Source organism: Nuphar pumila, chromosome 14 (assembly GCF_984573655.1).
Source record: "Nuphar pumila chromosome 14, dmNupPumi1.hap1.1, whole genome shotgun sequence".
In the NCBI taxonomy this organism is placed as follows: Eukaryota; Viridiplantae; Streptophyta; class Magnoliopsida; order Nymphaeales; family Nymphaeaceae; genus Nuphar; species Nuphar pumila.
In genome coordinates, this window is record NC_143262.1 from 34,678,301 (window position 1) to 34,822,479 (window position 144,179).

The 144,179-nt window shown below is 38.2% G+C and overlaps 1 protein-coding gene across 1 annotated transcript; it reads left to right on the top strand.

Annotated features, from left to right (window-relative positions):
• Window positions 1–18,435: 18,435 nt before the first annotated feature.
• CPB (Subunits of heterodimeric actin filament capping protein Capz superfamily) lies at window positions 18,436–86,769 on the top strand. The gene is made up of 8 exons (XM_089987640.1): window positions 18,436–18,827; window positions 41,609–41,679; window positions 42,551–42,664; window positions 42,849–42,934; window positions 43,017–43,090; window positions 43,225–43,344; window positions 86,336–86,431; window positions 86,515–86,769. The coding sequence occupies exons 1-8, from the start codon at window positions 18,696–18,698 to the stop codon at window positions 86,608–86,610; spliced, it is 789 nt and encodes a 262-aa protein (XP_089843766.1). The 5' UTR covers window positions 18,436–18,695; the 3' UTR covers window positions 86,611–86,769.
• Window positions 86,770–144,179: the final 57,410 nt, after the last annotated feature.

A 144,179-nucleotide genomic window follows, 5' to 3' on the forward strand; every position in this document is an offset into this window, starting at 1 on the left:
CCGAGATCTTTCACAAGCATACTGCTCGAATGGGTGTTATATCATTTAATGATATGTTAGTTTAGTGGAAGTTTGTATTTGGATGTTCTGAGATAAAATAAAGTTTCATTTTATTACTTCAGCATAAGGCTCATGTTTCATTTTCATTATGTACTCGTTTATTGTGATCTTACTAAAGAATACGGCAGGACCAGTTGAAAATAGGCATGTTTGGATCACATTACATGTAATTTTCATGATTCACATCCATACTTTATCTATGTCGTTGGTTATGTCAATATATGTGATCTTTGATGGGTTTAATTACAATGATTATAATGAAGATCACTTTGGTTCTGTGTTGACATGATCAATGGACCAGATTGTTGGAGATGTCATCTAGTAAGACTGTTTTTTGAGCTCATAAAGAAATTGTATAATGCGTGATTGTATGGTAACATATGTGGCCCAAGTAAGAGATTGTTAGATATTTCATGTGGGCCTACATATGTAATTAATCACCCATTATAAACTATCTAAGGTGAAGACTCATATAAAGTGATCTTATATGGTTGGGCCATATAACATCTTATAAAGTGTGATTATAATAATGTGTAGATACCTTATGTGCGCTCATATGTCAATTTTCGATTTTATGATGGGTTGAATTAGAAAGAAGACTTTAGGGTGGTTACAATTAGGTTATGGTCCTCAAAACCATATATAGTGGTTGTTCTCTTTTGCCTCTCCACCAAGAAAGAAAAGCTTCTATCTCTCATTATGTTTGGAGAAGAAGAAAATGCCACATATAGAGGTTTTGGAAGATCTAGCCCATCAAGATCTACCAGTGCAATAATGGATACGAGTACGCTTTCACATTATGTTTTATTTGTTTATTTCTGATCTTTTTAATGATTTAGTATGAACAAATTTAGGAATTAAGAAATATGATTTCCCTGATTCGGAATCCAACACAAATATCTTGCAAACCTTTGAATTACTAAAATTAACCAATGAAATTTGCATGATATTTGTGCAGACCTTATGACATATAGACAAATATCTCGCTAACCTTCAAAAGATTAAAATCGCAAAATAAAGATATTTTCATGATATTTACGTGAACCTTCTGACATTCGCATAAATATCTTGTGAACCGCTAAAAAAATTAAAATTGCAAAATAAGGAGATTTGCATTATATTTGTGTGGACCCTTCATATTCTTATAAATATATTGTGAAGCTCTAAAATTTTAAAATCACAAAATAAGAAGATTTGGATGATATTTGTGCAAACCTTCTGATATTCGCACAAATATTTTGCGAACCTCCAAAAGATTAAAATCATAAAAATATAGAAATTTGCATGGACATCTTGACATTTATAGAAATATCTTGCAAACATTCAAAAGATTAAAATCGCAAAATAAGAAGATTCATGTGATATTAGTGTAGATCTCATGATTTACATAATTATCATATAAACCTTCAAAAGATTTGTAGACACCCCAATTTTAACCTAGTTGCCTTGTCTCAAAGGTCATATTTCAAAAGCCAATTGCCTCAAGTAATTTATAATGAATTCTTAACTTTCATTACATTTTATACCTATAAAATAATATTTTTAATATTTTTGTCCAAAAAGATGAATTAAACTAAATGTGTCAAAAATCATGTCATTCCAATGTCATAGTACAAAGTTATAGTCCAAACAAGTCAATTTGTTTGGTCGAAAAACCTGTTTTCAGGTAGGGCCAACTTTAAGTATGATCTTGACCCAAAAATTATTGAATTTAGTTTTTCACTTAAAATATGAAATGATATAAAGGATATTAGCTTTTTAACTCATCAAACTATACCTCAAAATGATGCACAGTTAGGGAGTTATGGCCAAAACAAGTACGCTTATCAGTGTAGTTTCAACTTGTGTGTCTAACGACAATTCAAAAAATTTGACCTCTCATTAGACATTGCAGCACATGTTACTAGACTTGATGAATTATCACCAAATAAGAGTCAAAATCCATGTCTTGTTGTCAAACTAAGTCATATTTCATCAGGCAAAACTAAATGTCGTTAGACAACTTTCTGACTTGTTAGAGAGAAAGTTGCCCATTTTAAGTCAAAAAATGTGTAGAAACGATGATAAGGGCTATTCAACCTTCCAAAAAGTCCCGATCTAGTGAATTAGCCTTCCAAAAACCCAAAAATGATCCCAACAACCTTCTAAAATCTATGTTTCCTCACCCTTAAATAAACCCCATAGGATAAGCCATGCAACCCCAAACAATCAGAGCCTCACCTGCAATCTCATGAGCCAGCTAGATTCAAGATACTGTGTAGTAGCTGAATCTTGATAATTATGCCCCAAATCCCATGAAATCTGGATCTTGGATGAGATCTAAGGTCAAAATCCACCTAAAAAACTATAAATAGTGCCCTACCCCTTATTTCAGTATCTAGAATTGGAGAAAGGAGACGATGCTATACTGAGCATTCGCCTTGGTCAATCTTACTTTATTGAACCATCTAGCCCAATCTAACTAGTTCTAAGTCAACCATCCTAGCCCACTTAATCCACTCTGCCAAACCTTGACCCATGAAGTCTCAACCTTGTGGAAGATCTGCTAGATTCACCTTATGTTTGCCAGATCATGTAGGAGAGCTATATAAGCTTGTGATAACTCATTTTTTCCCTTATCTTATTTCATCTCACTGCTTTTAGATCAATTTGTCTTACTTTTCATATTTTGCTTTGTTTTCCATGTTTTTTTCAAGCTTTGGTGTTGTGTATCACTATTAAAGTTTCACTTTTTGTTTTAGGGGTTTGAAGAGAGTTACACACACCCGAATATGTAAATATTCAATATGAGGAGTTATGATCCCGTTGGAGCTGATTCCTTGACATTTGGGGAGGAAAGGTGATGAACTTGCAAGCTGAATACCCACATTTTTCAAAAATATGATTTCAAAGCTTTGTTTATATATTTAAAATCCTTTTTGGAGTGATTTTAAGCAAATCTACATGTTTGACACGTTCGGTGGGACTCAACATTTCCTTCAAAGCTATCGAGGATTTGAATCAGCTAGTGTATTCAGGTAAGTTATCTTTAGATTTTCTCTATTTTTTTAAGCATATCTCCACAACTATATATCATATTTGAAAGATTTTAGTGGCATTTAAAAGATAAATCTAAGGGTTGTATTCGATTTTCTTTTGTACAAATTCAATTTTTTTTCGAAAATCTCTCTAATTTGCATAAAAACTCAGGATTAACCTTGTTGTTTTGAAACAAATTTGTGACCAGACTCTACTTTGGGATGGATATCTTAGCCACTGAGTATCATTTTTCAAAGATCTATTTTTCGACTAAAAGCTGAAATGTCCCTTTACAACTTTTCTTTTTGGTGTTGGGTGGGAAAAAGCCTTTGAGCCCCTCATACTGGCAGTGGAATCCAAACTTGGATCCTGGATTGCATTTAGATCCATTTTAGACAAGTTTTATTACAAACGCCATACCTCAATCCTCATAGATTGGATGTTTGAGCTTTTTTTTGTCTAAAAGATAATATTTGGATGTAGATTTTATCTTTTCAGTACTTTTGCTGATTTTGTGTCTTTAGCCTCAGAATTTGTGCCTCAATCAAAGAAACAAATCCTCGGAGCTCTTAAAAGACCCAGTCTTTTCCCACTTGCAAACCCAATATCTCAGTGATCTGATATTAGTTTTTGGTGAGACTTGTTTGAAATTTTGTTTATTCTAGTTCATTTTCTCTATCAGATAGTTTTCTTGAAAGTGTTTCCATCTACCTCAAATTTGCGCTCAAACAAAGAAAATTGATATAAAAATTTTGTTTTTTCTTCCATATAGTCCTCCATACTTGGATCATATCTCAGCAATCCTATGTCAGATCTCAAAGAAATTAGTTTTTCTTAATTACTGGGTTTGCTTAATATTTTGGGTGTTTTGTCTAAAAATCCCTTTTTCTACCTTAAACGGGAATCCAAAACATAAAATAGTAATTCAGGTCCCTTCTTTTCTCTTGCATAGTGGGGTTCCGTGGGCCATATCATAGTCGTTTGACCTTATATTTCAATGAAACTTGAGGCATTGGGAAGTTAGATATCTCTAGCTTTTGTTTTTGTGTGTCTTGGGCTTAGAAATCCCAATTTATAAGTTATTTTTAGCATCTGATTTAGGTTAGAGACCATAGGTAAGTCAGGTTTTTATGTGCATCCAGCTTAGCATAGTTTTTTTTTCTTGCAAAAATCTAGAAATGCTTGTTCGAGATTTTCTTGTCACTTAGAATCCTAAGAAAATACTAACCTCCAACAAGTTAGGAAAATCAACATGTTTGTGACATTGCTTGTATTGTGTTTGTCCTCCCTCTCTTTGAGCTATTTTCTTAGGATCTTGCTTATAGAGCCCTCTAATTTTGTGTATGGATTCTTTTAAAAGCTAATATAATCGTACTATTTGGATCTTTAGATCCCCATACCTACACCAAGAATAAAAGTTTGGGTATATTGGTGATGGACCCCGAAAGTCGGATACCATCACCATCCATACCATGAACAAAAGTATGGGTATATTCATAAAAGGACCAAAACAAGAAACCCTACCCATTAGAATCCTATGGAGTGGCCTCACATATATGTGGATCTCGAGGAGACCTAGGAAAACCAGAGTTTTTGAAAATTTGAATGTGTGCTAGTTATCTTGTTTGGACTTTTTTTTTTACTTTAGAACCCAGTCCAAATGACCAAAGATTCAAAGAAGGATACCCAATCGAATCCTCCTAAGGACTCTAGACCATAAAAAATGGATACATGATCCGCCAATATGGATATGAAATCTAAGTTTGAAACCACCACTTAGGGTCCATGTCGACCTGTCACTAGAGGATTAGAAAATGCCCAAAGTCAAAAGGCAATGTGGATAATTAGGGTTGAAAATATTCTAACCCAAGGTCGATGATCTATATAACCAATTAGAGAGTCCTAAGAAAGATGAGGAAGAAGATGATCAGGTCTAGATAGTATCATGTTCTTTGGAGAAAGGAAAGAGGGTTCTCCAAGCCACCATCGTGAAGTTTGCGTATCAGGACCCAGAAGATGGGAATGATGCACTCATGCTCATGATCCAGGAGATGCAGTAGAAAATGGAAAATAATAAAGTCCAAGTCAAAACCTCCCAATATCAATGACACACACCAAGTAGCTAGAGCATTTCTGTCAGAAAGAGTCAGTTTGTTTATTGTTAGGAGGGTCCAATCCCTTAAGTCAAAACTCAGAACCTTTCCTAGGATGATACTAAGGATGGGGTCCATATTCTAGAAGAAGAGCTAAGGAATGTCATATGTCAAATAAAATGTGCAAAGGGTGAAAGATTTTATTTTGGGCACATGTAATGAACCTCTATGAACTGCCCCATATAAATTTGTCAAATTCAGTGGAACCAGAAATCCTAAAACTCATGGCACTTTTCTTGGATGACTGCAAAGATTTCAAGAACAATGAACAAGCCTAGAGCCTAGAGCCTAGAGAGAGACACCCTAGCATGGTTTTCAACTTTAGATATCCATGAGGGAGTTAAAAACCCTGATGAACCTATTCATGGAAGGATTCAGATATAAGGTCGATAATTTACCCACTATTAGTCAGTTGTATGACCTAAAGCAAAAAAAAGACAAAGATGATTAGGATTTTATAAATCGATGGAAGAAAGTTTATCCCAAAATGAAAGATCTCATAAGTGAGTCTCATGCACTCACTATAATCCTGAACAGCTTCAATAAGCCATTGAAAGGTCTCTTGGCAATCCAAAAGTTCAATACCTTCATGGGCTTAATAGACAACCTCTTGGATGGAATGCAATTTAAAGAGGGGGGTGTATGAGGGCATAGTGGCGAAGATTGGAGGAAACCGAGAATCTAGATCCAAGAAATTGAACCCTAAGAACCAGGTTAACATAGTCAATTCATGGCTGTCTAATAAGTGCAAGAATCAGGGTCATCCCAAAATGAAAATCAGCAGAAACAACCACCAGATAAACCAATACAACAAGGTGGTAAGAAGCAAGGGCATTCTAGCTCAACTTGGAATCCAAGCTAGACCAGGGAAAGAAAATTCACTAGGTTTAGGCAATCATTGATAGAGGTGTTCGACTCCTTACTCCTGGCAAACATTATCAAATTGCCTCAGGTATCAAATCCTTCGCCAATCAAGGGAAAAGATTTCACAAAGTTCTACAGATCCCATCAAACTGTGGGGCACAACACCGAGCATAGTATTATCCTTCATCGCATTATATAGGGTTATTTGGACAAGGGTGAACTTCAACTCACTGACAAAGAACAACCACATGGGAATAAAAACCTTGGTATCTACACAAATCCATTCACGAAAAGCGATAATATAGAAGCTATAAATGAGACTACAAAACAAAATTGGGAGATCAACCCTCGTGGATCCCAAAATGATCCAATATTGTGGTAATTCCTTAAGTGATTATCGAATAAGAAGGCTTGAAGATGCTATAAGTCACTTCAAAATGGAGCTTCATACCAATTGCCAAAGTGTATCAAAAACCTAAGTCAGAGCAGATAAACTACCAACAAGTCAATGTCGTGTACCTAGACTAATTTGTTGGACATTATGGGTTATGGGTCCAACCCACAGTGTGACCCGGTTTGACGCCCATTAGTGGGTCACATTAGTGGCCACGTAATGGGGTTAGTGGGTGGGAGTTACATGAATGTGGAGAGACCACATTCACGTAACTGCCTTAATCTCCTATTATATAAGGGGTTAGGGGCTATGAAGATGATGAGACGTTCATAGCATTTATTCTGCCAAAACGGTTCCACATTCTGATATCGTGGAACAGGGTCATGCTCACCATCGACCTAAGGCCTGGGCTCATTGTGGGCATCGACCGACTGAGGAGAACAATGAATTCCCTACACGCGTTCATGTTGAATTCAGGTACGCTTCCTGTATTTTTGTTTTACAGGATTCACCAACATTGGGTTATGGACCCACGTCACGCATTTCCGCTGCGCGTGACCGTATAGAGCCTTTCGACGTTATCTGAATTCTGCGAAACATGTCACCGTGGGGTGACATTTTGGCAGACTGTCGCAAACAATGATGTTTGCGATAGAGGATGACAATCATGTTTCCCGCAAACTGTCACCATGGGGCGACAACCTTCACCAGCGACAGAGCCATACTAGTCCGTGACCGCCAGTCGCTATGGGGCGACGTTTGGTCACTGGAGGACAACAACTGTCGTTGTGGGGCGACAAACATCCTAGCGGCATATAAGATCCTTAAAAAAAAAAAAATAGGCGGGAGGATTGTTGTATACCTATGGTTGTCGGGCTGCGGGGAGGTTCTGCCAGCGTCGGGATCTCCGTTGAAGCCGTCGCCTGAGATCCCATGCGTCGTCGGGTTGCAGGGTGGTCGGCCTATGATGAGCTCACCGGAAGTGTTGCCGGGGTTGAGATCGTCGGATGGCCAACGTCTAGGGTTTACAAACCCCCTTTTTTTCTGACCTGAATCCAGCAGGGTCCAGGCACTATTTGGCCTGAACCGGATCAGGAACCTGATCCAGCCTCTTTCAGAACCAGTTCAGAGTCATTTTTGACCGGTTCCGTCTAGTTTTCACTGGTTCTAAGATGCTAAAACCCTGTTCTCATTGATTTACGAAGATGCAAGGATTTTGGCATACGATTATAGGGTTTTATGAACTTTTGTTCACATTAAGTATGAGTTCATAAGGGTTAGAACTGGTTCAGACCCTTTAATGACCGATTCAAAGCAATTTTAGACCAGTTCAGAGTGTTTTTAGACCGATTTATACTTGAGGACCATTGATTTTACCCATATGAGTATGCTTTTGTTATTTTTCATGCTTTATAAAGTATTTGTTTTAAATAATGCATGACTTATGCATGTTAATTCATGTATTTTGCGTTGGTCAAGTTGTGCATAATGATTTTAAGCATAAATTGTAACTAAATTCATGACAATTAGTTTATGTATATTAGTTAAAGCATGAACTTATATTATGTCATGAATATACATGCATTAAAATGTGTGCATGAGTGCGCTCTATAATACGAATAGGATTTTTGGTAAAAGATCTTGATTGACCGATTCTTGTAATCACCAAAGTGATCGGAGTCGTGTTAATTAAGGATTCTTTGGACCGTATTAAGATTCATTATTATGATTGTGTGTGAATTTATGAAACATTGATTCTACCCAAAGGTAGGTCATTGTATTCCAAATTTACACAGAGTGTGATAGTAGATGTGTATTCCAGCCCATGAAGCATGTTCGTACCCAAAGGTACAGTGCTGAATTGCCTCTGGTTACATGATCTGCTAGTTTCACCAACTGAAGTTAATTCCTTAAGAATTGAAGAGATGAAGCAACTATGAGTATTATCGTTTTCACCAAAGTGGAACGATAATGACTTAACTATGCTTGTCTCAAAAAGATGAAAATAAAGGGTCTCACTTTTACCTTTTCAACACGAGTCTCGTCTGAGCAATAATAGTAATGTCTTTCCGTTTTTTGTTCCTTCTTTTATCAGGTTTCTTCCTTATCGATGGTTCTAGTAATATCCCCATTTTAGACGGACCAAATTTTTCCGATTGGAAAAAAATCGTATTATTCACTTTGGGCTATATGGATTTAGATCTGACCCTTAGAATTGACGAACCTCTCGCTCTTACAAAGCAGAGTACAGTCGATTAAAAGGCTGCATCTGAGAAGTGGAAGCGCTCGAACAAACTTAGCCTGTTGCTTTTGCAATCTCGGGTGGCTAAGAATATTCGAGGTGTCATTCCTCACTGTGAGACATTGAAGAAATTTCTAGGAGCCATTGAAGCTCAGTTCGTCACTTCTAATAAGGCAAGGGCCAGTACGCTCATGGCCAAATTAGTGTTTATGAAATATGTTGGTGACAGTCACATCCGACAACATAGTTTGGAAATGAGGAATATTGCGACTCAACTGAATGACATGAAGTTCGCCATCTCTGACTCCTTCTTAGTCCATCTGATCTTAACCTCGTTACCTATTGAGTATGGACCCTTTAAAATCTCGTACAACACACATAATGATGAGTGGTCTTTTAATGACCTATTGGCCAAGTGTGTTGAGGAAGATGAGAGATTGAAGGGTGAGAGGGTGCCAAGTGCACATATGCCCTCTCATAAGGATAAACAGAGGTCGAGGCCAAAGAAAAGCTCATTAAAAAAGAAGAATCAGAAGAGAGCCATTGGGGAGAGTTTAAACTTTCAGGCGAAAGCTAAATCCCAGTTAGAAGGTTTTTCTATAAAGTGTTTCTTCTGTAAAAAGAAGGGGCATAAGAAGGTGGACTGTTTGAAGTACAAGAAGTGACTCAAAAATAAATGTAATAAGTCATTCGTTTCTTATGAGTGCAATCTAATTCATGTTCCATTGCATAGTTGGTGGATTGATTCTGGTGCCACAGTGCGCATTGCCAACTCTTTAGAGGCATTTCTGAACAAAAGGGAACCAACAGAGCATGAAAGAAGCATCTTCTCACGAAATAAGATGCGCTCGCATGTCAAGAGCGTTGGGACCTGCAGAATTGTGTTGGAGTCAGGATTCATATTGGATTTGGTCGATACATTTTATGTTCTATCTTATAGTCAGAACCTAATTTCAATTTCAAAACTTGATAAGTTTGACTTTGTATTTAAATTTGAAAAATCTGAACTTATTATTATGAAAAAATCAATGAATATAGGTTCTGCATATACGTGTGATGGTTTGTATTGATTAAGAACCAAATTCCAAATTTGAGAATCTCACTGCATTGAGAACACAATGATTGACAATAAATGTGGCCTAAAGGATGATCAATCTTATTTGCTTTGGCATCAGAGGTTAGGACATATCTCGAAAGAGAGAGTCCAAAGACTCATGAAAGAGAGAATCCTCAGATTCCTTGATTTTACGAATATAGAGTCATGTGTTGACTGCATAAAGGCTAAGCAGTCTAACACATATAAGAAAGATGTCAAACACAATAATGAAAAGTTAGAAATAGTGCATACGGATGTATGTGGCCCTTTTTCACCGTGTTATACGGGTGAAAAATATTTTGTCACATTTATAGACGATTACTCGCGGTATATATATCTCTACTTATTATCTGAAAAATCAGAGGTCTTTCAGGTTTTTAAGGACTTCAAGAAAGAAGTAGATAAACAATCCGATGAAGTTATTAAGGTTGTCAGGTCTGATAGAGGTGACAAATATTATGGTCGTTTCACTGAGATGGGACAAAAGGAAGGTCTATTAGCGCGGTTTCTAAAAGAGAAAGGCATTGTACCTCAGTATACCATGCCTGGTAGTGCTTACCAGAATGGTGTAGCTGAAAGGAGAAACTGTACGCTTAAAGAAATGGTTCAAGCGATGCTGAATCACTCAAATCTTCCTTTGATCTTGTGGGGGTGAAGCTCTTAAGACAACAATTCATATTCTAAATAAGGTTCCTACGAAGGTTGTTCAAAAGACTCCTTACGAGTTATGGACAGGAAGAAAACCTTCTTTGTCATATATGCGCATATGGAGATGTCCAGCAGAAGCTAAATTGTATAACCCACATATAAAAGCTTTTGATCCTAGGACAACTAGTGGTTTCTTCATTAGTTATCTAGAAAGATCGAAAGGCTTTAGGTTTTATTGTCCATCTCATACACCACAGATAGTGGAAACAGAGAAAACAAGATTTTTTGAAAATGGTTCTATTGGGATAGATGCGTCTCAAAATATTGATTTTGAGGAAATACATAATTCAGGTTTCACACCTGCTAAGGATAAAGACCCGATTTTCTCTATCATTGTTCCTTCAAGTCATGTTAGAGAAAATCCAGTAAATGAATATCAATTCGAAGTAGATCCGGTTGTTGATGAGGATATACAACAACAACAGGATACAAAGGCTCATTTTAAACCACCTGTAGCACCTGTATGGAGGTCCACCAGAATTAGGAAATCTGCTATCCATCCAAATTATGTGGTGTATTTACAAGAGTCAAATGATTTCTAGATATTGATGAAGATCCCTTCACATTTGCAGAAGCCATTGAAAGTGAAAGATCAACACATAGGATTAATGACATGAAAGAAGAACTTGACTCTATGGCAAAGAACCAAGTGTGGGATCTTGTACCTCAACCTAATGGAGTTAGACCTGTTGGTTGTAAATGGGCTTATAAAACCAAAACATACTCTAAAGGTCATGTAGAGAGATATAAGGCTAGGCTTGTTGCAAAAGGTTTCACAGAGATAGAGGGCATTGATTATAATGAGACTTTTTCTCTTGTCTCAACTAAGGAATCATTGAGGATAATCATGGCCCTCGTAGCTCGTTTTGATTTAGAGCTGCATCAGATGGATGTGAAAACTGCCTTTCTGAATGGAGATCTAGATGAGGAGGTATGCATGCAACAACCTCCTGGTTTCAGTATAGATGACTCAAATAACTTAGTTTGCAATTTGAATAAGTCAATTTATGGACTTAAATAGGCCTCCTGCCAGTGGTATAAGAAGTTCAATCAAGTAATAATGAACTTTGGATTCACTGAAAACATTGTTGATCAGTGTATTTACACTAAAACTAGTGGGAGTAAGTTCACAATTTTGGTTTTATATATTGACGATATTCTTCTTGTAACTAATGATTTGAGTCTATTACATGAAACAAAATATTTTCTTTTCTCTCATTTCGATATGAAAGACATGTGTGAGGCCACTTATGTCCTTAAAATCAAGATCCGTCGTAACAGAACTAAGGGTGTCCTTGGTCTCTCTCAGAAATCCTATATCCTTAAGGTTCTTTAAAAGATATGAGATGGAAAATTGTTCTCTTTGTTCGGCACCTATAGCGAAAGAGGATAAATTGAGCTTAAAAGACTGTCCTCAGGATGATATTGCGAAGGCTCATATGGATGTTGTCTCACATGCTTCGGCAGTTGGGAGTTTGCAGTACGCGCAGACCTACACCCGACCTGATATAACATTTTTTGTGGGAATGCTTGGTAGATATCAGTCAAATCCAGACATTGTGCACTGGAAGGCAACGAAGAAGGTTATGCGCTATTTACAAGGAATGAAATACTATATGTTGACCTACAGGAAAGCTGACCACCTAGAGGTCGTTGGATACTCTGATGCGGACTTAGGAGGGTGTATGACAGTAGAAAATCCACTACTGGATACATTTTTCTTCTAGCGGGTGGTGCTGTCTCATGAAGAAGTGGAAATCAGTCTACCACTGTTGCTCATATCATGAAGGCAGAATTTATTGCTCTATACGAGACATCATCACAGGCCATTTGGATAAGAAACTTCATTATGGGTCTTAGTATAGTGGACTCTATTAAGAGACCACTAAAGATCTTTTGTGATAATGAAGCAGACGTGTCCTTTTCAAATAACAACAAGAGCTCAACATCGTGTCGACACATGAAGTTAAAATATTTTGTTGTTAAATAAAGAACTGAGAATCATCTGGTATGTATTGATACAATTGGGACGAAGGAAATGACTGTGGATCCCCTTACTAAAGGGCTAGCACCGGGATTGTATTCCCAACATGTAAAGGGGATGGGTCCTTTTGATTCCTTCTGATGTATGACAATACATTATGTGATCACATTTGTATTTATGTTTTGATTATCTAAGGTTTTGTATTATTGTTGATTTTGCATAAAGAAACTCTCATATGGGTTAGAGAGAATAACATAATAACAATATTAAAGGACCAATAGAATAGGTGAGAGACCAACCTATTCATAAAGGTAATTTTCTACATGCCTAAGCACTGAAGGTGAATTCTAGCGTAGTACATAGGAATATGACATTTCATAAAGGAGTGTTCATATCCATGACTCATGCGATTCATCCTTGTGATAAAGGATGGCATGTGAACCCACATGAAGAGTTAAATTGAGATAACGGTATACACTTTGATTTAGCACACTTTTGGTGTCAATGGGTCAAGTGGGAGAATGTTGGACATTATGGGTTATGGGTCCAACCCACAGTGTGACCTGGTTTGACACCCATTAGTGGGTCACATTAGTGGCCACGTAATGGGGTTAGTGGGTGGGAGTTACGTGAATATGGAGAGACTACATTCACGTAACTGCCTTAATCTCCTATTATATAAGGGGTTAGGGGCTATGAAGATGATGAGATGTTCATAGCATTTATTCTGCCAAAACAATTCCACATTCTGATATCGTGGAACAAAGTCCTGCTCACCGTCAACCTAAGGCCTGGGCTCATTGTGGGCGTCGACCGACTGAGGAGAACGCCGAATTCCCTACACGCATCCATGGCGAATTCAGGTACGCTTCCTGCATTTTTGTTTTACAGGATTCACCAACATAATCTACCAAGAAGATTACCAATTCGTCAAGATTACCAAGAAAATATCACCATGCCACTTGGCACAATTTGGTCCAATCTCCCATAAAACACTATTGGGGCAACCTAGATCTATGACCTTAAAAGTAGTTCCTTCTAAGCATGCGAAAAAATACTGAAAATATCAAATCATTATCATATTTGCTGATGATCCAGCCATCAGATTGGCCCAACTCATGATCCATAGGTCCAATAAGGAGACATACTGTCAATAAGCCAGGACCAAAACACTCTTCTAAGGTGGCTATGGTTGAATGCTCCTAATGACCTAAGTTCAACAACCTTACGAGTGCACATATAGATGACTCTGCCTTCAGAAATTTCAAGAGATACCCTATTTTTTCTAAATTCATAAAGAGATGGCTGATGATACTGAGAATGGGGTACAAACCTTTCAGAGGCCTTGGCAGTCGTAACCAGGGACGACAAGATTCAATAGAGGTCAACAATGGAGAAGGCTGGGATATAAAGGCAAAAAGATATTGAAAAGAAAATACTGTCCCTAGGCCACCACCCAGCTTCATTAAGACTGAAACAATTCCAGTAGGAGAAATCATGAAGCCCATTTCAGAAAAAGGACCGAATTCTGAATCATAACCAGAAGATGTCATTCATTAGTTGCTAGATTCTCCCAAGAGTACAAAATCGGAAGGGATGACCTCTTTGTTCCAGGGATTCAACCTTGTGGCAAGCACTACTATAGCCCTATTGAACCAGGATGGCATCGATAATAACAATGAATCCTTCGTTAACTTGGATTATGAACAAGATCCCTTGAAACCATATGAGTCTGGTGGCCTGCACCCAATTCATTTGGAAATCACCACCTTTGCATAAAAGGCAGGGTATGATGATTCAGAACAAAATCTCGAACTCATGAGAGAAATAGAGGTAGCCTTCAATTAGTGGCTCATAACTGTTTGGAACTCCTTCAAGGATGATCCTACCGCAAGAGATTGAGAACACTGTTACCAAAGATGGCTGCAATTGCTTACCATAGTAGAATGACAAGGGATAATAAGTCATCCTAAAGTCAGTGAGCCATACCGGGAAGCAACAATCAGGATCTATGTAGATCGACGGGGATAATCAAGGTGGTTGATCGACCGTAACTGGAGATTCTTACTTGAGGCAAATCATAGTCTTTGGGAAGCTAGGTTGAAGAATGAATGCCTAGTTGGATCCATAGAAGGTTATTGGGAGTAGTACTACATATGGGATGCTATATTCAAGTTAAAAGCTGGCAATGATTCAAGTGATCATAGCCCAAGCACAAGTTTTAATCCTGATCTATTCACAAATTCAGAACCCAAGTAGTCCACACCTCCACTTGGAGCAAATGATCTCTCTCTCTCTCTCTCTCTCTCTCTCTCTCTCTCCCCACTTGGCTTCACCTGAATCAAGGCGCAATTTGGGCGCAATGTTGACAAATTTGAGTAGTTTGAAGTTTGAACAAATCCTAGAAAGTCATAATCCAGTACCGTGGTTCATGGCAATGCTGCTTTATGATCCAAATCTTCCTTACCATGGGGCTCATGTTATCATTGCCCTTAATTAGTAAGGCCATCATGCATTTTTTGCATCATAAAAGTGACGCAACATCTTTGTGATATAGTCTTATCGTAGATCGTCAGCGATACTGGCTTCCATTCACCACAAATTTAAGCAACTAAGACTGCATTATTGCGATGGAATGACATTAATCAAATATCATATTTTATAATTTAAATAATTAAAAAAATTTGTTTTTTTTTAGATAATCCAAAGTAAAACCCCTCCATCACTGACCGCATGTTGGCTGGCCTCCCGCTGGTAAAACCCTTGAGGTTGTGTGGGATGGCAGTAGTGGGTTTCGAACTTGTGACGGCTGGCAAAATCCTTGAGGTTGTGTGGGATGACACTAGTGGGTTTCGAACTTGTGACGTCGTGTCAACTTGAAGACATTCACAAATACGCCCCTACTAAATGAGTGGAGTCCTTATGGAAACAATTAAAAAAGTTTAGTTGAAGCAAACTCTCTAAAGTTATTTTTTGTTAGATCTTAATTATTTGCCTAACAGCAAAGGATTGACAACTGTCCATCATTGTTATTTCTTACTGGCATTTGAAAAGGTAAGGTTTGCATCAATTTGGCATAATTCCTCATAATGTTTGTGCTTAATATACTCGGACTGCTTTAAGGAAAAAAATAGAAAGTTTGACCTCATTATGCCCATGTGCACTCACAAAAAAAGACCTCATTATGCCCATAATAATTTATTAAAATGACCACTATGCATTTTGTTCGGGTGGATCTAGCCCATATCTGCCCAACCTAGCCCTTTTAACTAAAATTGGGTTGAAAACTTGGCTCACCTTGCCCATCAAGCTTATATGTCTTGCTGAAACTTAAGTTGATGATTTTTTATTGTTTGAATATTTATGAAAAAAATTAAACTGTATGAGCCCTAAAATGTTTATTCACATAATGCAGTTGTGAAGAGCTGATTTTTATAAAATCAAGTATGAAGAACACATTAATACGGACAGATTTTAAAATATCTCAAAAATGTTAAGTTACCGGCTTTACAATAGAGGTGGCAATCGGGTCCGGTTGGTGGGCAGGTCGGGGTCGGGTAAATGGGTTGGCGGGTCGGGTTTGGGTAAACAGGTTGATTCACCCGCCTAACCGTGTTGGCGGGTTGGCATACCCCTAACACGAACCTGACCCATTTAATAAATGGGTTAGGCGGCTCGACCCGTTTATGACACGAACCCATTTATAGCCAAACCCGAACCCGCGTAAGAGGCAGGTTAGCTGGTCGTGTCAGGTTTTGCCACCCCTACTTTACAATACGATTTGTACCTGACCGGAGCGGTTTGGCTTTAGTGGGATGGGGCTTAGACCGTTTGACGGGCAGTCTAGGTTCAAATGCCATGACTGTCACCTCCTTAAGCCTAAGCTTGGCGACTTCCTGTGGTAGAGGGGTAAGCCTTCCGAGTTTTAGGCTGACATGGACAGAGAGAGTAAGTACGTCAGGCTGAGCCAGCGCGGCGGTCTCTGCGTTAGAAGCAGTTTCTCTGAATACAAAAAACTATTTGTACCTGTACACTACTCTCACAACTATTATGGTGAGTTTGGGCGCGTGGTTCATATAGATTATACAACTAAAAATCAACTGTCACCTGCTCTCTTTCCATGTTTGAATTTGGAAAAAGTTCCTACTTTTCTTGAACCCACAAAAATTCGCCCCTGAAAGGCTGCCTAGGAAAAGAACCAATAATCCTCAGTTTGACCGGCCCCTTTTCCTGCGAAACAAGCGTTTTCCAAGCTTCTTCTAACTTCAGGAATCCAAACATGTGATACCAATGGTGCACTGTTTTTTGGTGAAAAATGAGCTTTCAAGAGATTTACTTTCCAATCAGATTGAAATTTCATTAGTCCTGCTTGCCAGTAAATGCATTACATAGAATCATTCCTTTGACTAGTTGGTTGGATATAGAGCTGGACAATGGAGCAGGCGACCCACGGATAGCTCATAACCCACATGTCTGGACCAGGCTTTGGCTTGGTTTTTGAGCTAAGGCCAGACCAGAACTGGGCCTAAGCTTGGCCAATTTTCAGCAAATCAGACATTGACAGGTTAAGGCTGACACGGGCCAGCCTGACCAGTCAATTGTAGGTATAATCGACCTAGTAAATGACGCCGAATCATTTTGTTTTTTTTTTTTTACATCTAACACTACATGTTGTGTTTAGTGAGAACTAACTTTTGGATAGTAGGAATCCGATCTGTATGCAGGTTTTTCTGATGATCCAAAAAATCAGTAGTTATGAAGACATCAAATTTTTTTAACTCATAAAAATATATTTTTTTGTCATAAAAAAATGATACAAGAGTCTATTCCTACTAAACGGAGCATGGTGAATACATCTATGAGACTAGATTGTGTCAAAACAACTTGCATCATGAGATTTACAATTGATTATACCAAATATAAACTATATATGGGCCAGCCTGACATTGCACAGACCCATTTTAAGCCTATGGGCCTGACCCAAACTGGGCATAAACCTGGTCCGATCAGTCAATGGCCTGGTCAAGCCCATCCAAAAGCTGGGCCAGAAAGCCCACCCATACTTTGATAGTCACAAATGCTGTCAAGATTTTGAAAATCTTTCGATATTATTGTGAAAATTTCACAAATCACTAAGATCTTGGTGAGGCCACGAGACTTTCAAAATCTCACCTATTTTTTTACATATCAAAATTATCACCATCAATCATAGCATTTTGTAAAAAGAAGGAACGGAAAAATATTTTTTCTGTCAAAAAAAAAAAAGAAAAAGAAAAGAGGGAACGGAAGGAGATTTCTTTTTCTTAGATTTAATTATTTTTTATTATTTGAAATATTAATACTTTCTCAAAATAGGGACAGGCCGACCCCACCGGCTATTATTCTACGTACCACTGGGTTTGAACCCCGCAAAGTCCCACCAAAAGGAGACTTGCACTGACAGCTCCTACCAACAACGCGGAGCCCCCTGCTGGTAATAAGTGCTCAACTTGCCATGGTGTTTCCCTGAATACATGGAAGTCGGATTCCACCACTAGAAAATTCCACGGAACTCGTTTTTCTGCAGGAATTTCACCTTGGAAAACGACTGCCTCACCGCAAACTAGGGTATGGGAAAATGCTAATAAATGTTTGTGTTGTTGCCACGTTTGAAGTTCTTAGCACATTTCCAAAGTTGCACTCAGATTTTTCGTTAATTCCCGAATGCCCTAACATGCACACGTGGCGGAATAAGGGCTTCTTGACTTGGGCGTCTATGCGTTGCACTTCCGTCAGCTTCGTATCCCGCTCTCGATGTTCGCAGCTGTAACAGTGAGGGGATGTGTACGTCATTTTCGAAAACTATCAGGGTATAAAGGAAAAGAACGGATTGAAAACGGTTAGCGGGAGGGAAACTCGGAAAAAGATTGTTCATCATCCATCGGCTTCCCTCCCTCTTTCTCTTCTCCCCAGAACCCGCTGTATAAGGAAAAGGGTGAAACCGAACGCAGAGAAGAAGAAGAATAAGGAGGAGGAGAAGGGTTCAGAGTCGTCGTGTTCCTTCGGAAGAAAGGAGGAGAGGAAAAGGAGGAGATTTGAGTCGCCTTCTTCCTCCGAGATAAGCAGGAGAAGAAGAGGAAGAGGAAGAGGAAGAGGAAGAGAAAGAGGAAGAGGAAGAAGAAGAGGAAGAGGAAGAAATGATGGAGGCGGCGATGGATTTGATGAGAAGGATACCTCCGAATCAATCGGAGGCCGCGCTTTCCTCCCTCTTGGCCCTCCTTCCCCAGCACTCTCACGACCTCCTCTCCCGCGTCGATCAGCCGCTTCAGGTCAACTTTTTTTTTTCTCTTTTCTGCCTTTCCCTGTTTTTCCGACCCCGATTTTCATCCGGAATTTGCATTCTAGTGTTCTTCTGGGCCTCTTTTTATCCTGATTATGTTTTCTTTTCTTTTTTTTTCCCTTCTTGTGTTCATTTTGAAGATCTTTAAATCTCTAGAGCGATTTTCCTTCGTTTCCGTTCTTTGATTTGCTTCTGGGTCTCTGAAAAAAAAACGTGCTTGATTGTGATCATTGTTGATGTGTGATTACTTGAGAACGCGTTGAGATCTTTTGATCTTTCTGATGAAACTTTATTTTCTCTCTTCTTTTGTGTAATATTGCTCTGTGTTTTACTCCTTTTGGAACACATAGTTATAACTGGGAAAATCATGACTGATGGAAAAACTATTTTCTCTCTCTCTTTTTTTTTGTGTAATATTGCTCGGTATTTTTTTTCTTCTAGAGCACATAATTATAACTAGGTAAATCGTGATCTTGAGGGACGAATTTGAAAATAATGAGCTTTTTCCGTGTTTTATTGTGTGTAATTCATTTATAGTTTCTTTTCGGCATAAGTCGCTGCAGTTTTGTTACATTTTCACGAGTCTGGTCGATCTTGATGAATTTTGAGAGTATTTGGTGAATTGTTGATTTACTTCTTTTTTTTCTCATAAATTTGTTGGAAGGAACTCGTAGTTTTACTTTTCCTCCCCCTTTTGGCCTCTTTTGGTTGTTATTTTTTGTATGCCCTTTCCTAATCATTTACTTTTTGCAAACAGTGAACATATTTTTTTTTACTCATATTGTATGGATCAAACGTCGTCTTGTATTCACTGTCTTGTTTATTATCACATTAGCTGAAACTCTTTCCCTTTTGTCTTGTTTATCATCTCGTTAACTGAAGCTCTTGAACTTTGTTTATCGGCACTATGGTGAGCATGTTCTCTAGAAAATGTCATAGCTAGGCGCCTGCAATTTTCAGGGGTTTGAGAATGGAAGACACCGTTTGAGTTAAAGATGCAATTTGTTATGGTAGTTTTTGAGGGTTATGAATGTACAGATAATCTGTGGTAATCCTATTCTGGATGGTTATGCTATATGGCAAATAGGATTCTAGTAGATCTCAACTCCTGTATGGCCGTTTATGGCTGGAAGTGTATCATGTGAACAATTGGATCTGGAGTTATGGATTATTAATGAATCATGTTTCCTTCTATCTTGTTCATGTCATAATTCATGATGGTGCCTAGAGATTAGATGGTATCCTGTTAGTGTAATGAATTGCTGTCTTCCATTTAACTGCCTTTTCTCTGGAACTTCTCTACATAAGAGATGTATGCACATAGCCATAAAAGTAAACAATGACATTCTATCGGCCATGAATTTCTTTGTTTTTTTTTTTCAAAATTTAGGGTTTACCCAGTTTTTATTAGAAAATATCACCACAAATACCAATTTAAATAAATTAAAATCTAAAAGGAGCAAGATTAATACAAACATGTCAAAATTAGATGGGACATTTTTCTTGAAAATTTGCATATGAAATCATATAATTTGATGATAAAATTGTTGCTTTCATCAATATATTGCAAAACCTCATGCTCTTTTGCAATATTTTCAGAAATATTGCAATATCCTGAATGACCTGTATATGACACTGCTGCGGAGTAGAAATATAACAATTTTATGAGAAGTAGGAAACAAAGGTAGTGATATTTATATGTGATTGTATAAGATATTCATCTGGGATGCAATATATGTTAACTTAAAATGTCTTCTATGTTATGATATATGTGAGAAAGGCTCTGAGGTCCAAATTCCTAATGTGAAAGTAGAAATTACCAAGTGAAGATACATGATTTCTATGAATTTAGATGAATGGTCATGCCGAATGCAAATAAAAACAAAATGCAAACAGTGATTAATGACAAAATCAAGACTTAAAGTCACTAAAGAAAAAAACATGAGTAAAGTGAAGGATATGATGTTGTCCTTGCCAAGGACATGTTTAACTGTCTGTGGTCTGTTATATATTCTGTGTCTTTCTGTTCAATGAGTATGCAGGGAAAATGAGGTGTCCATGTTTTATAGGTCTTATGCCAAATTCAACAAGCTTCAAATCCTCAAAATTGTGATGTCTTGAGTATCCTCTGAATGTTGCTCGTGATTGCTGTAATTAAAAAATCAAGACTTAAAGTCATTGAAGAAAAAAACGAGTGATGGATATGATGTTGTCCTTGATGATGACATGCTTTACTGTCTGTGGCCTGTCATATACACCTTTTTGTTCAATGAGTATGCGGGGAAAATGTGGTGTACATGTGTAATAGGTCTTATGCCAAATTTAACAAGCTTCAAATCCTCAAATTTGTGTTCTGTCTTGACTACCCTCTGAATGTTGCTCGTGATCAGTGTAGATACAATGATCATCCAGTTTTAGACAAAGTATTTCTTTAAGCTATATGGTTTGTCAAGGTCTAGGATTGCAAATGGCACCGAGAATATATTGGCCAATTGTAAACTTGTTTCCTTCTCTGGTGAACAACCAAACATGTGAAAGACATAAGACATTTATCTTGTTACTTTAAGCCATATGAGATAATGTTGGTAATGCTTTATTCAAAACCCAGTCACAGATGTCACTGGTGCTTTGTTATGATATATTCATTGAGATTTTCTATAATGATAAGGATCTCCTCAAGAATATCCTGACATTTCAGAATATAGCACTATCTTTGAACTTATCATTGTGTCATCACAATTTTATCACCACAGTATTATGTGATCATCTTGATTTTATCCTAAAGAATTGTTCTGAATTTGTTAAAATTTTCTGAGATAATCCAAGAAAAATGTCTTGATGATGGAGTTGGAGCATTCAGCTGTGGATTGAATAATCTTATGGAAAAGTTAGCTTCCAGTTTAGGATTGATCACCTGCCTATGCTGAAAATATTACAGAAAAATATGGATAAAAACTGGAGGTAATTGTAAACTTGCTGATTGATGGTTCAAACCCAATGGAGTCAGGTTTTCAAGTATCATCTGTGTCTGGATAATAGAGTGGTTGTGTAGAGGTAAGCCAATGTGTTATAGCTCAAGCAATGTCCAATGATTCTGGTATTGATGTACAAGTTAGGCATTTCTGTTATGAACCTAAACAGGTATTGACATTAGTTTTCTTGAGGCATTCATGCACTATGGACATGAATCTGTAGATGTAACGCCCCAAATTTCAAACTTGCGAACCTTTTCAGAAAAACAGGTAAGAGACTAGAAATATCTTTTTCCTTCAGAGTTTGATTATGAAATCAGCGGAAAATTTTTCTTTTGATAAATCATAAGGCATGCTGACAACTTTGGGCACGTTAGCTAAAAGAACCAAAACTCACAAGATTCGGATATCACAAGGAAAAATCCGATACAAACCCATAGCGTCCAGGACGCGAGCTAAGAGCAGGAAGAAGAAGTCTTGAAGCCATCTTGCAATCGTGCCATCGCCCGTAGAGTACCTAATCATCATTTGTACCCATAAAATGAGTTTGTTTCGCAAAAAACTAGTAGGTGCACAAGAGAGACTACAAGAAACTGAATTACGTACATTTAATTCAGTAGGTTACGCAGTTTAAAACAGATATGCAGTTAAACAGGTAAGCAATGCAAGCAGGTGAATAGTGCAAACGCGTAAGTAGTACAAACGAATAAGTAGTGCGAGCGAGTAAGTAGTGCAAGCGAGTCAATAATGCAAGCGCGTAAGCAGTGCAAATGCGTAAGTAGTTCAAACAGCAAGCAGTTCAAAGCAAGTAAGCAATTCAAAGCAAGTAAGCAGTGCAACTGACAAACGCAGCCTACGATTCAATTGATCGTAGGCTGTGAACCACCACACAACTAGCTTGTTCTCGTTCCTAGAACGAGGTCTCTGCATCTAATCACCATCAGGACATCGTTTGTCGCTCACTACTTCTAACAACCGCTTTGTCCTAAACAACCTTAATCTATTTTCATCTCTCAAAGTCTTACGCGGCTAACTGTCACCGGTTATGACTCACTAAGGCGTCATACTCTTTCAGAAAAGCTCACCCTTCCGTAGAAGGTCCAAAACATGATCACTAACTCAAATCGCTAACGATCTGATTCTCACACCTGAGTCATGCATGTAATCATGCTAAAATAGAAAGCCGAAACTATGAATTCATAGTTGGCCATCACAAACAATCTCAGAAGATCATCACAGCTCACCATAACTTTTTATGGTAATCAAAAACACAAGATCCACGTCGGATCGCTCGGTCCGGGAGATATACGACCTAACAAGGAATTACCGCCTTAAAGGGTATACCTGATCTTGGACCCTACACTTCCTCACAGGAGTTCACCGTCTTTGCGGCTACCCGTTCGTGGACAGTGTACATCCTCACAGAGATCTCCCACTCTAGCCGGGTCACACTCTAGCTGGGTCACCTGATCTGGGAAATGTATAACCTCACAGCGAAACCTTTGGAACACCGGTCCCTAACAAATGCCATATCCAATGAAAATCATTGCGATACACGCATCAACAAAAATGACCGCTCTCAGGGTCGATAGCCACTAATACAAACAACAAGATCAACGCCGAATCACCTGGTCTGGGAAATGTATAACCTCACAAGGAATTCCGCCCTAGATGGTATACCTGGTCTTGGACCATACACTTCCTCAGAAAGAATTATCACTCTAGCCGGGTACCTGGTCTTGATCATACACGCCCCCGCAGATAATCCTTTGGAGATCAGGTCCTCGACAGACACCATATTCAGTGATACACACATCTATACAATCGACTGCTCCGAACAGTTGACCACTCTTGGGGTCAGTTGCCACAATATGGGCACAAGCATGTATATTAGCATACGCATTGTATCACTTCACATAGAAGCATATAATCCTACTTATCGTATTGTTGCTACAAGGAATATTGCAATCCTCAAATAGGCCCTCAAAGCATGCATAAACGACACATGAGAACGCGCAGATACGGCAATCCAGTTGATTCTATGGGCGAAGAGTAACTAACTCTACCCGTCAGCCAAACAAAACAACTGAATAAGACAAACACTCATAACAATGCTCGTAAAACATATAATTACCATAAAATGGCTCAGTCCATCAACAAGTAATTAAATTAATCGTAAGGCCTAAACCATTCATATGGAATCATATAACAATAGTTATATCAGTAGTGCAAGCAAATCAGTAGTGCAATCGAGTCAATAGTGCAAGCGAATCTCACGACCCAACAACCAATGTGAACAGACTTTATGTTCAGATATTTACTGGCCTGCGGGTACGCGCAGGCAAAACGTAGAAACAACTGAGACTAGTTCGGGCGTCTGTTATTCTATGTATTTTCAATAACCTGAATAGCTAGTTGGTTCTGCTCTAAAAGGGTCGGCTTTAGCCGAGAGAGAATTCCCCAAAGGAGGCTCTGCCACGGATGCATCCAACCTCTGCAGAAGTGTTGAACTAACTATTGTAGCCTCTTTTCCCTTAACTCCAATGACTTGGGAGGCCGGATCATTGCCCGTGGGGTGGTTGTTAACAACTTGTCCATTGGAGTTTTGTACCGCTCTGTCCTCTCCCTTGACAGAACAACCAAAAGCGAATGAGTGCGTTAGGGGTTGCTTAACTAACGACCATCCTATGCTGTGGTCTTTAAACCACTCGAGCATCTTGCCTGTGAAGGCGAATGTGAGGCCATTTATGTGATTACAACATTTTGCATTTAACGCTGTTCGAGGTCGCACGACCGTCTCATCCGATCATCGCAGTACTAGACGTGTCGTGCACGACTACAAGTACTCTAGGATGAAGGGGGTATAACTGCTCAATAGAAGCCTCAACAGGAGTGTTTCACAAAGATGTAAAGTTTATCAACTTTACTTTATCTTTTGAAACAACAGTACCTTGTGCCAACATTATGCATGTGATTATCTTGAACCACATCCGCTATCGGGGTATCTACATGTCTCGCATGACTCGATGCCGACCTTGATAGACGGGATACAGGTTTCTCAACAGAACACCCGCTAAGACGTTCGCTCGAACCCCAAATTCGGGATCACCCAAGATAAGCCAAAAAGGCGAGCAGAACCAGCCAGTCACATCCTTCCAAATGCTTCGATTTGTAGCAGTCTTTGATGCTTTTGCGCAGCACCCTAAAATCTCAAGTCCACTCTGTAGGACTGCGCACACGAAGAGCCAGGATCCTTGCGAGGTATCCCTCTCCTTTGACGAGGATGTGTCGCTCGCTCCCAACTGAACTCTTGTCGCAAGAGGGAGAGTGGTAAATGCCCCTTGCATCCTCCACGAGGATGCCTTTAAGGCATACGCAAAGAGCAAGAACCTGAACGTCATCTGCAATAGCAAGGCAATACCAACACATGCAAAAGCAAGATCCTACTGCAAAGCGTGACGACAAAGTAAAGACTGTAAGCAGGAGTGCAACGCAAAACCTTTGCGAGATGCGCGATGGCAAAGTAAAGACCGTAAGCAGGAGTGCAACGCAGAACCTTTGCGCGATGCGCAACGGCAAAGTAAAGGACAAGGATCGCGAAACCGCGTCCTTAAGTTAAATGCGTACTCGTATAAATATATATGATATATATATGCATATATATTTATTTAATTGCCCTTTTCAGTTAATTGAACTCAATTCAATTGTCCAAGTCTTCTGTGCAATCTTCTCCTACTTTTGAGAGTTCCAAGCTTGTTGTCGTCCACAAATGTACGCGATTGGCAACTCGGGTTGCGGAGCGCGAGCGGGATCCATCGTACGAGCTGCAAAAGTAACAATCTTAGCAAGCTAATACCAAAATAAAAGGTAAGGGGCACTGTCGACGTCCTGACGTAAAGGAAGCAGAGGCAGGGGCATCGTGCACATGCGCACCTGCTATAAGCGCAAGAAGCAGGGGCAGGGGCTGCGATCCCCTGCTGACTTGCTGTCAGCGGACTCTGAGGAGGTAGGGGGTTGCACCCCTGCCCTCAAAAAGCGAGGGCAGGCAGGGTTGCGCCCCTGCCTGACAAAGCAGAAGAGAGGCAGGGTCAAAGCCCCTGCCTGTCAACAACGAACGGAGGCCTGCCTGATACGAGGGAAAAGCGAGGCGAGGGGGCTTGCCCCGGCCTGCCGAAAAAAACAGCGAAGGCAAGGACGATGCCCTTGCCTAACGAGAAAAGAGGCACAGGGAGGGCTCTGCCCCCTCCTCTGCCGTAACAGGGAGCAGGATCGGCCCCTCCCTTGCCGTAACAGGGAGCAGGGAGGGGGATCGGCCCCTCCCTTGCCGTAACAATGAGCTGGGAGGGAGCTCGACCCCCTCCCCTGTCAAAACAAAGAGCAGGGAGGGGGCTCAGCCCCTCCCCTACCGTAACACGAAGCAGGGAGGGGGCTCAGCCCCTCCCCTGCCGATCAAAAGGGCAGGGAGGGAAAGAGCAAGGAGGGGGCTCAGCCCCTCCCCTGCCTAATAGGGAGCAGGGAGGGGAGCTCAGCCCCTCCCCTGCCGTGACAGAAGGAGCAGAGAGGAGGGGGCGAGCCCCTCCTCTACCGGAAGAACCACGAAAAGGCAGGGGCTCCGCCCCTGTCGAGAAATCCACAAAGGGTAGGGAAGCAGAAGCCCCTGCCGAAAAGGTGGGCCGACACAGGGAGCTCCGCTCCCTGCCGGCGAAACAAGATGGACAGGGGGAGCGGAGCCCCCTGTCGACATGGCAAGTGACAGGGGGCGGAGCCCCCTGCCGACGTATGGCGACGACAGGGGGCTTTGTTCCCCTGTCAGTCGACCCAAAGAGAGAGACAGGGGGGAGTCCCCCTGCCGACGACAGGGGGCTCAGCCCCCTGTCGGCCGATCCTGAGAAAGGCAGGGGGTAACCCCCCTGCCGATGAGAGGCGACGGCAGGGGGCTCTGCCCCCTGTCAGTCGATCTCTCAAGAAGAAGAAGAAGAAGAGGCAGAAGGAAAAGAAAAGGGGAAGCGTACCTGAAGAGTCGCCGGAGCGGAAGGCGATGGCGGTGCCACCGATGCCTTCGCAGAAGAGGGAAGAAGGTGGTTGTCGGCTCCCTACAGCACACAGGATGAAGGCGGTGGCCGGCGGCGAGTCACCGGCGTCGGTGGCCGCAAGGAGGAACGAGGGGGAAAGAGGGAGTCGGTCGGGGAAGAGAGACTGAGAGACGAGACGGGGAGGGGGTTTCGAGAGCCTCCCCTCCTTCGCCGCTGCGTGCTTTTAAAAGCACACAACCGACTTATTTACCCGGGTCGGATCCGGGTCCGGATCCGGCCCGGATACAAATTTTTTTTCTTTTCCGACTTTTACATCCTACCCCCCTTAAAATAATTTCGTATGCGAAATTTCTATTGCATTCATTGGTCAAAATACAAGTCAGGGTACTTTTCTCTAATATTTAACCATTCGTAAGCCGAATCTTTCTTCGAATTCCTTGCCATCCTTGGAGTAAACAAGGAATACCCAAGATGAAAATCTTAGGAAGCTCGAAAAAGAAGCCAAAAACATCCGTACTATTCATGCGTAACATGAGTAGTTTACAAAAAACCCAGCAATGCTGGTACATAAGCAGAATGCGTCAAGCCACTTAGCTTAACAACGCTAAAAACATTTATAAAATAAGAAAAATTGCATAATTACAGCGCGATGCGGATGCTCAATGATCAAGAATCTTTACTTTCCTTAGCTCTGATACCAAGTTGTAATGCCCAAATTTCAAACTTGCGAACCTTTTCATAAAAACATGTAAGATACTAGAAATATCTATTTCCTTCAGGTTTGATTATGAAATCAGCGGAAGACTTTTCTTTTGATAAATCATAAGGCAAGCTGACAACTTTGGGCACGTTAGCTAAAAGGACCAAAACTCACAAGATTCGGATATCCCAAGGAAAAATCCGATACAAACCCATAGCGTCCAGGACGCGAGCTAAGAGCAGGAAGAAGAAGTCTTGAAGCCATCTTGCAATCGTGCCATCGCCCGTAGAGTACCTAATCATCATTTGTACTCATAAAATGAGTTTGTTTCGCAAAAAACTAGTAGGTGCACAAGAGAGACTACAAGAAACTGAATTACGTACATTTAATTCAGTAGGTTACGCAGTTTAAAGCAGATATGCAGTTAAACAGGTAAGCAATGCAAGCAGGTGAATAGTGCAAACGCGTAAGTAGTACAAGCGAATAAGTAGTGCGAGCGAGTAAGTAGTGCAAACGAGTCAGCAATGCAAGCGCGTAAGCAGTGCAAATGCGTAAGTAGTTCAAACAGTAAGCAGTTCAAAGCAAGTAACCAGTTCAAAGCAAGTAAGCAGTGCAACTGACAAACGCAGCCTACGATTCAATTGATCGTAGGCTGTGAACCACCACACAACTAAGCTTGTTCTCGTTCCTAGAACGAGGTCTCTGCATCTAATCACCATCAGGACATCGTTTGTCGCTCACTACTTCTAACAACCGCTTTGTCCTAAACAACCTTAATCTATTTTCATCTCTCAAAGTCTTACGCGGCTAACTGTCACCGGTTATGACTCACTAAGGCGTCATACTCTTTCAGAAAAGCTCACCCTTCCGTAGAAGGTCCAAAACATGATCACTAACTCAAATCGCTAACGATCTGATTCTCACACCTGAGTCATGCATGTAATCATGCTAAAATAGAAAGTCGAAACTATGAATTCAATATTGGCCATCACAAACAATCTCAGAAGATCATCACAGCTCACCATAACTTTTTATGGTAATAAAAAACACAAGATCCACGTCGGATCGCTCGGTCCCGGAGATATACGACCTGACAAGGAATTACCGTCCTAAAGGGTATACCTGATCTTGGACCCTACACTTCCTCACAGGAGTTCACCGTCTTTGCGGCTACCCGTTCGTGGACAGTGTACATCCTCACAGAGATCTCCCACTCTAGCCGGGTCACACTCTAGCTGGGTCACCTGATCTGGGAAATGTATAACCTCACAGCGAAACCTTTGGGAGACCGGTCCCTAACAAATGCCATATCCAATGAAAATCCTTGCGATACACGCATCAACACAAATGACCGCTCTCAGGGTCGATAGCCACTAATACAAACAATAAGATCAACGCCGGATCACCTAGTATGGTAAATGTATAACCTCACAAGGAATTCCACCCTAGATGGTATACCTGGTCTTGGATCATACACTTCCTCAGAAAGAATTATCACTCTAGCCGGGTACCTGGTCTTGATCATACACGCCCCCACAGATAATCCTTTGGAGATCAGGTCCTCGACAGACACCCTACTCGGTGATACACGCATCTATACAATCGGTAAATGCCCCTTGCATCCTCCACGAGGATGCCTTTAAGGCATACGCAAAGAGCAAGAACCTGCACGTCATCTGCAATAGCAAGGCAATACCAACACATATGCAGAAGCAAGAGCCTAGCGCAAAGCGCGATGGCAAAGTAAAGACTGTAAGCAGGAGTGCGACACAAAACCTTTGCGCAGACTCCGAGGAGGCAGGGGGTTGCACCCCTGCCCTAAAAAAGCGAGGGCAGACAAGGTTGCGCCCCTGCGTGACAAAGCAGAAGAGAGGCAGGGTCAAAGCCCCTGCCTGTCAACAACGAATGGAGGCCCGCCTGATACCAGGGAAAAGCGAGGCGAGGGGGCTTGCTCCGGCCTGCCGAAAAAAACAGCGAAGGCAGGGGCGATGCCCCTGCCTAACGAGAAAAGAGGCACAGGGAGGGCTCGACCCCCTCCCCTGTCGTATCAGGGAGCAGGGAGGGGGCTCAGACCCTCCCCTATCGTAACACGAAGCAGGGAGTGCCAATCAAAAGGGTAGGGAGGGGGCTCAGCCCCTCCCCTGCCGTAACAGAGAGCAAGGAAGGGGCTCAACCCCTCCCCTGCCTAATAGGGAGCAGGGAGGGGAGCTCAGCCCCTCCCCTGCCTAATAGGGAGCAGGGAGGGGAGCTCAGTCCCTCCCCTGCTCTGACAGAAGGAACAGAGAGGAGGGGGGCGAGCCCCTCCTCTGCCGTAACAGGAGGCAGGGAGGAGGGGCTCGACCCCTCCCTTGCCGTGACAGAGGGAACAAAGAGGAGGGGGGCGAGACCCTCCTGTGTCGGAAGAAGCCCCTGCCGAAAAGGTGGGCCGACACAGGGAGCTCCGCTCCCTGCCGGCGAAACAAGATGGACAGGGGGAGCGGAGCCCCCTGTCGACATGGCAAGTGACAGGGGGCGGAGCCCCCTGCCGACGTATGGCGACGACAGGGGGCTTTGTTCCCCTGTCAGTCGACCCAAAGAGAGAGACAGGGGGGAGTCCCCCTGCCGACGACAGGGGGCTCAGCCCCCTGTCGGCCGATCCTGAGAAAGGCAGGGGGTAACTGTAAAATTGTCTATGAAAAGACAATACGCAAACGAGCACAAATAATATAGAAAAGATGTACACGAAGGCACTCTCACAACACTTGAACAAAGTACGCAAAAGCGTAAAAATAATAAACATGCACAATGGCATGTATTTTATAGAAATAACCAAATGCACAATGGGAACACCCCTATTTCCTTTTATGAAAAAGCAAAAAAATATAAAGAATAAAAAATAAAAAAATAAAAAGAAAGAAAAATACAGCATATTCCAAATGGAATATGCGCAAGAGGGAAAATTACAATAATACCCTTATCGGGTAAAAATAAAATATATATATATATATATATATATATATATAAATATATATATATATATTTATATATATAGAGATACATATACATATATATATTATATGTATATGTATCTCTATTTATATAAGTATATATATTTATATTTACATCAACGATTTTGGGAGATACATTTTAACACCCCCTCAAACTTACGGTGTGATAACCGCAAGTTTGTCAAGGAGGAAATGAAATCTGGGCGAACATAGAGCTTTGGTGAAGAAGTCAGCAAGCTGATACTCAGACGTGACATATGGCAGGTCAATAACCTTCTTCAAGTATTCTTCTCTGACATAATGGCAGTCCATCTCTATATGCTTTGTTCGCTCGTGAAAGGTGTGATTCTTGGCAATATAAATTGCACTTTTATTGTCACAGCACAACTTTGTTGGTTCTTTGATAAACACTCCCATATCTTCCAAAAGACTTCGAATCCATACAATTTCTATGGTGGTAGACGCCATGGCTCTATATTCGGCTTCAGTGGATGACAGGGAGACTTTCTGTTGCTTTTTACATCGCCATGAGTTCAACGACTCACCTAAGAAAACACAGAAACCAGTGGTGGAGTGACGGTTACTAGGGTCACCTCCCCAATCAGAGTCAGTATAAGCAAGCAATTTCAATTCAGAGGAAGAGGATAAGAATACTCCCTTATTTACCGTTCCCTTCAAATATCTGATGATGCGAAGCACAACACTCATATGAACGGTTGTAGGAGCATGCTGAAACTGGCTGGCGATGTGTATAGCATGTGACAAATCGGGTCGAGTAATGCTAAGATACATTAAAGAACCTACCAACTGCCTGTAAGCAGTAGGATCGGTTAGAGGGACACCGTCGTCAATCTTCATTTTTGCTCCAACAACTTCAGGAGTTTCGCATATTTTGACATCAGAAATACCTGACCTGTCAATAATCTCGCAGGCAAGTTTGGACTGAGATAGAAAATAACCACGTTGCGAATATGCAACCTCAATTCTAAGAAAATATGTCAGAAAACCTAAGTCTGACATCTCAAATTTTGAAGTCAAGACGGATTTAATACCCTTAACTCCTTGAACATCATCACCTGTAATTAACATGTCATCAACGTAGAGTAACAAAATTACAATCCCTGCATTAGATTTTCTAGTAAACAAGGCAGTGTCAGTATAATATGAGGAAAAACCATTTTCCAACATCACACTGGTAAATCTATCATACCAGGCTTTGGGGGCCTGCTTTAAACCATAAAGAGCTTTACGAAGACGAAGAACTTTATCTTTAAGAATTATCATGCCTGGTGGGGCATCCATATACACTTCTTCGTTAAGATCACCATTTAGGAAGACATTTTTAACATCCATTTGAAAAATGTTCCAATTTTTAATAGATGCAATAGTAATAAGACACCTAACGGTAACCATGCGAGCCACAGGGGCAAAGGTTTCTTCGTAATCAATTCCATATTCTTGCCCATACCCTTTTGCAACTAAGCGAGCTTTATACCTTTCTAGGGAACCATCGCTCTTGGTTTTAACTTTAAATACCCATCGACAACCTATAGTTTTCTTTCCTATAGGTAGAGTTTGGAAATCCCAAGTTTCTGCCCTTTTAAGAGCATTAAGTTCACTTTGCATGGCTTCTTGCCATTCTATGCATTTTTTAGCTTCTTCAAAATTTCTTGGTTCAAAATAAGAGTGAATGGCACTAAGACAAGCCCTATATCAGGGTGAAAAAGAGTCAAAAGAAACAAAACGAGTTGGGGGTCTTCTATTCCTTTCAGATCTTCTATGGTCAAGAATAGGAGAAATCTCACTATATTGATCAATAGCACTTCTAAAGGTGTCTTGGTTTCTACGAGAGTAGGTTATTGGCTCACTTGGAACTCTACTTTCTTGTTCATTGGATGAGTTATGTTCACCAATATCTGCATCATCTTCCTTATCATGGTTTAATGATACCTCATCATCACTAGATATATCATCATTACTAGACAATAAATCAAATAAGGAGTAATCAAAATTTTCTTGTTGAGAAACATTTTTTTCAAAACCACTCTCGTTTTCTAAAAAAGTTACATTTCTAGAGACATATAGCTTATCATCTCTAAGGTCATAACAACGAAAACCTTTTTGAGTTTCGGAATAACCAAGAAAGGCACAAGGAATAGCCTTGGGAGAGAGCTTGTCATTCTTATCCGTAAGTATAAAACACTTACATCCAAAGACTCTTAACCTATTATAATCAGGTTCAAGCTTATGCAATACCTCAAAGGGAGATATTTTTCCTAATATCCTAGATGGTAAGCGATTTATCAAATAAACAGAAGCAAGAGCTGCTTCAGCCCAAATGTTTTTAGGAATATTTTGAGATATAAGAAGGGTCCTAGTGGTCTCAATAATGTGCCTATGTTTTCTTTCAACCAACCCATTCTGTTGAGGTGTTTTAGGGCAAGACCTTTGGTGAATAATTCCGTGATCCTCAAGATATACCTTAAATTGATTGGAGAGATATTCTCCTCCAGAGTCACTTCTAAAAATCTTTATGTTGCTGTTGAATTGATTTTTAATCATTGAATGAAAATTTTTAAAACATGAAAACACTTCATGTTTAAACTTAAGAAAATATATCCACGAGTATCTGGAAAAATCATCCACAAATATTACGTAATAAGAAAAACCTCCTTTTGAAACAACAGGTGCAGGTCCCCAAACATCCGAATAAACAATTTCGAAAGTTTTAGAAGAGAACATAGTTCTTTGCTCAAAAGGTAAACTTCGCTTTTTCCCGAGAATGCAGTCATTACAAGAAAAAGAGCTTTTACATGGGTCTTTTGCAAATTGTAAATATGATAACTTGGTGATATTAGGATGACCAAGTCTTTTGTGCCACACATTTATATCTTTATGTCGGGCAACATTACACAAAACTTTTGGAACTTGAAGAGATTCCATATAGAATAAATCTCCTCTTCTAAAGCCTTTCCCAATCAATTTCCCAGACTGGCGATCCTGTATTAAGCATTTATCACAAGAGAATTTAATATCGCAGCCATGGTCCGTGAGTTGAGAAACAGAGAAGAGATTTAAGTTAAGTTTATGTATAAATCTGATTTTTGGAATAGAAAATTCTTGAGTTTCAAAATTACCTATTCCTTTAATTTCAAGAGAGGTTCCATCAGCAGTGGAGACATAAGATGGGGAACCATTTTTCGAATAATCGGAAAGTGAAAAAATGTTTGGGGACATATAAAAGGATGCACCGGAGTCCAAAAGCCAAGAGATTTTACCTGGAGAGGAAGAAGTGGATACGGCCGCACCGGAGGTAGATCCCTTGAGGAGAGGTTGAAGAGCTTCCACTATTTGATTTATAGAAAGGGTCCCACTCGAAGATGCCTCATCCTTCTGTGGTACACCAGTGGTAGCCATGGCTAGAAGTTTCTTCCATTTGGGACATACGGGTTTGATATGCCCCGGTTCTTTACAAAAATGACAAATAGTTTTGCTATAGTCCCTTTTTCCTCTTTGACCACCATTTTCACCTTGATTTTGAAATTTAAAGTGAGGGGGACGATAGGTTCTTACATTGTTTTCGGGTTTGGATACGGCATTGACCTCACTATTTTCTTCAATATTACAAGGGACCGCAGGAACATTTGGTCCTTGTTTACATAAATTCATACGAGTCTCTTCACCACTTAATTTGGTGAGAACATCTTCAAGAGAAGGAGGAGAAAAAGAGGAGAGAAGAGATGACCTTATTTGCTCAAATTCGGGCCTTAGCCCATTCAAAAAGTTGAAGAACCGATCTTCTTCAAGTTGCTTGTGACGGAGCTCAATTGCCTCTCCACTCCATTTTGGTTCAAGCATTGCAAGCTCATCCCAAATAGAGGAAAGATCGGCAAAGTATTCCCTAATCGTCATTTCACCTTGAGTAAGGGAGATAGCCTTCTTTTGAAGGTAATACTTATGAGAGAGATCCCTTGAGGTGTACATTTTTTCAAGATAATGCCAAGCTTCCGATGCCTTTTTGAATTTAATAATGTTGGCATTTATCTTGGTTTCCACGGATGAGAAAAACCATGAAAGAATCTTGAAATTCTTCATTTCCCATTCATCGTGTTTCTTGGAGTATTCTTCAAGGGCTTTGGTTCTTTCTTCTCCCTCAAGAATCTTGATTTCGCCTCCATTTACTACGGTAATCTTGGGTTCCGGTTGCGGAATTGTGCCAAGTACATATCCCCATAGGCCTTTCCCTTTTATATGAGCCTCCATATTTCCGGCCCAAACATGATAGTTGGACCCATTTAATTTGAAACCAAGAGCAAAATGGGACTCTTTTTCGCCCATTAGAGAGTAAAGAGGTAGAGAAAAGAAAAGCGTACCAACACAATATTTCCAATACCAACTTTGCACAAGATTCTTCTACAATATTTGAGAATAAAGATCCACCACTTCAAACTTCAAAGATCGGAAGGCACGTTTTTCGAGGCACTCGAAAATGGAGAATCCCACGATCTTCAACAATCAACCTTGCTTTGATACCATGTAAAATTGTCTATGAAAAGACAATATGCAAACGAGCACAAATAATATAGAAAAGATGTGCACGAAGGCACTCTCACAACACTTAACAAAGTACGCAAAAGCGTAAAAATAATAAACATGCACAATGGCATGTATTTTATAGAAATAACCAAATGCTTGAGACTCTCAAGCTTAGGGAAAACAAGGGGGGAACACCCCTATTTATACAAGAAAGAGGAGGTGCAAGGGGGCTCCCAAAGGAGTCGTTGGGGAGCCCCCAACGGTCCCCCAACGACTCTATTGGGGGACCCCCAATGCGCCTTTTATGAAAAAGCAAAAAAATAAAAAGAATAAAAAATACAAAAATAAAAGAAAGAAAAATACAGCATATTCCAAATGGAATATGCGCAAGAGGGGAAATTACAATAATACCCTTATCGGGTAAAAATAAAAAAATATATAAATATATATATTTATATATATAGAGATACATATACATATATATATTATATGTATCTCTATTTATATAAGTATATATATTTATATTTACATCAACGATTTTGGGAGATACATTTTAACAGTAACCCCCTGCCGATGAGAGGCGACGGCAGGGGGCTCTGCCCCTGTCAGTCGATCTCTCACGAAGAAGAAGAAGAGGAGGCGGAAGGAAAAGAAAAGGGGAAGCATACCTGAAGAGTCGCCGGAGCGGAAGGCGATGGCGATGCCGTCACAGAAGAGGGAAGAAGGTGGTTGTCGGCATTTGAGGTTGTCGGCTCCCTGCAGCACACGGGATGAAGGCGGTGGCCGGCGGCGAGTCACCGGCGTCGTTGGCCGCAGGGACGAACGAGGGGGAATGAGGGAGTCGGTCGGGGAAGAGAGACCGAGAGACGAAATGGGGAAGGAGCTATGTCACAGGGATTCAGCTAGCAGGGTGCCGCACCCGCGTCGACGCGGATGCGGGTGCGGCACCGGGTGCGGTCAACCCAATCCCGGGTGCGTTGACCGCACCCAGGATCATTTCGGTCCATTTTTGTTTAGATTTTTTATTTAAAAAAAAAATTTGCCCTACTAAATGGGCTGCGATTTTTTTTTAAAAAAAAATTTCTGCTAGCAGCTGCCTTTTCAATTTTGTAAAGGGTTTTCTCTCTCCACAATAAATGACAGCAGCTGCTGCTCCTGCCTTTTCAATTTCGTAAAGGGTTTTCTCTCTCCACAATAAATGACAGCAGCTGCTGCTCCTGCCTTTTCAATTTCGTAAAGGGTTTTCTCTCTCCACAATAAATGACAGCAGCTGCTGCTCTGCCTTTTCAATTTCGTAAAGGATTTTCTCTCTCCACAATAAATGACAGCTGACAGCAGCTGCCTTTTCAATCCTTTTTCGTAAAGGATTTTCTCTCTCCATAATAAATGATGATGATGGTTCTTTTTAGTAAAGGATTTCCACTGTTCTCCTGTTCTCTTGACGAAATGGGTGCGTGCAGCTGTATATAAAGTGAAATTTGAAAAAACCCACGTCACATATATATATATATTTTATATTTTTGCCCCTGCCGCACCCCCGCACCCCCGCACCCGGGTTTTTTGGAAGTGCCGAATCCCCGCATCCGCACCCGCGCCCGCACCCGCACCCATGTGACATAGGGAAGGATGTTTCGAGAGCCTCCCCCCCTTCATCGCTGCGTGCTTTTAAAAGCACGCAGCCGATTTATTTACCCGGGTCGGATCCGGGTCCGGATCCGGCCCGGATACAAATTTTTTTTCTTTTCCGATACAGTAGAGGTTAGATTCATGTGTGAGGGGTGGAGATTCAAAATTCTATTTATCTCTGAAAGGTATTTATATGCTGTTCTTGCTCTATGGCAGAATTACTAGTGTTATAGTTTCAATATTCTTGTCAGTCTCATATGGATAAAGTCATCAATTTGAGGAATTGATGGTTATGTATCCACTTTAGTATATCATGGAACTCAACTGACCTACAAGAAATATTGTTGCCAAGTGAAAAATCATATGAAGTTTGCTTTCAGTTAGATGGATGTGAAATTCATTTAAAGATATGGACTGTATTTTTTAGGTTTTATTATCTTTAAATTGAATCCTACAAGAGTAAGCTGTCAAGGGTGATTCATTTGAAAATGCTTGTATTGGTTTTGTGATGGTCTAACCGTATAACCTGGTGAAGTCCTCCACATCATAGGAGAACGGCTGTAGAGCTATCTTTTTAACTGGTTCACTGATGACCAGCAAGGTCTTTTGAAGATTGAAAAAGTCAACCCTTAAGAACTTGATAATGTAGTTTTGTGGAGTTAATCATGATGCTATCAGATGCTGAAAACTTGTGAAAGTGAATTAGAAGTCCTAGGTGTAGTGAACTTGGTTGAGTGATCCTTTGCTGTCCATTTTTCAGGCATCCTCTATGGAAAATTTGTCAACCTGGATGACCCCTATTCAAGTTCTACCACAACCACAAATATTGCCTATATTTTCAATTTATTGTGTTTCTTGTGGTAAATCCCTTTACACAATTTTTAAAAACACAATGGAAACTTTTTTTAGATTCGGTTCAAATCTTGGGCGGGTTACAGTTACCAATACACACTCGAAAGACTAAAATAATTGAATTAAATCATTAATTAAATTGCAATAAATCAAATACCAGTCTTTCAAATATCAGAGTTTGCATGACTAAAGAAAAATAATAAAGTAGATAAAATCATTTAGCCCTTCCAAATAGTCTAAAGGAATGTGAGTCTCTTAACGCTACCCCGAGCCTTCTATCATCGCCCTCTAGTTTATTCATTACCTGAAATATTAAAATGTAGGAGCGTTAGCAACAGTCCCAGTAGGAAACCACCCTACACATAGGCATAAAAATAACACAAATTCATAAAACTTACATCTTTCTCAATATACTCAAATTATAGCATGTCATGATATATAAACTCAGCACAGTTAAAGATCATGACACTAATAATTTAATTATGCAAGATTTCACGATATTTCAATCTTATTATCCAGTAATGTACGTGCACCATATCATTATCCATCAAAAGGATTCATATTGTCAGCTTATGCAGGAACTTATGCAGGAACTAAAAATTATACATGATAATGCATAGAAATTTATGCCAATATTCAATGAATCATTTAACCATCAGTGAACCTAATATAATGCATTATTTTTTTTCTTTCCTGAAGGATACACACTCAGTACCTAATCCTGACTCAACAATCAGATGTGACTTTATTGTGCAATGTATTTTAATTAACCCATCGATTCAAAGAGCCAAGCCAAACATTCACTGAAACGGTCTTTAACCAAGAGAGAAACTTAAAGTAGTCTAGGGAATCGATTCCTACTCTGTAGAGCTTGACTGTCTACCTAAGATAAATTGACAACCCCAAATCCCTACACCAACGACTGGGGGTCTAAGAGCTATCAATGCCTTCAAAACGTGTCAGTCGGCAAGTATACCTCCTACCCTCTCCAAGGTAGGCCACTGAAACAAATGAGCTATTAGGTGTTATTTATATTGGGTCCAACTACAACACTGGGTGCACTCAGCACCAGGCTCAACAACCCCAAGCTCTACTATAGGCAACTCAATAAACCACTGCTTCACAAGGCACAAACCCACACCTCCTACCGTCATTGAAATGTCCTAACATAGCTCATTTGAACTCAACTCAAGGTACATACTCAACTTAAGAAGCACCCAAGAGTATCTTAAGGTACACACTCACATTAAGGAGTACCAAAGAGTATCTCAAGGTACGTACTCACATTAAGGAGTACCCAAGAGTCTAGTTAGAGTGTGTGTATATGAGTATGTTTATCAAAGTCAAACCAGGTACTTACAAGCACCCCACATGTTTTACCGAACCTGACTCGCATTCAAGCCCTATATATGCATGCTTCACATGACTTACAACATATCACATGCCACATATCACACTCTATGATGAGACTCATTTCAATTTGGGTTGAACCATAAATTTCATAGAATAATATATGCATGATTATGCATACCATTTTGTTTAATTATCATGCTTAATTCTCATGTTTAATATACAGTCTCATATGCTGTCATGTCCAAATAATTCACATGCATACATACAACATATTCATGACAAATTTCATATTAACATATGCATGATTAACATCGCATATCATAATCAAGCACATGATTTTAGAAACATAATTTCACAAGTCAAGATATTATCTAAAATCCAGAACTTTATAATATCGGAATTTGCATGCTGTTTACGGGTCTGACCGACCATCAAAACAAACAGATATAACTCTATAAAAATTCATCGTCATGTCAGAGGATATTAATCAAAGAAGCAGTCACCAGGCCTAATTCGAGAGGGATTTCGCCCTCCTCAAATTTTTGGTGAAATGTATGCTTGTTAGCTTTCAGAATCATTTGAGTTTGTCAAAAAACTCCATCATATGAATTTTTTAGGTTTATGGAATTCAAGACTATTTAATATAAGTATTTTAGGCTAGTTGGGTATGGAAATGTCTTCCACAGGAATTTCTGATGCATAGTAGTTTGACTTTGCCTTTAAGCATGGCCCTTCGGCCAAGTTATAATCTATCCACGAGTCCTAAAAAATGTAAGTGTAAATCATTAATTTCACTGTCATTACTTTCAAGTACACTTATTATCAACAAGTCTTATACAATAACATGCCGAAAAGCTGAATTGGTTATAGTCCAAGAAATAATCTTGTGTCTTGAGAGAAAATGATGCTTTTAGATAATTGATGCATTCCCTGGTAAATGGCTTGATCAATCATGAAATCTAGAAATAAAAGGATATTATAGTATTTTGTAGTGTTTATAACACAATAGATCAGCACAGAAAAATGGTTGCTGTTTTCAAGTGACTAGGACACAGGATCGCTGGAGGAAAAAGGTGAAGTTTCACAGAGAATAAATTGCACAGGTTCAGTCTTGATGACAGACTGCATCTGATCGCACACGCCCCATCACAGTCTGCATGCACAGAAGAAGAAGAAGAAGAAGAAGAAGAAGAAGCAGAAGAAGAAGAAGAAGAAGAAGAAGAAGAAGAAGAAGAAGAAGAAGAAGAAGAAGAGGAGCGGCTCGGTGGGTCTCTCTCTCTCTCTCTCTCTCTCTCTCCCCTTTGGATAGAAAGCGAGGGTTTCGGGAGATGAGAGAGAGGGGGGTTTATCGGGTAAAAATTTTGAAAAAAAATGGTCTGAGACCCGACCTGCGGCGTACCAGTACTGTGTCTGGTACCCACGCCTGTGTTGACACAGGTACGCCGGCCAATCTGCCGTGTCGTGGTGACATTGGTCTTGACGCATAGAAGGTGAGGGTGACATTTGTCATTTCAAGGAATGCAGAGAATGCATCATTTTCTTTATATGAAAAAGAAGACTTGGCCTGTTAGTTGCAAGCAAGTTCTGAGATGGGATATCACATGAACTGTAGAAAGCTATGTCACAGGGATTCAGCTAGCAGGGTGCCTCACCCGCGTCGACGCGATGTGGGTGCGGTCAACCTGACCCTGGGTGCGGTCAACGCACCCAGGGTCATTTTGGTCCAATTTTTCAGACTTTAAAAAATTTTTTGCCAAGAAATTTTTTTTGCCCTATATGTCACAGGGATTCTCCAACTAGGTGCCGCACCATCACCCGATGTGGTCAACCTGACCCTGGGTGCAGTCAATGCACCCAGGGTCATTTATGTCCAACTTTTGGACTTTATATATATATATATATATATATATATATATATATATATATATATATATATATATATATATATATATATATATATATATATATATATGAAAATTTTTATATTTTTGCTGCACCCCCGCACCCGGGTTTTTTGGAAGTGCCGCATCCCTGCACCCGCACTCGCACCCATGTGACATAGGTAGAAAGATACAATAAAAAAAGTTGGTTTGTGCACTGTGATTAAAGATATTTTCTATTCGTTAGTCAGATACCTGATAACCTCCTCTTGTACAGAAGATTGATGACGGGAATAGGAACAGGTTGGAGCTCATACATTTTATCTAAATGTGAAATAGAATAAGTGATAAATATTGCACATTCAACTTAGAGGTATTTACTGTTTACTCTTCTGCTGCAAGTTATTGTGAATCAAGTGTTGTCACTTAGCCCTCTTTTCTGTAGTTTGCCATGCCCAGTGTCAACTTTAGGTCCTTGTTGCTAAGTCATCATTACATGGATGCAGGATGATACTATAATTGTATGAACAGGACGTGTCTCTGGAGTTGCTTTTTTTTTTCTTTTTTGTGATGCACAAGGTTGTTGTCTGTAATTATTTTGCTATGAGTCATTGAGAGTTCTTCCTTATCATGTTGAGGTTGGGGAATGTGCCCTTTTCTTCCTCTGACAATGCCGCTCACTTGGTATCTCAAATTTGTTATTGTTGGTTATGGTCATGGCAACCATTGTTTAAGCTTTCTGTATTTGCTTTTTTCAAGTTGTCCTTAGTAACATTTTTTGAATCATGCATAGTTTTTGTCTTCTAAACTTTGCTTTTTTTGGGGCATCAGGTTTTATGTGATGCTGAATCAGGAAATGAGTTCTTACTATGTGACTACAATCGAGATGGTGATTCATATAGGTAGGTAGCCATGATGGTGTACTTGTTGGAGAGTTTAAACGTCACTTGAAGATATGAGTCAGATGCTTACAAGAATTCCTGTTGTTCTATAAATATGTTGATTAGGAAAGAAAAATATTTTGATTAGGAATGAATTTTCTGTAAATTCTTGGATTCAGTCATCATTCTACATTGTCACTATTTATATGTACACAGTTTGAATAGTGTCAATCTCAATATCTCATTGCCAGCACATATAGGCTCTACTCTTTTGTTATCTTCATATATATAGAATAGTGTAAAAAGTCATTACCTAAAGTAGCAGTTCATAACATCATAATTTCCCCTATATGCACTGTTGGAGTTGCTGGCATATAGTTGTGTTTGGTGTTAGTGAACTTTTCTGTAACTTTGTTAATAATTAGCTCTGTAAGTTACTTTCTGTAACTTCGTCCATAACCAGCTCTACAACTTATAAGTGAATGTTTGATGCTTCATAGTTCATACAAACTACTTTGGTCAGGCAGGGAATTTCATCGTAATTGAGGATATAAGCAGTTCTGGGTTGTTCTGTGTAGTAGTTTATATAAATATTTTGATCAGGAAAGAATTTTCTGCAGATTCCCGGATTCAGGCACTGTTTTATATCATCACTGTATATATGCACACTGTTTGAACATTTCCGCATGATAGGCTTCAGTCTTTTGTTTAAGTGAATAGAATAGGGTAAAGCAATTGCCTAAAGTAGCAACGAGTAAGATCATACTGTACTATGTGCACTTTCATAATCACTGGCATTCTGGTTGTGCATGCTGAACTGGTGAATACGTTGTCCATAATTATGGCTCTGGAAGTTACAAGTGAGTGCTGTTTGATTTTTTATTTCTGGCAGGTCACCTTGGTCAAGCAAATACCATCCACCACTGGCAGATGGATCACAGCCGTCCATTGAATTGAGGAAACTTGAAGTTGATGCTAATGATATTTTTTCCATTTATCGTGAACAGTGAGGTCCTTTACTTCCCGTGTCTATATTTTGATAATGTTGGGATTTATGGTATGGAGTTGTCACATAGTGATGCTGCTCCTCTTTTCTACTATGCAGTACACTTCTCTCTAGCGCACTGTTCAGACTTTAAGCCTCGTTTCTGATGAAGTAATAGGAACTTGCTTTCACCATGCATTGTTAGGTACTATGAAGGGGGCATATCTTCAGTATATATGTGGGAACCGGATGAAGGGGAAGGCTTTGCAGCTTGCTTTTTAATTAAGAAAGGTCTGCTTCTTTCTAGGTTGTATATTGTGTGCTGGGAAAATTATTTTCTATACTGACTAAATTTGATCTGATGTTCGTAAAGATGGCTCAAAGTCTGGTCAAGGTCGCAGAGGTTATTTGCAGGAAGGCATTTGGGATGCTATTCATGTTATTGAGGTGAGGAAGATTTTTCACTGTGTTTAGAATTCAAATACATATATTTAACTGAACCTTTTATTAAGCTATGGGTAATTGAATTTAAAATTTATTCATTGTTGATCATGATGGAAGACATTATTTTTACTTAATAGGTTGGAGCTGAGAATGATGGAACTGCTCACTACTGCTTAACCAGCACCATCATGTTATCAATGACAACCAGTGATAAGTCTGCAGGCACATTCAATTTGTCAGGTTCAATTACTCGACAGGTGCATTAATTTTTCGCTAATTACTTGCGTATACTCTATCGCAGTTTGCTAGTATGCAAAAAAATGCCCTTCACCTCTTATCATTGTCTAAAGTCTGTCAGTGGAAGCTTGAAAAGCATGACAAAGGACAGCGATATGCTCTTTACATAATTTTTTTCACATTATCATGACACTATACTACTCCTTAGCATATGTATCTAGAATGATTGGCAGTGATGCTAAAAACAATAACACCAGGAGCCTGTTTTCTCAAGATTCTGTTATTGTAAATCACAATCACAACACTTTCTCAGGGTTAGTGAAACATGAGAAAAGTACAAGTTGTGATTGTGATGGCCATATGTGATTGTTTTTGCCTTGAATTTTGTGAAATTTGATCACATGGTTGACCTTGTAACCAACAATCACAACTTCTACTTTCTCAGCTGTGATTGGTCATCTCCACTTGTGACCAGAGCAAACATGCCCTAGGTCTACTAAAGTTATTAGATATTTTTTCTAACAGATTTATTATTGTTGATGGTATGGATTGACAATTTCTAATTCTATCATCTATGTATACACCACCTCCCATGAAGTTTTAGTGTTAATATATAGAGATATTTAGGAAAAAGATGGCCTAGTCCTAAAATTGCTAGAAATCTATGTCACATGGGTGCGGGTGCGGCACTTTCAAAAAACATGGGTGCGGGGGTGCATAATATATATATATATATATATATATATATATATATATATATATAAAGTCCAAAAGTTGGACATAAATGACCCTGGGTGCGTTGACTGCACCCAGGGTCAGGTTGACCGCATCGGGTGCGGGTGCGGCACCTAGTTGAAGAGTCCCTGTGACAGGGCTAGAAATAGAATTGAGAGGGAAAAAATTACAGTACTTGAATTTTTGCATAGTTTTAACAAAAAATTGTATTTGAGTTGGAGATTGATTCTACATAAGTACTCCTTTTCTTTTGGTGTTTAGTGATGAAAAGCTGAAGGATTTTATGTATCTTTAGTAGGTGGTTTCCTAAAATGCTGTCCAACATTACTAAAGGACTCCTCTTCCTATTGACTGGTTCTTGCAGTGATCTTTTTTTATTTAGAAACTGTCTCTTGAACGACATGCTTCTTGTTTTGAGATTTTCATTCCATCACTTTGTTCTTATCATCAAGTCCAAGGTTGTAAGTGTCGTATCGTTACCCGTATCGGTCGGGCTCAAATTAAGACTGTATCACTGTTAAAATATTGTGTATATATGTTTATACCTAACTGATATACGCATATTTATACTATGTATATCAGGGGTATTTTGGTCATTTAATAACATGCAATTTAGTACAGTCCAATAGGGACTGTAAAGTCTTTTTTTTTATTTTCTGCTTTTTTTATGTCATTTATGTGAAGAAATGTACTTGTGAAAGTTCTCTCCACTCTTGGTCTCGAGGAAGCAGAACCAGAGTTACCAGTCGAGGAAGCGGGAGCGGGAAGCGATACGGGAAGCGGGAGCGGGAAGCGAGGCACTTTAAAAAATTTAGGAAGCGGGGAAGCGTGGGACCACTTAGAAGAAAATTCCGAACCGTCTCGGAAACGACCTAGGAAGCGAACCGGAAGCGCGACCTAGGAAGCGAACCGGAAGCGAGGGGAAGCGAAAAAAATGAAAAAAAATGGGGAAGCGAGGGGGAAGCGAAGGGGAAGCGTGGGGGAAGCGTGGGGGAAACGTGGGGGAAGCGTGGGGGGAAGCGCGCTTCCCATTTATGGGAAGCGCGTTTCCCATAAAAGGGGGACGCGCTTCCCATAAAAGGGAAGCGCGCTTCCCAAAAAAGGGGGACGCTTCCCCTCACGCTTCGGAAGCGCGACGTTTCGCGCTTCCGAAGCGCGCTTCGGGGAAGCGCGCTTCCCCTTTTGCCTAGGCGCTTCCGGTAACTCTGAGCAGAACTCAACACGACTTCCAAAAGGGCATGGTTTAATTTCCTGTTTGCAAAGTTATTAGAAAACTTAGGACCCATTTATTTGAATTAATTTTCATGGAAAATTATTGAGCCGGCATCCCTTTCCTTCTATTTCTCACCATGGATAAAACCATAGTTACCAAGAAATGAAATGGATATGTGAAGCGAGTGAAGAAGGGGAGTGTCAAAGAGTAATATGAAGCATGAAGTGGGATCTCTGTGACAAATATCTTGAGATTTAAAAAAAAAATCTTGCGATATGATATCGTGAGAAACTGCCTAAAAGTTTAAAACAGTAATTTCTCATGAGATTTTCAAACCATGACAAATATCATGATATTTACGTTTTTAGCAGATATTTATCCTGAAAACACCCAAGTTTTTTTTTAAATGTGTTTTATTACAGGATCCATCTTATGTCAATCCTAGCCATCCAACAACAGTTAGAATTACTCCATGAACTGTTCACTAATCCTAGCCATCGATCAAGTTGGATGGCTCGTTTCGACATATGACCATGGCATCTATGTTATAGGATAGGAATCGATGGCAGGAAGGGGTACCCACGATGGGGATGACTTCGGGAACGAGTGTAACTCAGTTGGCATCGTGGCCGTCCAGCTGTCTATACATACATCCTGGCCATCCTAATGCATTGACTTGGATGACTAGGATGGTCATATGATGCACTACGTTATATGTCATCAGGTCTGATCCTTTTTCCTGACATCAATATCAACCTCCAAAACAGATCCATTCTCACAAAAAAACAAGGGCGACCCAATTCTCGGCCACCATGCACAATGACCCACCTGAGTGCCGAGGATAACGGCGTCACGGTGGAGATAGAGAGTGAAGTTGCTCGTCAGATTGAAGCTCCCCGTCAGCCACCTCCCGGCCAGGATGTACAGCAGGCTGCCGCCGGCCGACGAAAACTGGCTGAGGTTGGCGACCGCTCCCTGAAAGGCCTTTGTGTTCAGGGTGACCCCATCGCCCACCCCGCCAAAGTCCTTTATCGACGCGCTGTGAGCACGGCAAAACGGAGCCGAGTGTTAAAATGTAAAACTGTACATATATGTATATATAATAATATTATATTATATATATATAAATACATTTTTCATTTCTTTCTTTTCTGTAATTTTTTTCCTTTATTTTTATTTTTTGTCTTTATGTCATCTAGTTCAGTTTGAACTAGAATGACTGTTGCTAGTCAAGTCCTGTCCAGACTTAACTAACAATAGAGCTGTTGGACTGACACAGTCCAACAACTCTATTGAGTCCTCTTTCAGCTGTGTATATAAAGGGGTGCAGCCCCTCTTGTATTTTACTCCAATGCTTCTTAAGCAATTGGTTTTTCATATCAATAAAGAATACATTTTTATTTTTATTTTGTTTCCAGTTATACCCTTTTTAAGGGTTATGCTTTAGTGTCATTCTTGACACTTGCCCTTGTTAATCTAAGCTCGTGTTTCGAAGATCCCCATTTCATTTCATGGTATCAGAGCCGCGGAAGTACTAAATCTTGAGGAAAAGCTGTCTCGGTTTCCGTGCCCGTTTGCAAAAGTGTTCGCCACTTGAAGAGAAATGTTTTATCACTTCATTGGAGAAGATTTCACATCTTGTTGTATTGTTTTTTTTTTCTTTTTCATTTTCCTTCTTGTTTCTCTTCTATCCATATTCTTTCTCTTCTTGTAATCGATGGATGACAATGATAAAGTCACCATCATGCCTATGAAACTAAGCGATACTAACTATGTAACATGGGCTTCAATCATGAAGCACCATATTTGGGGAAAAGGCTTATGGGGGATTGTGGATGGTTCCGATTCGGAACCTAAGCTATCTCTTACTAAAAAGGAGGGAGATAAAGAGGTCCCTCTATCGGAAGAAGAGAAAATCAAGGCTATTGCCTCTTACGAGAAGAAATGGAAAGAATGGAGAATATCTCATGTGAAGATAATGTCATGGCTTATCAATAGCGTTGACATTAAAAAATGCTCAAGTCTTGCCAAATTTGATCATGCCGATAAGGCATGGGAATACCTTAAGAATATGTATTCCTTTAAAGATATTGCACACGTGTGCAACCTCCAAGAAAAAGTTCGAATGATGACACAAGGAGACAAAACTATTCGTGAATATTACAATGGGTTGTCCGAACTTTGGAAAGAACTTTCCCTTTTAGAACCAAAGTGGCATTGTGCCGAAGACATCGAGCTTCGTCAGAAACAACTCGATGCTGAACATTTTTACCAGTTTATCACTGGATTAAGGCCGGAATTTGAAACCACTAAATCAGCCCTACTTCACCGGGGAAAAATTCCTTCTATTGTTGAAACTATTGAAGAGTTAACAATGGAAGAAAATCGTCTTCGGAAAGGTTCTTTAAAAATTAAAGATGATTCCGTTTTAGCCGTGTCTAGACCAGGGAATCATGTTCGATCATATAGGCTTCCTCACTTTAACCGACAAAATGGTGACTATGATAAGAAGAAAGTTATTTGTCATCACTGTCATGAACCGGGACACTACAGGCCACAATGTCCCAAACTTAAGGAGCTGAGAGAAAAAAGAGCTGCAATTGCTGAATCGGAGCCTAAAGATCAGGATGCACCAGTTTCCCTGGCCCAACTAATGAAGATTCTTCAGCCTCTCATCAAAGGTGCCTCTTCCTCATCTGAAGCTTCAACCGGCGCAGCAGCCTCATCTTTTTCTGATCTAGGTAAAATTTCTTGGCTTCTTGACTCTGGTGCATCTTTTCATATGACCCCAAATAATCAAAGTCTATCCAAATGTGTTAAAAATAAAACAAGTGTGTCAAAGGTCTTTATTGCTGATGGGACTTCTCTTGAAATAGAAGGAATAGGAAATTTTGAAAAAATTTATAAAACAAAATTCTTTTTTATTCCAGAAATTAGACATGTTCCCAAATTAAATTTAAATCTTTTATCTGTATCTCAAATTTCTGATTATGGGTGTAATATTTCTTTTTATTCTCATGGTTGTTGGGTACAGGATCGCCAGTCAGGCAAGCTGATTGGTGAAGGCCATAGAGAAGGAAGACTCTATTACATGGATTTTTTGGAAATGCCGAAAAAAGCTTTTTGTTATAATATTCAAAAAATAGAGTTGGAATTGTGGCATAAGAGACTTGGTCACCCACATATAGCCAAAATCCAACATTTTCCAAATCTAGGAAAATTTTGTAACTCTGAATCATTTGATTGTAAAGATTGTATTCTCGGCAAAATGAAAAGATTACCATTTCAGAACAGAACCTTTTTCTCTTCAAGACCACTTGAATTAATACACTCGGATGTTTGGGGTCCTGCACCAGTAATTTCTAAAAGAGGATTTGTTACTATGTTATTTTTGTCGATGATTTCTCCCGACATACATGGATGTACTTTCTCAAATATAAGTCTGAAGTATTTTCATACTTTCAAACTTTTCATAATATGGTTAAAAACAAGTTTCAAAATGATATTACTATTTTTCGCACAGATTCATGGGGAGAGTTTTTATCCACAGATTTTCAAAATTATCTTAAATTGCATGGCATCACACATCAAAGATCTTGTCCTTATGCAGAACGAAAACATCGCCATATTATAGAAACCACTAGGACTTTATTAATAGCAAATCAAGTCCCGAAAGACTTTTGGGCAGAAGCTGCCTTAACTGCCACCTATCTCATTAATAGGATGCCATCTTCTTCGTTACAAAATATCACTCCCATTGAAAAACTTATGAACATTTCTCCAGACTACTCTAGACTAAGAATATTTGGGTGCAAATGTTTCATATTTACTGACAAAAATGATAAACTTTCCCCTCGTGCGATTCCCTGTGCCTTTTTAGGATATGCTGAAAACCAGAAAGGTTATAGATGTTTTGACTTCAAAAATAATAAACTATATGTGTCTAGAAATGTTTCCTTTCTTGAAAAGGAGAGCTTCTTTGATTTTAGAAAATTAAAAGACGTCACTGAGTACTCCTTTTTGCTAGATCTAACATCAACATCCGATGAATATGACCTTGACTGTAACTTTGATGATAATCAAAGAATTATTGATCTTAATGTTGAAAATGAAGAAGTTCATAGAGATACTAGTATTCAATATTCCAGGCGACAAGAGTCTAATCCTCCATGTGCACTTGAGAAATATTCTAACATTCCAACTAGACAATCATCCCGAATCTCGAGGCCTCCAGGAAAGTTTGTATCATACAAGTCTTTCTCACCCACATATAGGGCAGTTATTGCATTAATTCACTCATATGAAGAACCATCCACATATTTTCAAGCAAAAAATGATATCAAATGGATAGAAGCCATGAAAGCTGAATTAGATGCACTTGAAAAGGCTTCTACATGGAATATTCAAGATCTTCCTCCAAGGAAGAAAACTATAGGATGTCGATGGGTTTATAAAATTAAAACCAAGAGTGATGGTACTCTTGAAAGATATAAAGCCCGTTTAGTAGCCAAAGGTTATGCCCAAGAATATGAGATTGATTATGAAGAAACCTTTGCTCCGGTGGCTCGTATGACTACTGTCCGAACCTTAATTGCCTTAGCTTCTATCAAAAAATGGTCTATTTTTCAAATGGATGTCAAAAATGCTTTTTTAAATGGAAAGCTAGTTGAAGAAGTATATATGGAACCCCCTCCTGGTCTAAGTATTCCTAAGGGTAAAGTCCTTCGCTTAGAAAAATCTCTTTATGGACTTAAACAAGCACCAAAAGCTTGGTATGATAGGTTTAGTCGTGTTATGATTGATATTGGTTTTCAATTCTGTTTAACTGACACTGCTTTGTTTATTAAGAATTCTGATGCAGGGATCATTGTGCTTCTTCTCTATGTGGATGATATGATCATCACCGGAAGCGATAAACAGGGAGTTGAAACAATCAAAACACTTCTTAAATCTCATTTTGAAATGACTGATTTGGGCTTGTTGAGATATTTTTTAGGCATTGAAGTTGCTTATTCTCCTAGAGGATAGTTATTATCTCAGACTAAATTTGCTTTTGATATTGTTTTCAGGTCTGGTATTACTGATGATAAGAAAGTTGACACTCCAGAAGTTGTTAATGTTAAAATGAAGATTGATGATGGAGAACTTCTTGCAGACCCTACTCCTTACAGACAGCTTGTCGGGGCACTTTCCTATCTATCCATTACCAGACCAGATATAGCACATGCTGTTCATACATCTAGTCAATTTCAACATGCTCCTACTTCTGTTCATATGGGAGCAGTCATGCGTATTATCAGATACATCAAGTCCTCTCTTTCACGAGGACTTTTCTTATCTTCCTCCTCTTCTCTTGATTTAATTGCATATACTGATACTGATTGGGGAGGTGATCCCAATAACAGACACTCAACCACTGGCTTTTGTGTCTTTTTAGGGGAATCATTAATCTCGTGGAGGTGTAAAAAGCAGCAGAAGATATCTCTCTCATCCACCGAAGCTGAATACAGAGCCATGACAACCACGACCATGGAAGTAGTTTGGCTCCGACGACTGCTTGCTGACATGGGAGCTGAAGCAACAAAGGCTTCACAAATGTGTTGTGACAACAAAAGTGCGATCTACATTGCCAGTAACAGAACATTCCACGAACGCACCAAACACATCGAAATGGATTCTCACTACGTCAGAGAGGAATATCTACATGGGATAATTGATCTGCCATATGTCACTTCAGAATATCAGTTAGCAGACTTCTTTACAAAGCCTCTCGCTGCTCTCCGATTTCACTTTCTCTTAGACAAACTTTCGCTCATTGTACCGTAAGTTTGAGGGGGAGTGTTAAAATGTAAAACTGTACATATATGTATATATAATAATATTATATTATTATATATATATATAAATACATTTTTCATTTCTTTCTTTTCTGTAATTTTTTCCTTTATTTTTATTTTTTGTCTTTATGTCATCTAGTTCAGTTTGAACTAGAATGACTGTTGCTAGTCAAGTCCTGTCCAGACTTGACTAGCAATAGAGCTGTTGGACTGACACAGTCCAACAGCTCTTAATAGAGCTGTTGGACTGTGCCCAACAGCTCTATTGAGTCCTCTTTCAGCTGTGTATATAAAGGGGTGCAGCCCCTCTTGTATTTTACTCCAATGCTTCTTAAGCAATTGGTTTTTCATATCAATAAAGAATACATTTTTATTTTTATTTTGTTTTCAGTTATACCCTTTTTAAGGGTTATGCTTTAGTGTCATTCTTGACACTTGCCCTTGTTAATCTAAGCTCGTGTTTCGAAGATCCCCATTTCATTTCACCGAGTAGCCGAACGACGGCGGTCCATGCACCGCACTCTTCCCAGCTTCCCTGCACTCCCCTTGCACACTAAGAAGGCCCAATACCATTGCCACCACCACCATCCATCTCATCATAGACTGCACCAAATTTGCCAAATGAAGAAGAAACAAATGAATTAAAAAAGAGTCTCAACCAGCAGAGAAAGAAACATGCATGGTTGTCTGACAAAGAATTAGATGAATAGAAGAGAAAGACAAAATGGGAAAGAGAAAGGGTATTACCTCATTGGTCGCTTTTAACAACACTGCTTCTAACATAGTAAATAAATGATGCTAAACACATCTGTATGCTTAGATTTAATATTTGGTGGCTAGATCCATACAAACAAGAGTGTGCACCACCGATAGTATCATGTTACAAAACTGATCTGGTTATTCTTGAAGAAGACAACATTCTAAGTTGTTGCAGCAGGCAGAGGGATTTGTAACCTAGTTTCTAATTTTAGGTGGAGCAGTCATGCTACTAGATGAGGCTCAAGTCTGTTTCGAGCTAAACTGGCATCATAAATCAAACCATCATTAATACTTATGAAGCTGTTTGAACAAACCAAAACTCTTGTAGGTTAATAAGTTATCTTCAATCAGGAGAAGCTCTACCACCAGGGATGATAGATCTTGATATACATCTTTGCTTATGGATTGAACTATTATACCACCTCATTCCGTGCATTCAATGAGAAGTACTGTGATTGGGAACAACGGGAAAACACCTATTTGCAAAGCTATAGTCTTTAATCTACAGGAATATCATTGGAGATTATAGGTGCTGCTATATTTGCTATTCTTGGTTTGGGCTGTCTTAACTGAAAGCTTTAAATGTGGATCAACCAAGGTTGTCAGACTAGGAAGTGGAAGCGGGAAACAGAAGCGAGAAGTGAGAAGCAAGAAGTGATGCATTTTAAAATGTATAGGAAGTGGGAAGCTAGGAATAAAAAAAAGCAATATAAGCAGTGAATGAAAATAAAAATGGAACACAAATAAAAACTAAAATAAAAGTGACTATTCTTAAATTTCATGATTTTTTAGTGTAATAATTAAATCTTTAACACACGAAAAGTAGAGTAAGAAAACATATAAGAAGAATAGATGAAGCGTGTGAAAAGCATAGGAGAAGCGTGGAAGAATCGAGATTCCCATCAAGTTTTGGAAGAGAGGAGTATCGCGCTTTCGAAGTGAGTTTCTGGGAAGCAGGCTTCCCACATATCTAAGAAGCTTCTGGTAACTCTGGGATCAACCCAGTGCTTAACTTGTATATACTGCTAAACTCATATATACTCCCTTTGTGATGTCTGCTGCTGTTTTTATATTCTTCTTTTTCAATAGGTGATATTTCATTATGCATTTCTCATCATTTTGGCTGAGATCAAGTGTTATATAATATGTGATGCTACTGTTAAAATATGTAATCCATCTATATATATCTATATATATGTACATATCTATGTCACATAGGTGCTGGTGCAGCGATGCAGCACTTTAAAAAAACTTGGGTGCGGGAGGATACATATAAAATCTTGGACAGACTATACTCAGACTGATTCAAACCTGTGTTTACTTTGACCCAGGTCTGAATCAGACTGAGTCAAAGCAAACCCAACAGACCTAGGTTCAATTCAGACCTAGGTCTGCTTTGACACAAGACTGAGTTTGACTTGGGTCAAAATATGTTCAAGTCCGATTCGGATCTGGGTTGCTTTGACCCAAGTTTGAATCAGACTTGAGTCTAAACAAATCCAGGTCAATCAGATCTGGATCAGACTTGGATCATCAAACCTGAGTTTGACCCTGTTAACACCTGGTTGCTTGCTTGCGCCAAGTGTTGTAAAACTATAAAAACATAAAAAAAGAAGAAAAGAAGAGAGAAAATGGGAAAATGAGAGAATAAGAGAGAGACTCAGTGTGGATGCAACATAGGAGGAGATGGAGGAGGGGGCGGAAAAAGAGGAGAAGCAAAAGGGAGCAAGAGAGGAGGAAGAAAGATACGTACCTCTCTCTTAAAATTTTTGCATCCCTTTTAGCGACCCCACCATTAAAGTACATACCTCTCTCTCTCTCTTGTTCTGCCTCCTACTACTACATTTATTCCTCTTCTCCTGCTCCCTTCTGCTTCTCCTCTTTTTCTGGCCCCTCCTCCTCCATCTCCTCTTTTGTTGCATCCACGCCGAGGCTCTCTCTCTATATCTTGTTCTCCCATTTGTCTTTTTCTTTTTATTTTTTTATAGTTTTACTCCCTCCCCTAAAATTTCTTTTTTTAATGGACCAAAATGGTCTCGGTCAAAGTGGACTGAGTTCATTTTAGACAAAGCTGCACTTGCATCTGCACCCACGTCACGTCGATGTGGGTGCGGCGGCCTATTAGGCGAGTCCATGTGACATAGATACATGTACATACATACTTATGTATACTTATACATATATATATATATATATTATTTTTTTTCTTTATTTTTTATTTTGTTATTATATTTTTGGGTCAACCAAAGTTAACCTTGACTATGTTAAAAGTTGTAATCTCATAGACAATCTCATACGTAAATATCCTATCATATGTAATCTTTTATTTGTTTTCTAGTTTAGTTACATTAGGACAACTAGTTAGTTTTATTTTTTTGGTTTTTGGACTAGTATAAGCTTATGCTTTTTGACCAAGTCAAAAAGCAAAAAGCAAATAACTTTGAACATCCTTTAGACCAAGTCAAAAAGCAAAAAACATGTAAGAGCTGTTGGACTCTCCAACGGCTCTAATAGAGCTGTTGGAGGGTCCAACAACTCTTTCTAGCCCCTTCCTTTCATGTATAAATATGGGGCCATACCCCATGCATTATGGATTCTTTTTGGAGTGGGTTTTCCCCACATGAGTGATATATTTATCCTCTTTTCCTTCTTGGTGTATATACTCTTTTGAGTATTTTTTGTGGTTCTTGTGAGTATATTGAATGAACTCTTGTGTTCATTAAGAGATCCTTTGTGAGCTTGTCTTCGGAGTTGCTTTTGAAGTTCTATTTTCTTACATGGTATCAAAGCTTGGTTGAAGCAAGTTTTTTGGTGCATTGGGAAGCGTGCTACACAAGTTTTTTGCAAGAAAGTGATCTTCCTTGAAGGGGTGATCGTGTGAAAGCGTAAAAAGCTTGGAGAAGTATTTTTTTACTCGCTTTTGTGGTAGAGTATCCTTTCACTTTTTTTCTCTTTCTACTCTTACCTACTTCACCAAAAATTGTAAAATGGATGACAATAATAATGTCTACCATTAAGCTCATCAAACTGAATGATTCCAACTATGTCACATGGGCTTCAATCATGAAGCATCTTATATGGGGGAAGGGCTTATGGGGATTAATTGATGGAATCGACGAGGAACCTACTTTAATCCTTACAAAGGTTGAAGGGGAAAGGAAAATACCTCTTACAGAGGTAGAAAAAGTTAAGGTCATAGCCACTTACGAGAAAAAGTGGAAAGAATGGCGTATGGGACATACCATTATCATGTCTTGGCTTATTTCGAGTGTTGATATAAAGAAATGCTCAAGTTTAACAAAATTTGAGCATGCAAATGAAGCATGAGACTATCTTAAGAGAATGTATTCTCTTAAAGATATTGCACATGTGTGTAACCTTCAAAATAAAGTAAGAAATATGGTTCAAGGGAACAAGAGTATTAGAGAGTATTATAATGGTTTGTCGGAATTATGGGAAGAATTAGCTCTTCTTGAACCAAAGTGACATTGTCCACATGATATTGAATTCCGCCAAAACCAAATCAATGCGGAGCATTTTTTTCAGTTTATTAGTGGATTGAGATCGAAATTTGAATCCACTAAGTCTATTCTTCTTCATCGTGGAAAAGTACCATCAATTGAAGATACAATAGAAGAATTGAGTATGGAAGAAAATATACTAAAAGGTAGAATTGCTAAAAGCGATGACAACTCAGTTCTAGCCATTTCGAAACCTGAAAACTTTGTAAGGACTTATAGACCTAACTACAGAAGTCCAAAATTAAAAAGGCCCTATGAGAAGAAAGTAGCATCTGTCGGACCACCACAAGAATCGAGTGAAACTTCCATTGGAAGTATGTCTCTCGCTCAATTGGTGGAAGCACTTGAACCTCTAGTCAAAGGAGCATCTTCATCTACAGGCGCTGCAACCTCCTTCGTGAGCACCTTCGATCCAGGTAAAACTCTATGGCTTCTTGATTTAGATGCTTCTTTCCACATGACTCCAAATATTGATATATTATCTGCATGTCATAACTCAAAAGGATCAAATGTTTTTACTGCCGATGGAACATCACTAGAAATTGAAGCGACAAGAAATTTTGAAAAGGTTTCTCAAAATTCAAAAGGTTTTCATGTTCCACAAATTAGATATATTCTCAAATTAAATCTTAATCTCCTGTCTGTTTCTCAACTATGTGACCGTGGATATAACGTTTTCTTCTCTTCTCGTGATTGTCGAGTGCAAGATCGTCAGTCAGAGAAGTTGATTGGGGAAGGCCATAGAGAAGGAAGCCTATACTACATGAATTTTTTGAAAATTCTCAAAAATACTTTTTGTTTTAATGTTCAGAAAATGAACTTAAATATATGGCACATGAGACTTGGTCATCCTAGCATATCCAAGCTTCATCTGTTTCCAAATATAGAAAACTTTTGTAATTCTGAAACATTCAAGTGTGAAGAATGTATCTTGGAAAAAATGAAGAGATTACCTTTTCAAGAAAGAAATTTTGTTTCATCTCGGCCTTTTGAGTTAGTACATCCAGATGTATGGGGTCTTGCACCGGTTATGTCCGAAGGAGGTTTTTCGTATTATGTCATTTTTGTAGATGATTTTATAAGGCATACTTGAATTTACTTTCTCAAAAATAAATTCGAAGTATTTTTTCATTTCCAAATATTTCATAAACTATTCAAGAATCAATTCAAGAATGATATCTCTATCTTTCACACTGATTCAAGGGGAAAGTTTTTATCAAAAGAATTTAACGATTACCTAAAATTACACGAAATCTCATATAAAAAATTATGTCCATATACTCCTCAACAAAATGGTCTAGCAGAAAGGAAACATAGGCATATCATAGAAACAACAAGAACTCTCTCATTACTCATCTAGTACCCAAATTTTTTTGGGCTGAAGCCGCTCTAACTGCAGTATATCTCATTAATAGAATGCCATCATCTTTATTAAGCAACATTTCACCTGTTGAAAAACTTTTCAAATAAACCCTAGATTACTCAAGGCTAAGGGTATTTGGTTGTAAATGTTTTGTTTTTTTCAACAAAAATGACAAACCCTCACCTCGTGCTATTCCATGTGTGTTTCTTGGTTATGCAAGCGATCAAAAAGGCTATAAATGCCTTGATCTTAAAACTAGAAAAATATATCTGTCACGAAATATATCCTTCTTAGAAAGTGAAGGTTTTTTTGAAATTAAAAACTCTACAGAAGGTGATGAATACTCTTTTCTGCTGAACCTAGTTCCAAAAATAAATGAGGAAGAAACTGATCAAGAAGATCAAAATGTGGTAAGTACTGAATCGTCTCGCCCAGAATGCATTCAATATTTCAGACGAGGTAATCTGGAGCAACCTTGTGCTCTATAAAAATATACTAAAGCACAAGATCATATGGAAACTAGAAGATCATCGAAAATGTCAAAAGTACCTAAAAATTTTGTATCCTATGAGTCCTTTTTACCAAAGTACCAAGCATATATCGCCCTATTACATTCCTACGTAGAACCTTCTAACTATGATATTGCAAAAGAACATCCCGAATGGGTTGAAGCCATGCCAGCAGAGTTAAGCGCCTTAGAAACGGCAAACACATGGACTATTCAAGATATTCCATCAGAGAAGAAACCTATAAGATGTCGGTGTGTATATAAAGTCAAAACCAAGAGTGATGACACCCTGAAACGATTTAAGGCTCGTCTAGTAGCTAAAGGCTATTCCCAAAAATATGGAATAGACTATGATGAGACCTTCACACCAGTAGAAAGAATGATCACTATAAGAACTTTAATTGTTGTTGTCTCTGTAAAGAAATGACATATCTTTCAAATGGATGTTAAGAATGTGTTTCTTAATGGTAGTTTAGCTGAAGAAGTCTACATGGAACCACCCCCTAGCATTAAGATTCTTCAAGGAAAAACCCTTCGTTTACATAAGGCCTTATATGGACTTAAACAAGCCCCAAAGGCCTTATATGATAAATTTAGCCAAGTTATGCTTACTTTTGGTTTTCGATTTTGTCTTACTGACACTATTTTGTTCATTAAGAAATCTAATGCATGTATTATTATTATTCTGCTTTATGTGGACAACATGATCATCACAGGAAGTGATAAACAGAGAGTTAACAACATCAAAAAATTTCTCAAGACTAATTTTGAAATGAGTGACTTGGGTTTCTTAAGATTTTTCTTGGAATTGAAGTAGCCTATTCTCCTAAAGGTTATTTACTAACTCAATCAAAATTTGCTCTTGATATTATCAAAAGGTCCGGAATCACAAATGAAAAACATGTAGACATTCCTGAGATTGTAAATAGCAAAATGAAGATGGATAATGGAGAACCACTTGAGAACTCAACACTTTACAGACAACTTGTTGGAGCATTGTCTTACCTTTCCATCACTCGACCGGACATTGCACATGCTGTTTACACAATAAGTCAATTTCATCATGCACCCACTACTGTTCATATGGGGGCAGTATTGCGAATTATTAGATATCTTAAAACCTCTACTTGTAGATGACTTTTTTGTCTGCTTCTTCCTCATTAAAACTAATTGCTTATACTTATACAGGTTGGGGAGGTGATCCAAATGATCGACACTCAACTACTGGGCTTTGTGTGTTTTTAGGAGAATCATTGATCTCATAGAGATGCAAGAAGCAACAAAAAGTCTCTCTTTCATCAACAAAAAGCCGAGTACAGAGCCATGGCTACAACTACCATGAAAGCAGTCTGGTTGAGGCGACTGCTTCAAGATATGGGTGTTGAGAGAACAAAAGCATCACAGTTATGTTGTGACAATAAAAGTTTCATTTACATTGTCAGCAATCAGACATTTCACGAACATACAAAGCATATCGAAATGGACTGCACTACGTGCGTGAGAAATTTCTACAAGGCACCATTGAGCTTCCATATGTTTCCTCTGAATATCAAGGCAAAATTTCTACGGACTGTGATCATCGTAAAATTTTTCCTCCCTTATGGTTTCTTTCTCTTCCTTCTCTTTTCCTTTCTAACTTCTATTTTCCTCCTTTTTGAAGGGAGAAAGATAAAAGAGAGAAAAGAAGAGAGAAGAGAAAAGAAGAGAGAAGATGAACTCTTTTGCGAGGTCTCACTTGACCTTAATTTGAAAATATTTAAGAAAATTACTCGCCTTCGTTTTGAAAATATTTGCGGGAAAATGGAGAGACGTGATTCGCTCGTCGGTACGAGGTTCGACCGTTCCTGGCGCCTTTACCAGGGGTAATCGAACCAAGGATCAAATCTATGTCTTTTTGCTTTGCCTAAATATTATCTAAGGGTTTATCCTAAGTCTAAATGCACAAAGAATCATGCTTGTGCAATGCAAAGATGTATTCTCTTTTTGAAAATGATTTGGAAATCTCCAAGTATTTCTGATGAATAGAGTGAAGAAATGGTTTCTAACTTTAGAACTTAAGATTTAAAGTTCTAAGTTTTTTTGGAGTGATCAGAGCTTGGGAAAATAAATGATTTTGAAGCTAAGAAAAAAGGGGAGAAGAAAAGAAATTTCAAAGTCATAAATAGGCTTTGAGTTTAGAATTTTGAATCAGGATAGAGATGAAATTTTGAAATGAAATTTGAATTTGAGCTGTAAAGCTTGAAATCAGAATAAGATTTGAGAAAATAGAATTTAGGAAATAGAATTGGTTTTTGAATTTTGAGAATCAAGATAAACTTTGATTTTGAAATCTGGGATGAAAATGGAATTGGTTTTAAGGATTGAAATTGAGAATAGAAGTTGATTTGAAATCTGGAATTCAAGATGGACTTTGAATTCAAAGTTTGGATTCTATATAGAGTTGAGATTCAAAATTGAATTCTAGTTTTAGGATCCTAAACGGGAATTGGATCTGAGTTTTTGAATGGGGTTCGGATCTGAAGTCTGAGATCCGTGGTGGATGTGAATTTTGGATCCCATACTGGATTTTGGATCTGAAGTCGAGATCCAAGGTGGAATTGGATTCTGGATCCTAAAATGAATTTGGATCTGAAATCTGAGATCCAAAAATGGAATTGGATTCTGGATCCTAAAAAGGGTTTTGAATCTGAATCTGAGATCCAAGATGGAATTGGGTTCTGGATCTTAAAATGGGTTTTGGATCTGAAGTTTGAGATCCAAGATGAAGTTCGTTTCTGGATCCTAGAATGGATTTTGGATCTGAGATCTGAGATAAAAAAAAAGTGGAGATTTGTACTTGGAAATCTGGATCCAAGTTGGGATTTAGGATCTTAACTTTAGATTTGAATTCTGAAAGTCCGAATGGGACTTCTGAAGGTGAATCTGGGTTTTGAAAAACCCAGATTTGAATTTAAAATTTTAAGAAGGGTCAAGTTTTGAGATTCAGAATCAATCTCAAACCTCGATTTTGAATTTGAAGGTAAGAAGATAAAACTTGATTTCGATTTTGAGAATGAATCAAAACTTCGAAATTAAATTGAATTTTGGATTGAATTGGAATTTTGAATATAAAATGATTTTGAAATTCCAAAGTCAAATTGGACTTTGAAATTGAGTTTTTTTGAATCTTGAAATGAGATGGATTTGAATTTGAATTTATAAATAAGATTTGATCTGAGAAATGAAATCACTTGGAATTTTGAAAAGGAATTTTGAAAATATGATGCAATTCTATCCTAAATGATGAATGAATTTAAATAACTTTGAAATTGGATTTGAAAATCTTATTTCATTCTTTAAGTGAATAAAAATAAGATTGAGGATATAATACACTCCTGATCATGGTCATTGAATGTATTATATAATAATCTATATTTAAATTCAGGTGAAGAATAAAACATATTTTGGTGCTTTTATGGAGTTTAAAATGAAATTAACTCTCAATATACCCTGACTATGGCCATTGATATATATTTTGAGTTAATTTTAAGTTAAACTCTGATAAAAGAAGAAAATATTTAAGGAAAATATGATGATTTTCGAAAAGGATCCAGTGTGGATCCAGTGTTATTCTATAAAAGATGAAAATCCTAAGTTTTGTTTACATCCTGACTATGGCCATTGATGTAAGTCATCAACTTAGGATTAATCACCTTTTATAAAATGGTGCACGTGCCATTCGTGTTTCACCATTTGTGAGATTTTGAAATAAAAAGTAAAGTGACATGAAAACAAGCAATTCATGATATTTATAATGCTCATTCATTCTATTCTAATACTGAAAACGTAAATATTCTCACTATATCTAGCTACTCGAACTGAATTTGAAATCCTAATCTAAGAAGGACATTAACATTTTTAGAAATTCTTGCAAGAAAGAAGAATTAACACCAAGCCAAGATAAAAGGAAATGGAAGGAATCAATGTTAGCTTAAGATGCTACATCATGCTATATGGCATATTATGAGAAAGTATACACGTATAAATATATGTATATATGTATATATATATATATATGTATATATATATAAACAATGCCATAAGCAAACAGAAGCTCATACGTGAGCGGATATGTGTAATGGATGAGAGCAAGAGCCAGGATGGTCCAAGGTGAACCTTCCTGAGATATGACAGCCATAGCTGCTTGTGGTGAGTTATTATGAAAATGGAATATCCTAGCGGCTTTTTGTGAACTACTTGTGAGAACTCACAGTTTGTGGCAAGTCTATATGCAATGAATGTATTATAGCGTCCATTCGTGAATTGCTAAGGAAAAGGAATTTTAACTGTATGCTGCTACTCAGAGGGGAGGGTTGGAAATGCGATGCTGTTGGTGGTAACAACGGGGGCTGTTGAGACCAAACCTTTCCTTAAAAAAAAGAATTTTAGAACATTTTGAACTGAAGCAGGCATAGTTTCTGCAAATGTTAGCAATCAGCTGCAAATTCCCTTGATCGCATTCCCTAAATAAAGTCAAAACAATGTGATGAGGCAGTTCTTCATTTACATCTGACAGATCAATACACTCCAAAAACAGTGCCATCATTATTCACTAAGAAATTGTTGAAACACACCCAAACACAGTCCAGGATTGGTAGAGGAGTCTTCTGCTACATCAACGGAGGTCGTAGCACACCTTGAGTCAGTAGCTGGACTAGGAAAATCATTATGAGATTTAAGTTTAGTTTGAATTGAAGAGAAACTGAGATTCTTGGATTCAGCTCTAGTTGAAAAGTGTGAGGCTCCTGGAGCATTTGCAATGGAATAGGTTGCATAACAAGTGTGAATGGTTGTGTGATTAAGTGGGCTACCAGAGGCTGTGAGGACAGGGTGCATGATATGAGGTGGATGATGAGGTAGTATAAATTTGAGCTTGCGCCTGAAGATGTTGAGATAATAGCACTTGTTATTGATGCTGTTGCAAACACTAAAGGCAGTTCATTGACTAGATGATGATTGATGAGCCTACAGTGATGACGTCTGATTTGTAACCCAAAAACCCACTGTATTCAAACTAAATGATGGCTGTGGTGGAAGCCTTTGGTCATCTATCTGTTTAAAGCTATTGACTGGGCATTATATATATTGATGACATCGATCCTTGTATATAAGATGAGGAGATTTTGTTGCTCAAGGTTGGAAAGAGGACAGCCAGCGCTGTGGACAACTCAGAGAATATGTCACAAGGTGTCACAAGGGAGATTTTGGGGATATCTGTTACTTGGACATGCTTAAAAGTGATAACATATGAACCAGTTTGTTCATGCTAGAGAGTCCAACACATGATCATCGAACCACGGAAACTATTACCTTCTGTTTGATTAAATTATTACAAACAATATAAATCAGTCCAGGAAATAAACAGTCGAATGGTCTATTTGGAAAAAATAAAAAAAAATCATGCTGAAGGAAACGCACATTTGAATCAAAGGAAAGATTGATTAACCCAAGTAAATACTCAAGCTAATGCTAAATCCAAAGTAAAATGCACATTAATGTAATTAGACTAGTATACTTACACCTTACATGAGTAGCCGATATGAACAGCAAAAGTGAATTTAACTCATCTTACTGTCTGATCTTCTACGAAAGAAATTAACATCCATTATCATAGTCTATAGAGGCAATTAACCGTGTGAAAGAAAAACCTGTAATGAAAACTCCAATTAATCATTTGATCCTTAAACAATTGTAACATAAATACCATGACGGACTTGATATATTACAGTAACTAAACAAAGAAATCAAAGGAAAATGCAAGCAATATGCAGAATAATGGTGTAAAATACCAGATTCAGGCCTCAGAAAGAGGAATGTAGGGAATCTGCAAAATGCTTAACTCTGGAACCTGTTAATGCTGAGATGAGGCTGCATTCATCGTTCACAAGGGGATGCTGTTATAGGATTGAACAACGGCAATCGTGATATTTGACAGGACTGTAATGGCTGGTATTACTGTGTTGGTGACACAAGGGGTGATGGGGTCATGGGTATAATGAGGTGGGATTACATATAATATAATGAAAGGTAATGAGAGGGCTGCTCATGCAAGCCCAAAACCTTGAAAGCCCATGGATTATCTATTGAGATTTAAATGTTAGCCCCAATACATATCTTAAACAATGATCATGCTTACATAGGACCCCTCAGCAACAATGTTTTATCCTAAACTCCCAAGTTTCTTATCAGATTTTAGACAGATCAAAAGAGGTCAGTACCTGAAAAATCTACAGCACTGCAACTAAAACCAACCTTAAATTAAAAATATATATTAATCATACATATTATAAAAGCAGAAGAGTAATAGGTGCCAAAAATTAGAGGATGCATTACTTTTTCTAAATTGATATCCTTGCTATGTTTTCTGACAATGTCATTAAAAATTTGTTTGCCCACTCTTTATATAGCGTTCCCCAAAAAACGTGTTACATGGAAATCTTATAATTTTTTCAAAAAAAAAAAACTCTTCAGTTATCATATAAAACTCTCTCTCTCTCTCTCTCAAAAGGCTGACTGCCTCCCTTTCAATACATGTAGAGCCTTACCCCTCTATGTAATTTAAGCTTTTTCTAAGCATTCTTAATACAATTCTTATTTATTTTTATTGTGCTCTTTCTCCTATTTGTGAGTGGTGTGTTACCCCTTAGTGGCTTGTTGTATTTGGCTCATTAGTGGCCCTTGTATTTGTGGTTGTGCACTCTTTGTAGCCCTTTAGTGGCATTGTGTTTGTGCACTTGTGGTTTCATTTCATGGTATCAAAGACTAGGGCTCTTGAAGTGGTGAAAGTTATCTTGGGATTGCTTTCTTTGTGGTGGTTCTCTTCAATATTTAGTCTTCAAACACAAGCCTTCTTCATTATGAGAGAGAGATTTCACCACGGTTATCTCCTACAAGCTCAACAAAAGCAACTATTTGATGTGGGCTACCACATCGAAAAATCACATCAGAGGTAAAAAGCTTTGGGGGTTTGTTAGTAGAACCACTAATGAACCTCAACTTAAATTAACAAAATATGGAGATTAAGTTAAAGCTCTATCCGAAGAAGAAAAAGAGAAAGCTTTGCAAGAATACAAAAACATGTTGGAGGATTGGGAAGCTACCAATGCTCAAATACTCTCATGGTTTATGAATACTATTAAAAAGTAATATTTATAAGTTTGGGTAGTCATACGTAATTAAGTTAAATTATGTGTGACTCTTTTTGTTAACCTTTCTTTGACTAATCCCTACTTAAAGGGATTAGGGATCAATGAATAATAAGTACACACACTCTCTCTCTCTCTCTCATCTTCTTTTTGGGTTTATCGATTAGCTGTTGCTAGCCTCAAGACTGGGCGTTTGCTCCAACATGGTATCATAGCAGCGTTCCCTCCTAGGATACTGTTGCTGATCGTGGGTCGTGGGATGCTGCTGTGGCTGATTGTGGGATGCTGCAACAAGTGTCGTGGATCGTGGAAGAAATCAGATCAGGTAGAGATTTGATTCGCTGGTTGGTGTTGTCGGCGCAGATCTGAAATCAGATCTGACAGAAGTTGCATGGATCTGTCTAGCATTGAAGATCCAGATCTGAAATCAGATCTGACATTATAAAGATTTGATTGCTGTCGATGATCAGATCAGGTGGAAATTTGATCAGTGTAGTTCAAAAATAAAAAAAAGGAAAACTTCAATGGTCGTGGATAGAGATTTGATGGTCATCGTCGATCAGATCTGGAAACACTGATTAGATCTGAGAAGAATATGTGTTTTTGGATAATGTAGATTGCTTGTGACCAGACTAAAAAATATATATAAAGAACAACGTGGTCTGATCAGAATCGTGCCACTAAAAATATATATATAAAGAATAGAACCAAATCTCAGCGTGGTCCTCGGAGTAATGTTGATGGAGTCTTGAACCGCACAACAACATATATCGGCTGAGGGAGATCAAAATATTAAGGTCTGATCAGACATTGTCTACTATTTTTTTAGTCCCTGGTGAGTGGCTTTAGATGCGTGGAATATCCTTCTTTAAATAAAGAGTTGCTGTGTTTTGGTGCTGGTCCTGTTTAGATCCTATCTCTGTAGGGCATATTTTTTTATCCTTTGTTTCTGTAGCTAAGTATGACAGATTTAAGTGTTCAAGACAATAATAAAAAGGGGGAGGTTCTTGGTGAATATAAGGCCTTTGCAAACCCATTTTCATAAGGGTCTTCGGTTAAGTTAGATGATTCTAACTATGCAAGGTGGTCTCACACCTTCATGATGTCAGTTTCTGGTCATCGAAAGAAACATATCTTGTTGGAACAGGAACCAACTGAAAAGATTGAAAAATATGTCACCTAGGAAGAAGACAATGATATTGTCATGTCATGGATAATGAATAGTGTGCAACCTCATATAGCCGATGATCTTATTTATTATACCACAGCCAAACAAATATGGGATAATCTCCGGGATACATACTCGCATGAGACCAATGTTAGTCGTATACTATGTCACACGGGTGCGGGTGCGACACGGGTGCGACGCAATTTTTAAAATTTTGGACACGAGGACTCGGCTATATATGTATATATATATATATATATATATATTTAAAAAAAAGTGCACAGTCTGTGACTGTGCACACAACACAGTCTGCACTGTGACTGTGCACACAGCACAACCTGTGCACAACACAGTCACTGTGACTGTGCACTGTGACTATGCACACAGTCTCTTTATATATATATTTTAAAAAAATATATATAAAAAAATTATTTTTTTAGTTTTTCACCCTAAAAATGGATGAATATAGACTCAGTCAACGTTGATCGAGTCCAAAACGAGGACGGACTCGGCCTTGATTCGTTGACCGAGTTTGACTCGTTGTTGACCGAGTCCAGACCGTGTCCTAAGACGCACCCGTGTTCGCACCTGTGTCGGGGCGTGTCGACTCGGGTGCAGTGCCTCCCTAGCCGAGTCCGTGTGACTTAGGTCGTATACTACAGGTTGAGCAGGAGATTTACCAGTTTCAACAAGGAGAATAGACTTTGGCCCAATATTATGCGTCTGTCAAATCTGCCTTTGAGAGGCTTAATGCACACACGCCCCTATGTTGTACCAAAAAGAAGACCCATCAGGAGCAGACCATGGTTGCTAGATTCTTTACTCGGTTATTATCTGAATATCCTGTTGCAAAGCTTCAGATGTTAATTGATTCTGATGTTCCTACTCTTGCAGAGGCCTACAACCGTATGAGTAGACTCGCCATTACTCTTCCTCAAACTCAATCTGAATCACAGGCATCTGCCCTAGCTGTCACCACAGGACGTGAAAGAGGTCTTGAACTCTCGAGGAAGAGGTCGTGGTCGAGGTGCAGGACGAAGAGGCAAGCTTCAGTGCACTTACTGTGGTAAATTGGAGCATCTTGAAAATGGGTGTTGGGATAAAACTGGTCGACCCCCCACTTCCTCCTTGAAACCAAATGCAATTGAGGCTCAAGTTGCAAAACTTGAGACAGAGACTCCTACTGGCTCCTCCATCAATTCAGTTACCCTCAGTCGTGCAAAGTATGATGAGTTGTTGTCTCACCGACCTTCCAGTTCGAGTGTTGCTACTCCAGTTGCTGATGTTGCTTGTTCTGCAGGTGATCAATTAAATTACCAAGGTAGTAGATGGATTATTGATTCAGGTGCTTCTAGACACCTGTGTGGGACCTCTCAAAATTTTTCTAAGTTAAATCCTGTTGCTGAACATTGCAATGTTGTACTTGCCGATGGAAGTTCATCTCCCATAGTAAGCCAAGGAAATGTTTCCATTTCCCCCACACTTCAGTTGACTAATGTGCTACATGCTCTATCCTTTCCTTAAAACTTATTGTCAGTTAGTCGTATTGCTAAAGAGCACAACTGTAGGGTGATATTTGATCTTGTGTGTTGTATTTTTCAAGATTTGCTGACGGGAAAGAGGATTGGTGGAGTCCATGAGGACGGGGGTGTCTACTATTTACATCAACCAGTTGGAGTCATGTACTCAGTGCCCGAGCCGTCGTCCAGTCCGTATCAGTGGCATCTTCATCTTGGTCATGTCCCTTTGCCAAAGTTTCGTAGACTTTTTCCTCAGATTCCTCCTTCTGCTTCGTTCCAGTGTGAAGCCTGTCAGTTGGGTAAACACCACAGGAGTTCATTTTCTTTCAGTCAGAATCCATCGAGTCAAAGAATGTTTGAAATTCTTCGTGCAGATGTATAGAGACCTAGTAAAGTTCCCAGGTCTTAGAGTCACTATTACTTAGTGATTGTTGATGATTTTTCTAGATTGTCATGGGTGTCCTTAATAAAAGAGAGGTGGGAGGTTCCCTCCATTCTTATGTCTCTTGTTATTGAAATAAAGACTCAATTTAATTCTCATTTTAAGATTATCTGCAGTGTTAATGCTATGGAGTTCAAATCTAATGAATTACTACAATTTTATCGAAATAATGGCATCCGCCCTCAAACTATTTGTGCCCATACATCTCAGTAAAATGGGGTCATTGAAAGGGAGCATAGACATCTTCTAGATGTAGCTCACACCCTTATGCTGCAATCCAGTATGCCCCCTTCATATTGGGGGGATGCTATTCTCACTGCCTGCCACCTTATTAACCGTATGCCCTCATCATTGTTGGGAGAACAAATTTCTTTGCAAATTCTATATCCCAATGCTCCTCTTTTCCCAATTTCTCCCGAAGTGTTTGGATGTGTCTGTTTCGTTCATAAACTGGGACCCAATCATGATAAACTTTCTGCATAAGCCACCAAGTGTGTTTTCATTGGATATCTTAAAAACCAAAAGGGATACCAGTGTTATGATCCCATTGCCCGTCGAGAGTATGTTAGTGCAGATGTATCTTTCTTTGAATCTGTCCCTTATTTCTCAGGCATTGCGTCTAGACTACATGTTGATAAAGGAGATGTCATGCCTACCTATACCTCCTTTTCCCTTAGAGTCGATTTCTCAGAGTATTCTTGCTTCTCAGTCTTCCATAACGGTTCTGTATCGTGAACCTCCTCTGGTGTACACTCATAGATTACCTCCTGAAACAGAACCTACACCACCTCCTTCCTCTGAGGTAAGATCTCCTGAAAATATTGGCACACGAGGAATTTCATCTCGGCTCTATTTGCCACATCTATTCCACTTAATCATCATCAGGTGTTGTTGGACCACAAGTGAAAGCACACTATGCAAGATGAGATGGATGCCTTGCTCTCACGCAACACATGGGAGTTGGTTACCCCTCCAGTGGGTGGGTCTACACCATTAAGTACAACTCAGATGGCTCTATTGAAAGATACAAAGCCAGGTTGGTGGCCAAGGGGTACACACAAACATATGAGGTTGATTTTTTTTGAAACATTTTCTTCAGTGGCTCGCCTTGGGACTATTCGGCTTGTCATATCTGTGGTTGTCCATAGTGGGTGGAGTTTGTGCCAATTAGATGTGAATAACGCCTTCTTGTATGACGATTTGTCTGAGACAATGTACATACAACAACCTCCAGGGTTTGAGGTTCAGGGGGAGTGTAACAAGGTGTGCAAATTAAAGAAAGCTATATATGGTCTAAAACAAAGTCCATGTGCGTGGTTTCAGAAGTTATTTGAATTTGGCTTCCACAGGTCGGCATCAGATCACTTAATGTTTATTAAGAAGACCTCTGCTGGTATTGTGGTTATGGTTGTGTATGTGAACGACATTATACTCACATGAAACAATGCCAGAGATATCTCATATACCAAAGTTCATCTTCAGAAGCACTTTGTCACAAAAGATCTTGGTCCTCTTTGATACTTCTTGGGCATAGAGGTGGCTCGAAGCAGTGAGGGGATAGTTCTATCACAGTGAAAGTATGTGCTTGATTTATTGCAAGAAACATGAATGTTAGGGGCCAAACCAGCCAACATCCCAATGGATTCGAAACTTCATATGTATGATGAACAAGCAGAACCTATTGACAGTATAAGTTTTAGATCCTTGGTTGATAAACTTCTATATGTTAATGTGACAAGACCAGATATTTCCTTGGCTGTGAGTAAGATAAGTCAATTCCTGGACAAACCAACTCAATTGCATTGGTAGACTGCGATGATGATTCTTAGGTATTTGAAATCCTCTCCTGGAAAGGGACTGCTGTGTAAACAAAGCTCTTCACTTGATATAGTTGCGTATTCAGATGCTGATTATGCAGGGGCCATTGATGACAGAAAGTCCACCATTGGGTTTTGTGTGTTTGTAGGAGTAAACTTAATTACCTGGAGAAGTAAAAAGCAGACAGTAGTAGCCTGATCGAGTGCTGAATCAGAATATAGAGCTATGGCTCAAACTGCTGTTGAAATGATATGGGTTAGATCTATTCTCAGAGATTTACAAGTGAAGATTCCTGCCCCAATGTTGATGTGTGATAATAGAGCAACCACCTATATAGCTAACAATCCTGTGTTTCACGAGAGGACAAAACACATTGAAGTTGATTGCCACTATATACGCGACTTAGTGCAGACGGGACATATCTCTACTAGTCATGTGGCTTCAGAGGAATAGGTTGCAGATGTGTTTACCAAACCTCTTGTAAGTGCCAGTTTTTTCAGATGTTGTGACAAGCCTAGCATGATAGATATATATGCTCCAGCTCTAGAGGGAGTGTTAAAAAGTAATATTTATAAGTTTGGGTAGTCATACATAATTAAGTTAAATTATGTCTCTTTTTGTGAATCTTTCTTTGACTAATCCCTATTTAAAGGGATTAGGGATCAATGAATAATAAGTACACTCTCTCTCTCATCCTTTTTTTGGGTTTATCAATTAGCTGTTGCTGGCCTCAAGACTGGGCGTTTGCTCCAACAAATACCATGGAGTTCAAGATCACCACAAACATTATCAAATTTAAAAGGGCATGCAATGCATGGATCTTCCTAAAGAGTACCTTCATTAAAAAAGATATGGTTAGGCTATATTATCTTTAAGACAAGGTACGTAATATCAAACAAGGAGATAAAAGTGTAAGAGACTTTTATGATATCTTATCTCCTGTTTGGGATGAACTAGTTATGTTAGAACCAAAATGGGAAGGTTCAGTTATTGAAATGAGAAAATTACAAGTTAAAAGAGAAAACCTTTTCTTTTTTCTATATGGTCTTCGACCAGAATTTGAGCAAGTTATGTCCTCACTCTTTCATAGGACTTCAACTCCTTCTATAAGTGAGGCTTTTGCTCAAATTTGTTAAGAAGAAACAAGACTTGGAATGCACAAATCTAATGACGAGGTTCATGCCGTATCAAGACCCAAATTTTTTGTAAAAACTTATAAACCACCTCATTTTGAAAGAAAATTCAACGGAGGACATAATATGGGACGATACAAGGAAAAAATTACTTGTCATCATTGTAAATAACTGAGGCATATAAGACCAAATTGTCTCAAGCTCAAGAAAGTGACCACAATAAGTGAAGAACCTCAAGAATCAAAGAAAGGTGACAACTTCAATGATTTAACAATTGCCCACATAGTGGAGGCCGTCTCACAAATTCTAAAAGCTACTCCTACATCCGGTGCTGCCATCTCCTCTTCTTCTCTTCCGGGTAAGTCTTTTTGGATTTTAGATTCGGGACTCTTTTCACATGACTCATAATGAGTCTCTATTATCCGATTGCACTAATTCATATTTTTCGTGTGTGTCAACCACCGATGGTATTTCTTTAAAAGTTAAAAGTATAGAAAACCTCAACAATATTTGATTTTTTTGTTCTAAATGTGAGGGTTATTTCAAAATTAGATTTAAACCTTTTTTCTGTATCTCAAATTTTTGATTATGGTTGTAAAGTATTCTTCTCATCATTTGGATGTATGGGGTTCCTCACCAATCTTATCAAAGGAGGTTACTCATATTATGTAATTTTTGTTGATCATTTTACTAGATACACATGAATTTATTTTCTAAATCATAAATCCGATGTGTTTTCTTTCTTTAAAGAATTTCATATAATGATTAAAAATCAATTTTTAAGTAATCTTTTTATTCTAAGATTAGATTCGGGAGGAGAATATATATCTAATATTTTTCAGAACTACTTAAAACAAAATGAAATTTGTCATCAAAGGTCTTGCCCTAGAACTCCACAAAAAAATGAGTTAGCGGAAAGAAAACATAGACAAATAATTGAAACCACTAGGACTCTTTTAATTTCGAAGAATGTTCCAAAAAACTTTTGGGCCGAAGCCGTCCTAACTTCAACTTAATTAATAGAACTCTTTTAATCTCTTTAAACAATGTTTTTCCATTTGAAAAGGTTTTTAGGATGACTCGATTTTAAAAGACTCAGAATCTTTGGTTGTAGGTGTTATGTTATTACTCATAAAAATGATAAACTATCTCCAAAAGCCATTGAGTGCGTTTTCTTAGGCTATGGAGAAAATAAAAAAGGATACCAGTGTTTTGATCCAATAAGTAACAAACTTTATATTTCAAAGGATGTTACTTTTATTGAAAATGAAAATGAAAATGAAAATGAAAATGAAAATGGATTTGAAAGTAAAGAATCAAGAGAGAACATTGATTATTCATTTCTATTTGATTTATTGCCAAGAAATGATAAGTCTAATGAGGTTTTCAAATCTTTTGACAATGATTCTAATAATGAACATTCTCTTGATGATGAAGGCAGTCAACATGAAAATTTGCATGTAACATGTATCAAGTAATACACGTGCATACTAGACGGAGAGGAGGTAATCATCCTTGTGCTCTTGACAAATTCTCACAAAATATAGCTTTAGAAGTGTCCTAGAAAATCTAATCGTATTTCTAATGCACCAAGTAGATTTATGTTATATGACTCATTTTCTCCGAACTTTAGAGCATGTCTAATAACTCTTCTCTCTTACTAACTATCTAATTATAAAGATGCCAAACAATATCCTCATTGAAATGAAGCTATGGAATTTGAAATACCTTTTTCAATTAGATGTTAAAAATACCTTTTTGAATAGAGATCTTGGGGAGGAAGTCTACATGGAACCTCCTCTAGGGGTGAATTTAAATGAAAAAGTTTTAAAATTAAAAAAGGTCGTGTATGGTCTTAAACAAAGCCCCAAAGGCTTGGTATGACAAATTTACTAATGTATTGATTAATTTGAGATTCATCTCTTGTTATACTGCTCTCTTTGTCAAGAAAATAGGTGATACTATTGTGATTCTTCTTCTATATGTTAATGTCATCACAAGAAATGACAAAGGAGTGATTGAAATTAAAACAATCTTAAAGAAAACTTTTGATATGTCTGACTTGGGTTTCTTGAGATATTTTTTAGGCATTGAAGTGACCTACTTCCCTAGAGGATATATTCTCTCTCAAATAAAGTTAGCTGCTGACATTTGTGCCAAGTCGGGAATCTCAGATAAAAAGGTGGAGACCCCAGAAGTTATAAATGCTAAATTAAGACTCGAGGATGATGTTTTACTTGAAAATCCTACTCCATATAGTCAATTAATCGAATATCTTACTTATCTCTCCATCACCCGACCTGATATTGCTCATGATGTTAATGCGGTAAGCCAGTTTCAGCATGCTCCTACCACCGTGCCCATGGCAGCAGTAATGAGGATTGCACGCTATATTAAAAACATTGTCTCAAAGGGGCTTTTCTTATCCTCTTCTTATATTTTGATTTAACTGCTTATGCTGATGCTGATTGGGGTGGCAATCCAAATAATAAAATCTCAATTATTGGCTTTTGTATTTTTTAGGAGATTCGCTAATTTCTTGGAGATGTAAAAACCAACAAAAGGTATCTCTATCATCAACTGAAGCCGAATATCGTGCCATGGCCACAACAACAATGGAGATTGTGTGGCTTAAAAGTCTTATCAGTGATATGGGTATCGTCATTTCAACTCCATCAAAGATGTGTTGTGACAACAAATGTGCAATCTATATTGCAAACAATCATACTTTCCATGAGCACGGTGGTAGGAGCATGGATTGCCATTATGTTCGTGATGAATATTTAAAAAGAACTATTACATTGTCCTGTCACCTTGAAATATCAGTTGGTCGACTTCTTTACCAAAGCTCTTCCTACTCCTTATTTTCTCTTTCTTCTGAGCAAACTTTCGGTTTTCTCCATAAAGTTTGAGGGGGAGTGTTAAATATATATATATATTATAATTTATTTATATTGCATGATAGGGGCATTTTGGTCTTTTTGTATGTATAATAAGTTGTTTATTAGAAACAATTGATCTTTTTTTATTTTTTATTTTCTTTTTCCTTTTTTTTATTTTTTAGTTTTTGAGCATTGGGGCCCCCCACCTTGGAGTCGTTGGGAGCTCCCCAACAACTCTATCGGTGGGGAGCTCCCAATGGCTCCTCCTCCCCTTCTTTGTGTATATATTGGGGTGTTCCCCCTTCACTTTATGTATTACTCTCCCACTCATTCTCTAAATAATATTATTCTTTTTGCCTTTTGGCATTATCCCTTTGTGGATTTATGCGTGTACACTTAAAGTGCTTGTGTATTTGCCTTTGTTTTTGTCCATTGTTGGACTTGTAAGTGTTTTACAGTTAATATTTGTATTTTCGCTTACTTCATTACAGTTTTCAAGTAAACATAAAGAATCCATATAGTAAAGATCTCCTCTTCTATGGCCTTCCCCAATCAGCTTCCCTGATTGGAGATCCTGCACCCAACAAGCCTTAGATAAGCTATGTCTTTTTCATTATATGTATTTCTCAAAAAAGAGAAAAGAGTCATGTTTGAAAAGCTAGGATAGCCAAGTCTCTTATGCCAAACATTAATGCTTTTGACATTTACAAAATTACAAAATGACTTGGGTGAAAGAGACAAAAATTCATAAAATAAAGATCGCCCCTCCTATGACCTTGCTCAATCAACTTCTCTGACTGGAGATCCTGTACGTTGAACCACCCTTACTTTTGGAACTAAATTTTTTTTAGAATGATTTGAATAAAGTGTTTCAATACTTTTTATTTTTAAAGAAGTTCCATCGGCTGTTGAAACATAAGATGAGCAAGAATTAGAATAAATTTTATAAAGTACATTCTTATGAGGTGTCATATGAAAGGAGGCACCTGAGTCAAGAATCCACATACCTGGAAGAGATGAGGATGATGCAATGGCGACACTCGAAGTTGATGGAGTGCCTCCGATATTTGAATAAGCGTATCTTTAATATCTCCTCCACTTTTGCATGCTTCTTCTTTCTTAGGTATGACTTTACTAACAGAAGCAACTTTACCCTTGAGCTTAGGACATTCCTATCTAATATGTCCCGGTTCATTACAATAATGGCAAGTGATAGTTGTTAGGTTTTGCGAAGTGAGGTGGTTTATAGGTTTTTACATTGGAACACGGCCTAGTAATAGCCAAAATATCATCATTCTTATTGGTCATGCCAAGATAGGTTTATTCTTGGCATACTTCGGCAAGAGCATCTTCAATAGACATATCCTTGCTCATATGGAGGGATGCCCTTGTTCAAATTCCGGTCTTACACCATGAAGGAATTAGAAAAAGTGCTCGTTTTCAATTTGTTCTTTTCTCATTTCAATATATTCGGGAGCCACCCATTTAGGCTCAAGAAGAGCTAATTCATCCCAAAGACGGGACAAGGTACTAAAGTAATCACGAAGACACATGTTCCCTTGTTTAGTGGATCTAATTTTATCTTGACAAAAATATTGTCTAGCAAAATTCTTTTGGGTATACATACCCTTAAGAAAGAACCAAGCTTCATTGGCTCTTTTAAACTTACCAATGTTGACACATATTCTTATGTCGACATTGTTCATAAACCACGCTAAAATCTTAGCGTGGTTACTTTCCCAATCTTCTACTTTTATTTGATGATCATGAATGGCTTTAAGACGATCATCCCCAATGAGAGCTTTTTCAACACCTTCTTCAACTTTGGTGAGTTTCAAAGATGGTTTAAGAGAGGTTCCCATTACAAAGCCCCAAAGTTTCTTCCCACTTAGATTATTTTTCATAGCCGATGCCCATATTATGTAATTTGATCCATTAAGCTTGAAGGAAAGCTCCACTCTTGATTCATGCTCCATGACGATAAGAAAAAGATTGAGACAAGAAAGTGAAAGTACCTTTGTCACGATCTTTAACCACCACAAGAAGAATGCTTCTAAGATCAAGAAAACCCAAATAGCTTTGATACCATATAATGAATTAAGCGGAACACAAACAAGGGGAGGAGGAGCCATTGAGAGCTTCCCACCCTTGGAGTTGTTCGGAGGCTCCCAACTGTCATAAATATGACCGTTGGGGCTCCAACGACTCCAAGGTGGGGGCCCAATGCTCAAAAAGTAAAAAATAAAAAAGAAAAAAAGGAAAAAGAAAAAAGAAAAAAGAAAATAAGAAATAAAAAAATAAAAAAAGATAAGTTGTTTATAATAAACAACTTATTATATATACATAAAAGACCAAAATGCCCCTATTGAGCAATACAAGGAAATTAATTTAGATCTTTGGCATAAAAGATTATTGAAACTACTAGGACCCTAATAAATAAAATGCCTTCTCAAACTTTTGAAAACAAATCTCCAGTTGAAAAACTTTTTAAAATCTCTTCTGATTTGAAAAGGCTAAGGGTCTTTAGATATAAATGTTTTGTGATTCTTGAAAAATATAATAAACTCTTTCCTAAAGCTATAAAATGTGTTTTTCTTGGATATGTCAAAAATAAAAAAGACTATCGATGCTATGATCCAATAAATGATAAATTTTATGTCTCTAGAAATGTAACATTTTTTGAAAATGAAAATAGATTTGATCTTGAAAAACCTAAGGAAGAATCCGAGTATACCTTCTTATTTGATTTGTTACCTAAATTAAATAATAAAATTATTGATAATGATGATATTGATAATTTTGAGTCAATTAATAGACCAAGTGAAGAAAGAGAACCAACTCATAACCTTTTACAATAATCTAGACGAGATAACAGGGAACATTATAAACACCCAAAATTTTCTAAGTCCATTCCAGACACCTTCGTTTCATAGATGCTAGTTCCCTGCAGGGCAATATCGAGTCTCACCCCTAGGTTTATCCCAGTTTAGAGACTAGTTTACCTTGTTTAGCCAATAAAATTACCATTTTACCCTTAGGTCACACTTAGACTTTTCGTCAGTTAGGTTTAGCCAAACTCATCTCAAGATCAGAAGGGTTAGAGTGTCTGTCATTTTTAACTCCTCTAAGCTCACAATGAGCAATTCCTTATCATTTCTGACCATTTCAGTTAATTTAGCGCGTTTCAGGCAAAATAAGCTCATTTTAGCTCAAATCTTAACCAAACTATCCCCGAGTCAGTCAAATCCAGTAGATCCCATCCCAGTGAGTCTGATCTAAGTTCACCAGGAGTTCGAACCGCTCGGTTCCAGTTCAAAGTCACTTTTTCACACTCAGACCTTTGTTTCATCTCATTTGAACTCATTTTAGCTCGCTTGAGCTCAATACAGTCTAGATCGAGCTGACTCCAGTTGGTTGAGCTAGTGATTTAGCTCCGACATTAGTTCATCTGAGTATAATTGGCTACTGATTCAGTTCATTTCGCTCCAATCCAGCTTAAATTAGTTCAGATCAGTTATGTACCGTATTTCTACCCCCTACAGGGCGAAAACAAAAAAATACAAATTTCTTCAGGACACTGTTTCTGACATTTTTCTGAATTGAGACAAGTCCTAATTCGGACTCGGATCAATTCCTTCATGTAATATCTTATCCATATCTGAGATCCGATCCATTTCAAGTCGGATATTGGATCAAATACTGGATCTGGTGTCTAATTTCTTTCCGAACCTGGATTTTCCATCTGATTCATTCAGAAATCCATATCCAGAGTCCCATTTCATTCTTTGAACCTGGAATATCTCATCAGATATCCAGGATCCAATTAAACCATTTCAGATCCATTTAAGTCTGGATCCATTCAAAAGTTCAATTCAATCAAATTTCTGAACTAAGATTCATTTAACATTTGAGATGCAATTTCACTTCCTGATTTCTCATTCAGATCCAAGATTCAATTCCATTCTTGGAATTGGATCCAAGATCCAAAATCAAAATCCTAATTTTATTATGAATTTGGGCCTTTTTCCATTTTCAATTCTTCAGAAATCCATATTCAAGGTTTGATTTCCATTTTTTGAACCAATTTCCTTCAAATCGAGATCCAGATCCAAATTTTTTCAAAATCTCAGATCCAGATCCTTTTCAAAAACTCAATTTTATCCTAATTTCAAAATCAATCTTTGGGTTTCAAATTAAAATCCATCATTTTGCAAAAATCCTTTGAAAAACACCCTAGATCCAGTTCAAAATTCAGTTTGGATTTCAAAAATGCCAAAATGGATCCAGATCCAGTTTCAAAATCTAATTTTTATTCAAAGTCAATTTGGAGATTTCAAATTTAAAATCAAAATCAAATTTTTATCCCTAATTTCAAGATAATCTTTGAAATTTCAGAAACCAAAATCAGTATTTTTGCAAAAATTCTAAAAAAAAAATCAATCTGGATCCAGTTTTCGCCAAATTTGGATTTTTGAAATCCAATTATTTCCAAATTCCCTTTTTATTTCTCATATTTCATTTTCCTTTTTATCTTAATTTCAAAATCCAAAAATAAAAAATGTTGTTTTCAAAGAGGGGCGCCACTTGGTATTTTCAAAACAAAAAAATAAAAATCGTTTTACAAAACCTTTAAAAACCCATTTGCTTTTAAAAACCCACATGAGCATCACCCACAAGGTGATGCCATGTGTCAAATTTCCAAAAAAATGGCCATTTTGCCCATCTTTAAAACCCAAAAAGGACTCACATGGGCACCCTCTTGCAAGTGGGTGCCATGTGTCAACCTTTTTCACAAAAAGGCATTCTTGCCCATTTAACAAAAGAAGAAAGACCACATGGGGTTGGTGCCAACCCCATATGAGCCCCCTTTGCCACATGTGCACCCATGTGCAAGACAGGGTGCCATGTGTCAAAAATTTTCTAAAATGGCAATTCCATCCATTTGGAAAAAAAGGAAATGCCCACATGGGTTTGGCACCACCTTTTTGAGATTTTTTAGTCCTATATCTATCATTTTGTCTTAAACTATCCCCAATCTCAACTATAAATAGACCCCTTGGGGGTCTCTCTCTTTTATAATTTGAAGATTTGAGAAATTGATAGAATAAAAAAGAATTCTCTCTTTCTCTTCTTCTTCCTCCCTCTCCCCTTCCTTCCTCTTTGGAGTTGGCGCCATTATTGGAGCATCCTCCTCTTCATCGTCCTTCTTTGGTGTAAGGTAATTCTCTTCTTCTTCATTAATTTAATTTGATTTACATTTCTTTTCATTTTGCAAAAGCCATTAGAATTATGAGATTTGATCTTCAATAGATCAAATTTCATATTCAAGAGGCTAAATCAATTTCAATTTATGCCCCAATGCTTTTAATTTTATTTTAGATGCTTTTATTTATGTTTTTATATCATTTTCATAATCATCTATGATCTAGAATGGTAGATCTCATGTTTGATCATTGGATCAAATCACTTATGAGATTTTATTCCATTCAATTGTGTTGATATGATATTTTTGATTCTGGTCCGTTTTTGCTCTCATCATTTCGCATATAATTAGGTCTTATTTTGATCTGATATTTTTATCACATTTTTATTAGTATGTTTTCGGGATCCACACCAAAAACCAGATCAATCTGAGCTGGTTTGATTTATAAAAAAATTGGGATTCAGACCCTATCATTTGGTCTCGTCCGAATTTTTCCTAAAATTAGACCAACTTGTTGGAGTGATTTCTCCTTAACTAGAGATGATCTTTCAAATCTGTAAAAAGGAAAATCTTCAGCATTGAATCTAGTTTCTTCATGTAAATTTTCATCAATTTATATGGTGTTTTGATATCTGATTTTGGTCGAAAACCATGACCCTGTAACTCTGTGTCATTTTAGTGGTTCAGAATTTTGTCCATTTTGTCAGAGTCATATCTCCCTAATGGGCGATCATTTTTGAGATCTGTAAAAAGGATCTTCATCTGCATGTCTAGTTTCTTCATGTAAATTTTCAGCCATTTCTATGGAGTATTTCTATTTCTTTTGCATTTTAAGTCAAGACACTGTCTCTTTTCAAATTCGGGCATTGCTTAGACTTAAAACCAACTTGTTGCATTCATATCTCCCTAATGGGAGATCATTTTTAGATATGTAAAAAGGAGTTTTCTTTTTAGAATGTCTAATTTATGCATGGCAATTTTCAGAAATTTTCATTAAGTTTTCATCTGTCATTCGAATAAAAAATTAGAAACTTGTTGATTTTTCTTTTACAGGCTTTTACATATTCTTGACCAACTTGATCAGATGGGATCTCCTCAATGGGAGATTATTTTCTAGATCTGTAAATTGGAAAAGTTTCATGGTTGAACTGAGCAACTTCTCCCACAAATTTGGGATCAATTGAATCAGTTTAGCCCCTGAAATTCAAAAATTACAGAAACTTGTCTGTCAAAGATCAATTTCCTGATTTCAAAATTTATTTCTCAATGTTTGAATCGTATCTCGAGTTTTAAAAATGTTTTTCGATATCTGTAAAAGGGAGATGCTTCCTTGAAGAGTTAGGAATCCATGAAATCAATTTTCAGCTCAATTTGAGTTGTTTTAGGCTTCCATTCATTCGAAATATTTGACAGGGTCGATTTACATATCTCAATTTTGAAATATCTTGTTTTACTTGGATAAAAAAGCTCAAATTTGGGGTTTCCTCCAAACTTTTTCTGCATTTTTCGATTCTAGGATACTTTTAAGGTTATTAAGAACCTTCAAATCAAATTTCATCAATTTCTAATATGTTTATGGATTTTTCTTTCATTTTTCGGGGCATAAAAAAGCTAAACTATGGATTTTTCTCAATTTTTCAATAATTGAAGAAAATCCATAAATGCCTACATTTATTTCTAACAATTTTGCTCATTTTACAAGATTTTCCTTTTCCTTACTTTCAATTAATGTAAATTCATTCAAGTGTTGTAATCAGAGTTACCGGAAGCGCCTAGCTAAAAGGGGAAGCGCGCTTCCCCGAAGCGCGCTTCGGAAGCGCGAAACGTCGCGCTTCCGAAGCGTGGGGGGAAGCGTCCCCCTTTTTTGGGAAGCACGCTTCCCTTTAATGGGGGACGTGTTTCCCTTTAATGGGGGACGCGCTTCCCTTTAATGGGAAGCGCGCTTCCCCCACGCTTCCCCATCGCTTCCCCAACGCTTCCCCCACGCTTCCCCCTCGCTTCCCCCACGCTTCCCCCTCGCTTCCCTGTTTTTTCAAATTTTTTGTATTTTTTATTTTTTATTTTTATTTTTTTCGCTTCCCCCTCGCTTCCGAGACGCTTCCTAGGTCGCTTCCGAGACGCTTCCCGAATCGCTCCTAAGTGGTCCCACGCTTCCCCGCTTCCTAAAATTTTGAAAGTGCCTCGCTTCCCGCTCCCGCTTCCCGTATCGCTTCCCGCTCCCGCTTCCTCAACTGGCAACCATGGTTGTAATACATTAATGAGAATTTTATTTTATGCTTAGTTTAGAATGAATGAGCATTTAGATTAAATTTCATAATTGATGTATTTTATTCATTTTTCTTTTCTTTTTAAGAAATTCACTATAGAAAACACGAATGACACGTGCACTATTTAATAAAGGATAAATAAAACTAAGTAGAGTTCGTATTTACGACCATAGTCGGAATATGAATAATACTTAGAATTATTATTCTTTATTAAAATATAGAAATCGACTTACACTCTTTAGTCTTTTTTAAAAATCATCATATTTCAAGGAAAATGCATTTTCTCCCTTTATTAGAATCTAAAAATAAATATTAAATTGAAGTATATTCGTGGTCATAGTCATAAATATATGAAAATTTAATTTAATTTTAATTCTATAAAGACACAAAAATTAATTTCATTCTTTATTAGAATTTAAATAAAGATTAAATTAGAATATGTTTGTGAACATAGTCATGAATATATTAAAATTTAATCTTGTTTTAATTCTATTAAAGAATGAAATTTGCTTTTAAATTCCAACAAATTATTTTAATGCATTCATTATTTAAGATAGAATTACATCATTTTCTTTTAAATTATTTCAAGTTTATTTCAGATTTCAAGTGCTTTTCGAAATAATTTTCAAAAACAATTTTCCTTTCTAAATTCAAAGTCATTTTCGATTTCCATTCATAAATTCAAATTTATTTTTCAATTTCATTTCCAATTCCATTTAACTTTAAATCCTATTTCAAATACTAATTTTCAAATTCCAATTTTCGATTCTTATTTTTCTAAACTTCCCATTTTTGAATTTCTAAATTTAATTTTGAATTTCATTTTCAATTCCAAGTTTTAATTTTAATTTCCAAATTTCAAATGTTGATTTATTTCAATTTTAAATATCAATTTTACTTTCCATTTTCAAATTTCAAAATTTTTACCTTGAATTTCATTTTCAAATATTGAATTCAGTTCTTTATTTCTTTTAAATTCCAAGTTTTGAATTCTATTTTCATTTTAAATTCAATTTCAAATTTTCCATTCTAAAACTTCAATTCTTAATCTTGAATTTCATTTCAAATCTCAATTTTTATTCCAAATTAAATTTCGAATTTTCTTTTTGAACTTCTAATCCTAAAATTCCAAATATAATTCCAAGTTTGATTTCTGAATTCAATTCTCAATTCAGAAATCAAACTTGGAATTTCGATTTTCTAGTTTAAATTCAATTCAGATCTCAAATTTCAAAACTTGACTTTGAATTCAATTTCAAAATCACTTGGAAAATTCAGATTTCTGAATTTTTTTTAAAAGCATACACATTCTCAAACTCAAAATCATAGCACAAGCCTGATTCAATGTGCATTTAGGACTTAAAATAATTTCTTAGATAAATTTAGGCAAAGCAAAGGCATAAATTCGATCCTTGGTTCGATTACCCCTGGTAAAGGCGCAAGGAACGATTGAACCTCGTACAGACGAGCGAATTCCGTCTTTTTATTTTTCCGCAAATTTTAAAACGGAGGCGAGTAATTTCAAAATATCTTTACAAAAGGTCAAGTGAGACCTTGCGAGAGTTTTTCTCTTTTTTCCCTAAAAAAACGAAAAAAGAAAATTTTTGCAACGATCACAAGCATCCATGTGCTTTTGAAAAGTATAGTCAACCAACAAATGTTGAAGAGTTTAGTGTTAGAAGATTTGAACGGATACATAGGCCTCCAAATAGGTTTGTCTTTTATGAATCCTTCTCTCCAAACTGTACGGCATGCCTTCTAGCAATTCATTTATATCATAGACCATCTAACTATAAAGAAGCCAAAAACATAAAAGAATGTCTAAAAGCTATGAAAATATAATTAGATGCATTATACAAGGCCTATACTTCAACCTTTTTTTAAGAAAAAAAAACAATAGGATGTAGATGGGTATTTAAAGTCTAAACAAAGAGTGACGAGTCCCTAGAAAGATATAAAGCAATATTAGTTGCAAAAGGATATTCTCAGGAATATGAAATAGATTATAAGCTATGTCACATGGGTGCGGGTGCGACATGGGTGCGGCGCAATTTCAAAATTTTTGGACACGGGGACTCGGCTATATATATATATATATAACAATAATTCTAGTAAACAATTAAAATTAAGTAGCCAAAACTATATAAGATAAAAGGATATTATCATTGTACATATATAATTTAAATTGACTTGTAATAGTAAACTTCAAGTCTGCAGTAAATTAAGTAGCCAAAACTATGACCTTAATTTTTTCGAAAGTTTCAATTTGGCACTCCCATTTCTTTATGGTAGTTCTTAAGCTAGCTTTTCTAATACTTGTGAAACTAGTATTTTTTTAAACTGGAAAAGCATTTATTTAGCTACCTCAAATGGTTGGGTTACCTTTTATCGTGTTTTATACATATTTTTACATAAGTTGTGAAACAGTCACACAGACTGTGCACACAGTCTGTGCAATGCAGTCTGTGACTGTGCAGACTGTGCACAGTCACAGACTGTGTGCAGTGACTGTGCAGTTGCAGTTGCACAGTCTGTGACTGTGCAACTGCATTGCACAGTCTGGTTATATATTAAAAAAAAGATATATAAAAAATGTTTTTTTTGTCTTAAAAATGGACATTTTTGGACTCGGTCAAAGTTGACCGAGTCCAAAATGTGGACGGACTCGGCCTTGACTCGTTGACCGAGTCCGACTCGGCGTTGACCGAGTCCGGGCCGAGTCCGAAGCCGCACCCGTGTCCGCACCCGTGTCGGGGCGTGTCGACTCGGGTGCGGCACCTCCCTAGCCGAGTCCGTGTGACATAGTTTATAAGGAAACATTTGCCTCATTAGTTCGCATGACCACAACTAGGGCTCTAGTTGCAGTAGCATCCATTAGAAAATGACCTATATATCAGTTAGATGTTAATAACGCTTTTTTAAATGAAAATTTAAATGAAGAAGTTTACATGAATCCTTCTCCTAGTTTGACTATTGAAAATGGAATGGTTTTTCGTCTTCAAAAAAGCATTATATGGGCTTAAACAAGCTTCTAACGCATGGCATGATTGGTTTAATGGAGCTGTGTTGAATCTTGGATTTAAATCCTGTTATACTGACATTGCTCTTTTTGTAAGTTGTACAAGTACTTCACTTATTATTCTGCTTTTGTATGTTGATGATATGATCATCACTGAGAATGATCAGAAGGAAATTGAAGAAATTAAGATTATTCTTAAAAAAATCTTTTGATATGACTGACTTTGGTTTTTTGAGATATTTTTTAAGAATTGAAGTAGCATACTCGCCAAAAGGGTACATTTTGTCGCAAATCAAGTTTGCAGTTGATATTATTGCGTGTTCGAGAATCACGGACACAAAATATGCTGATATTCCTGAAGTGATAAATGCTAAAATGAGAGTTGAAGATGAAATTTTATTAGATGATCCAATTCCTTATAGGCAACTTATCGGATCATCAATGTACCTATCTATTACCAAGCTAGACATTGCGCATGCAGTACATACTGCAAGTCAGTTTCAACACGTGCCTACATCAATTCACGTGAGTGTCGTGTTAAGAATAGTTTGATACATCAAGAAAACTATATCTAAAGGGCTATTCTTATCCTCTTTAAATCTTATTGCTTATACTAATTCTGACCGGGGAGGAGATCCCAATAATCGTCACTCAAGTATAGGTTTTTGTGTGTTTGTAGGTGATTTCCTCATTTCTTGGAGATGAAAAAAACAGAAAGTGTCTTTATCTTCCACGGAAGCTAAATATAGGGCGGTGACTACAATAACAACCAAAGTCGTGTGAATGAGATTATTACTTTCAGATATTGATGTTTCAGAACCTTCAAAGTTATGCTTTGTAATATCATGTATTTTTCCATAGTTTTAAATTTTGTGTTTCTGAAATTTTTGGCCGAACAACATTTGATATGGTCACAGTGTTCATAGAGACATGGTCTGTGAACAGCATAAACATATAGCTGCAATATAAAATTTTGCTGTCCAATGAGAATGAAAGGTAATACATCAAATAGGAACTAATGCAAGTGCAATGGTTTTGTACATGTCGCATTGAGTCCAAACCCACCTATGTACATAATTGACGGTCTGGATGCAAGCTTATATCCAGGTTGACCCTCAGGGGGTATTTGCATCATGAATAGGACACAAGATCCAACCAACTTATATCTTGGATGCAAGAGTCATAGGGTAGAGGTCCGACTCATGCGTCCCGTCCAATGGGGTGCAAATGCAAGGCACTTTTGTGGATGCAAGAGTCCAACATTTGACGTGGTTGTGGGCCCACCATTGCAGAATTCGTTCAATCAAATTGCTCTCATGGGTTCAACCTATGTTATGTTGGTTTTAGTGTGACACAGATTTAACCAATATGGACATCATCCAATCTGATACATACCTACTTGAGTTGGACCTAGAAAGGAACCCTATGGGGGTGTTTTAGCACCCGGGATGCTGCCAGCCAGGCTGACATCCCTTGGGGTGAAACAATGGCATCCTGCCAAAGTGGGACTCATGTTACAAATCCATCCAGCTCTGGCTAGACTTCCTAGTCTTGCTTTTGATGTCAGATGTCAGGCCCACCAATGGCAGGCTGCACTCGGCCGAGCGGGCTAGTGTATTCTGCCATTCAAACACACCCTATGGCTCTAATGTAGTTTTAACCCATGCAGGTGCAGCCTGTGGTCAACTTGGCACAGACCCACCTCTTTGAACTTTGGCCCGGTCAGGTTTCTAGCTGACAGACCTGTATTATTTGTGTTACATCTACTTGTGCTGATTATAGACAGGACAATGACATCTCTGTTAAGCTCATATTTGGCAAAAACGAACCACCAGGTATGACCTGAACCAACAGGGCCCCCACTTAAACCACATGGATCCTTCATGGTCAACCTGGAGCGAAGACTAAAACATGGACCTGACCTGGATGTTTCCCTCATCTGACCCTTTTGTGGTTAATGTGAATCCAAGCTAGTTACATAGAAACCTAACTAGGTTGAATCCCTGGTCTACCAAAAATCTGATCATAGATCGTGAATTAATCCTCATAGGTTCAATCCAAGCTGGACCCTTGTAGGTCTTACCTGAACCAACCTATTCTCCTTTTATCTTGTCTACTATTCATAATCTCTCTGATCAAATATCTTGCAAAGTATCAGGCATTTCCATGACACTGACAATGCATCATGATCACATCCATATATACATGCATACATATGTACACATGCACATTCATATGTACATGCTTATATATGTATGCATATATTTCAAAGTGTTCAGAAAAAAAGTATGGGAAATTATCATGTTATTATGGTCTACTTTTTTGTTTCTTGCATTTCATTAGGTTGAAGCTGGAAAGAAATATGATTTTACAGTTTGAAAATTCTTATTCACAGATACGTGTTATTTTGAGAATCAACAGATCTCTTTCTTGATGCAGATGGCTTTAGACCTTTCAGTTTCAGATGGCCACCTCTGTAACATGGGAAGGATGATTGAGGAAATGGAGAGCAAGCTAAGAAACTCACTGGATCAGGTAAATGCCCTCCTTTATACTTGTAATAATGCTGTATTCGTTTGTGCTCCAATGCTTACCGTTACCTGTTATGCCACTGACAGGTTTATTTTGGGAAGACAAAAGAAATGGTATTCACATTGCGCCGCCCACCTGATGGCATGCTTCTGCAACAGTCAGAAAGATTGCGTGTTGACTAACTGCTGGGTGGGAGTTTAGTTTGCCTGTATGTGGTTATGTTCTGCTGCAATATAAATTTGTAAGGCCGTCATCCGTTTGTGATACGAATTCCATTTTCCTATGTTTAGAAATCTAGCTTGTAAAAGTTCATCGTCATATCTTACAAAACTTTTTGCTTATTTTTCACTCTTACCTGTTTGTGTGATCAACTTTTCTTGCCTTCTACCAGTCTGCTAGGGTTGATAGTACATAACGGATGGTTTTCTGTGGATCTTAGATTGCTGCTGCATTACCTATCTCCAAGTTAGCAAGTTAACAGATGAACTAGTTGCCTAGGAATATGTATTAGTCAATTCAACTGAGCGAGGATAGAACGTCTTTATTTACCAACTTGTAGCTACGGTAGGCTTTTTAATTTTGTATTTATGGTCGCTAAGGATGGCCTGAGAAAATAAAATAAGGGCAACTCAACCTGGCAGGCCTATTGGCCGGACTGAGCTTGAGAAAATCGAAGCTGGGTATGTTAATTGTTCTCAACATCAGGGGAAACTGTGAGACTTAGGGCACGTTTGGAAGAGAGAAAGATGTAGGAAAAGTGATACAAAATGGAAATTTCATACAGATTTTCCGACCCTTCCACACTGGAGAAACTTTTTCGCTGAGAGTTTTTCTAAAAATTACACTTTTTGATAGGAAACATTCCTCGATGGGGGTGGTGGAAGAATGTTTCCTACTAAGAGAATTTATTTTTACACTCTCCACCACCCATCTCACCACCACCACCAAGGGTTGGACTAGGTAAATTAAAGGGTAAGTAAGAATCTTCATTAAATCATTAGTGTAGATTTTTAGATTAAAAATGAATACATCTGATTGAGTTCCATGTTTCTTTAAAATTTTGGAAAGGGTAATTTCCAGATTAACACCTAAATTTTCAGCATAATTAAAAAATGCACCTATGTTTTGAATTTTTTTTCAAAGATAACCTAAACATTGTTATGGTTAATAAAACAAAAATACCACCGCAGTTTGGCTTTAAATTTATAGCAAAATCTCAAGCGTGACTTTTAAATCTTGATTAATCAAATTTTGTCTTTTATCCTTCAAACTTCAAACTGTCTTTTCAATGAGTTGAACCAATTTGTTGTGGCATGAGGATGAGGATGAGGATGAGGATGATTTAAATGTCGATACATTTCAAAGGTAAATAAAAGTGATAAGATCAAAAATTAAGTGACGAACATATCAAAGCTCACCTAATTCATGAGCTTTGCAAACCTAGGTTGGCATATAAGGTCGAGTATATTCTAATCGTTGGAGGGTAAAATGATAATATCCTTTTACTAACTGAAGATAAGTTAGTATCATCAGATAATTTTTAAATGCTTGTTTTTTTCTACATAAACTAAACTGTGGGGTATTTTCGAAATCTTTTCCAAACGTTAGGTCATTTTGGGATTATGCCAAAAAGTTAGTTGCCATTTTGAAATTTCCCCGATATTGCAAATCTGCGTGTGTTATGGAGTATTTTTTCTTCAATAGGTTTTATTTGCCCTGATGAGAATTTGGCTTGTGATAATTTCTGTTCTCATTTCATCTAAACATGATAATAGTGGAGCCAGTGAGATTTTTTTTTCTTGGTAATGTTCAAAGTTCAAACGAACTCAAGTTTATTATCAACCATGTGATCTTCTTTCCTAGGCTGTCACAAAGATACGAGTATGACCTGACACGTGACGAGTTAAAAAAGTTTTTCAGAAATTGCATATGACATAATTTTTCTACACAATAAAAAAAAGTATGAACAATTTACATAAACATACTAAACTTTTTCATTTATTCATTAAAACAGCTATGTTTTGAGAAATTTCATTTTGCTGCTTGGGTTAAGAAGGCCTATTTCAAATGATCGCTTGGCTAACTGTAGGTGACGAAAACTGTCATGTACCACATCAAATTACCTTCATAACCTTCATGCAAAATAACCCAAAATGCCCTTTTTGTTTTAGTTTCGATGGAAAACTTCTCTCCCCCCCCCCCCCCTCCAATTCGTTATCATCGTTCTTGTTGCTATTTTGACTGCTTTTTCATCCATTTTCTTGTTTCAATTGATACGGTGAATTAGGTTAATTTTCTTGACTTCAATGGTTGACTGCATCGGTATTTATCTTTTCATTCATTGATTGTGCTTCACATTTCCATTTGGTCAAACTTCTGGTTTTGCACAAGGTGGGCGGCAAGCAATAAGATCGTCCCATCTTCGTGGTTATGTTAAGGGAACCTTCGACCATATAAGTACCTTATTTCCTCTCAAAGTGGGCATCCTTTTATTGGTCGGAAAATGACCATACTGAACTGGTAATTTGATGTGTTTTCTTAAATTTTTTTATAAATTTTGATATTCTCATATTCAAAATCATAAATATTTGGCTTTAAAGACTTTTTTTACCTTTCACACATGCGAACTTCTCTTATATATATGTGAACTTCCTCCCAAATATGTGACTGGTTTTTTAAAATAATATTTGTTCTTATATTTGTATCTCTCCGATCAGATGTCAAAAAATTGTGTTTTTATAGTCGTTGAAAAGCTAAGATAGAGGCTTATAATTTTTATGTTTTGAGCCAGAACTGAAAACCTTTATAGGGTTCTCTTTTTTGAGTTTTAAAACCGAAATAGAAACATGCTATGCACCCTTTAGGGTTGCACATTTTTGTCAAAAATACAAAAAAAAAATAAAAAAAGAAAGAGAGATCGTGATGTTAGCTTCCCACTGCCACTAAAATCACCTTAATCTGATGAATGGTTGGCGAGAAACATCATCTAGAAAAATCCTCCTAAACATGCAAACAATGAACATACATGAACATAAAAAAAACTCATAAAATATAAGCATACTTGAAGAAGTTCATATAAAATATATGCATACTTCTTCAAGTCCTCATATATTTTATTCTGATTTGAGAAAGTTGCATAAAATATGTGCGAATTTTCTTAAGTCCTCATAAAATATATGAGGACTTGAGAAAGCTCGCATAAAATATATGAGAAGTTTTTCATTTTGTTCAAGATTAACATAATGTTCGCATATAATTTTATGTGAATTTCATGAAGTCCACAAAAAAAAACTTGCAAACCTCATTTTAAGTTTGCGTATGCAATACTCGAGGAGCAGAGCGATATATGGTGCGAACTTTTTCAGTTCTGCACATGCAAAGCATTAAAGAAACATTTCAATGCTGGCTATTTATGAATTTGAACATGGAGAGAATATCGAAAATTATGAGCTTTTTAAGAAAATGCGTCAAATTACCCATATAGTACTGTCATTTTTTGTTTATTGGTGGCAAAAACTCTTTTCTTTGTTTTGTGGTGGAGCTTTGAAATTTTTATTATTCCGGCTTTTGTTTGATGATGGGCATGGCTTCCTTTCTGCGCTACCGTGAGAGGATTGGAAACTTGGAGGAAACGAGTAGAGTGGGGTACTTTGTCGTTTTGGGTTAGTATCATTTTACTGAAATTAAGAGGTAGCTGTTTGAATAGGGATGCAAACAGTTTGGATTTCAAATCAGAAAATGCATTGAAGAGTTAGATCCCGCCAGAGATCAGGAACAACCAAAATTTCAAAAGCTCCATCCTGAATCCGAACCGTTTCCAACCCTATGCTTGAATTGGGTAAATCTGAACCCAGAGAAATCATGTGCAAATATCTTTGTTTAAAGCACCAATGGCATGAGCAGTTATTGCAAATTTGCACGTCACCTTGTGTTGGATGTTGCAAGTTTGAATTCCAATGGTCTAGTTGTATAACTGGCAGGGATCTGTCTAACCCCAGCTTTCTTTGTCAAAAAAAGTATACTTCGTACAAATCTCAGTGTCATTCATATTCATGATCTGTTAGAGAGACAACAGGAAGAAGCTGATCAATCAGTCGTGAGTAGCTTTTTCTTCTACTCCAGAAAAGAGTTTGGTTTTCCCTTGCTATGAAATCAAAGTCATCGGAATTTGTTGGATCAGTCATGGGAGTCCTCTTTTCCTAATGCTATGTTTGGGACCCTGTTGTCGGAGTTGGGATGTAACCAAAGACAGTTATATGATGTGGCAATGAATATGAATAATTGACTGATGTTTGTGAGGAGTTGGAGGGAGGCGAGATTTTTGGCTGGGAATCAGCCAACTCCAACTCTTCCAAAATACTCATTTGAACTCTTAAAAAGAGAAGGTATTTGTAACTCCTTGAATGAATGACAAGGATTCCGGTGGGTTCCTAAATTTTTGATGGTTTAAAATCTTTACCCCCATTTTACCTCAATAAATCCTATATTCACCTATTTTACCTCATTAAACAACAGGATTTTACCTTAGTAAATCTTATATATATATGGGCTGAACCGGGCTGAAGCCTAGCCAGTTTCGGGCTTAGCTTAAGCCTAATTTATAAGCCCTAGCCCAGCCCAAACACCATGCTACAAGTTCCCAAAGGTGGTGAGGAATTGGGAGTAGTTGCAAGCCTGAATCCTTGAAGGAGTTGTATATGCTTTCAATCAGAAGAGAGTCCACAACTCCTCCCTAATTCATTTTCTTCTTTGAACTTCAGTACTACTTTCCCCGACTCCTTGCAACTCCCTCAACACGGGTTCCCAAACATAACCTAATGCTTGAAGCAGATGGATGAAGGAGAAACTAAATCACCAAAGAATAAATTGAATGGATAAGGGTAAGACTGTCTTTTAAAATACTTAACCTTCGTTAACTTGGTTAAAATGTTGGAGTTGATCTCAGCCTCAGGCGCCTGTTTGATATACATAAGCAAACCTGAGGCGGTAAAGTGTAATTCCTCAAAACTTAGGTCAGTTTTTCTAAAATGCGTAAAAAGGTACTCTTATTTTTGTAAATTGTTAAAAAGTATCTTTGATCTTTTATTTTATAAAAAAAAATATTGAATACTATTAAAAAAATACTAAAATTTAAAAATAAAAAATAATATTCAATACATGTGAGGGCCATGTCGGCGTGTCCGACTCGATGTCAACCCATGGCGGTCTTCCTAAATGGTAACGTATATCCCAAGACTCTTTTGAACACAGTCGAGCCAAGCACTGGTAGCTAGCTCCATTTACTCATTTAGTGTGGGTCAGGTAAGAGAGAACAGTATGATCGAGTAAACTAATTACAATACCCGTGCATTGAGTTCTAAAATGGGATTGTGCACTGACCTGGTGAAGACTCGTTTGACTCGGCTAACTCTGTTAAGAACAGTATGATCGAGTAAACAAACAATACCCGTGTATCGAGTGCGGCTGAGTCCGCAGGTAGCACCAAAATTTAACTTGAAGTGTTCACAGTTTCCGTGTTAGCCCGAACCTGGTTTGGTTACCTTGTGGGCCCATGCCCAGCCTAATGTTGAGCCTTGTTCTTATCTTATTTGAGAGTAAAAACCTCGAGGCTAAGCCAAACTAGGCCCTACGTGAAAACAGGCCTGGCAGGGGTAGGGCGTGGCCAGGCCTGAAAATCACATACCTCAGGAGGGAGAACTCAAGGCACAGTTCCTCCAACAAAATGGCGCATTAGCTATGGCCGCCCAACTTTTGTCCTTGTTAAAAAAAAAAAAAGAGTTTACGCTGAAGCCTGGTGAGAATGGGACGATGTGTGTGCGGGTGCCTTTAACTGGTGGGTGGGGTTTACCTCACAGGGGGTGAGCCCATTATGTGACTCAGTTCTCAGTGATGGTTCCTCGTCATTAAACAAAAAAAAATTCTGACCCTCCCCACCCTGATTGCCCCCTTGGCTTGGTGAAAGCCAATCAAAACTAGGGATGAAAAGCAGATCAGAGGTCCCATGATTGTTTCGAGGGGACGAGGTCCTTGTACACAATCAGGTTTGTCCTGTGCCCATATCAAGCTCACCTTGATCCGAACCGCGCACCCACCTAACCAACCCGCATAACCGTTATATTTCTCTCTTGTAATTTCCCTATGATTATTGTCTGGCTTCACTAGACGATGATGTTGTCGATGATGAGGCAGTGTTGAACCCATGTTCGAATTTTACATGGTAATTCAAGTAAAAGATGGCTGATAACAAGTATTCTACAAGTAAAAATTCAAACAGACGGACTTGGTCTGGATTCAAATGTAAATCCAGGAAAATCCTTTATCCAAATCTGATCTGAATCCAAGAAAGTTTACACCAGTGATTATGAACTCCATCAGCACACATTTGGATCTTATTCTAAGATCCATGTTCAAGAAAATTCATCGTATCCTAGTCAGTGGTCCTGCTAGATCCAATTCTTTTGCAGCCCTAAACAAAGGGTGGACTAGGGTCAGATCCACTTGTGTCTATCCACTTGGTTGGTGCGGGCTCAGCTTCATGCATGGAACCTTATGGGTCGAAATGGTGACCTGTTTAGTTAATGAAGCCCTACTGTTTTACAATTTCTACACATGTAGATACACATTGTAATGAAAAATAAGTCCGTTAAATTCAATATTAATTAATTTTGTACCATAGGAGTAAAAAAAATGCACACACACACACACATATATATATATACTTTGAAAACGAAACAAAGGGTATAGGAATTAGAATATTCGATATTTGAATTTAAACACCCAATCTGAGTTCTAGTAAAAGTTGAACTGGATTTAGGTTTTTGAAAGCCACTACTAAACCATAAAGTTTTGATATCTGATGGTAAAAAAGCTTTTGGTTTAGTAGTGGTTTTTAAAAAAGATTTTTTGCAAATCGGTCTCTACCTTATAGCCTTATGCCATTTGCAAACCGGTCCTTGCTTTTTCATCAATCCTTGCAAATCAATCCTTGAGGTTAAGGTTAACAGCTGTTAGCTTTTCCAATGGTAACTGTTAAAGGTAGACAAATTGATGGTTATGACCTTGCAGCAATTTGTAAAATGTGAATAAGGTAGGGACTAATTTGCAAAAGGTTAATACACTAACAACTATTTGATGAAGGGCATTTTGGTGACCAGTTAACCATGGTCAGTGTTTTGACTATGGTTAAACTGACAGCTGTTGACAAAAGGACCAGTTTCTAATAACAACGGTGACAAGGGTGAAGACTGATTTGCAAAATGGCATAAGTCTAGGACTACTTTGCAAAAAAAAAAAACCCTTTTAAAAATATTAAATAAATTTTCACAATATCTGATGGTAAAAAGCTGATCGATTCAGCTCGATTCAAATTTTTTTTTTTGTGTGTTTTTAAGAAACCGATTCACCTCGTGAACCGATTTTAACAATTGGTTAAAAACAAATGCGGAGGCTGTACTGCATGAGCCAAATGGTTTATTATCTCAATTAGTGGCATGTCTTAATGAATTCCCGTTGACTAGTAAAACTGTTCCAAGTTTCTTGTCCCTTCTCTGAATGACGTTTGACATATGCAGAAAGAATAGAATGGTGAGGGCATCAAGAAGAATCAGGAGTCTGTCAGAGCAGCAAAGGCAGGAAGCCTTCGCTTGTTGTACGCAGCTGTATCAACGATGGGAGTGATGATCTCCTTCACCATCGCCTCGAATTCTTCTGTTTCAGGCATTATCTCCTTTTCAGCTTCGCTCGGCATCACTTCAAGAAGGACGGCCATCGGGGACTTGCTCACCTGCTTCAACAAGTAGGATTCAGTTCAGATACCAACCTTCACGTCACGTGAACTATATATAATTAGTTAGTAAGCGTTTTCAGGTAAAAATAGTCGCACTTTCAAGAGGTTCGTCTTTTTATCCAGGTTTTTTTTTTGTCTCCAAAATTGTGATGACAAAAGCGAAGCAGATGCAGTGTTAGGGGACGAACACCTAACAATGTGTTCGGCCCAACAACTGGCTACCACATACCCACCTGCCCGCTGCTTTAAAAGGGATCCCACGCCTTCAAAAGGGCCCAGCACCGAACACTGGATTACGCCTCTGGCAAAAGCAGGTGATTAAGTACAGTAAGTGAAAGTTGGGCAGTTTTCATTAAACAGATGATAAATTGGGTGTTTTTTGTCATTTTTGGGATCACAAGATTTGTTGAAAAGAATGAAATTAAGTGATCAATTAATCCAATAGATATTGAGAATCCAATCAGTGTAAAGTACATGAATAAAAGCTAATTTCTTTCTGCTGGTAGTTGATAAACCATGTCACAAAGATCTGCGCGTGAGTTTGAAATTATTTTGAAAGATAGGACACAATAGCACATATTTTGTTTTTATATTTTAATATTTAAAATTGCGTGTTTATCAAAAAATATTAAAACAATGTTACATACTTGTGTCAAAATGGTGTGTCCCTGTGACATAGTTGAAAAATAGCTTGAAGTTATCTCAGCATCATCATCATGCATATTTAACTAATCCTTAAAGTCCCATGTAATTCAATATCTCCCAATTAAATAGGATTATTGACAGTTTTAGAAATGCTGCGGGGATAATGTGAAGACAGACAATAGTGGTAATTACCTCAGGCTTGTTCCTAGGAGGTAGTGGCCGCAGTTCCTCTCTCCCGTGTGCAAACTGCAATCAGACGAGCACCATCACATCAGAAGCGCATGGGTCAGTGGTGGGCATACGACCCCCCTCTTACTTGCACGGGGAGCAGAAGCCAGGGTTGAACCGAGGTGGTTACGAGATCACTTGACCGGGTCGTCCTTGCACCCAACAAGGCATGACCCTTCGGGTTAGATCCTGGCCGGAGCTCCAACCCATTAGCTGCCGTAACTAAAACTGAGGTACACTTTTTAAGTCTCTCGATGCTTTAACTCACCCGACCTTAGCGTACCAAAAACTAGTTCATATTAGGACGGTTCTACGAGCCATGAAGCAAAACCTTCTCCTGATCAAAGTCCTGGTCTTGTTCTCAGCTGAAGCAAAGTTAGCTACCAAGTCTCAAGGACTCACTTAGGATGATCTTATGACAAGAAACAAATGGCCTATGTTTCTAGCGGTTTAGCTCTAGTCAGATCTAAGGAATTCTATTTATTCAGTGTGTAAATGAAAAGCACCATCTTCGCTGTCTGACTTGGTTCAGCTCTAGTCACACCGAAGGCCGTGTCATAATCAAAGACGGGCACCCAGCCAAAGTAGTAAATGCTAATCAAATAAGAGACCAAGGCCAGGACATATAAAGACTAAAATCTATCAGATTTTTCAGATCCAATGTGGTTAAACACGGGCTGATATGCCCCAATAGAACTCAAGTATGGTTTCTCATCTCCCTCCAAAAGACGTTTGAGATTCATATTTCAGTTGAAGTTCGTGTATCTTCCATGGATCAGGTGCAATGTGATTGCACAAAAAAAAAAATATGCCGCCTTATCTCTGAATGACGCTTGTCTGTCTCGCCCAAGAATCTATTCTTTTTTTTTAGGCTCACAGTCTAAGGCCACGTTTGGATGACAGGGGTGCAAAATCTGGGTTTGAGAAACCCAGATTTTGCTTAAAATCAGGTTTTTGGGAAACCTGGTTTGCCAAAAACCGGCCTTAAAAAACTGTCTGAGTGACAAAAACCTGGTTTTCAGGATTTTGGTCATCCAAAATAAGAAAGAAAAGAAAAAAAAGCCAGCAATTTCCCGGCTGGTGGCTGGCCTAAAAATGGCCGGCACTTATTTTTTAGAAAAAAAAAATGACCGGCCAACCATTTTTCTATCAAAAACAAAAAGGATAGAAAAATAGTTGGCCATTTCCCGGACACCCACCGGTCTGGAAATGGCCGGGATGGCGTTTCCCACACTGGGTGATACCATCCCAGCCATTTTCCGGTCGGTGGCTGAACGGGAAATGGCCCGTCGAACCATTTTTTCAAAAAAAAAAAAATTCCAGCCATTTCCTGGCCGGATAGTACCATCCTGGCCAGGCGGTACCAGTCCGGCCACTTTTCGGCTCGTGGACAGCTGGAAATGGCTGTGGCAGAAAAGGGGGTAAAAACACCCTCCTCCCATAAACCAGGTTCGGCATCCAAACATGATTTTTGCATGTTAACTGGGTTTTTACCCAAAACCAAGTTGGAGAGCTGAATTTAGGTGTCACAAACGGTACTTAAGAGATGGGACAGCATATTTTGTTGTGCAATCACATTGCACCTAATGCCTGAGCATCTTTGACTCATTGACAGGGTGAGGGAGTGGGATACATGTATCATTTAATCTCCGCATCTCAAATACAAATTGGAGAAAAAGAGCAATCAAACGAATTGCGTTTCATCTGCTGTCGGGCCCCACTCTGCTGTACACAGCAAATGGAGGGTGATCAGGTGCAGCGGTACACTGCATTTGTGCAATGAGATTGCACCTGATCCGGCCTCCGTTCAAGCATATTTCTACCTGGTTAAGCCAGGTCGCGTGGGGTCTCCCCCTAGTAAAAAAGGCGAGCTACAATCGACCAACCCACGAGTCGGATTGCCGGTGGGGCTCATCCAAACTCGCTCACGAGAGAGAGAGAGAGAGAGAGAGAGAGAGAGAGAGAGAGAGAGAGAGAGAGAGAGAGAGAGATCACCTGGCACCTAGCTCCGTAACGACAAGCGCCCGTCTCCTCCCACGACCGGCACATCTCCGTCTTGTACAGCGCCGACGTCGAAGACGACGACCCGGTGTCTGCAGAGGACGATCTCGGCCTGTTTCCGGTGGAACCGGCGCTAGCGACAACGACGCCCTCGATGACGAGCACGTCGTCCTCCTCCTGCATCTGCTTGGCGATAGTTTTATTGACCGGCGTCGGGGAGGCGACGCAACCGAGGCGACCGAGGGAAAGCGGGGAGGGCACGGGGAAGCGGCGGTGAAGGGGGAAGTGGAGGGATCGGCCAGGTTCAGGTGGGAGAAGGAGAGGAGAGGGCAGGTGTTGAACGAGTGGGCAGGCGGACCGTGTTGGGTTCGGCAGGGCGGGGGCCATCAGTTCGGTGGGCGGGAGGGAGAGGCGAGAGTAGCGGAAGAGGCCGGGGTCTACTTCCGTGTTGGCATCGAGGCAAGCGTTGAAGGCAGGACCCAGGAAGGCGTTGGTAGCGGCGAACGGGTGATATCGTGGCTTGTAGTAGTTCTGATCGACCGGCTCGTCTGGTTGCCTAATTCTTGACGGGTAGACGATCGGGCTCATTCTTCCAATTTTTCTTAGCCCTGTCAGCCAACCCTGTTGGATGAGAGAGAGAGAGAGAGAGAGAGAGAGAGAGAGAGAGAGAGAGAGAGAGAGAGAGATTTCAATCATTTTAAGAAAGAAATGTACAAATTTTAGAGCACTGCAGAAAAAGCGACGCGCTTGAACTCTGGACAAGAGACCATTGATCTAGTGAGGCGTTTCCCTTGTATATGGACTACTGAATCCGGAGAACTCGTCGAAGGATAACACGCTGTAAAGGTGAGCAGGTATCCTTCGGGGTAGGGTGGGTCCGGATCGGACGTACCTATAAAACATATAATGCTGTCATTGGTTTTTCATCTGATCCAGATCTCATGCACCCCAGGATCCGGACATCTATTTCTGGTCTGGGGTCAAGAATCAGGTTCAGGTGCTTTAAAGCATCCATTGTTCTCAACCGGCCTTATTCAGCTAACCCAGTTGTCCTGTTACATATTCTTACCTAATCCATGACTCTCGTGTCTCTACCGGCAAGAAAAGCTTTCACCTAAGGGGACAGACTCATTGAATCGGCATCGCAAGACACATGTAGGCATAGACAAGGATGACATGGTAAGGATGAATACAATTCTAAAAATTAAACTAAAAACCTATGCTGAAAAACGTACTGTGCTCAATGATAAATAAAGAAAACATACCAGTAAATATAACGTAAATAGTTAAGATCATCAAAAGAAATAAATATAGTTCTTAGAAAAAAAAAGAAATAAATAAAGTTATGAGCACGTATCAACTATGTTATACATGAGATTAACTGTACCAATAAAGTGTCATGGTGTGTTTGAGGTCATGTTTGGTCAATCATGTCAACACGGGACACACGTGCTATGTGAGGTGTCTATTTATCCCAAATAGTTCATCATGTGTTCACAATAATTGTAGGGTCGAAACATCTTGCAAGACTCAATAGGCTAGCCTTGCTCAACGTAGTCAAACTCAAAATGCTGCTGCATTACCGCACCTAGTTGAATGCTTAAATGGTCAAGACATTGTCGACTCATCCGTTCTTCTGTCCAGTCCACTTTTTTTTTTCTAAAAAAAGAGAGAGGTACTTAAATCAATTGAAGTTCGGATTGGTTCCTAACTGGATCCGACCCAGAATTCGGGTATGCATGATATCTATCTGAATCTTGATTAAAGTTGGAATGTACACGTTTACTTCTTATCGGATTGGATCTGGCATCTGTTAAACCAAAATGTTCAGATCCAGACCACAACGGTTATCACCGGACCGGTTGATATTTTTCATCAGATTTAATATTACAGGTAGCCGGATCAGACTCATATCTGGGATTCTAAGATCCAGTACTTTCGTGTTTCCTATAAGCAAGAAGCATCCCCAATTGTGTGGTCCAGTGTCCCGATTGACTACTCTTAGAAGATAGGAACGATTCAGTGAAGGTGCCCTATCGTTCTCACCTCGCCTGAGCCGAGACGAGATTCGCTCATGGAGAGCCCTAGAGACCAAAAGAGAAGCTACCCCGTCAAGGTGGACCCGACGCTTATTGGAGGAGCGGTGGGGCCAACAGTTCATGAAGTTCACTTCTCGAGTATCACAGGCAGAATTCTTGCCAAGGTTACCGTGACGAAGTACCCCCGAAATTTGCCCCATAATGACAAAAATAACCCATAAATTGTAGCCGGAGGAGAACTGAAGCAGGCGCAAGCAATGTGCCCTTGGCCCTTGATTGCTCATATCAGCGAGGCGGTGACAAACTTCCCAATGATACCCTCCAAACATTAGTTTATGACGGCCCACAAAACGTGATTTAACGGCCAGTATCGTGGACAGATCCGTAACTCTATTAGAACAAGCTGGATCAGGAAATATGCAGAAATGAGACATCAGAATGCTCAATGGAATGAGATGATCATTCTCGAATAGACGAAAATACCCTTGGACGTATGAGTTCAGTGCATGAAGCCCTCGCCGTCGCTACACTAGACAAATCAGCAAGGTAAAGGCCTATTCTCAATCGTGGGAAGGGTATATTCGTCAATTTTCAAGCATCCTTCGCTCTCCACGATCGCCATTCTGACAAAGAAGAGCAGAAATCGCACCGTGGACATCATCTCAAAGCAATCAAAACGAGAAAAAGAAAAGCGAACGAATAAAAGAAGTTTCTAAGTTTGCAATCATCCACCGTCGATCGTTGGAAATCATCTCGGAGTGAACAAAATCGAAGAAAAAGGACGATTACAACTGCAACTACTTCATTCGCGATCATCCGCCTTGATCGTCGAAATTCCGACGTGAAAAACATCAAGACTCGCAATCTTTAAACCCTGCGAGTCACAATCTTCTCTGATAAAAAAACTAACGCGATCTCGATCGAGTTCTCGAAATGAGAGAAGGATAAAGCGGAAAATCGCGACGTCGACGGATTAGTTTCAAGAAAGATTGATTGAATAAGATCACAATGAAAAGACTGATCGGAGAAGAACAAGCATGAAATCGCGTACCTCTGCCATTTATACGATCGGAAAATTTTCCGGCGATCGGAACCGACGGCCAATTACTCTACCTCTTCCCCCTTTTTTTCTTTATATTTTTTCTATTTCCCCCTTCCTTCTGCCAAGACGCGCCAAACGCCAAGACGAAGAAGGTATTTTATAGCGCTCGCCAGGGAACAATGGGGCCCACACGTCCGACGTGGAGTTCAGAGGGACGAGAGCGCGGAAAGTTTGGTTTCACCTGAGTCTGTTTTGGTGGATTGCAGTCTGTCCGTTGGATCCAAATCAGGACGGACAGTCTCAATCTTTTTTCTGTTAGTGCTGCTTGTATACCAGGGGGTGACAACGGATCGGGTTTGGTTTGGACTCAAGTGAAACCATACCCAAACTTAGTTTGAGATGCTGGTACCGGGTTTGGACCTAAGTCCAGTACTCGAACCCATCAAAAGAGAAACCATACCAGATCTTATAAGGATTACATGAACCAGACTCGGACCATACCCGTCAAAATAATATTTTTTATTTTTTTACATTAAAAATTTGTGAATCTTAGTCGGGCTCAGGTCTGATATGAAATTTCACAAACAATACTTGGCTCCATATATTAATCGGACCCTTCGGGTCTGACCCAGATCCTAATCAGACCGTATTTATCACTAAACCCGATCCATTGACACCCCTAGTGTATACTGGGAAAGGTTTAAACGGGTTGGACCCAATCAGATTTAGAGCCATGTTCAGGGTCGGATCGAGAATTTTTTTAAGCACATTTCTCAGGAGGTGTCAAAATATACACCTTTGTCGTGCTTCTAAAGCTTTATCAGAATTTTTCATCTAAAAAAAGATGAAAAGCATGCCTTTTTCCTTGGCATGTTTAGAAATAGGAAAAAATCTCATAGGAAAATAAATTTTTACCTATGAGAAGTTTCTATATGTGATTTTTTTTTATGATTTTTGTTTTTCTTGTTTGTGTGACATGACAAAATCGAATTAGAAAAAGATGTAAAACATGCTATTTTGGTGGGCATGTTTGAAAATAGAAAAAATCTTAGAAAAAAAATTACCTACGAGAAGTTTTTACGAAAAATGATCATACTGTACGACAAAAATGATGCATTCTTCAAAAAACTATAATTTTTTAAAATCTACCTAATGTTCAAAATCACAAATGTTCAGCTTCAAAACGACTATATATTTTAACCTTCACACAACGAACCTCCTGAGGTTCGAACGATATATCAGTCTGCTCATCGACTATCACAAACACTCAATGTAAATTCACATATTTTTTTTGCAAACCTCACGAAGTTCACATAACTATATTTGCAAACCTCCTATTAAATAAAACTTAGAGAAGTTTACAAATATTCTACTAAATTTGCATAATTGTACGAAGTTCACATGAACAAATATGTAAACCTTCAGTGACTGAAACCTGTAGAAACTTCGCAAATATTTCATAAAATTTACATATATTGCATGAAGATCGGATGACCAAATATGTGAACTTTCAGTAACTGAAACCTAGAAACTTCACAAAAATTCTAATAATTTTGCATATATATTTCAAAGTTTCCATAAAATCGTGCAAATATCATTTGAGTAATTGATCCTCAAAGAGATCTGCAAATAAGCGACAATCTGCACATACAATACGTTGCAAAGTTTCATAAAATCCATATGCTCGTTGAATCATATATAAAGTTTATTTTGTTTATTTTTCTCTCTTGTTTCTAAAAAAACTATAATCCTTTTTTCTCTAGAATCCTCAACATTTTCTTTCTTCCCTTACAACGATTCCTATAAATTTTTTTTGTTGCATTATGATGAGGTTGCAGTATCCTTTCCATCACATAAAGTTCCCTGGTTAGGTCCAAAGTTGAGTTTCATAGCCCCTTATGTATTGTGTTAGTTCATTACAAACTTTTTATTTTATTTGAAGATATGAGCATTTAATAGCTCCTTTTGTATTTGTGTTTAGTTGTTGCCGCAAATATTTTTTGCATACGTTTCTTAATATTTATCATTGAATTTACTATTTATTGTTTATTATGTTTAGGTTTTTTTTACAATGCGTTAGATGCTTTGCAAAATATATAATTGTTAAGAGTTGTTTTAATGAATTACTACTTTGTATTTGTTAGGGTTTTCAATGAACTGCTATAATGTCTTATATCTTTTATGTATATCTTAGGTAGCTTTCGATGAATATTTATAAACATAAAGAAAATCATGGCAGCAAAAAATGATCCAAATCTCATTTTCACGGACAAGCAGGAACCCAATTATGCTACCTGAGCAAAATTTTGCAACAAGTAGTGCAATTTTATATGTGTTTATATTCATTTTTCAATTGGTGATGATAATAGGTTATCGACACAAAAAACAAAGGACCAACAAAATCGAAAGAGCATGAATTTTACAAGAAAACTTTATTGGCAAGTAACGTAAGCCTTAGATTTACATGTTTGTTTGTTTGTTCTTTTGTTACATTTGTATGTATGCTAATTTGAATCAAATAAGAAAGTATCACATATTTCTCTTATGTAGCATTTAACAAGATTTATAAAATGATTCGAAGTGGCCCACAAAAAGGATATGGTAGACAAAAGGAAACTACCAAAGACCATTTATCATACCCCTTATTTCTCTACGAGTCTCGAAAAAGAGGTTTTTGATAATTTTCTACAGACTAATAAAAACTAACTGGTAAACATTAAATGTTGACAATAAATGGTTGAAACTAAAGGAATGCGAAATGGGGCTCGTGGATGCTTAAAGACCAACAAATTGTTGTATCCATTTTTTGAATATGACAAGGTATCCATTGAACAACTTTGCACAAGTTTGACTCCTAGTCAGGGCTATGGCAAAACGGCCGAAACCAAAGTTTGTCCCTAATAAGGTCGAGATTTGACCAACCTATTCATTTTGAAAAGCTCAAACTTTTCTTTTTTTCTTTTTTCTTTTGGCTAAAGCCAAGGGAAAAGCGCTCCCCCGCAATTATCAGTCGCACATTGGCAGGTTTTCTGTTGGTAAAATAGTAAAAACCTTGATGCCCCTTGATGGGTTTCGAGCTCGTGACATCCTCCTGTCAACTTGCAAGCCAGAATGCTCTGATTATCTAAAAAGTGCTTAACCAAGTCATATCTATTAGTTCGGAGGAGGGCAAATCAGTTCCACTCATCCCCATCCTCATGCCCCTCTTTGGGATTTTCATTAATGCTAATTGTTTTGATCAAATCAGACTCTATAGATTTGATCTACATCATTCATTTCACTTTGACAGGGCAATTGTGTGGAGACCGGGCCAAGGGTTTTTCTTGTTTTGGTGAGGGTTTCTTGTAATAAAAAAAAAGATATTTAAATTGCTTAAATCTGACTTGTGTAGGATTTTTTGGCGATTCAAAAATCAAGAGAATTTTAGTTTTAACTGTAGTAACGGCAGGGGTTTTCCACCGCCGGTCTAGTGCGCCGGCAGCTCGGCCATCACCTAGCATACAACCCCTGCAAATAATGAAATACACAGCGTACCTGAGGCAGCCATTAATGAGCTGTTGTGCTTGCCGGAGAGGGTTTTCTTCAACTCAGCCGGTCTGCAGCCACCACAAGCGCAGGCCTCCGAATGCTATCGGTGAGTCGACCTCTTCCCTCCTAAAATTTCTGTATTTGCGCTCTATTAAAGGGTTGCTCATGAAACCCTTTTATAAGCTCAAAAATGGGAACGATTGAGTAACCGTTCCCTCTGATTGCAGGTTTAACGGAAAGAACACATTCATGTGGGGAAGCGTTACCCACATCGTGGGTAAACACCACCAACGTGGTGGTTTAACCCAACATTCTCCCACTTGTTCCGACGATAAACCCTTTTAACCAGAAAACCTTATGGGAATAACTTGATGAATAGAATGGCCTTTTTATTCTATTCTAAAGGTTCTTAGTTGAATCTCTAATCCTTAGGAGATTAACAACAACTATAATGAGAATCATAAACTGAAAGTGATCACTTTATTTATATGCATATGTCAAAAAGAGTTTAACAATCCCATCCTCATTACATGTTCGGAATATAATCCCGGTGCTAGCCCTTTAGTAAGAGGATCAGCGATCATCTCTTTGGTACCAATATTGACAATATGCACTAAATGATTCTCCGTCCTTTCTTTAACAACAAAATACTTCAATTCCATATGCTTGCATGACGTAGTACTTTTGTTGTTGTTTGAAAAGGACACCACAGCTTAATTATCACAGTAGACCTTCAGTGGCTTCCCAATGGAATCGACCACCTTTAACTGTGATATGAAGTTCTTTAACCATATAGCCTGCGAAGTAGTCTCGTATAATGCAATGAATTCTGCCTCCATGGTGTGGGCAGCAGTGATCGTCTGCTTTCCACTCCTCCAAGAGATCGCTCCTACAGCAAGTAAGAAGATATACCCAGTAGTAGACTTTCTACTATCAAGGCATCCTCCTAAATCCGCATTTGAGTAGCCAATGACCTTGAGGTGATCAACTTTATGATATGTTAACATATAGTCTTTTGTCCCTTATAAATACCGCAAGACTTTCTTGGCAGCCTTCCAATGGGGTAAACTTGGGTTAGACTGAAATCTTCCAAGTACCCCTACTGCAAAAGAAATATCTGGTCGAGAACATGTCTGCGCGTACTGCAAGCTACCAACAACTGATGCATATGGATAAGCACTCATCTGTGCTTTGTCAATATCGTTCTGTGGACAATCATTTAGGCTCAGCTTGTCACCTTTTGATATGGGTGTAGAAGTAGGAGAACAATTCTCCATCCCATATAGCTTTAACACCTTTTCTATATAGGATCTTTGGGAGAGGCCTAGAAACCCTTTTGCTCGGTCTCGACGAATCTCAATGCCAAGAACATAAGTTGCCTCACCCATATCTTTCATATCAAAATGTGATGCAAGAAACCGTTTAGTCTCTGAAAGCAACTTTATATCGTTGATTGCAAGTAAGATGTCATCCACATACAACATCATTATAATGAACTTACTCCCACTTTTCTTAAGGTATATACATTGATCAATAATGTTTTCTGTAAACCCGAAAGTCACAATGACTTGGGAAAATTTAATATACCACTGTCGGAAGGCCTGTTTAAGTCCATATATTGATTTGTTAAGCTTACAAACCAAACGATCATTTTTAGAGAAACCAAGAGGTTGTTCCATGTATACCTCTTCATTCAGATCCCCGTTGAGGAACGATGTTTTCACATCCATCTGATGTAGCTCTAAGTCATAATGAGCTACGAGGGCCAGAATAATCCTCATTGACTCTTTAGTTGAGACAGAATAAAATGTCTCATTATAGTCAATGCCCTCCATCTGGGTGAATCCTTTAGCAACCAATCTTGCTTTATGTCTCTCGATGTTACCTTTGGAGTCTTTCTTGGTCTTAAAGACCCATTTACACCCTACGGGCTTTACTCCTTTAGGTAACGTGACAAGATCCCACACTTGATTTTTAACCATAGAGTCTAACTCTTCTTTCATGGCTTCTATCCAGTGTGAAGATTGTTTGCTTTCAACAGCTTCCATAAAAGTCAACGAGTCATCATCTATATCTATGAAATCACCAGGCTCCTGAAGGTACACCACATAATCAGGATGTATGGCAGATCTCCTAATCCTTGTGGATCTCCAAACAGGTCGTTCCTCAGGCTCAGATTGAACCTGATCATCCTGTTCGTGCTCTTTCGCATTGTCCACAATAGGTTCACTTGGGATTTGTGCATTAACAATCGAATTATCAACCACACCATCATTAGGAATAACAATGTGGTATCTTTCGATGTTTTCCTTAACAGGTGATGGAACTGGATCATGTATTTCCTCAAAACCAATGCTTTGAAGTGCACTCAATCCTACTGAACCATCTTTTAGGAATTTAGCCTTATTCGTTTCAACAATCTGTGGTGAGTGAGATGGGCAATAAAACCTGTACCCTTTTGATCTTTCTGGATAACCAATGAAATATCCACTGGTTGTTCTTGGATCAAAGGCTTTAATGTGGGGGTTATACAGTTTAGCCTCTGCAGGACATCCCCATATATGCATATAAGACAATGATGGTTTCCTACCTGTCCACAGCTCGTAAGGAGTTTTAGGCACAGATTTCGTAGGAACCTTATTCAAAATATGCACAACTGTCCTTAAGGCTTCACCCCACAACTTTATGGGAAGTATTGAATAATTCAACATTGCCCTGACCATTTCTTTAAGCGTATGATTTTTCCTTTCAGCTACACCATTCTGATAGGCACTACCAGGCATGGTATATTGAGGCACAATGCCTTCCTCTTTAAGAAATCACGCTAATGGTCCTTCCCTTTGCCCCATCTCAGTAAACCAACCATAATATTCGCCACCTCTATCAGACCTGGTTATTTTAATAACCTTATCAGTAAACCAACCATAAAGAGAATAAAGAGACTGGTAAATGAAGGGATCTTGCAATCTCTAGATTTTACTGACAATGACCCATTGATTGCATAAAGGCTAAGCATACAAACACATATAAAAAGGGTGTCAAACGCAGTAGTGAGATATTAGAAATAGTCCATACGGATGTATGTGGACCATTTTCTTCCTGTTACACAGGCGAAAAATATTTCATCACCTTTATTGATGACTATTCTCAGTATATGTATCTCTACTTGATTTTCGAAAAATCTGATCTTTTTCAGATGTTTAAGGAAGCATGTAAGATTTATCATCTGTCATGCTACGTTTATTTCCAACCAATGCATATTCAGAAGTCAAAGACTCCTGAGATTGGATCTTCACATTCAATCTATATAAACCATCATAAACTGATGCAGAACCAATTTCAATTGAATTTCTGAATATGAACAATTTGGAATTTTCAAACTTAAAACAATATCCAAATTTATCCAACTTTGAAATTGAAATTAAGTTTCTACTATACGATGAAATACAAAAGACATCATGAAGATCTGAAACTATGCCTGTATCCGTAGTAATCATGCAGGTTCCAACACCCTTTACATGTGAACGCATCTTGTTTCCCGAATAGATGCTTTTCTCATGCATTGTTGGTTCCCTTCTGCTCAAGAACAACTGTAGACAGTTGGAAATATGAACAGTAACACCAAAATCAATCCACCAGCTATTTTCAGGAATTTGTAATAAATTACATTCATGAGAAACAAATGACAAATTACCTCTCTTTTCCAACCACTTCTTGTACTTTATGCAATCTGCCTTTATGTGTCCCTTCTTCTTGCAAAAGAAGCACTTTATGGGAGCAGAGTTAGATTGCTTGTCTTGGGATGACTTATCCCCAGTTGGCTTCTTCCTAGCATTTCTCTTAAATGCATTCTTCCTTGGTCCTACCTTGGACGTATGAGAAGCCATATGTGCACTCTGCACCTTCTCACCTTTCATCATCTCTTCTTCTTCAACACACTTGGACATAAGTTCATTAAATGTCCATTCATCATTATGTGTGTTGTACGAGATTTTGAAAGGTCCATATTCCAAGGGTAAGGATGTTAGAACTAAATGCACTAGGAAAGAATCAGAGATGGTGAGCTTCATGTCATTCAGCTGAGACGCTATGTTTCTCATCTCCAAAATGTGCTGGCGAATGTTTTCCCCTCCAGTATATTTCATAGATATCAGTTTTGTCATCAGGGTACTGGCTCTAGCCTTGTTTGAACTCACAAACTGTGCCTCAATGACATTCATGAATTCCCTCATTGTTCTGCATTATGGGATAACACTTCGAATGTTCTTAGCTACTTTAGATTGCAAAAGCAACAAACTAAGCTTATTCGAACGCTCCCACTTCTCAAAAGCAATCTTTTGATCAACAGTACTCTGATCAGTGAGGGCAGCGGGTTCATCAATCCTTAGGGCCAGATCTAGATCCATATACCCTAATGCAAAAAGAACAGTTTCTTTCCAATCATTAAAATTAGATCCATCTAGAAAAGGTATAGAGCTAGAGCCATCTAAAATCACAGAACTTGAAACTGCATGACAAAAGACACGTATCAAGAAACATTCATACGAGACTAAAACTTTAGTGGAAAAAATAAAATTATAAAGGCACTTGATATGCTTCTTTCCAGGCGAGTGAAGGGGGTCATCGAAGTCCTACTTTGGTAAGAGCTCCGACACGCGAAACCACTTCGCCTACCGACCATATTCAGTAAAACTAAGGTTCTTGTGAAGATAGACCATCAACACAAGGTATCTTTGGATACTCATGAGTGATGTATCTTGACACATTTACCTTATTCTACCCTACTTAAATTCTAAACACGATAAAACTACCTTTGGGTCGTTTATCGTTTCATGAATATAAGTACAATGTGCATATCGACTTAAACTGTATGATAGTATAAAATTCATTGATGACTTACGTGTATTCAGTCACTTTGGTGACATGGAAACACTGAGTCATCTAACTATCCTTAATGCTAATATGCAAAATTATATCTTAAAATGGTCCGTAAACCGAATGGACCAGACATATGACCCTCGAAATGGTTCTTAAACTGAATAAACCGGTCATATGTTTCACGAACCGGTCTTAAAGCACTCTGAACCAGTCTGAAACAGCCCCGAACCGGTCATCCAAGGGTTCGAACCGGTTCTGAACCTTATGAACCGGGTCAGGTATAAACAAAAGTTCATAAAAAACCCTATAACTGTATGCCAAAATCCCTGTATTTTCTTATATTTAAGAAAACAAGGTCTTAGCATCTCGGAACCGGTGAGAAACTGGAAAGAACCGGCCAAAAACGGCTTCGAACCGATACCGGAAAAGGGCTGAGTCAGTCCCTGATCCGGTTCAGGCCAAACAGTGCCTGGACCTTCCTGGATCCGGGTCAGACCCGGTACAAACCGGATCTGGGTCAGACCCGGGGTCATCCTTATCCGGGTCGGACTCGGTTAATACATGGATCCGGGTCGGACCCGGTTTGGTCTGAATCCGGGTCGGACCCGGTAATGACTGGATCTGGGTCGGACCCGGTAATGACCGGATATGGGTCGGACCCGGTAATGACCAGATCCGGGTCAGACCCGGTAATGACCGGATCCGAGTCCGACCCAATACCGGACCCGATCCGGTTTCTGTCATTAAAAAAAATAAAAAGGGGCAGAAAACCCCAATATTTTCAGAAATAAGGGGTTTTCCCCTTTTTCATTGCCGGCGACCAATGTCGCCGGTCGGCGACCCACGCCGCCTGCCGGCGACCCACGCCGCCTGCCGGCGACCCACGCAGGAACTCTGACAGGGAAGCACATGGGATCCCCTCCGGCGATGCACCACCGGCAAAAATTGCCGCCTGACACAACCAGCTACCCTAGAATATGGCGCCGGAGTGTCCTGGATGTCGCCGTCGCCGGATGGCATCTGACGCCGGCAAATCGACCGTCAAAGGCTACAGTTTTCCCCGACGAAAGACCAACAACCTAATGGCGTCAGGTAAATACCCGAAACCTTTGTATTTTTTTTTGTTGTCTGTCGCCCCACGGTCGCCCCATGGCGACTGTGGCTAGAAAACACTGTCGCCCAATGGCGACAGTTGCCGGAAACCTCGCAGCGGAAGGCGAGGTGTGGGCCCATAACCCAATGTAGTAATGGCAGGGGTTTTCCACCGCCGATCTGGTGCGCCGGCGGCTCGGCCATCACCTAGCATACAGCCCCTGCAAATAATGAAATACACAACGTACCTGAGGCGACCATTGACGAGCTGCTGTGCTTGTCAGAGAGGGGTTTCCTTCAACTCAGCCGGTCTGCAACCACCACAAGCGCAGGCCTCTGAATGCTACCGGTGAGTCGACCTCTTCCCTTCTAAAATTTCTGTATTTGCACTCTATGAAAGGGTTGCTCATGAAACCCTTTTATAAGCTCAAAAATGGGAACGGTTGAGTAACCGTTTCCTCTGATTGCAGGTTTAACGAAAAGAACACATTCATGTGGGGAAGCGTTACCCACATCGTGGGTAACCACCACCAACGTGGTGGTTTAACCCAACATTAACCGCCTAACCTACAAAATTTAAGTTTAATGGTCTTTGTTTCAAAACTTAGGTGCTTGTGTTTTCAGCATATTGCTCATATGATCGCCTGTATCACTTTTCTTGCTAAAAATTACTGATTTAACCTTAACCACAAAAAGTCATTCAATTGTCTAAAAAAAGAAATGGTTAGTGTCATTTTAAAGAGTCGGGCGGACTTGCTAAAGTGACTTATTTATCCTTAACTATATGACAACTACCAAAAGTGACATTCAATCATTAAAAAAAAAGAGGGTAAAATATCATTTCAATAAGTTAAAAGAAGTCAAATGATAAAAAAAAGTAGCCTAAACAAGTATATGAGCAATATGCTGAAACTCAGGCACCTATTTGAAAAGTTTTGAAACACAGGCGGTTAAACATAATTTTGTCATAGGTTAGGCTGTTAAACCTAAAATTCTAAAAAAAATCAAGTGTTGGCAAAACACAAAATTTTGCAATTTAAAACATAATTATATTTTTTGAAAAAATGCCATCCATAAATCGATCATGTTGAATCCAATGGCGAAGCCACGTTATGGCCAGGGTGGGCATCTCATTTTTTTTTTGTTTAAAAGCTTTTGGTTTCAGAGAAGCCATCAATTTTTTCTCTCAAATAAAAACCATTTCCTATATTATGAGGGAGTTGAAAAAACAAGCCAAGTAATCTATTCCCACATGCAAAGTAGTCATTTTAGTATCTTGTACAGATGGTGGTATTCATTAAGGGAACTTATATTTTACACTTTTTTTTTATGTGATGTCAAAAGTTAAGTCTTCAATAATATGATGAAAGTTGCAATGTGTTTTTCCTCTAAAAGTAAATGCAGTTCTTTTTTGTTAATTATGTAAAGTGCTCATAAATTTTATATGGACCTTAAAGTTAGAAAACAATTAAAAAAAATCAATGCCATGTTGTGGACACAGTGACATGCAAGGTCATCAAAATTACCTGAAATTTAAAAACAGTAATTTCTCATGATATTTTTATGAGAAACATAATTATCTTATTTTAAACATAATATTTATGTTTTTATTGTAAAAAAAAGTCACGTGTTTTTATTTAAAGTGCTCATAAATTTATGTTTTTTATTGGCTATTTAAGTAAGCTTTCCTGTGCCCACCTTAGGTTAAATTCCTGGTTTCGCATCCAGGTCATATTTGATCAAATTGCATCAAAAGATTCGAGGGACGTGAAGACGGGGAATGACATAGATAATTAGCTAAAGTGGTAAACCAATTGCAGAAGATGGTAATTGAGTAATTATAACGATTTACTGGGTCTTCCGGAGGTTTATGCTGATCCAAATTTGGAAAGCATACTGGTTCCTAAAAAAGTGCTCTTTTAGGGTTTCTTTAGGTTCTCCTTATAACAATGTGAAAAAGAGATCTTGCTCTACGCTCTCAGTGGGATCGTCTGTCACCCAACTTCAAGAAGAAGAAGAACGCCCTTTTGCCATGGATGCAGGTCATGACAGGAATAGGCAGAGAGTATATTCAGATTCTGGATCCGGAAGGGACGATCACCGTTTGTGTCCCTATGGAGAGAAGAATTGCCAGGTGAGCTAAGTCTATCTTCTGCTCTTTTAGATTGGTTGGTATACATGGACCAGTCTACGGGCCGGATTCATGCCTTGATCGATGTGATCGTCAGTGCTAACGACGCTGATTGATCATCCCGGATTGAGCTCAGACTGGTGCAGGGGAGGGTGTTGTGTGTTCTCCCTAGAACACAAATTCGCGTGTTCCAGTGTGTACGGAGGAATATCTTGGGACCCATGATAATTCATATGCCAATGTTGCCCCCGATGACTTTATAATAAAATAACATATAAAAAAGGTAGATCCTGCTTCGCTGGTGCAGCCATCGGAGCCAACTGAAGAGAGAGAGAGAGAGGTAAATTAGGTTAATGAGCCGAGCTAAAATTGCCTTGTTCAAGCTCAGCTTGTCTTGCTCCATAGGAGCTCATGCATCAGCCCGAGTCCAAGCTCAGCTTATCACGAGACTGAATCAAGTTCAAGCAGAACCCGTGCTGGTTCTGAGGGATATAAACCAATGTTGCCAGTATCTGTATCGGCCCTGAATCGTTGGGCACCGATTCAGCTATATCCGCCGATACCGATACTCAGTGAGTCCAATATTGGTGACTACGTCTCTGTGTGTGTGTGCGCGCATCAGCGTCAGTAAAACCTGTTGAGAACCCCATAGGGCACTAAAGGGGCTCAACTCGTATCGGACTTACCTGGTTCCAGATGAGTATGGCCAGAGTTTAGTCAGCTTGAACCTAGTGCTCCTTAGTATAGCCTCCAGTATCAGTGATATTTGGAAAAGTCCTGCTTTCTTTGCAATACTTTCAGAAACCATTAAGATCCTGATTTTTTAGGATAATGAGTAATTTCAACATATCACAACTTATTTTGATAATAAAATTTCTAATTTTTTTATAGAACATTTTGTTGTTTAGACATGTATAGTTTTTCAATGAAAGATTTCAGGTAGTTTCCCTTAAACTCCAGTCCATAGAGGGGCCCTGGTTGTCCGCTACGGAAGCAGTGACCATGGTAAAGAATTTCCAATTTCATGGCATTTCAGCGAGTTCCTAAGCTTGATTGATGGATTTTGTATCATCACAAGTAAGGACAATATCTTCCACATACGCTAGAAGAAGAGTTGTTCCTTCGGGTTTGATGAACACGGAGTAGTCTGCATGGCACCGCTTGAACCCAATCTCTATCATAGCCCCCCGAAATCTTAGGTCTTACAGAGGCTGATACTTTCATAGGATTTTCCTCATAAAATATATCTTTTCATGAGAATTTTCTGGCAAGGAATAATGAAATCTTAAGCATGGTGACAAAAGTTTTAAAATGGAAACTATCTATGATCTTAAATTCTTTTTTAGTTTTCCTCACAAAATTCAGCAGAAGAGTTACATAATAAATTATAAAATGACTTATTAAAAACTATCACTAAGAAATTACATAGTATGTACAAAGCAAAACTAAAAGCATAACATATTAATACTTTAAAAATATCACAGTTTTAAGTTAATTTTATTTTAAAATTATAATATATGGCAATATGTTAATACGGCATTGAATATTAAATGTTAAAAATGGGTGATAATATGTGACTTATGGTGATGAGCAGTCATACACTGAATTGATAATTATGCAATGGCCATTACGGTAAATTGTGTCCCTCGTCATGCGTCCATATGTGTGTATGTGTTTGGTCTAGGCCAATGAAAAATCCTTCACACTGACCTCTAGTTGGTGAAACCCATGAGGTCCTCCCTGCCCACTGGACACTTCACCCAGCTTTGGCCATGCGATAAAAGATGTTTCCCGTGGGCATCAAACTCATGACTACTTGTCAACTTAGTGACATTCACAAGTCGCCCCTAGCAGATGAGAGGAGCCCCTTGTGGATCTAACCATGAGTGTGCAATCAAATGACCAGTTTAATTTGCTAATTATCAAGAGTGGCGCACATGAGGTGCCGCCGCAGCAGTGCACCGCGTGCCATGAGGATCAATCAAAAAATTTTCCCCCTTTTGGGCGCTGACCCCCCGCTGACAGGAACAAATACGAAAAACACCCGGGCAACCATAAAAAATTTTTGACCCCCAAGATTGCAATATCGACACTCATTCAACCGATTGAAGGAGAGCATCCAACGGGTCTACGAGTCTCAATCGAACTCTAGATCGTCGAATCACCAATTCCAGCCGAGCGCAATCACCAATTCCAGCCGTCGAGGCGCAATGAAAAAATGTACAAAACCAACCTCTAGGTGGCAATGGTAAATGGCAGCTAGAAGTTGACTAAGTGCTATAGTGTCTAACTGCAAGCATCACTCGCAGAAACTTTTTTTTTTGCTGAGTAACTTTGCAGTCAGCCTTTCATTTTCCTTATGTTAATCTGTTGCATTGATCAGTCATGCAAACCTCAAGGGCGCAGTGCCAAAGTGAAGCCAAGCGAAGCAGAAAAGGAGTTATTCCCTGTGACCATCGAATTCGAAGACATCATGAGGACGATTACGATGCCCATTGGCGATGATCTTGCTGGTGGCCGACGGAGATTGCAGATCTTTGCTGCTCTTGCGGACTCATAACTCCATTCTCTCCATCATCATTCATTCACTCATTTCTTTCTTTAAATGGCATGTTGGAAACGTTTCCATTGTTCTGTAACTATTTATTTTTTCTTTTATTTATTTCATTTTTTATGCATTTAGCATATAAAAATCATATTTTGGAATTGATTATCCAAACAAAAAATTCTGGAATGCCAAGTGTTTCATAATACATTCTGTTCCCATTCGGAGGCACATATGTGCCTAACTAGGCCACCACATAGCGAAAGTATGTTAAATCTAGAGCAGAAAGACAATGCCAAGGGCTTTTGCACCCGTGGGCCAGCTTAAGGCATTTAAGTTGGAATACTCAGAGTGGGAGATCCTTGTCGCAAGGCTGTAGCCAATTAGTTGACTAAAAAACATCTCTCAATCACATGCTTGGTATATAGCCGTTATAAACCCAACCTTAGGGAGGGACGGTTTCTACAAATCCGACATCAAGAAGGCTCTGATGTAGGAAAAAGCCAGAAAAGAGAAATTCATTATTGATCTGGCTAGGCTCTGTGTTAGATATGACAATTGGCAAAACATAGGGAGAATATTCATCCCTCTGAGTGGACGGTTGCTAAGGAAAATATGAAAGAGAAGAGGAAGAAAAGACATTACCTCTAGAACCAAGGCTCAACACTACAAGAAACCTGTGGATTAGTGATGACCTAAATCCGTCGCTAATCTGTCGCTAAACAGCTTAGCGATGGATTAACGTCAGATTAGAGACAAATAGCTTCCATCATGAATTTTTCGACGCTAATTAGCGACGAAATATATTTGTCACCCATTCCGTCACTAAATTCCAACGGCATTTATCTATCGCCAGTCCATCGCTAATTAGCGATGCCGTAGCGACAGAGTATATCCGGATAAATTCCGTCGCTAACTTTTGGTTGGCAAGTTAGCGACGAATTTACGACAAAATATAATCCGTCGCTAATCCATCACAAAATTTTAAAAAAAGAGCCCCGAGGCGTGCACCTCATACGCCTTTTCCATATTAAACACTGTGGAGCTAAACTCTTTCCCATAAGCAATTTATTAAAAGGTAAAAGATCCCACAAAACATTGTTAATTTTTTATTAGCAAGGATTTCGTAATTTTCTTCGGGCTCAAATTCAAACTATCACATTTGCTAACCAAGTGAAGAGCTGATATGAATATAACTACCACAAGAAATGTTGCATTATATACAAAATTATGTGACAGTATGTTCTATTGCAACAGTTTTCCATATTAAAAAATTGCACATGGAAAATGCTAAAATCTTGACAAATTGGATGTATAAGATACATTAGGCTGATGTGATCTTGTGGACTCAAACTACTCTCCGAAAATCTTATCATTATCCAATCTTTGTTCAAGCACAACCAACACTCAGCTCATCATAGTCATACTGGTCAGACTCGGACTACTCAGTCCGACTAGAAAAGAGAACTCTTTCAAATTATGTTTGAATTAAGAAAAACAATTCAGTAAGAAGATCATAGATGAACATAATGTCATCCATTTGATTAAACTTTATAACAAAATGTTGGACCTGACTAAGCTTTGTGCATGGCTAAATACAGGGAAGATTAAGAAGAGGAAAAAGAGAAGTACCCTTTGCATGTTAGGATACTTCCACACTATAATCTGGTTCTGGGAATATCCATGAGTGCTCACTATTTCATTTACATTTTTACTCCACAGAAGATTGCAAACCTGTAGCACCATTATTATGAGATTAATAAAAAATCAAGAAAATAAAGAATAGACATTACTAGAGAAAGAAAAAAACTTCAATCTTTAAAAATAACAAAGAGAATAAATAACAAACATTAGAAAAACAGAAAAAAGCTTCAATCTTTAACTGTAATAAAATTTTTACCTGACTTCCTGTGTCTATGAAATTTATTTGATTGTTGTTTGCAGTGTTCCAAAAGAGAATGCATCGGTTAGTAGTTCCACCACCTAATGCAAGAAGGCTACTTTGATGAGGTGACCAAGCAATGGCCTTCACAGCAGCAGTGTGCTCTGTAAGCTCCAGAAGAGGTTGCTGTGAATGTTGATTCCATATCAAGAGCTGGTTCCAAAAAAATCATCCAGTTGTAAGCAATGATCAATTTTTAAAGCATAGAAAAATGTTCTCTGCATCAAATGAATTACTATCTCAGCATATTGCAGACCTGATTGTCATTTCCACCTGATGCTAGTTCTTTGTCATTATGGGACCATTTTAATCCACATACCTATCATTATAGCAGGAAAAGTAGAAGATAAACGTTAATCTGTCCATCATGAACAAACACACAAGCACATATAGTATGGGAGATAATCAAAATGGCATTAGCAAAAGCAGTACACCTCAGATTTATGACCAACAAGTTTGCTAACAAAGTCATTAGGGACACGAATATCATGTTGAAGGATGTGTCTGTCTCTATATTCAGAAAATAGTATGCATGAGCTCCATGCTCCTGTTCTTGTTTGATGACCATCCATGCTTCGAACTCTTTTGTAGCAAGTTCCATCCCATATCTGTTAAAGCACATGCAATTGGTAATCACTATCTAAATTGCACAAAATTATGTGACTGTACATAGGGCTTTGGCCTGTTAAAATCTTCATGGTGAATGGAGAAGATTAACATTGCACATGAAAAATGCAACAATGACAACTAAGCGACATGCAAGAAAATGAACAGATGACCGAAAAAAGGCCTGATGTAAATTATAGTAACAGAAAACATAAATATAATCCACCCTCAAAGACTTACTCGTCGCCAACTATTCCCAAGGAATTCATTCACAGAAATGGCATTCTGCCCATACATAAGTGGTGAAATCCAGTAGCCCCAGATCCACCATTTCATAATATCATCTGTTGCAAATGAATACGATTCACTAAATAACTATAAATTTTAAGAAAATGCTTACATCTTAATAAAAAAGGATGCATCTATAAGAAAAGGAAAGAAAGAGAACAACCATATGGTAGCCTTACCCTTGGAGAGTATGAAACCATCAAGAACGACAATCTCAAGCATCGTGAAGGATCCAAATGTATTTAAAATAATCAGGTCACGGCCTAAGGAAGCAATTAAACAGAAAAGACCAGATGCCATTTGGTTAATTGCTAGAAGCAGGAGATATTGCCTGAACATCCTGTAGTTACAACATGGGAGAACATTTTGTATTTGAATTGCATTAGATTCCATCTAAGGGAAGCAATAAATTATTATTTCTTGTTCATACAATATTCTCTTGTTTAGGCAGAAAATGTGAAAGAGGCCATGATTTAATCAGAGATATAAATAATCTTCAAAATGAAATTAATGCCTCATTTGCCAGCATTTGGATCAAAACCCACCACATAGTAAGTCAAAAACACCCATACAACAACCTCAACAATTGATACAGGGACGTTAGCAATTCATGCAGAGAGTGAATACGCCCATGCTGGATAGAAACGCAAGTCTCTTTGCTTATAAAAAACAGGCAGTTTTGCAATTGTCATAGAAAGCTCAACAAAGCCATTGAACATAAGTAAGACTAGCCCAAAAAACAGAGCACGCAGATAAATTACTCCATCATTCATAGTGTTCCGGTGCATCTCAGTACGTAGAAAGAGTGTCATTGTGATAATGCCGACAACCGTAAGCTGTAACAAGATTAAAATATATAAAACGATTGAGCAAATCATGAAAAAAATCTTGTCAATAAATTGAAAGTGCAATAAGGTTTAGGAAATCAACAGTGTTTTTTTTACTTTTATTTCTTAAACTTTTGTACAAGCCAAGCATTCTCAGTTTCATCACAGGATTTGAGAATGAATGCATTTTAGGCCAACAAAAACCCCCAATAAAAAAGTGATATATTAACGAGTGACAAAAATCCCCAACAAAAAAAGAAATTAATAAGCACGAACCCATCTGTCCCTCTCTCTCTCTCTACCTCTTCTGCAATTCCTCAGAATGAACCATTGGCACCAAAATCCACAACTCTGAGCCCTCCAACTCCACCATCAACGACCCGTTCTTTGTCCAACTCCGGTCGTCGATTGCCTTCGATTGGAGCTCTTCCAGCGGCACATCACCATATTTCTCAGCAAGGGGATCGGTCTCCTCGGCAGCCGCGGCGGCAGCTGCGGCCGACGACAACTTCCTTCCTTGCGGTCTTCTTGCTTAGGGCTTTGCCTTCCTCCTCTGCGAGCGAGGAGGGGTCATCGTCGCCGGAGATGACGCAGACGACGACGAAGTCGACCTGGGGGAGGAGGGAGGCGAAGCGCCCTAAGTGTAACGAGAGAGAGAGAGGGCGAAAAAAATGCACCCTAATTTGGTATCTTTAATAAAAAATTAGCGACAGAATTAGCGAGGGAAATATTCTGTCGCCAATCCGTCGCTAATGTGCTACAAATGGTGCGACAATTTTTTTTTTCGTCAATCTGTCGCTAATTAGTGACGGAAGTTTTTTCGTTGCTAATTTCATGAATATTACGAAGATTGGCGACATATAGGTTTCTCTAGCTAAGTCCGTCGCTACTTTGCGAGGGAAAAAATCCGTCGCAAATATCCGTTGCTAAACAAGGTTTTTCTTGTAGTGCAAGAACAAGAACAAAAAAACATCAATCTACTAATTTCATTCATAATTAATCAATAATAATATCACTTAATTATAGAGTCTACTAAAGAGTCCTAAAAGAAATAAAAGACCAAAAATAAGAATAAAAAAAGGAAAAAACGTCTTTCAATCCTTGTCAAACAGGGTTTCTTGGGTGGATCCAGATCCAGAACGAATTCTCAAGGTCAGATATGGGTGCTCCATATCAATCCACCCCTTCTCAAACTCGCCTTGCCCTCAAGGCAAGAACTCTAAAATCTAGAGCATCAATTGATCCTCTTCCTTCCAAGAGGTTTCGTCAACTTCTGACTTGGTCCATTGCGCTAGTATCTCCGTAATCAACCTCATCTTCTAGATCAAACACTTGGGTAAGACATTCTCCCTTCGCCATAAGCCAACTATCTAATCAACAACTCAGATGATGCCCAAGTAATTGACTGTCAATTATACCAAATGTTGCCTTGAACACTGCGTGCATTGGGTTCTTGGAGCCTCACTAGCGACTTGTGGCAGTGATGATCCACAACTATAGTAAGTGAGAATCGATGACAATGGATGCATGAACATAAGGCATAATGTCAATACAAGAATGTGCAAGCCACTGAGCATTGTGACATTGCAGCTCTGACAGATTTGTACGTGAAGAGATTGTGAGACTTCACAGAGTACCTCTATCGATCATCTCAGATTGAGACCCGCGTTTTACGTTGAAGTTCTAGGAATAATTGCAGAGGGCTTTAGGGACTCAATTGAAGTTCAGTACAACCTTTCATCCTCAGACAAAAGGTCAGTCGGAGAGGATGATTTAAACTCTAGAGGACATGCAGAGATCATGTACCTTGGATTGAAGATGTGAGTAGGATAAGCATGTTGTGTTGACAAAGTTTTCCTACAACAATAGCCACCATGCGAGTATTGGCATGACACCATATAAGACATTGTATGGATGACCATGGAGATCACCAATATTTTGGGATGAGGCAGATGCGCATACTCTAGACACACTAGTGGTGATATAACACTACACTAAGCAGGTGCGTAGGATTCGTGACAGACTTCAAACGGCTCAGAGTAGACAGAAGAGTTATGCAGATTGTCAACGTCAAGAGCTCACATTCGAGGTTGGAGATTTTGTTTTTGTGCGGGTTTCTCCTACCAAGAGTGTATTCAGGTTTGAAAAGAAAGGGAAGCTCAGTCCCAGATTTGTATGACCGTTTAAGGTTTTGGAGAAGGTAGGCGTAGCAGTGTATAGGGTGGAGTTACTGTTACGACAATGGAGTCGTATATGACATTTCCAGAACTAGATTTTGATGATGAATAAGTGAATCAACTGCATTTCAGCTAAGGCAATAAAGAAAGATGACAAGAATTGAAGAATTCAATAAAGAATCTTTGAAGACATATGTGCAAATGTAAATTTAGTTAAATGTCTTAGATTCTTGTAAGAGCCTTACTTAGAGTGCATATTTCAATTGCATTTCACCTAAAAAGTCTTTAGAAAAACTTTTCTAAAAGAACCCTTCATGAAAATCATTTTAGAAAACACTTTACTTAATTTTTCATGTTTATTAGTCGACCAACAAACTCACCAGTCAACCAACTTTCTCGTGCCAATTTTTCAAAGCAAAAATGCCAACTTTCTGAATTAGTTGACTGATCGACTCTTAGTCGACCAGACATAATGTTTAATTTCTGAAAATTTAGCAGCAGTCGACTGAAGGTTTTCTTAGTCGACCAAACAGAATGTTTGTTTTCAGAAAAATTTAGCAGGAGTCGACTTAAAGTTTTTTCAATCTACTGATGATTTTCATCAGTCGACTAACTTTTCTTTAGTTGACTAAGTTTCAAACTCCAGATTTTAAAACGATTTTGTTAAACACAGTAGTCGACTGACGATAACTGTCAGTCTGCTAATATTTCATTTCAGTCAACTAACTACTATTTTAGTCGACTAATATAGCCATTTTTCTGTAACTTTTAAAAGGTGTGTCTTTTCTTTTTTCAAACGAATTGACTGTTCAAAAGTGTCTGTTTTGACACCCTTTCATACCCTCAACGTATGAAATCTTTCAACTATAAATATGAGTGCATTCTACACTCAAAAACATCAAATTGCATCCAATCCAATTGAATTACAAAAATCCAATTCTTTGCTTTTAAATCCTATTCATTCAAGTATTCGTTTTCTCACTCACTTGAAATTTTCACTCCAGTTTTTCACTCAAATTATTTTGAGAGATAGTGAATTCGCGAGTTGAGTATTTCAACAACCTCAAAAGCCAATTGCATTTCATGTGCATTTATAAGGAAGACTCGTAGGTTGATTGTAAGTTTTCTTGCTTATATTTTTCTGTAAAAGGAAATAACTCTTTGGTTTAAAGGAGTTGTTTGCTTTCAGTAGGGTTGTTACTGAAAGTGGAACCATATTTGGTCTGTATGTTCTTGTGGTTATACAAGGTTCATAGTGAAAATCTCAAGCGAGTTTTGCTTGAGGACTGTATATAGGTCGGGAAGACCGAACCAGGATAAATTCTTGTGTTCTTTGTGTGATTGCTTTACGAATCTCAAAATCCGTCAAAATTCTAAAGACGTTATTTAAAAGCACTATTCACCCCCCCTCTAGTGCTCGTTGCCTTGATCCTACAACACTTTCATTTGGTATCAAAGCAAGGTTAGCTATATCATGATTTTACCATCATCTAGCATGACAACAACATCATCTTCATAGCACAAAGATGAATGCTCCTTAGTTCGTCCTCCTCTCTTTGATGAAACAAATTATGGCTATTGAAAAGTAAGAATGACAATATTCTTACAATCTATGGATCTTGAAATTTGAAGAGTTGTTTCAGAAAAGTACCAAGCACCATCAACTGATTTCAGTCTATGGACCGATGAAGCAAAGAAGACTGTTTCACTCAATGCCAAAGCTTTGAATGCGCTATATTATGCGAGTGACAAGGTAGAGTTTAATCACATCTCTCAATATTCTACAACAAATAAAATTTGGCATACTCTTCTCGTTATTCATGAAGGTACGTCAAAGGTAAAGGAATCTAAGATTGCTTCTTTAGTTCATAAATTTGAATTGTTTAAAATGAAGCAAAATGAGTCCATATCAGACATGGTAACAAGAATGACCGATATTACTAACACTCTAAAATCCCTTGAAAAAGAATACTCACACGTGGATTTAGTTAAAAAAATTCTAAGGTATTTAACTCCTGAATGGAAGAGAAAAACCACAACAATAGAGGAAGCAAATGATTTAAACACCCTTTCTCTTGAAGATTTGGTTGGCAACTTAATGGCATATGAAGTCCAACTTCATGATAGACAAGAAGAAGAACCTAAGAAGAAATCTCTTGCTTTCAAGGCCATTTTTTACTCTGAAGATTTAGAAAAAGATGAAAATATTGCCCTCATCACTAGGTAATTCAAAAGATTCATCAAAAAGAGAAGATTTCAAAGGAAGGTAAAGAAAACCAATTCTTCCAATCCTAATGAAGTCAAGTGCTTTAACTGCAAAAAGGCAGGACACATTAAGAAAGATTGTCCTCTTCTCAAAATCAAGCCCAAGGACCAATAAAAAAAGAAAAAGGCATTTCAAGTAAGTTGGAATGATAGTGACTCCTCTTCTGATGAAGAATCAAATGAAGAAGTCGCCAACATGTGCTTTGTAGCACAAGAAGACTCGGTAAGTCAATTTGAGTATGATGATTTATTAGAAGTATTTAATGATTTATATGCTAAATTTAAGAGTCTAAGTTCTAAAAACAAGGAGTTAAAAACTGAAAATTCAACTCTTGACTCTCAAAACAAAGTGTTACTTCAAGAGATAGAAGATCTCAAAAAGGAAAACTCTTGTCAAGTATCTAAGATAAAAGAAATTGAAATTAGAACCAAAATCTTATAAGAAGAAATATCAAGTTTGAAAGAAAAATCAAATGATCTTCTTTCTATAGTGACCAAGTTCACTAATAGACAAAAAAATCTAGAAAAACTTATTGGTTCTCAAAGATGCTCGGTTAATAAAACCGGATTGGGATATAGTTTCTTTGATACTCAAAATAGACCAAATTATGTGGTAAAAAATCAAAGTCAAAATTCTCAATCATTGGTTCAAAGAATTCAATCTTCTAGTCATAATAAAAATGCATCTAATCATAGTACTTATAAAGCTTATAAGCCTAGACATGATTATTCTAGAAATGCTAAATCTTTTTATAGAAAGAATATTTATTCTCAAAGGAAACCAAAATCCAAGTAGATATGGGTTCCTAAGACTAACACTCATGGACCCGAATATAAAAAGGGGTCAAATGCTTTGTCTTTCAATTTTGTTGTAGGTACACAAAATAAGGAGCAAATGGATCTTGAACAGCGGTTGTTCCAAACATATGACTGGAAGACCAGAGTTATTTTTCACCCTCCAAAGTAAGGATGGAGGAACCGTCACCTTTGGTGACAATAACAAGAGAAAAGTAATCGGTATTGGTAATTCAAAATTTCTCTTGATAGAAAATGTTCTTTTAGTAGATGGTTTAATGCATAATTTATTATCCATTAGTCAATTATGTGATAAAAGTTTTCTCGTTTCTTTTGAACATGATTTATGATTAATTTGTGATTTTCGTTTTTAAAAGATCATTTTTAAAGGTAAAAGAAGAAATAATGTATATGAACTTTATCTAGACGAGTTACCCACTTTTAATGAAAAATGTCTTATCGCTTTAAATGAATTTCAATGGTTATGGCACAAGAGACTTGGACATGTTAACTTTAAATTAATTTCTAAGTTATCCAAGAATGATCTTGTTAGAGGCCTACCTAGAATACCATATAAGAAGGTTCACTTATGTGATGCTTGCCAAATGGGTAAACAAATCAAGAGTTCTTTCAAAGCAAAAGATACAATTTTAATAAGGCAAGGCTAGGAGCACAAGGCTATAATCAAGAAGAATGCGTAGATTTTGATGAAATCTATGCACTAGTGGCTCGATTAGAGTCAATTCGTATGATGCTTGCTTTTGCTAGTTACATGAATTTTAAGTTATATCAAATTGATGTTAAGAGTGCATTCTTAAATGGATACATCAATGAAGAAGTTTATGTAGAGCAACCTCCAGACTTTGAAAATGAGAAATATCCAAAAAAAGTCTATAAATTAAAAAAAGCTTTGTACGGACTCTTGAAAAATCCTATTTAACATTCAAGAACTAAGCATATTGAAGTAAGACATCATTTCTTACGAGATCATGTGTTAAAAAGAGATATTTCATTAAATTTTATACCCACTAATGCACAACATGCTGATATCTTCACTAAACCACTTAAAAATGAAGATTTTATGAGAATTAGGAGAGAGCTAGGAATTTGCTCATTTTTAGATTTATAAATTTATTTTTTTAAACGCTTTGTTTTTGAAAATCTCAAAATCAAACTTTTTAGTCGACCGATGAAAATCGATTAGTCAACTGATGGTTATTTTTTAAAATTTTAAATTGAAGGGACCTGATACCCCTTGGTTTTGTTTAAAAAGAGCAGTCATTATTTTTTTTTGTCCATGTGTTTCCCCCTCTTCAGAAGCCGAACACACTCATTTCTCTCTGTCGTTCCTTTCCTTCTTCCACAATCCCTAGAAGACTCAATCTCTTAACTGGACGAATTCCGCCTCCTCACCAAAATTTCATTGCCGCACCGGGTTATTTCTGCAACAGTTCACGTCTGAGACACCAGCCGATCACCTCTCTGCACCAACATCCCTCTGCAGCACCGGTTATCCTCCATGACGTCGGACGACATCATGCTCTCACCGGACGTCATTCTTGAAGCGTTGGAGAGCCGACATCCACAGCGCCTCCGCCTGTTCCTCTCTGTGACCTCGTCAATCAACCACTCCTTGTGGCACTGCTTCTCCTCAATAGGTTCACTCTTTCATTTTGATTCTTGATGACCATGCCTCATCAGAAAATAGCCTCCGCACAAAGTTTCTCTTCATCTACATCTACAAGCAAAGGACGTCATGGATTCTCTCTTAGCCTACTCAGAAATCCCCTTCTATATGACACATTTGGATCTATTTCTACCCTTCCCATCTTACCCAGTAGAAGTGTTCTTTTTCACGTTTATTCACGATATAATCTTGAGGCATTCTTTACAGGGATTTCACATCTTTTTGATAAATCTTTCGATCGTGATTATTATCCATTCTTGATTCATTTGTTTTACACAAATTTGCAAATTGATCACAATACCAGTTTTATTTCCTCTCTTGTTAGAAACATTGAAATCGAGTTTGATTTCAAACTCCTTGAACAAATCTTGGATGTTCCATCTTCAATAACTTCATTCAATTCTATTGAACTTAATGATAATTTTTTTTTTGAACAAACTCTTCTTCCCGGTACACCTCATTGTCCTCCCTTCAAAAATACCGATCTTTAACCTCACGCTCACATTGTCGGATGAATTCTTGCCCATAATGTCCTCCCTAAAATTGGATCCTTTGATTACTTTTCAACATATCTTTCTACTACTCTTTATGTCTTATTTGGAAATATTTCTGCGAATTCGGCAAACATATATTTTACTACGTTGTGAAAACAAAAACCCTTTCTTTTGCATGGATGTCTTCTTACCCGCATTTTCAAATATTTTAAAGTGCCTTTGACTAATAAAAAATCTATTTCGCTAAAAGAAATCTTTGATGAAATTGTTTTTAAATGCATGAAACTCACCTATCTACCTCCTTCACGTTTTGATTCCCCTATATCTTCTAAACCATCACCATCTCTTATGTCACCCCCATCTCAAGTAAAACGAAAGAAAGTCACTATCGATCAAGATCATGATGAAGTTTTTCAACTAATAGAAGCTTTGGAGCTACAACAACACTCTTTTTGTGAGGATATGACTCAACAACTTTCGTCAATTCAGAATGATATTGCTGAACTCAAAGAGATGATCAAGCAACACTTCTCTTGAACTTTGTTTACTATTATTGCTTTGATAAAATAACATTTCTTTTCTTGAACTTTTATAATTTCTGGGTTGTAATATTTTGAACTTGAATTTGCATTTTGCTTATACTATGACTGCACTTACTTCTTTTGATTATGACAAAGGGAGAGAAAAAGACAAACATAGAAATTGCAATGGAAATTGCATGAGAAAACATTCAAAATTGCATAAGAACTTGATACCAATTTCATGAAAAAGAAATAGAAATGCATGAAGTAATGATAGAAATGCAAAACAATCAATATGTGATATATATGCTTTGATTGTGCTAACTTCTTATGTTATGCAGCATATTGATAAGGGGAGTAAAATCTCCATCTATGCATCTAAATGCTCCATTTTGACTAGTTTGTCATCATAAAAAAGGGGGAGGTTGTTACGACAACGAAGCCGTATATAACATTTTCAGAATTAGATTTTGATGATGAACAAGTGAATCAACTGCATTTCAACTAAGACAACGAAAAAAGATGACAAGAATTGAAGAATTCAATGAAGAATCTTTGAAGACATATGTGCAAATATAAATTTAGTTAAATGTCTTAGATTCTTGTAAGAGCCTTACTTAGAGTGCATATTTTAATTGCATTTCACCTCAAAAATCTTTAAAAAAACTTTTCTAAAAGAACCCTTCATGAAAATCGTTTTAGAAAACTCTCTACTTAATTTTTCTTATTTATTAGTCGACCAACTTTCTCGTGCCAATTTTTCAAAGAAAAAATGTCAACTTTCTGAATTAGTCGACTAATCGACTCTTAGTCGATCAGACAAAATGTTTAATTTCTGAAAATTTAGCAGTAGTCGACTAAAGGTTTTCTTAGTCGACCAGACAGAATGTTTGTTTTCAGAAAAATTTAGCAGGAGTCGACTCAAAGTTTTTTCAGTCTACTGATGATTTTCATCAGTCGACTAACTTTTCTTTAGTCGACTAAGTTTCAAACTCCAGATTTTAAAACGATTTTGTTAAACACAGTAGTCGACTGACGATAACTGTCAGTCTGCTAATATTTCATTTCAGTCGACTAACTACTATTTCAGTCGACTAATATAGCCATTTTTCTGTAACTTTTAAAAGGTGTGTCTTTTCTTTTTTCAAACGAATTGACTGTTCAAAAGTGTCTGTTTTGACACCCTTTCATACCCTCAACGTATGAAATCTTTCAACTATAAATATGAGTGCATTCTACACTCAAAAACATCAAATTGCATCCAATCCAATTGAATTACAAAGATCCAATTCTTTGCTTTTCACTCCTATTCATTCAAGTATTCGTTTTCTCACTCACTTGATATTTTCACTCAAATTCTTCTAAGAGATAGTGAATTCGTGAGTTGAGTATTTCAATAACCTCAGAAGCCAATTGCATTTCATGTGCATTTATAAGGAAGGCTCGTAGGTTGATTGTAAGTTTGTTTGCTTATATTTTTCTATAAAAGGAAAGGACTCCTTGGTTTAAAGGAGATGTTTGCTTTCAGTAGGGTTGTTACTGAAAGCGGAACCCGATTTGGTATGTATGTTCTTGTGGTTACACAAGGTTGATAGTGAAAATCTTAAGCGGGTTTTGCTTGAGGACTGGATGTAGGTTGGGAAGATTGAACCAGGATAAATTCTTGTGTTCTTTGTGTGATTGCTTTGCGAATCTTAAAATCCTTCAAAATTCCACAGACATTATTTAAAAGCACTATTCACTCCCCCTCTAGTGCTCATTGCCTTGATCCTACAACACTTTCAGTTACCGCCCCAATACAAGAAGATCCATGCCGTGTTCCATGTGTCAATGTGAAGGTAGTATGTATCAGATCTGTCACACGTGATTCAGTATGATTCAACATGGGTGCACCGTGGGTCTTTGCAGGTCTGTACCAAAAAGTTTTGGCATTGGTGTAGCTGAACTATGTTCAAGTCATGTTGAGCTTAGACCCATGTTGCACAAGTTTGACTCCTAGTCAGAGCTATGGCAAAATGACCCAAACCAAAGTTTGTCCCTAATAAGGTCTGGATTGGACCAACCTACTCATTTTGAAAAGCTCAAACTTTTCTTTCTTTTTTTTTTTTTTGGCTAAAGCCAAGGGCAAAGTGCCCCTCCCAATTATTGACTGCATATTGGCAAGTTTCCTATTGGTAAAATAGTAAAAACCTTGATGCCCCCGAATGGGTTTCGAGATTGTGACATCCTCCTGTCAACTTACTCTGATTATCTATTAGTTTTGAGGAGTGCAAATCAACTTTCAAAGGAGGGTACAATATAACATCTACAATTTTGCTTTAAATTAACTCTTAAAATTCTTATTAAAATCAATTTTTAATTCAAGCGATATTCGAGAGTCTACGTTGACTCAACAGTGTTATAGACTCAAACTAGGGTACATGAGAGGCTCAGAAAGGTCACACCCAGCCCAGTGGGGTGCAAGGTACGGTTAGAGTGACTCACAAAGGTTCAGGAGTGACTCAGGGATATTTAGATCTTTAATGGGTTAAGTTTGGATCCAAACCTGAGTTTGAATCCAATGTTGATTTGGATCTTATGTTGGATATGAATCTTTAATATGATTTTTGATTTGGATCTTTTTTTTGTTCCTAGATCCAACCCAGTTGGAGATTGGATCTGGATCGAGTTTTGGATCTGGATCAAGTTTTTGGATCTAGATCATTTTTAGATTTTGACAAAAGTGAGATCCACTACTGGTTCTACAAACCTCATTAGGAGGGTCTTTAAATCCTAGAGGGCTCTAGAGAGGGTGAGACACCCCCCTTAGTAGACCTCATAACTAATTAGATTAATTAGTATTTAATTAAGAATTAAAATAATAATAAATTAAATTAATTATATAATTAATTAAGATATTAGTTAGAATAATTTTTAAATAGGGCTCTTAGAGATTAGCCTAACTAGTATAACATTAGAGTTGGACTCTAAGGAGGGGATGCCCCCCCCCCCCCATTGGTGGGCTTTTCTATTATAAAAAGAAGAAAAAAAGAGGTAGGTCTCTTTGTTATTTTTCTTTTTTTTCTATTTTTTTTCTTCTTCCTCTTCTTTCTTTCTTTCTTCTTGGAACTTTTTTAGCAGTCATTGAAGTTCTTCTAAGGTTCTAAGATGGGAGACAAAGGCCATTCTACATTTGAGAATCTGATTAAGGTAGGTACATCAATCACATAGGCATAGATTTTTTTTAATGCATGAAATATGCATGTGACGATTTTCAGATTTGAACCAATGATGGATCAGATCTTGAAATACCTCTGTAAGATTGATTTTTAATATGGAGAACACATTTTTATGGATCTATGTTATCATAAAATAAAAAAGAAAAATGATTTTTAAAACAAGATGATTTTCCGGCTTTTTTTATGAAAAACATTTTAATAAAAGCTTCTTTCTTGTTATTTGTTGCATCTTATTTGTTCTAGCATGTTTAATATGTTAATCTTAGGTTATATTGATGAAATATAAGTTTTATAGGTTCTAAAAATTTGTTATATGCTTGAATCTATGTTCTTGTATGTGAAAGATCGTTTTAAAGATGGTTTTGGCAAAAAAAAATTTCGGGTTTTGATATTTTTCATAAAGAAAGTTGCTCTGAGCATGTATGATGGATTGTTTCATGTTTAGCATGATTAAAAAATATGTTATTGCATAAAGAATCTCGGTTTTCATGATCTTTCATAGATATAATCATATTTGAGATATTTCTTAAAGGTTTTGTGATTCTTGGATGATATATGATATTGTTTTAGCAAAACTAGTATGAATCTAAACAAATATGAGTTATGTGATATTATGAAGATTTTTATATCATCAAAAATCATGATTGTATAGATTTTTATCTTGAATCTTGTTCTTGCTTAATGGATCTTACATGAATTTGAATCTTGACTTTTCTGTCCTCATTTTTTTATCCCGAGTTATTTTAGAGAAAAATCAATATCTTTATAAAATCCAAGTCAATAAATAAAAATAAAAAGACTGAAGTATTTTACACATCTAGTTCTTGAATTTCAAATCTTGTTTTATTTCGTTTGGATTAGTATTGAGGCTGAAACGTCCTTTACAATAAGGCACAAGTTTTTGCCTTGTCTACAGGACTATTTTGACCAATGTTTTTTATGGTTCTAAAGACTCAACCAAGACTGATCAAAATAAATTAGAAAAAATATGGATGAAAGGCAATAGCTATAAGAAGATCCTTAAAAAAAGGTTTTGTTAAAAGATGTCTTTGTATGCTTGGAGAAATTCCCCAAACCAAGATAATTTTTTGCAGTTGACAGGATCTGACTTATATTTTTCCTAAATAGGGTTTAGTCCAAGAATTTTTGTGATTTTATTATAACTAATTTTTCGGTTCCATTTCTTGGACTGTGTTTCAGAGATATGGTGGTAGTCCTAGTAAAATTAGAAAAGTACAATTATGTCTTAGTGATTTCTGATGGGTTTTCCAAAGATGTGTCAATAGGAATCCAAATTTACACATTATAACATGTATGGATGCTTAAGTGTATTTTACATTATAAAGTATGGTTAGAGTTGTTTATCTTGAAATTTGAGCTGATATGCATGCAAACTGAATATATTTCATATTATTCTTGATTTATAACCATTCATATGACATGCATCTTAATGAACATTGAATATCATATGACATGATCAATGTAAAGTAATTTGTTACACATGTTGTTACTTATTTAAGCATGATCATGAATTGCGTATAATTGCAACATTTATTTATGCATGTGGACATATGACATGATGATATTGATATGTGGTGTAAGTTTTATGAAATAGGATTTTTAAAGCAATATTTTTTATAAAAACAATGATGAAAGCCAGACACCAAATAATACTAACCGACTCACACAAGTGGTGGAGTCTGGGTCGAACTCAGGGAATGAGATAAATACTTTTGTACCCCACATAAAACTATTGTTGTTGCCTTTAAAATAGGGATTAATTAATTAACTAAATAAAAGAATGGGGGCTGCTCTCTGCGGAGGACTTACAAAACATAATTAAAGGTTTTATTACAGACCCAATGAATTAAATAAATAAAACCTAAGCTAAAAAGAAAGGAAAATGTCTTCAGTGCTCGGAGCTTCTAGTCCCTTTTTATCTTCACTGCTTCCCTTCTTTGTTTCTTCATCATTAGTTTTTAGTCTTAAAGGGCACCCTGAGGGACTCTCTGAAGGGCCTTTTGAGGGGAGCTTTTTGAGACCTGAGAGAGCTCTTCAAGGGTACTTTTGAGGGATCACTGCACGTCCAACCATTTTTCTGCAAAACAAAAATCATAAAATGAGCAAAACCACGAAAAGAAACACTACTAAAATCTAATAATCTAATAAAAAAATCAAGAAACTACTCTAACAAACTTTAACAAACCATTAACATGTGACTAACATGTAACAACTAAAATGTGAAATGACAAAATAACAAAATAACAAAACTAACTAGCAATCATGTAACAAATTAAAGTAACAAACTATTATTCTAACTAACTAACAACTATGAACAATTAAACTAACTAGTGAAACTAACACCTTAAAGAAAACATGAATCACATAAACAATAAAGAAAAATCATAAATCTAACTTACTCTAATCTAACTAATTAATCAATGAACTAAGGAATTAACAATCTAATGCAGGAAGTTGAGAACTACAAACTAATACGTAAAAGCAACCATTAAATTACACTAGAACAAAACATAACAAAATTAAACTAACTAATTAGATTGAGTCTAAATAAAACTAAAAATTGAACACGTAGATGCTGGACTAAAGTTAGCGTCAAACATAAAGAATCGTGTTTGACGTTAACTCCTCAATTTCAAACAGCGTGAACGTTGTTCTGTATTTGCAATGTAGATCGGCTACCCATGTACGATGTTAACACTATGACGTAAGTAGTCTAATCTACTTAACTAACATTAAAAACAAGCTACGACAGAAAAACATAATAAAAAATAGTGATCAGCGTCAATCACGCCTACTGCGTGTTTGACGTTAATGCTGGCTTGGCCTGCGTTTCATGCTGATAAGATGAGCATCGTCAATCACGCTCATAGTATGTTTGATGTTGATCCAAAAATTAATTCCATTGACAGTGTGAAACATTGTTCATATGGCGATATGTGCATGAATATACATGCAGATTACACGGTTTGCGTGCTTCAGCAAGGAGGACACACAGACCATTTTGCAACATTTCTGAAGTACGACCAACACTCATCGCGATTCACGTGTTTCAGCATCACACAAATTTGTAGATCGTGTGATGCTAAACCGTGATCCACGGTATGTGTGAACTAAAAAAATATATAAACAATGACAACTAAACAGAAAAAAGAAATGATTTTGAAATCACTATTGCAAAATGAAATTATATTTTTAACCTACACTATCTAGAATATCAGACGAAAATCTAACCAGACATAAAAATACAACAAAACTAATTCCTACAATGCATATGAACTATTCTAAGATGCGAACACACAACAAATAAAAATCAGATTACGCTATATGCAACGAAGATGCAAAAAATCAAATATGATATATGCAATGATTCTAAATACTATATGGAGGAGAAGAGGCTTACTTGAGCAGCTTGCCTTCGACAGACGGGTTGAGAAGAAGATGTAGCTTTTTCATTGCGATCACATGAACCTCCAATCTCTCCGATGATGAGGGCAAGGAGAACTGACGATGATGTGTTTTAGAAGAAAGGAAGAGAAAGAAGATGAAGAAAGAAGAACGGGGAAGAAAACCGGCTTGAGAAGAGAAAAGGGAAAAAGAAGAGGTAGAGAGGAGAGAGAGGGGGGGGGGGGGGGGGGAGGGGCAGATCTCAAGAGGGAAAAATGGGCCCTCTAGCTCTAAAAATCCTTTTTATAATGAGTATTTAGGTCTAATTAGGTTTTTAAAAGATTTTTCAAAAAGCGTCCATAAATTTTTTTGATATTTCAAAAGACCTCTTTTTCTAAAAACTTAATTAGTTTTGCAAGAATACTCAAAAGAGACTCAATTTTCTCAAATTGTAATTTGATAAAAATCCATGAAACCGCTAACAAATAAGCATTTTAAACCTTTATCGTATATAATCATGCATGAAAATGTATGAAATTATGCATAAAAATTATGCATGATCAATATGTGATATGAGCATATGTTTGGCTTGGTGTGAGCTAGGGTTCAGTGAAACCTATGAGTGCCTGTAGTACACCAGAGACAAAAGATATCCATTCACATAATCATATAATTGCCTCGTGGAGGTCGGGCTCACAATGTGAACTATGGGTATTTAGATGGGTTAAAACATACTTGCTTATGCAATCTTGAGTGAGGAGATTAGGCTTGTGAGCCTAGGTGAGTGTGTTGTGAGCACATGTAATTTAATTTATGAGCCTAATAATTAAATAACACCTATGACCCATTCAGAAGAGGTCCTTTGGAATGAAGCTCACTTTGGAGAGAGAGGGGGTACACATGACCGGTTGACCATTGAGTTGTTTGAAGAGCAATGACATCTTCTGGTCTCCTATCTCCGGTCGTAAGGGGCCCTAGACTTCCATTTGTCCTAGGTGGTAGGTCTAAAATCTTTGCCGCGTAGGAATCGATTTTGCGCAGAACCACTAAGTGTTTCTCTCGGTTTCAAACCACTCTAGTGAAACCTTGGTGTGAGGTTGCAGATTCTTTAGTTCAATAAGGTTAATAAAATACATGACATAATATATCCCTTATTGGATTGGTTGAATCGAAGTTAGGAACCCAAGAGTGTACCTTCGAGTGGGAGAAAAAGTGAAACATAAGAAATTAGAATGGAATCATTGTAATATTTTAGTTTGTGCATAAATTATTATTTTACTGGTATGATACTTTATAGCATGTTTATCCTGTAATATGAATACAAGCATGATTAGTTGTGTAATTATGAAATTTACTTAATTCTGATATTGTTATGTTGCATTATTTAGATGTTATCTGAAAATGTGCCAATGTTTATTTCTATGACTGAAATATTTGTGTTCACGTGTTTTGGTTACTACCTACTGAGGCTGTGGACTTATGCCTCTACTTATAATATTTCAAATAATGAGTAGGCTGATGGGTGATGACACTAGGCTTGAGGTGGTGCCAAGAGGGTCACAGTTCTTTAAGGCTTTGAAAGACTTGATATTTTATTTTATGTTTATTTGATTAAGTCCTATAAACTGTGATAATGTTTGTGACTAGTATTCAATTTATTTAAATGCAAACAATGGTTTAAGTGGGTTATCTTAGTCTTACTCGTGTGTGTGTGTGTGTGTGTGTTGTATATGTAACCCGCCCAAGTTTGAACCGTATTTAAAAAGAGTTTCCGTTGTGCTTCTTGAAAATCATGTAAAGGAGATTAAAACAAAAAATTCTTAAATTTTTGGTTTAAAAAATTGGGGTGTTACAACCTTACTATGCCAAAATCTCTGCACGTCTAGCTTAACAGACCTAGCCTTGTTCAGCCCACCTAACTCAGCCTAGGGCCCAAATTCCTTATCTCACCTCCTTTTTGGCGTTCAAGGCTAGCAGAAGTGTTGCCCATGCTTTTCCGTACTCGTCAATAACGTAGAAAGGACTACCTAAGTCCAAAAGTGAGATTCAATTCCCTTTATTGCTCATTTCATTTGCTTATTACATTTTTATAATACTGAAATCCCTAACATTCGTATATTTCTTTATTTTTGTATTATTTTTTTAGCCTTGGAGGCTTTCATCATTTAGCTCACCTTTTCTTACAGGATCTGTGTACGAGATATGAACACTCGCAAGCCACTGCCCCCAAAACAAAGATTTGGAGCTCCTTGTTTGGTTTATCCCTACTTAATAGAAGAGGAAAGACACACAACCTTGATGAAGGAACCCCACAAACTCTCAAATTCAGATTCAGGATTTTAAACCCATTTTCTAATTTTTTTCTCATGAAAACCCTTCTTTTTGTTTTTAAAAATTTAGGGATCCACAGAATCGACGATTAGGGTAGGACCATTCATCCATGTTTCATTTTTGCTTTGATTTTCAGATAGTGGATGTACCTTAGATCTAAAATCTAGTTTTCTGCATTCTGTTCTAACTGTCACTTTTCAATTGACAGAATCATCTCTCTCTATCCGTAGGTCATTTTTCAAAATTCTAGGGCTCGTTGGACAATAGACATTCAACTCTTTTATTCTCATCTTCAATGTAATTTTGGATTCCGATTCTAAGGCCTTAAAAAATGCACATAAATAGAGAAAATAGTCAGTTTCTTGATTATTTTCTGCAGAATAGCCTCTATTGTTCGATCTGTATCTCTATGATTCAATGTCAAAACCCTCTATTTGTACCGTCATTGAAAAACTAAGAGAGATACCTAGAACTTTTCTATTTGGGGTCAGAACTGAAAACCTATCTATGGTTTCTGTTTCTAAGTTCCAAAACCAGAACAAAAACTTGTCATGTCAGGTGTGGTTTCTTTGGGATATAAATCCCAAAAAAATTACCATAAGTCTATATTTTATTAGGATTTAAGTTATTGATTTGGATGTTTCTAAATGACAAGAATGTTTAATTAGGGTTTTAGTATTTTTTTGTGCTATTTTCCTTCTCGGTTATCATTAAACATGATTCCATTAATTAATGCTTGATGTTGGTTATAAAACCTCTAAATCTTTGATTTTTGTTAGGATTTAATTTTTTATTTTAAATTTTCAAATAACATGAATATTTAATTTAGCTTTTTAAATATTTTTGTTTTTTTAATTAACATTATTAAATATGATTCCATGAATGCTTGATTTTGGTTAGATTTTTTTTTTACAATTGGCATATCTATGAACGATGTTTGTTAGGATTTAGGGTTTTAATTTATTTTTTTAATGCATAAATGTTAAGTTATGTACTTATGGTTGTGTATTTTTTCTTTTTACAATTACCATTAGGCATGAATCCATAAATAATTAATACTTGTTTTGGGTTAGAATATTAAGGGCCTTAATTATTTTTTTATTAATTAGCATAGTTTCCTTTGTTATTGTGCACCTGTGCGCACCCTACTTTACATCCCTGGCTCCACCCCTGCCCATAACTGATCCATAATGGTCCAAACCGTTTCAATAGCCATCGCATGTCCATCATTAACCAACCAGGATCTGTAATCTTAGATCTATCCTATTCATGGACAACATCCATTTCTGTCATGTCATTGCCATTGGGGCAAGGACAGGGCTCCAAGAACCATTCGTGACCAGAAAATGCTATTAACCTCATCCAAGGGACCAAACTCTTGCGGGGACACGATGAATGGTTTGGATCTAGGAGCGATCAACCCGTGCATTTCGTTATCCTTGTAGTCCAGATCCGACCTGTTTGGGAGCGGGAGCAACAGAGGCATGGCTAGTGACCGGACCTGAGTACAAAAAATACAGAAAATAGTTGTTCATGCAGCAGTTTTCTGTGTGCAAACACCAACACAGAAAAGCACTACACGCACAACGATTATCTTTGTTTTTGTGCGGCCCGAGTACTTCAGAAAATACTCGAGCCCGATCACTGGATCTGCTCTCGAAGCAGGTTATATGTTCCCCCCCGATGATTCACTGAATCCCATGTCTGTGTTCGGAGCTTTGAATGAGCACCACGTATACAAGCACATGGGGCTCGTATTCCCGTGTATGTTGACATAACTTTGCATCGGACTCTGGTGATGTTGCAAAGACTTAATCACCCTTACTTGCTTTTCTTGCCCTGAAATGACAGTTCGAGGAAATGACAAAAATATCCTCTATTCAAAAGTTGTGAAACGACGGGTGGGGAAAAGGACAAAAAAGCAGAAATTCCAGAAAGTTTGATGTTAACCATTTAAAGTGGAGACGTTCGCCTGCGCCATCTGCTGTAATGGTGCTCCCATTATCAACGTTCCAGTGTTATAAAACATTCCAGTGTCTTCTCTTCATTACTGCTGTCGTTAGGCATCATTGAAGAAAGCAATGATTCACAAACATTCCAACCAGTGCCATCAACCCTCTCACTCTCTCTCTCTCCCTTCTATTTCTGCTTCTGTGCACATCCATTAGAAGATCATACATTGCTCCATCAAGCACCGACTGACCTGCACATTGACTGTTGTGGAGCCTGATTCAAAGTTTTTACCCTTACAGGAAGAGGGTTTGGGGGCTCATCCCAGCGTGGGTAGCATCATTCAACTCTCACTCTCTCTCTCTCTCTCTCCCTTCTATTTCTGCTTTTGTGCACATCCATTAGAAGATCATACATTGCTCCATCAAGCACCGACTGACCTGCACATTTACTTTTGTGGAGCCTGATTCAGAGTTTTTACCCTTACAGGAGGAGGGTCTGGGGGCTCCTCTCAGCGTGGGTAGCATCATTCAACTTGAAGAGTTGTGGAGTCTGATTTAGAGTTTTTACCCTTACAGAAAGGAGGGTCTGAGAGCTCCTCCCATTGTGGGTAGCATCATTCAACTTGAAGAGTTATGGAGTCTGATTCAGAGCTTTTACCCTTACAGAAGGGGGGTCTGAGGGCTCCTCCCAGCGTGTTCATGGCCTTTTGCCCTTACAGGAGGGGGTCCGGGGGCTCATCAACCCTCTCTCGCTCTCTCTCCCTTCTATTTATGCTTCTATGCACATCCATCAGAAGATCCTACATTGCTCCATCAAGCACCGACTGACCTGCACATTGACTGTTGTGGGTCCTTACTGATGAGCTGCCTCTAAATTTATTCGACTCTGGGTCCTTACTGCACTTGAAGTTGAGTCGTTGTATTTTTTGTTATTCGGTGGGTGGTGAGGCCCTCCTCTACTCTCTCAAGACTCTTAGCTTGGGCAATCTTTCTTTTGATAGACTACCATGATTGTGGTTATAATGTATCCACAATCATCAAAAGAAAGATTGCCCAAGCTAAGAGTCTTGAGAGAGTAGAGGAGGGCCTCACCACCCACCGAATAACAAAAAATACAACGACTCAACTTCAAGTGCAGTAAGGACCCAGAGTCGAATAAATTTAGAGGCAGCTCATCAGTAAGGACCCACAACAGTCAATGTGCAGGTCAGTCGGTGCTTGATGGAGCAATGTAGGATCTTCTGATGGATGTGCACAGAAGCATAAATAGAAGGGAGAGAGAGCGAGTTAGAGGGTTGAGATTCCACCAGTAAGATCCGTAGTCCTTCTTGCTGCTAACTCTTTACATTTGCAGGTTGTTTCTTCAAATGATTATAATAATGACAAATATGCGAAGGAGTTCAGTATCAGTGTTTCTAATGCGCTTGCTACTTGTCCTGCTCGGGTTTTGCCAACTCCTCGTGTGAGTTGATCAGAATAATGAACAAAACAATAAATTACATATGATCAACTCACACGAGGAGTTGGCAAAACTCGAGCAGGACAAGTAGCAAGCGCATTAGAAACACTGATACTGAACTCTTTCGCATATTTGTCATTATTATAATCATTTGAAGAAACAACCTGCAAATGTAAAGAGTTAGCAGCAAGAAGAACTACGGATCTTACTGGTGGAATCTCAGTAATCCAATCGAGATAAGCATGAGGGCCAGATTCTGCTTACTGAGAAGCACTTAAGCAGCAAGCAACAAACACAAACAATCAAAGCAAGAAAGAGATGCTTCAAACATTGCAATCAAAACAGATTCAACTAAAGCTGGCATTATGATAAATAACCTTTGAAATGTTGTTTTGCCTATCAGTGGGACCTTGACATGTTGCTCTGAGCATAGCTGTTTGGAAGGGTGAAGCCCAACTGTTGCAGCCAATCGTTGGAGAGGTGGAAGAAGAAGAGGAGGTTGCGGCGTTTGAGACGTCGATGGAAATGCCACCCCTCGAAGCCGAAATCAAGTCCGGCAGGGCAGATTGGTCCGGAAATTGCAGGTTAGAAGGTTCAATGAGGCCGCTGCCCGGGCTGTCCGACTGGTTCTGGCGACTGGAACCCAAGTTCGGAGGAGGTTGGAACAAGGTTGGGATCTACGGGGCTTTGAAGGCATCCTTAGGGAACATAAAGTGCCAGGCCAACGTGATAAGGGCTCTGTTTGAAGCATGGTGCTGGGAGACCAACACCTTTGTGTTTCCGTGGGGAGAGATGACGATCACCTTGGAAGATTTGGCGATGATGGGACTCCCATTGCTTGGAGAGCTCGCTCGAGAGGACCCCAACAATTTCTAAAGCAACAATGCAGAATCCAGCAAGGCTTGGGCAATCTTTCTTTTGATGATTATGGTTGTAATGTATCATTGAAGTTAAAATGGGGAATGAACTGACAATAGAAATCGCTGAAAATTTACAGAAATAAACTAGACTCAATAACGAAGACACCACTTTTTACGGATTTGGAATATGACCTCCGGTTAGGGAGATATGACCCTGACAAGTTGGTCCTAATTTGGGTCGGGATTTACAGCGATTTGCTTACTGAATAACACTACAAATCGCTATAGCGATTTGCGAAAGACACTACAAATCGCTATAGCGATTTGCGAAATTATTTACAGAGTCGGTACTGAGATCTCATGTTCGGGGGTTCCAAACCGGGCCACGTATAAGATGCAGACCGGCATGTATCCCCATGTGGGTCGCCATCATATTGCATCGTAATTTGGTGCCGCAGCAAAGACTCAAGTAACCTTTACCGCCATTCGCTTCCTCTTCCTCGGACGGACATAAATGCCCTCCCTCTAGAAAACTGAATCGTCGGTTCGTGAAAATGACAAAACTGCCCTCCATCGATATCGCGGGAAAACGTTCCGCAGGTGGTTGTAATGTATCGTTGAAGTTAAAATGGGGAATGAAATTACAATAGATATCGCTGAAAATTTACAGAAATAAATGCCCTCCTTCTAGAAAACTGAATCGTCGGTTCCTCTTCCTCGGACGGACATAAATGCCCTCCTTCTAGAAAGCTGAATCGTCGGTTCGTGAAAATGACAAAACTGCCCTCCATCGATATCGCGGGAAAACGTTCCGCAGGTGGTTGTAATGTATCGTTGAAGTTAAAATGGGGAATGAAATTACAATAGATATCGCTGAAAATTTACAGAAATAAATGCCCTCCTTCTAGAAAACTAAATCGTCGGTTCCTCTTCCTCGGACGGACATAAATGCCCTCCTTCTAGAAAACTGAATCGTCGGTTCGTAAAAATGACAAAACTGCCCTCCATCGATATCGCGGGAAAACGTTCCGCAGAGTTTGCGTATGTAGCAAGCGTTATGTTGTATGATACAAATAGTTGAAAAAAATCCTTTTCTGCTCTAAGCACTCTACCGAAGATTCTTTGCTTTCATCTCGAGTTGCCGGAGCATCCTTTCCTTTTTACCAGAGCATCTGTTTCCGTCTTATGCGCAGTCGCAGCATCGTTGCCACCTTCTGTTGTGTATTAGTTGTTACTGTTGCTTACTCTACAGTTGGAATATCCAAATTCCCATCGTTTTGGTGAGTTTCGTGTAAGTTTTCTTTCTTCAATCTGAAGATTGGTTCTTATACAAGGATTTGTATTATGAACCCAAATATTCCGACGATTTCTAATGATGATGATCGTGTATTGTGTTGTGCAGGTTAGCAATGTCTGTGCCTCATCAGATTAGAGATACCCCGTCGTTCTATGGGTTGTCTATTAGAGAAGTGATCCGCCAGTCCCATCTATCTAAAGTTTTTGAAAGATACCAAAATATACTTAAGATTGAGAACGATGAAGACAGGGAAAAAGCCTTGGAATCGTATTTTGCGGAGGATTATCCATCAGATATCGAGGTTGCGGACCAAAGGAAGAACTCTGAAGAACGGAAGATGCAGAACAAGGATGACGAAGAGAAGGCAAAGGCAAGAAATATTGCTGAGAATTTGAGAAGAAGGCTGAGGATTGACGCACATGCAAGGGAAAAGAGGAAGAAGAATGCGGAGGAGTGGGAAAGGGATGTTAGCAATATGATGGCGGAGGCTTATAGAAGAAACTTGGAGAGTAGAGCAATGCGACAGAAGGAGGCGGAGGAGAGGCAAAGACAAATGAATAAGGAGGAAGAGAAGGAACAGAATATTCCTCAGTTTGAGGAAGAAAAGGAAAGGCGAAGGAGGGAGTTGGAGTTCGAGGAAGCTAAGGAAATGCAAAGACAGCAGAAGGAGAATGAGGAAAAGAAGGAAAGGCAACGGAAGGAGATGGAGGAGGAGGTAGAGAAGGAAAGAGAAAGGAAGAAGCAGGAGGAAGAATTGCAGGAAAGAAGGAAACAACAACTGCAAGAGAAAGAAAGGCGGCGGAAGGAGAAGGAGGAAGAAAAGGAAAGGGAAAGGAAGAAGCAGGTGGAAGAACTGCTGCAAAGAAGGAAACAAGAAATCGAGGAGAAAGAAAGGCGGCTGAAGGAGAAGGAGGAGGAAGAAAAGAAAAGGGAAAGGAAGAAGCAGGAGGAAGAGGCGAAAAGGGAGAGACAAAGGAAGCAGAAGGAGGAGGAGAAAAGGCAGAGAGAAAGGAAGGAGAAGGAGGAGGATGCGAAAAAGGAGAGAGAAAGGATGCAGGAGGAGAAAAGGGAGAGAGAAAGGAAGGAGAAGGAGGAGGAGAAAAGGCAGAGAGAAAGGAAGCAGAAGGAGGAGGAGGAGAAAAGGAAGAGAGAAAGGAAAGAGAAGGAGGAGGAGAAAAGGCAGAGAGAAAGGAAGCAGAAGGAGGAGGAGGAGAAAAGAGAGAGAGAAAGGAAGGAGAAGGAGGAGGAGGAGAAAAGTGAGAGAGAAAGGAAGCAGAAGGAGGAGGAGATAAAGGAGAGAGAAAGGAAGGAGAAGGAGGAGGGTGCGAAAAAGGAGAGAGAAAGGATGCAGGAGGAGAAAAGGGAGAGAGAAAGGAAGGAGAAGGAGGAGGAGAAAAGGCAGAGAGAAAGGAAGCAGAAGGAGGAGGAGGAAAAAAGGCAGAGAGAAAGCAAGGAGAAGGAGGAGGAGGAGAAGGACAAAAGGGAGAGAGAAAGGAAGGAGGAGGAGGAGAAAAGGGAGAGAGAAAGGAAGGAGAAGGAGGAGGAGAAACGCGAGAGAGAAAGAAATCAGAAGGAGCAGGCGGAAAAGGAGAGAGAAAGGAAGCAGAAGGAGGAGGAGGAGAATAGGGACAGAGAAAGGAAGCAGAAGGAGGATGAGAAAAGGAAGGCGAGAGAAAGGAAGGCGACGGTGGAGCCGGTAGAGATGGAGATTGAAAGCCAGTTCGAGGCAGTGGACCCACCAGAAAGTCCCAGGTTGAAGCGAGAACAACAGAAAATAGCGACCAAGGTAAATATATCCATCCTGTCTGCGAAGATTTAATAATATGTTTAGCGATTTTGGTATAGCGATTACTGTGTTAGGTATTGATATTTTTAGCGATTACTGCGATAGTATGTCTGCAACCGATATTATTTATAGCGGTTAGTAGAATAGTATTTATAATTACAAATGGAAGTAATTTATAATTTGTAGGAATAATATGTTATTTTGTGTTACATGGAGGTCACAGGAGAACTAGAGCACCAGGTGAAAAGCTCAGAGGTCGCTGTCAATAGCTTGTAGTTCTGTCTTGGTATGGTCAACTGAGTGCATATCAGAAGGACCGACTACGAAATATGCACTTCGGTGGCCTTTTGGACCAGCAATATTTTGAAACTTGCTGGAATACCATGACTCACCTGATAAATAAGTGGAATGATAAGACTAACACATTCCAGTTTGATTCTTTTGAGATCACCATGACTCTAGAAGATGTGGCGAGGATCACTGGCCTTAAGTGCGCTGACAGTGCTGTCCTATTACGGCATTCAAACTATAACGCAAGGGAAAACTGCACTGCCCTTCTAGGAATGTCGATGGACGAATGGAGTCAATGTATTTCTGGTGGAAGCAATTCCACATCAATGAAGGTCTCAGTTTTCCGTAATAAATGGGAAGGCCATTTCGCTACTTGTGCATCTGAAACAGCTGACCAAGAGTTGCGCGACTTCCTTCTATATTTTTTTGCTCTTACATTATTTTCCGATTGTTCTGGTTCGAGAATAAGTTCCATGTGGCTGCAGTACCTGGCAGACTTAGACGAAGTCGACAACTATGCCTGGGGTGCCGCTATGCTCGCATACCTGTACAGTCAACTCTACCGTGCGAGTAATGGTATGAAAACAGTTGGCGGATTTTGGCCATTTGTTCAGGTATTTGTTGATTACATACTTAGTATTTGTAGACAAATCTCATTGCAGTCTGTGGCGTTGCTAATAATATTTTTTTTTGTTAGGCCTGGGCGTTGGAACATATTATCCCATTGCGTCCATGGTGTGGCCCTCCGATTTGTGGTTTTCCAAAGATCGGTCGCTGGGTCAGAATAAACGTCGCAGTTTATAATGCTAAGTCAATTTTGGATGGGCTGTAATTAAACGAGGTAAATGTTCTAAAATTGTTTACAATCGCGTCAGCATTTACCATTGAGTATTATAAGTCGTTGTAATGTTCAGCATTCTTAAGTATACATCGCTGCAGGATTGTCTTCCGTATTGCATATCGTTGTTTTCATATCATGCGTAAATAAATTTTAATATATTTGTCATTCGTTATTAAAAAGAATTACCAATGTACAGGTTTTGTGGAGACCTTATGGAGATGGGGAGGACGATGATGAAGACGTTGTTGCGAAGGCTGCCAGATTGTCTGGCCGCGATTTGTGGCTATTCTGCAATTTTGAAGCCGAGATGCAGCAAGGTAGTCGAGTTCTCCTACAATCTGGCTTGGGGCAGTCTATCCCAAATAAGCCTTTGGAGGTGAGAAGGAAGATGAATAATGGTGGGGGCAGGCACGTGAATTGGAGCGATCGGTACAGGGACGAATTATTGAATTGGAACTCAGGTGGTGTCCGTGCCGTACAGTATGATCATGAAGGACGACAATTTGATCCCTTCTATTTCGAAAGCTATTGGGAACCAATGCGGCGAAATCGGAAGATTGAGAAAATTGTCAACCCATGCCTCCCAACTGTCCCTTCTCATGTTGTAGCCCAGCCTCTACAACCAAAACGTCGCCTCGGTCAGGTTAATACGACTAGTCCATCAGTAACAAATCACGAGGAAGACCGAACTCTTGCTCCAAAAGAGAAGACTGTCTCTGCCGCAAGGTTCAAACTTATTGAGAGGGAGAACAAGAAATTAAGGACAAAAGTAAGCACTATGGGGACCCAATTGA

Coding starts and splice junctions, on each gene's coding strand:
- CPB (XM_089987640.1), top strand. CDS start 18,696: ATGATGGAGGCGGCGATGGATTTGATGAGAAGGATACCTCCGAATCAA. Junction 41,680..42,550: donor CGAGATGGTGATTCATATAG/GTAGGTAGCCAT, acceptor TATTTCTGGCAG/GTCACCTTGGTCAAGCAAAT. Junction 42,935..43,016: donor TTGCTTTTTAATTAAGAAAG/GTCTGCTTCTTT, acceptor ATGTTCGTAAAG/ATGGCTCAAAGTCTGGTCAA.